This window comes from Sparus aurata, chromosome 16 (assembly GCF_900880675.1).
Source record: "Sparus aurata chromosome 16, fSpaAur1.1, whole genome shotgun sequence".
NCBI lineage: Eukaryota > Metazoa > Chordata > Actinopteri > Spariformes > Sparidae > Sparus > Sparus aurata.
Genome location: NC_044202.1, coordinates 1,822,069 through 1,941,909, shown reverse-complemented (window position 1 = coordinate 1,941,909; position 119,841 = coordinate 1,822,069). Strand labels below are relative to the sequence as shown.

Genomic DNA, 119,841 nt, shown 5'->3' with positions numbered 1-119,841 from the left:
GATAAATCATAAATATGAGGACAATTAACAGAAACAATCTCAACTTTTCATTTTTTCAATAAATTCAATTTGGCTAGTTTTTTGTTAACAAATATAAATCTGTTCACACTGATGTTTGGGTGTTTTATTGGCTTCTGAGAGATTAAACACCCGCTGATTTAATCGATTCTTCATGAGCATGTAGGATGTTTGTGTTGTGTGTTTCTACATTTGTCGACTACTGTTCAATTCAACTTATTTCTTTGTTTGTTTTGGTTTACTGACAAAATTTCAGGGTTGAAAAAAGCAACAAAAGTAGTACTGGAGTAAAAGAAAAGAGAGCCAGCCATATTTTAAGACTCAAGTAAAAGTCTTTAAGTATCTGATATTAAATTAACGTAAGAATCAAAAGTAAAAGTGAGAGTAAATTATAAATAAACTACACGTACAATGTTTATCCAAAATACGCTGTTCAGGGCGGATTATCTGGTAATGTGACGTGATTACAGATCCAGTCTGAAGCCTCCTGAACTGCTCAAAGACTCATCGGGTTTAAAACATTCCAGGCCAAACCACACCGACCAATGAGAAAGGAGCAGCTGTCGGCGCTGCTAAGCAACAGTGAACATTTTAACCTTGAGGCTAACGTTAGCTAGCACACTACCGCTGACAGAAACTAAAAAGTCTCCCCACTCATCCAGACTCCTTTAACCTTCTGCTATAATTTCTTCCTCACCTTCTTACTTCAGAGTTGCTCCAACACGCTAATCTCCATTTTGTTTATGTCTGCTTCCCCAAAAACGTAACAAAAAACATAAATTGGCTCCACACAGCTCATCTGGTGAAATACAAATCCTAAATCAAGTTTAAAATTATGTTCTTTATACACTCGACGCTCCCACTTCAGATGGGGTGCGTGCTAATGCTTTTATCTTAGTAGCTACAGTAGATTCATTAAAACTATCATAATTAAAATAAAGTTGTTAGACACCAACATACAGGCCAAGTATTTACTTTAAGAAAGCATAAAGGTTCGTTGAACACTTGCCAGCTAATAAACAACACAAACAAATTTAAAAACCAAAACATCTGCCACCACAGATTAGACTCAACTGTCCCAAAACACTTAAAAACCACGAAATACTTTCCCTAATCTCTAATCCACTCTGTGTGACTTCCTGCATGAAACTGGAAATCTCTACCACCAATCAGACGGGGATGAACCGCGATTATGTTCTCGTTGTCGACGATGGCCTCATTCTCAGAATTAAGACATCTGAACGGAGCTCAGGACGGAGAGAAGGACCCGAGAAAACAGATGGCAGACAGACGTTCCCACAGCAGGGATCTTCTGGGTTTTATTGGCAACGACAAAACTTGGTACAAAAAGTGCTTTCTGGTGCCTCGGGGGCTCGGCATGCACGGCCCGGACCAGGGCTGCAGGACGAGTCTCAGTCCTGTCCACTAGAAAACAGCTGCAGGCTCCACTTTTGATGCCAATGAAGCCCTGATGTGACATTGAGACACTCATTGTGTTATTGCAATCAAATTTTCTCTCTTTGATTTGTTGAACATCCTGATTTGTAGACCTAACTTCAGCCCTGGTCTCGGCCGGGACACGAGTCGACCCGCCCTGTCGTCACCGTCCACGCATGCAGTCCTACAGCAGCATTCACAGGGAACAACGAGAAGGCTTCATGCAAATTTTGGATCATCCCTTTTTGTCACGGCGGATATGTTTCATCTTGAAATGTTTACAGGCACTTCATCAGAGTATCACGACTGTATATTACATCTGCAGCACACATCCGATTGTGTAATCTCAAACTGAGCATGCAGACGTGTAAATACCATAGAAATCCTGGGAAATACTTAAGAACATTAAACATTTACTATTAAAAAATATAGAATAGATGTTATAGATTCTGTACAACAACTCAACATGCATAAAATATATCAGTCTGTGCAGTAAATATAGTTCATGTCACTTTTCACACGCTCACATGTTTGAAGCCGGCAGAATAGGAGTGCTGATAAAAAATATCTTGTTAAAAGTTGTCGAATGTATGTTATTGTGGTCAAGAAAAGTTAATATATTGTAATTTTAGTAGGTTAGAGTCTCTGTTGATATTCTCAATGATGATCTTTGTGTGTTAGCCTGCGTTACCTGCTTGTTAGCATGCTAATTTGTTAGCTTCAATGACGCTATAAGTTCCATATAAAGGCAGGTATCATCAGCAAAGAATCGTATTTTTTTCAACATACTGTTCAAAATCTTTTACTTTGTTGTCTTCTATCTAGATCATCAACTCTTGGATGCTAACTTCTTATGTATTAGCTAGCTTATTACAGTTTACAGTTATCATTTTAGGTGAAAAAAAAAGTATTTTTATGTCTTGAAACCAAGTTTTTAAAAAGAAAAGGAAGAAAACAAAAGAACAAGCTAATGAAGAATTAGTTCTCTTGGGCAGAAATTTGGTCTCTCTAGCTAACTGTCTCAATCATTTTGGTCTTAGAGTGTTAGAGGTTTGGAGTGTTAATGTACAACATAATAATATTACCAATTAAATAAAAATCCTGTTGAATTGTACAGAACATTAAACCAGTTGCAGCACTCCTATTCTTCACCCACGCTTCATTTATACCTGAAGTATTTGCCATTACATATCTGCAGTTTAAACACGAGACGCACAGCATTTTACAGCTTGTTTCCTGCATTTACCAGATATAGAATGAGTCCAATAATTGTGCCTTTTCATTAAATCATTCATCTTTGAATAAACAACCTTGTTTTTCAGTCTTCAGTTCTTCCCTGAATCAGTTAACGACATACAAAGTCGTCGTGTTGTTGTTGGAAAAGAGAGAAGTGCTTCTAAGTATTGTATTGTATTGTCAACACTTGTTTTTTCATTTGTGACGTTTTTGTTCGTCCAACTAAACATCTGCTTTCCAATAAACTAGTGATGATGATGATGATGATGATGAGGATGATGATGATGTGTCTGTTGGTAAAAACCAGCTATTTGAATCATTCTTTTCTTCTGTTGTGACTCACACAAGGTTGAGGCTTGTAAAACTCATTCATCAGTCGAATGAGAATCTCATGTCCGTGATTTATAATGAATTTTCCTTGGACGGTTTGTTAATTATTATATCATAGAGCGCTCATTTATGTAGCGTGTAGTAAATCCTCTATTCTGAGGAGATATTGTCAATATTACAAAAAACTAGAAAAACATGTTTCAGCCCGGTAGAATGAAATGTTGGCATTTACGGTCAACAGGTATGTTTGTTTTTTGTAAATATCTTGCATTTTTCTGTTTAACTTGAGGCATATTTATCTTATTCTTTTTCCTAGACTGTTGCAAATATCTCAAGCTGTTGTAACAATCATATTTCCCTGTTGTGGGATAAATAAAGCCAATCTTAATCTTTATAAATTGACAAAATGAAGCGTGAAACCGCTGGATATTTTTTAAAAAGATGCCGGGCGATGTTTGTGCCGATATAACTAGATTTTTTTCGATAAGACATCTGGACAGGGTGACAATCGAGATGGCTGCCAAACCAGAGACCACTGTTTGAGACGGTGTTCCAACATTTGTAAGCGTGAAACCACTGGTTATCTAAATGAGCTGTTTTCCAGCCATGTTAGTGGCAGCAAAGTCAGGTTTTTTAAAACGAGACGTCAGGACAAGGCGACCAGCCGAAATGGCCGTTAAGCCAGAGTCCACTGTTTGAAATGGTGCTTGAACATTTGTAAGAGTGAGACCACTGGATATGTTTAAAGAGACATCAGGATATGTTCCAGACATGTTAATGGAGATGATAGTCAAGCCAGAGGCCACTGTTCAAGATGGCATTTCAACATTCGTCAGCGTGGCACCACTGGATATCTAAGACAAGATGCTGGGAAATTTCCAGCCGTGTTTTTTGGTGGCGACAAAACTGGGTATTTTAAGCCTAAACACGATCTTTTCCAAAACCTAAGTGGTTTATTCTGGAGATTGTGATCCGAGTTTCTGTGCTGAATTTTAACATTACATTTTTCGGTGCTTTGAGGAGCAAAAACTGATTTATAATCATTTGAATTAAAGATAAAGTCTTTCAAAACCACGGCACAGAAAAAACCGGGGGGATGGCTCGATGCCTTGAGGGATGTGCAGGATGGGTTCCTTTGTCTGATTTGGTTGAACTGACCCTTTAATCCACATGAAGAATTTGAATATGAGCATCAGCCTCTCTGCTCATTTGTTATGGTTGACTTTCCAAAACTAATTACAGACCGTCATCTCCTTACACCCGTGAATTTTTGAGTCGCTCTCATTCAGTTTTTTCAAACCGAGCTGCAGTTCAACATTTCTAAAGAGGTTTTGTTGTCACCTGCCCGAACGCTCAAATAAACACATCTCTGCTCTCAGTGTGTGAACCCCCGAGGGGTTTGGAGCTCCAGTATCTGTCGACACAAACAAATATAATCCCCCCTCCGGGCTGAACTGCTGCCTTATGACTCAATGATGCCCGGGCTGGAAGAGGATGAGCATTAACAGCGGCATTACCGTCATCGCACTGTACGATTCTACAGCTGTAACTACCAATTACCACGGAGAGAGTGTGGTGAAAAAAACACACACTTCCAGAGTAATTCATTGCATGTTATTAACAGCTGCAGTGAGATATTTAAAGCCTCTTTTCAGCTCAGCGTTGATGGGTGTTGAAATGAGCTTTGCCCTGTGAAGGAGTTCGAGCCGAGGCCAAATAACATCATTCAGCGTCGACGAGGCAGAGAAGGGGGGAAGAGACGCTCTCATCCCAGCGGGGGTTAAGAGTCTCCAGCTGCTGGAGATTTCCTGCCTGTAGTAGCACATGTGTCAGGAGAATATGAATGAGGGCTGAATATGAATGAGACGCCTTCCTCCTCCACTTGAATCACAAAACAGCTTCAGTTCCACTCTCGTGTTTGTTTCTGTGCTCGGCGGTTTACGGTCACGTGGTCCTTCAGCGATAACACTGACATCATCGTATCGATCACTCGCCTTTTCTGTTGCTGAAAGTGTTTTAACGGATGATTTCATGAGGGAGGATGAGAAGGCGAAGATGTGGGAGATGCGATCTGTTCATATTGATCGATTTGCTTATGTAAGTTTCCGACATTATCGTATAAAATCCAACATTCTTAAACACAAACTGCAGCAAAGATCCTGAAATCTTTGAGACAAACCTGCTGTGTTTCTGAGAGGATGTGAAAGGAATAATTTCAGTAGTAGACTTTCAGGATGTTGCATCTTAAAGCCTGTTATATCGGCTATTAACATGTGTGTTTGGTGATCCGATCACAAGTGAACACTCACACTAAGTTCATTAAATAAAGCAGTATAGACGAAAGAACACAAGAAAGAACTTGCTATATAATATTAGCAGAATTTACAAGAAGGCCCAAATAATTAAGAATCTGCCAGAAACAGTGTTTGACAGCATTTATAAAGTCTCTCTTAATGCAGCAACTCTCAGAATTGAGCGATTTTTGAAGGCAGTCTGGGAACTTAGGCCCTAGCAACAAAGCATTAGCCGATATTGGTTATTATATTTAATGCCGAATTGACTAGAAGACCCAAATAAATTAGAACATGAGATAGCCAGATTTTAACAATGTTTAAAAAGTTCCATCTCAACACAAAAACTTTTAAATTTAGCGTTTTTTTAAGGGAGTCTGGCATCTTTCTCCAAGGGCGACAAAGAAGCAGCCTGAATTTTTTACAGATTACTGTATTTGTAAAACTTTACATGTTTACTGTCAATAAAATGTTGCCTTCATTCATAAATTTAGTGTTAAAGGCGAAATCAGTTGTAAACTTGCGTGATGCCGCGGAAAATCAGACGGATTTTATAAGGAAATAAACAACTTAATGACTCGTCGTTGATGCCGAATTTACAAGAAGGCAAAAATGAGATTTCTAAATGTTGCTGTAGTTGTTTTGCAAAGTTTTTTAAGTTTCTCCTGAATTAACAACATGAAAATTGTGCAATTTGTTAAGGGAGTTTGGTGATATCGCTGTCAGTGGTTTCAGTTTGGCTACCACCACTTCCTGCGCCGATGACGTCTTTGTCGGGGGAAACATTTGTCTCAGACGACCTCGACAAGTTGTTTGAGTTGATCGGATCACAAAACGTCTTGGTGGTCTTTATTCTTTGGATCACACAAGAATCATGTTAGCGGCGCGTATAAACAGGCTCGTTCTGTTTCCTGTCTGCATTCATTCACAGCTGAGCGTCTCACTGTGCACTTTCTGTTTGCGTCTCAACTGATTTGCCAGCCGGTGAAAGAACAGCAAGATTAAGTAAAAACGTCACACAAACACACACACACACACACCCACGCACACACACCTCTAATTTGTGTGCATTTTCTAACACAGCATTTCACTAGAAAAACAAAACTGCAGCTCATCACGGAGCTGTTTCACCAATAAAAGCTGTACGTGAAGGACAAATTCTCAGCTCCTCTTGGAGGCTGACGGACGCTCCACAAAGCTTTCTATCAGGAAACCTTCAGACATATAAAAGGTTTTCCATGACAAAGACATTCTGTTTTTTATCAAGCTTTTTATCACGTAGCCCTGCTGAAGGCTCTCTTCATTCTTTCATTTATTTATTCCCCTTCCCCTCAACAAAAAGACTGAGTTTTAAAGTCGTGTCAGCCTCCAGAAGCTGATGAATTTGTTCCTTCATGCTGACATAAAATAATCAGCCAGGGTTGATTCGTGTCCATCTTTAGTCAGATGTGACGATCGTGGAGAAAGCTAAGTCCTTGAATCCGTCGCCTCTGAAGCCACATGCATCATCCTGTCCGCAACTTCCACAATAAACTCTCCTCCAGCTCAGAAGAAAAAATCCCAGCTCTCGGTGGCGTTACGCCTCCAGCAGGACGTGCCAGCGGCAGACCTGCTGTCCTCGACTCTCCTTCATGTCCTGCCAGTGGAGCTGCTCCTCCTCGCCGCTGCTGTTCTGGCCCAGAGCGATCCAGCCAACCATCTCTTTGCGCTTCATGCTGCGGCGGTTGTAGATGGAGACCAGCAAGGTGACGTCCGACAGCTGGAACAGCGCCACCTGGAAGACGAACGTCTCCTTGTAGACGGGGTTGGGCTGGCCGCGACGCACCGACGTCTTACAGCGAGAGATCTCCTGACCGACCGAGTTTAACAGAGTCAGGCGCCCGTAGGTGTCTGAACCAGAGGGGAGGAAGACAAATCAGACAAACCAAGTAGTTTTGTTACTTCCCTTTCTGTAATGTCTCTAACTCGTGGATATACAGGAGACACTCTCTGTAGATCTGATGGATTAAAGTTGGCAACTTAAAACCATTTTTACTGACATGGTCTGATCCCAGCTCACACTTCCTTCAGCATTAGTTAACAATCCCAAGGACTGAAAGTGAAAATGAAACACCAAAAAGCAACCAATTGATTTACCGTTTACCGTTGTTTGTTTTTGGGCAGGAGAGTAACGGTGGACCTCCTGCCTGTCAGGTCGCACTCGGGGATCGACAGCGACGTGCCGGAGGTGCTACTGCTAACATGAGTTGTTCAAAAACCTTCTTTTAAGTAAACTCTGTGTACACAAACAATGTTCTCAATGCTCGTGTTCATGTGTAGAGACCCTGGTGATACTACCAGCAAAGTTTCATGTTGTGTCGAGCCTTCTTACTGTTTTAAACATAGAGATTTTGATGCTATTGTAAAAGTGCCCGTAGCACATTCAAAATGAGTTTGACCCGAAAACAAAACTACGGTAATTCTTCTGCCGCTTTCGTCATAAATATGCATTTACACAAAGGTTTGACTCATATTATTCAATCACAAATAAAGCCTCGGCTGCATTTTGGCGAGAGTTTCACTTGAAGTGCCAACTAACATTTTGAAGTCTTGGAGCCAGAAGTGACCATATATGGACCAGAAGGTGAAGCTGGGAGGATATTCTAGTTTATAATCTAGCGACTTCTCAATCAAAAGGTAGCTACGACCTAAATCATGAATCATATACGGCCTATGATCCCTCTTTCTTCTTGGTTTAGTGCTGTTTAGGTTTTGCTTTCCGTCCACAAGCTCTTCTTCTTCTAATCTGTTTATTACAGCCATGTGTAAAGTTACACATGCCACCAACATTTGTGTTTTTATCACAAATTTCAAAAATTTGCTTCAGATTTTCTCGTCAGTTTGTGCAAACACAGCTGTTTCTGAGTGAGTTCAGTGTTTGTGTGTGTGGGTGTGAGGCTCTCTGCGGACCTGGTGGTCTGTTGATGGCCAGGTTTCTGAAGTGGCTTCCCTTGACGAGCTCCACAGACATTCGTCCCGTGGTGGCGTTGTAGGAGAGGCCCACCAGCAGCTCGGGGACGCCGCCGTGGGTCAGAGACTGAGTGGACGAGGCGCTGTCGCTCTGTGACACAGCAGACAGGCTCACCGAGTCCACACTCTGTCAGACACAGACCAATTAAATTAACGTCTAAAAATGAATGTGCACTTATTTTTTAGACCACAACAAAGTCACCTTGAGGTTGCTGCGCGGCTCCAGAACCAGAGTCGTCTCCATCTTCCCTCCGTCCGGGTCGAGCCCACCTAAACGCAGCACCTTCTCGCCCATCATTCGCTCGCGGGACATCCTCCCTCCGAGCGCGTACAGCCTGAACCTGACGGCCGACATGTGCAGCTCCGACGGATCCAGGCGCGAGAAGCGAAACGTCTCGTTGAAGTGCGGCTGCGAGCCTTTCTGCACCGCCGTCTTCTGTCGCTGTTTCTTGGAGGGAAGCAGGACCATGTGCACCTGCCAGGAGTCCATCCCGCTGCGAGCCTTGTCGGGGATGTCCCGCGCCACGACCACGGTGACCATCAGCTTCTCCGTGTCGGGCCGGTACTCCAGAGACAGAACCAGGTCTCCACATTTAGAGATGGGAGGTCGAGGGGAAGAGCTGACCGGCTGAGGGAAGACGTCCTCCTGGGGAGGCTGCTCCTGCTGAGGAGGTAGGGAGAGAAAAGAGGAGATATTTTACTAACGAAAAAAAACATACATATGTGCATGTGTAGGCATTTTTTTGTAACTGTGGACGGAGCCAGACTAGCTGTTTCCACATGTTTCCAGTCTTTCTGCTGCTGACAGACTTACATTTTTATTCTGGGTGTTAGACAACATTACAAAAAGGATTCCTACAGAAGTAAAGTGGTTTTTATTTTAGTAATTCTTGTTAGGATTCAAACTATTCACCTCTCGTCCTCTGGCCTCTCTGCCTCAGTTTATTAATAACTTAACATGCAATCGGCTGAGATATGTATAGAGCGACAACAGAACGAGGGCAAACAGGGATCATTAGGACAAAGATTCCTTCCAGTCGCCCCTGACTCCCCGAGCATGACGATAATCGTATCAGCTGAGTGAACAGATCGACTCTCTCCTCTGGAAACTCCTGCAAATATCCTCAAGCGATACTCAAACCAGAATCTAACTGTTGTGCATCAAACACACCTGCTTGCTACAACTTCTTATCCCAACGGAGATTACTTTTTAAAGAAATAAGATTTTTCAAGCCATTTCTGCCGCATGATCCACCGTTCTGTGATCTGTACGTCCATCATACACATGTTTTTTAATATACACTCATATTTGAAAGTCACTGAAAGCTTCTTTCAAACGTTCAGAGACACAAACTGAGCAGAGATCCGGTCATAAAGGAGAAATAAACCCCCCTGACCTCCTCCTCCTCCTCTACAGTCAGCAAACACAACATCGTTTGTGTCGAGTGTTGACAGAGCGCGGCCGAGTGTCGGCGTCGACATGGAAACACACGGAGGAGATAAGATTATGACGGAGCTGCTGTCGAACGTGCCGGTGGGAGCGTCCACACATGAAGGAGAAAACACAGATGTTCACCTGACGAGCATCTGTGGATGTTTACGACTTCCTCCTCCTCCACGCCGTCACAGCCCATCGATCCGTTAATCAATCATGTCATGAAATTATGATATTTACATGTGTGTGTTTGCAGAGGTTTGGGTAAAACTGCAATCTGTTACAAACTTTATGAATTTGTTGCTGCAAAAAGTGAAAGAAAAGTTCAATTGTGAGATAAAACATCAACAGTTGTCTCATTAATTTGACTTAATAAGGGAACTTTATGGTCTTAATTTAAAGGAACAGTCTGCATCACTGCTAGCTTAGCGTTTGTTTTAACACTCGTCTGTTTACAGTAACAATACCTGCAGTTATAGTATCACTACTTGTTGATGTGGCATTATTATTATTATTATTATTATTAGCAGCAGTAGTAGTACTAGCGGTAGCATTAGCGGTTTCAGGGCTGTTAAATAACTGTATAAATAAAAGTGCTACGACATGGCTCCACTGATCCAAACTCATTTGCTATTTATGAAGCATTTCTAGATGTCAGTATCGCCCTGCGTCTCCAGGGATGTGTGTGTGTGTGTGTGTGTGTGTGTGTGTGTGTGTGTGTGTGTGTGTGTGTGTGTGTGGGAGGTGTTTACTGCACAGATTGCTCCCAATTTCAAAGTGTGATTCGGTGACTGAGAGGTTGTTAGATTTTACATTCCCACTCTCCTACGTGCACAAACACACACCGACGACCCGACAACACACAGAAATACAGGGTAAGCACATGTATGCATACTTCAATCATTTAAACACACACACACACACACACACACTGATTATTATTCATGAGCTTCTGTTTGCTAGCCAACGCAGCGTGGAGAGCGGAGGAAATATCAACTATTTATACGAAACCTCGAGGCCTCGGTGGGCCGTGTTTGGTTTGTTTCGTCCAAAATGAACCTGAGAGGATAACATGGCAGAGTGATAATCCGCTCACAGCTGAATGACGATGATACCTCTGCCAAGCATGATGGGTAACAGCAGGGCTGCGTGTCAACTCACTGACCTCGTTAAGTAATCCCGCTGCTTTGGTGTTTTTTGTTTTTTAGTTTTCGGTAAGAAATGGAGAGCTGAGACATGTGAAATGTTGAAGAAGTTTTCTCGAGAAGTTTGTGATGTAATGTGTCAACTTATAGAATAAAAACAGAGATAAAATCACTATTTTCAGCCAGCTTCTTACTGGTTATATTACCACAAACAGAATGATTCATCTAGACAATCAAACCTAAACGTAATAAATCATAAATCGATGCTACACGTCGGGCTGCAGTACCTCGGGGCTCCATGTGGAGGAGCTGTCTGTGCCGTCGTTTTTGTCGAGATCCACCACCTTCTCCGTGTCCTCGCTGCCGTCTGCAGCCTGTCGCCTCATACTCAGAGTGGGACTGTCTTTTACGCTGGACACCTCCAGTTTAGCCGGTTTGTCCAGAGAAAGCGCCGACGCCTTCTCGCTCTCCTCTAGTGCCGCCGAGAGCGGGTCCTGGAAACCCTGCCGGCTCGGAGCCTCCATCTCTGCAGAGGGAAGGCAACAGGGGAGGAAAGTCAGCATTAGGTCCTCTGGTGGTTGGGTTTAAATCTGTGGGTGTGAAGACAGTCGTTAGACAGATAGACTGGTTTTTAAATCTTAACACACATTCACCAAACTCCCTCCACAAAATTTACAATTTTAAGAGTTGCTACACGAGGACAAACTGCGTCTTAACTCAACTGATTTCATCTTTTACGCTAAATCATTATTCAATGACACAAAACATGTCCAACGTGGAGAAAGTCCCCAGACTCCCTTAAAAAATCTCTCAATTTAACGAGATGTTGCGTTAGGAGGAACTTCCCGGACTTTGTGAAACACTTCTACGACAAATTTATATTTATTTTGGCGTTCTCGTGAATTCGGCAAATGTTCTAAATCAAATAATGTTACATGTTACAGGGATGTGTGATCTGATGACAAAGAGGGTCAAACAAGACGATTATTATGTCAGCGAATCACCCAGGACGCACGTTTCTGAACATTTAAAATACAGTAACTAAAAGTATAAACTGGAAGCAGCCTGATTAAAGGTTAATGACACTGTAACTATAACCAAAAAAATGATATAACAGTTGGCAAAATGAACAAACTGTCGCTGTAGTTGAGACGATCAGGACACCTACTCGTTTTTTAATCGTGTGTCGATGACGAATCCAAAAGTATCTGACCCGGCTGGACATGATCGCCTCCTCTGGTTTACCATCTAATTGAGTCTCAGAGGTCCAAAAGAAGCCGCGTAAACCTTGTTTGGGAGTGTGTGTGTGTTTTAACAGAGGTGATATTGTGTAATCTGTCAAACGCTGACCTTTCCCTGAGACAGAAACACTCGCAGAACAGCCTGTACCTCAGACCAATCAATAGCAATTATCTCCAATTCGCCATCATTAAGGTCGGTTTGACTGTTATATCAATGTGCTGCACAGAGTGCTGACCATGGCAACAGGCTGAGGTGAGTCCGTGTGTGTGTGTGTGTGTGTGTGTGTGTGTGTTACGGCGCGGCTCACATGTTGCTTTAGATGTAAAATAAATACCAGTTGATACGGAGTGACCCCGACTGAACAATGTCACCACACACCAACGACCAGCTGTTCGTCTAAAAGAAGGCAGGTTCACCTCAGTTTGTTTGTTTTCACTCACTGGGACGTAAAGTAATGTGATGCTAACTGGCTAAAGTTAGCCGCGCAGCTGCTAGCTCTGAGTCTACGCCTGATTTTTCATAACTTTTTATCAGAAAAAAAGGAAATTTAAGAGTCCAAAGACGTTACGTGACAAAGAACAGTGTGAAAACATTTGGTGTTTTTGCTTGTTTATATCAAAGTTGTTCAATCGATCAGGTAATCATTCGTAGCTCCAGTTCAAACCTTCATAATCCAAATAAAGAGTTTAGAAACAGTTTGTTAACATGCTACAAACTACAGCTCACAACAACACATCGATATCCGTCACATCTACCCAGACTCTCCTCCAACATCACGTAATCAAATCTGGTTTAATTAATCTAATCGTTAAGAACAACACACATCAATCAACGCTCCTCTAAATGTTTCAGTATTAGTCAGCTGGCTGAAGATGCCGGTATACTTCTTCACAAGTGCTCGTCCGACGGTCCAAATCCTTCAGAAGGAAACACCCACATCCTTCTGACATTCTGAAGGATGTCTGAGGATTTCGACAATTTCCACAGCCGATAATCTGAACTTCTCTGAACTTTCAGGCTGAATTTTTCAAATTCCTTTACTCAACTTTTTGAATTATCAAGTAACAACACTGTGAATTTACCTGAGGAGAGTGTTGCCACAAGTTCTGGTTCCCTCGTCCTGAATTCAGTGAGTTTTGGTTAGAAGTCTGTGGTTAACATAAATTTGAAATGATAATTTTTTGTTCCACGACATAAAATACATCAACATTTAAAAATTTGGTTTTGAAAGTGACGACGCCGCAGGATCCGGGCTCAGATGATAATCCAGATTATATTTTACTGGATGTTGGGATTATCATTAATCACAATTTTTAGGAAGGGAATTTTAGGAACCACATTACTGAAACATTTGGCAATGAGCGGTGTTTAGATATTAAATAAAACTAAATGTGCGACTTCCCAAATCCACCACTTTAATCTTTAGTAGCCTCACAGAATATTTTCTGTCGTTTCTTTTTGTTTTCCCGACCCTTCATTTAATCAGCTAGTCAACAAACCCACAAATAAGAAACAAGCTCATCCATCAGAATCACTTTAGTTGTTCGTTTCACAGAGAAAGAAGTATAAAAAACCTCCTGGGTTGTGTTTGTTTCCATCTCATCCTCTCCGGGTCAGTCTTAAAACGCCAGAATCCAGCTGACTACAAACAAGCGTCCTAATTAAACGTCTGTCTGTCCACACTCGCCCGGCCACAGCGGTCCAATCACGCTGAGCCTCTCTGAGCTCTTTACAGCCTCTAATCTGCACTAAAAACGTTATTTGTGGCCTTTTGGCTCATCGACACTGGGACGGATTAGTGGAGCTGGTTTCCTGTTTGTTGGACTTTCTGACCTGGCTCACGTAAAATCTGATCCAAGCTCACCTTCGCAGTCCGACGGCTCGGTGCTACCCTCCTCCTGGTCCGACAGACGGGTGAATTTGTGGCGTCGGCCCAAAGCGAGCTGCGTAGTCTGCTGCTGCTGCTGCTCGCCGCTGTTCGACGCCGCGTTACGAAAACTCTGCGAACGCGACACAGAGATCTCGAACTGCTTCAGGACTTCTTCTTCACTGTCAGAGGAGCTGCTGCCATCATCTTCATCATCCCCGTAACTGTTCACTGGAGGAGGAGAGAAACACAGGGAGACAAGGGAGGTGACGAAGAGGAAGAACTGGGAGAGATAAAGGAGGAGAGGAGAGGAGAGGAGAAGAGAGGAGAGGAGAGGAGAGGAGAGGAGAGGAGGAGAGGAGAGGAGAGGAGAGGAGAGGAGAGGAGAGGAGAGGAGAGGAGAGGAAAGGAGATGAAAGGAAAGGAGATGAAAGGAAAGGAGAGGAGGAAACAAGGAGGTGAGGGGAGGAAAGGAAAGGAAAGAGCAAAACAGCAAGGAGAGGAGAAAGGAAACAAGGAAGAAAAGGAAAGGAGGAAATGGGGAAGAAAGGAAATGAAAGGAAAGGAAATGAAGAATCAAGATGGTAAGGAGGGAAAACAAGGAAGAAAGGAAAGGAAAGGAAAGGAAAGGAATGGAAAGGAAGAATCAAGATGGTAAGGAGGGAAAACAAGGAAGAAAGGAAAGGAAAGGAAAGGAATGGAAAGGAAGAATCAAGATGTAAGGAGGGAAACAAGGAAGAAAGGAAAGGAAAGCAAGTGGTAAGAAAGAAAGGAGAGGACACAAGGAAGAAAGGAAAGGAAAGGAAAGGAAGTAATAAGAAAGAATGGAGAGGAAAGACGGAAGAAAGAAATGGATAGGAAAGGAAAGGAAGAATCAAGATGGTAAGGAGAGGAAACAAGGAAGAAAGGAGAGGAAAGGAAAGGAAAGGAATGGAAAGGAAGAATCAAGATGGTAAGGAGAGGAAACAAGGAAGAAAGGAGAGGAAAGGAAAGGAAAGGAAAGGAAAGGAAGAATCAAGATGGTAAGGAGAGGAAACAAGGAAGAAAGGAGAGGAAAGGAAAGGAAAGGAATGGAAAGGAAGAATCAAGATGGTAAGGAGAGGAAACAAGGAAGAAAGGAGAGGAAAGGAAGGGGAGGAAAGGAAAGGAATGGAAGAAATTTGAAGGTAAGGAGAGGTAATAAGGAAGAAAGGAAAGGGAAGGAGAGGAGAGGAAACAAGGAAGAAAGGAGAAAAGAGGAAAGGAAAGAAGGAATCAAGGAAGAAAGGAGAGGAGATCCAGTTGAATGAAAGCACAAAGTCTCAGGTTCTGATGTTCAGAATATAAAAGTCATTTTGTGTCACAGTCGTAGTAAAACCACCTGCTCACTGAGAGTGTAACCACTCATAGAGCACCTATATAAACCTGCTCTCTCTCTCTGACGGGTAGGATAGAACCCGTTAGCGTTAACGGGTCGGCGGGTCACTCCTCTCACTTCATAACTTCACCATAATTGGATAGCAACAGCTGAGTGAGCGATGTGGTGATGGAGAGAACCAGACTCGCCTCCACCTCCACCTCCATCTCTTTAAATCGCAGGTCACCGTCTCTACCTTTAGCCATCGCCATGGTTACCTACAGAGCAGGAAGCTGTTCTGCGAGTGGGCGAGCGGCGACGGCGGCTGATCGGTCTCTTAACTTTCTGTCTTCTCGAGCTATTTCCAGGCTGTCAGAGTGGAGTCATGTGGCTCGATGAACACATGTACACGCTCGAACAGACCACAGAGCCGATCAACCAAACCCAACTGAAAAAACACTCATTTCTAAGTAAACATACGTTGTATTAAGAAGTAAATATGTGTTGCTGTATAAGCTTCTTGTTTCCTGTCTGCTCTACTCTCCTGCGCCTGAACACAACGTCAGACAAAAACAGTATCTGTGGAGTATCGATGATCTCAGGCTTTTTAAAAGCAGCTGAAACCTTGGTTCAGGCAGAAACACGGATCCGTTTAGAACAAACGGGGCTCTTTGAGGCTCTTGAACGAGCGGCGGGTGCGGCGGTCGCCACACAGCTGATGAATGAGCCGCTGATTGTGAAGCATGAATGAAGCCGCTGATGCTTCGGTGCTGTCTCTCTCAAGTGTTTTCATAGTTTCCTTCCGGGTGGACACGGACGGTGACCTACTTTTCAAAACATAAACGCTGCTTTTATCTGGATGTTTACCTTCTGTCCTTCAGTTGAAAACGCAAAGGCGAGGCGATGATGGTCCACCAGAAGAGGAGGGACGTTCTGCCTCACTTCATCATTATTATTAATACTTTTCTACATCACGCAAGAATTAAACCTTCTGTTCAGCATCTCTGTATTAACCGTTTTACAGCTGATGTTGCACCGAGCAGTCTTGGTGACACTGCGCCGCTTAAATCTTTAAAATCAGCACCGCCGAGGCGAGAAGGTCAGCTGATCACTGAACTGATGAATTGGCAGTAAGTGCTCGTCGATACGCTGAATCAATATAAAGACTGACACAACCTGTTCAGCTGCACTCAGTTTGTAAAGACAAACGTCAAACTTCATGGTAGAAAGTTGCAAAGAAATGTTTGTTTTCTGTATGTTGACTCAGTAAACGTCTAATTTAAAGATATTCATTATTATCAAAAGCATCCGGGTGATTCCAGAAATTAAAGATTATCACACTAAAGCAACAACTTTAACATTACTTTTCAAAGAATTGACATTTTGGACATTTTACAACTATATGCTGAACCTCCTTGTGTTAAGAGACATATATTAATTGAAACGTGACGCGAGTTTTTCAATGATCTTCGTAGAAGTTAAGCTAAAGAGCTCCTACCTCGTCCTGTGAAGCTCCAGAAGATTGTGTGAGTTGTGAGTTTTTATGGCGAAACTTCGAACAGGACGTCTTATTTGTTCACGAAACCAACTGTAAACAGCAGAAACTCCACCTGCTGCAGGTGAGGAACAAGCGGAGCAGCGCGCTGTTTGTTCAGCGTTTGACTCACATGTTCAAACATCCTGCTGGAGGAAATGTGACTTTATCTTTCTGTCATTTCTAAACTGATCATAGAGCGTCAAAATTAAGGAAATGTTCTGTTTACGTCCAAACTGACGCTGGTTTCAATCCAAACTTTGATTTTGGAGTGAAGTGACTCACAGGTGCTCAGCCAGATTTGAATTAGCCTGCAGGATTCACCCACTTCAGCCCACATGGACGAAGCTCTCATAACTATTAGTGTCGGAGCTTTTTCTGTAGTGATACTGCACACAACATGTTAATAATACTTAAAGAGTAATTCAACCTTTGACGAAATGTGCTTTTAGTTCCGAGGCTACATCCTGCAACCTGTCAACGTAGCTTAGCATAAAGAGGCAGCTCATTACGTCACAATACAAACATCTGAATGATCTGCTTGTTGCCAGACTTTGATGCCGGCTCTATCGAAGCCTATGGGAGATGTATGGAGAAGTAGACTTAAAGGGATATTCCGGTGTAAGTTTAATCCATGGTCTAAATCACCGTGAAACTGTGTTAGACTCCCTCTCGAGAGATCAAGTTAGCAGAGCGCTAATTTACGGAGTTTTATCAACCTCAGAAACGACGGCACGACAACAATACACTGCAGTAAATGGATCCAAATATAAACCGCCACCAAAAAGCCACAAATAATGCTCAGAACAGCACCAAACTTCAGCAACAGTACAAATAGGGTCTCAGCACATAGTCCGGGGCATCTAACCTCCGCTAGCTTAGCTGGATTTCTACTGAAAAGCTGACTAAATTTACCACTCTTCTGCAGCAGCTTCCTGTTGACGGGAAGTCCCGACGAGTCGATTACCGAGTGCAGTAGAGTTCCGCGGCTCATGGATGAAAATGTATGATTATGACTCCATGGAAAAGCAATCAAAGTTCATATGTGTCTTACCTGCCAGTTTATAACAGTTATTATCGAGAGCGGACAGGGAAAAGAACGGAATTGAGCATTTCTAACCGCACTCGGTAATCGTCGCGTCGGGACTTCCCCGACCCGGAAGCTGATAGAGGAGAGTTGAAATCTGTTTTTAGCTTCACAATAGAAATCCAGCTAAGCTAGCGGAGGTTAGATGCCCCGGACTATGTGCTGAGACCCTATTTGTACTGTTGCTGAAGTTTGGTGCTGTTCTGAGCATTATTTGTGGCTTTTTGGTGGCGGTTTATATTTGGACCAATTTACTGCAGTGTATTGTTGTCGTGCGGTCGTTTCTGAGGATGCTAAAGCTACGTGAGCTAGCGCTCTGCAAACTTTACCTCTCGAGGGGGAGTCTTACTCAGTGTCACGGTGTGTTAGAACATGGATTAAATTTACACCGGAATATCCCTTTAAACCCTGCGTACCTACAGTACGTGGTATGAGCTTTACATCCCACTTACAATCCCACTTGTCTGCTGATTTGCTCGTCGCCTCATCATCATATTAAACGACAGAGACTCCAGGAAGTTTCTGCTCTCAGCCTGGAAGTATTGTCGAGCTAGCTGGTTGTTAAAAGTTTATTTCCTTCTTAAGAAAACGAGACAATCACAACAACTCCGGCCTCCACGCAGCCTGTGAAAGCACATCTTAGTTTCCGTGATGTGACGACACGACTTCAGGAAGCTTTTCTGTTTGTGTACGTATGAAACAAATAGGACTGAACTTGAATGTCAGACCGCTGTGGGTGTATTTTCCAACGTTGGACTGAGCCGGGTTAGCTAACACTTCGTTGACCTTTAGTAACCGTTGCTGTGGGTGTTAGCAGTGTTTGACAAGTGGGAGGAAAGAAAGAATTTTACTGGTTGAGCACAAAACAAACCGAGTGTTCTATTCTCTCTCTCTCTCTCTCTCTCTCTCTCTCTGTTTCCTCTCCACCAAATATTTCTTCAAGGTTTTATAATGTTAATATTTTGTATTACGTGCTGCTGCAGAGCTGTGTGGCAGTTATGCGGCTGACTCACTCCACTTCTTTCTCTCATACATACAAACTCGCCCACAGAAACCACTGTACAAACACAGACTCACCCACGCTGCCTCTCCGTTACTCAATAGTTTAATTGGGAGTCAAAATGCACACAGGAGTCACTCTCTCGCCTCGTTCTCGACTGAGATCTCTCAGGTTGTATAAGAGGTGAACCTTCGCTACAAAGCAGACAGCGCTCACTTGTGACAGATTTACAGAAATAATAATACGACTTCTACAGTTTCTGGATGTCGTCAGCTCAACATTTACTTTCTCTCTGAGGGAGAGGTGACAAATACATCTGGGTCAACTGCATGTGGGGGATAAAATACGTCTGACCCAGCATCAAGGAGCGCTAACATCTGATTAAACATTTTCCTGCAACAATAATAGATCTTCTTACACAGAGATTCTGCAATATTGCCGCAACGATGGCTCCGCTCTCCAGCGTGTAATTTCATATAGCAAGCTGGCGTTATGGAACCAAAAGAAGCTCGACGTTACACAACATAACGTTGAGATCTGTGTTTTCAAATCTATAATCTTATTGTTGCTGTTATAAAGTGTTGTGAGTGAGATCCTGACTCAGTATGAATTGTGGAAAGTGACAAAAAGATGTTTTTTGCTCTCCATCATTAAATAGCGGACCCCGTCTGACTCTCAGGTCCTGTCCACACCAGACCAGGTTATTTTGCATCCGAGGTTTTGTTAAACAAAATTCTGCGTCCACACGAGTGGTGTAATAAAAATAACCGAGAATAACTCTGTACACACGCAACCGTAAAATCCGCCACCAAGTGATGCAATATACGTGTAATACATATGCCACAGCAATAGGTGGGGATGTAAGGTAAAACGGGAAGGCTGTTTTAACCAATCAAATAGTTTAAAACCGGAGAGGGGAAGCGTGGCAAATACCAAAACACAAACAACAATGGCGACTCGCAAGGGTGCGTCGTTTGTTTGCTAGCAAGAGGAGCCGTCTCCGTCGTTGCTCATCCAGGCGCCGCCGTTGTTGCATCAGGTTGACAGCAAGCCAATAAACAACAACTTTTTCACTTCCATATTAGCCAAGTTTTCAAGCGAAGCTATTTAACCTCTAACCACCTTCTAACTGTCGATACTCTGTGTTTACATTGCTGCACGTGCAATATTTATAGAGGCACACGCTCAGCTCTGACGTAAGCAAAGGAAATAATCGCGTTTGTCATATCCACACGCAACCGCTGAAACCCAAATCGCCCGAAAAAAACCTCACCCTGGACATGTGGACAGAACAGTAAAACCGGGAACATAAGTTCACGGTTGCAAAATTAACCGGGCTGGTGTGGACAGCTCCTCAGTCCTGGAGAGGGATGCTCTCTTGGTCGTGAGGACTGACCGTCACGAGGATTTTTATTCTACGTAAGCTGCCAGAGATGGTTACTACAACAACACAATAGTGGAAAGTGATGTTAAAGCTCACAGAGCGAGGCGGAATATTCCCGCCTTGAAAAGCGGTGTGAATGTAGCTAACGATGCTCAGACACTCACCGAGCCCCTGGCGGATCCCCACTCGTCCCTTCTTCCGGCGGCCATGTTGCTCCAGGCAGGGCAGCCCGCCGACGCGCGAGAAACACAGCTTCTTGTTGATGAAGAGGAAGAGGACGGCCAACGCCACGATGAAGACGCCCACCGCCGACAGGAAGCCGATGGCCTCTGGGGTGACTGGCAGGAGGAGGGAGAGGGAGAGGGGACACACAATGACACACTGATCAGACCACACGAACAGACAGTCTGGACACGCACGCACACACACACACACACACACACACACACAGTACGCATGGTACATGTGATACACACAGACAGAACGAGTGACACTTTAGTATTTGAGTTACCCTCAGTGCCTTGCTCAAGAGCAGAGTCAGTGTAAATAAAAAACAGCTGATGACAGTTTCCCAGCTGGTTTCATGAGCTGAACCGGCAGCTCGGTGCCTTGCTCAAGAGCACCTGAAGGGTAATTTCACTAAACAAAAGCCCCGCCCCTCTCAGTTACTCTGCCTGTAAAACATCCCTGAGGCTGACAGTTCGCTTAAATTGGTTAATTACAAACAAAATAATAAATAGAAACAACTCAAAACGCCTTGAAGGTTCAATCTGTTGCAGAGCGGTTGTTGTAAATTTAAAACAAAGAAAATCTACCAGGTGTCTCCAATAAACATCAACAATTACACAGACATAAAAATAATCCTTCTTGGGAGAAAATCAGAAAATGTTAAAAAAGTGTGTTTTTCAACTCCGCAGCTATATTTAGTGAGTTCTGCACGAGCAAATAACTTTAAGATGCGATGGCAGAATCACAATTTGGCTACGACAGCAGAGATATTAATATTGGAGAGCGGATGAGCCGACTGTCGAGTAAAAGATGATTTATCATTCGGCCTGAACATCCAAGAAATTTCAGCTCAATCCAGTTAAAATTCCTGGTTAGTGGTGCTGAGAATAAACATACAAAGAATGACAGAAGTGCAGTTCAGTGTTGGATTTCATAAACTTTTCACATGAGGTTCTGAATTCTGTATGAGCTCGGATGGAAAGTCCGAGTCTCCCGAGCTTCCGAGCTGAACTGGATCTCTGTGGAGAATTTGCTTTTGGCACAAACTCTTACAGAACTGTAGCCTGAAGGATGGGAACATAAGAAGTCCTGACCCACTCAAACTAGTCCAGAACAAAATGAACAAAAGAGACATCGCTGAGAGATTGGTGTTGGAAGTTAGTCGTAACACTAACCTGAAATCTTACGAAAAAAAGATGCATGTAATCGCAGCTGCACAATCGTAATCTTCTGACATTGTGGGATTATGTGCACGCCACGGACACAACTTATTCCTTCTTTTGTGCAAACATTTGAAAAAGATTGTGCACATATTGCATCTTCCTGTCAGGACTGAAAAAGACGAGTAAAACACAAGACAGAAAGAAAGAAATAAACACGGAAGAAGGCAGAAAGAAGTCGTGATTAATAAGAGAAAAGAGAAACGAAGGGGAGGAGAGAGGAAGACAAACATGAGACGGATGAGTGAAAACCAAAACAGAGGAGTAAGTGGAGAAACTGTTGTGCAGATGGAGGGAAGCGAAGAGAGCGACGCGGTGACACAAGGCGTAGTACTCTGATCTCAGTGAGGAGGCTCAGACTCCATGCAGATGAATAGAAATGCATTATGGGGGTCGCCGTCTCGCGTTTCCACGGTAACATTTCAGAGAGCAGCGTCGAATCAATGGGAGAGAACGGAGACGAGTACACATCCTGCTGAGAGCCGACGCCAGAATCAGGTCTCAACAGCGTAGGTGTGTGTGTGTGTGTGTGTGTGTGTGTGTGTGTGTGTGTGTGTGTGTGTGTGTGAGCATGTAATACTATGATGTTCTGTTTATTTCACACACCACCTTTTGTTTTCTCACTCTGATCACTCTCTCTGTCATTTTCAAGTCACCGAATCTTCCCCCGCAGTACACGTGTGCCTCATTAATCGAACGCAGAAAACATCCACTCGCGTCCTCGCAGAGCAAACGGCGTTCTTTATGTGCGTTCGGTGGCGAAATAATGAGCAACAACAGCAGCTGGCTCCCGTGGCGGTGATGCAGTCTTGGCTTAAAACTGCGTGCAACAGCATCTGTAAGGTTTTTTAATCCTGCCTTCACATGCACAGGCATCAGCGTTTGTGTCTTAGATTAAGTCTGGAGCTGGAAACCGGTCAACATGAAAAACAAGACGCAAGATCTCAGTTATCTGAGAATACATGTTGGCATAAATGTTGGTTTAGGGTGAAGAAAAGATCACATTTGGCTAAAAATACCTGAATCTGCTGCCAAAAACATGGCTGGAAAATATCAAGACGTTTAGTTAAGAATATCCAGCGTTCTCTAGCTGCTCTGTTGCCTCAAACACAGCTAGAACATTATGCGATATATCTCTAAAATATCCAGTGGTTTAACGCTAACAAATGTTGAAACGTTGGCCTGAACAGTCGTCTCTGGCTTGTTCTGTCGCCATAAACATGGCAAGGAAACGTCCCAGCGCAGGTGTGGTTTTGCAGAAACGTGCTACCTACTTAGTTAGCATTTATTCTGGCGTTTGGGTTGACCATTTTAGCTTCTTACAGCTCCTGTTTTTTGGTTTTACGGCACATTTACTGTTGGGTCCAGTGTGCACACTTTCATTAACCTTGTTCAGCAGCAGCAGGTCTGATGAACCGCAGTTAGCTGGTGAACACAGTGAAGCGTTCAGCAGCTAAAGACACAGATATATTGAAAGAGAGTGATTATTTGACTTGACACCTCTAAAGAAATGTTGCTGCGTGTCTGCTGGATCTGTAAATAATGTAATGTTTGTTAACACGTTCACCACAACTGTATGAAGTCATAATGTGTCAGTGTTGTGTCCTTCAGCTCCTTCTGCCGCCAAAAACAATCCACTAATCCTTCTTTCACGTGCAAAACCTTCACACAGCAGCACTCTAACAAGCTAATATGCTGAAATAATGTCTGTTTTACACGCTACTACATTTACTACATATATCTGACAAAGCAAAAAGGTTAACACTAACTTGTTTTGCCTTGCAACGGAGCACCGGGGGATAAAATATCGACTGTTTTAAGAGCGTGCGAAATGACTGAAACACAAACTGAAATAACTTTTCCTCAACAAACTAAAATGTATCTGAAGCTGTGACTAATGTGAAACTGAAGACTTATATAACTGAAAAAAGGTTATTAAAGTCTGTGAATTAATTTACAAAATGAAACCCCCTGCAGCAGTGAACACAGCGCGACAGTAAATGTTTGGACGGTGTGTTCGGGTGCAGCCGTAAAACTGGAGTTTCCCTCTCAGCTGCTCTGACGGTCGGACACTGAGCTCAGTGTTGGAGGCTCAGAGCCTCCTACTGTCTGCATCCAGATGGACAGGAAGAAACCCCGGGTCAAGGTCTGGCCTCACACCTGCTGCACACACACACACACACACACACACACAGGACTCAAACATGAACACACTTCATTTCAAATGCAGAGATCTCTGATTGCTCAGCGCTCTCTAACACACATAAATAACCGAAGCCACTCTTCTAAATGCACATCACAACTTCCCGGCACACAAGGTGACGTCTTCTAATAGCTATCTTTGTCCCTACAATCAGAAAACCAACTGAAATTCAATTTACAGCCAGAGAAAAACAGGAAAAGCATCACATCTACAACCTTTGGGGGGCAAGAATGGGATTTTATTTTATTTTTACTGGCTGAAGTCTTTCGAAAATATAAAACACTATTCAGAGGAGGAGACAGAAAAACAATCAAATCTGTCGTCTTAACACTTTTTCCAACCTTGGATACAAACATTAGCAAAAACAACAAAACCCAACATTTGTTTTTCAACTTTCCTTCAAAAAATCAGACTGGTTAATAAAATCCACAGCGATGTTAGCAGCTCTGTGCTAATGTACGATGGTGCTTTGAGCTAAATTACGTTTGTTACAATATCAGATGTCACGATGACGATATCATCACGATATCTACCCAAACTAATGTTCGCATGATCACAGTTATCGTCAGAACCAGTCTGCTGTAACACCTCAATGCTAAATGCTAAGATTAGCATGCAAATATGCAGATGTTTAGTTGTTCACCATCTTTTTAGAGCTTTACAGCTTTAGCATGCTAAAATTTTAGCAACTGATGGAAATGTTTGTCAGTTCTGCAGGTTTTACTTTATTATTTGGTCATAAACTAAAATATTCACTCAAACAATATGTTAAACTTCCACAAAACAGCCCAAGAGTCCAACACTGCACCTCTCTGGACTAACATAAGCAGGTTTGCTAACATCAGTAACTTATGTTGACCAAAAGAACATTTTCTCTTTTACTCTCCTGTTTTTTTTGGAAAGGAAAATAAATCAAACAACACCCTCCAAACTCTTTAAATGCCAAGTATCGCTCTTACTACAGTCCCACGCACGCCACGTCAACATGTTGGATCAAAACATCCATAAAGAAATAATCAGACTGATCATCTGTCCATCGCTACGTTTCACCAAAATAAGATTTATTTTTAATATTCCAGGCGCAGGGATGAAGATTCCTGAAGTGTGAGTGACACTCGTGATGATAAACAGAGCGATTACTTTGTTTTGTTCGGGACTTAAAAGCAGAATTTGTTTCAGTTTGATCAGTTTTCTTTCACTCGCTCACAGATAACAATATTTACATCAGATTATATTATTTTAATCTGAACTAATCTCTGTGAGAGGTGAGTTTAATGAATGCAACCAGCGGGGAGTCATCTGGAGATAAAACAGAGAGTATTGATGAAACAGTTTGTCGAACGTGAAAACGTATTAAAGGCGAAACTTAATGAATTAACGTACAAACGAGGATTAGAGAGACGATGTGACCCAAAAGTCAATGAGACGCATCGGATCAGGCTAATGAGACGGAGAGATCGAAGCATAAAAATCTCACAATCGCTAATCAGGCTCGGTTGTGAAAGGTTGTTTGTGTGTGTGTGTGTGTGTGTGTGTGTGTGTGTGTGTGTGTGAATACTAAATCCTTATCCCCTCATTATTATGCAGCTGCTGACTTTTCCACCCCGGCTTTGAAGTGAGAAGCTCCAGAGGAGAAAAGACGAGCACTTTGATGTGAGCGTTAGATTAGGATGAAAAAAAAGAAAAGGAAGAAGAAGAAGAAGAAGAAGGAGAAGAAGAGGCAGCAGCAGCATCGAAGGCCACGTTGTTACCGCTCATTAGCGAGAGACGGTGAAGAGGACGCATCAGATGCTTTGTAGTTTCCTCTTTCTTCTTTTTAGCGATGAATAAAAAGGAGCCCCTGCCGTCTCTGTCAGTTCGCTGTAAGGTCACATTAACGTAGGTAATTAGTTTCAGGACCTGTGTGACGGATCATTACTACAACACACAGCTGACGGTTCTCAGTGTTTGTGTAACGAATGCAGAGACCAGGATTTCTCCTCTGTCGTAATAATCTGGTGCTTTCATGCTAATTTTGAAACTTGTTTTTCTCCTCGTTGTTTTTGTCTTTCCATCCTCGCTGAACCAGGCGGTTTTCACTCCCACAGAAGGATCTGAAAACGCTCGTCTGTGTGCTGTGGGTGTGAAAAACAAAGGTTTTCCAAAAACAATGACGTTCGCCTGTTATCACGGGGTTGGATGTTGAGAAGATGATTTTTATCTTCCCTTCAGGTTTTTCTGTCATCGCTGGTTTTTGAATGGCAGTTAATCCGCTGCAACACGACCTGGAAACATTTTTCCTATCTGCATTTAGAAAAACATCCTATTTTATCTCACAATAAGTTAGGATGGCATAGATCCTGTCTTAAATTAAATATAACTCTTGTGAGGATTGATTGAAATGACAATAGTTGAAAGGCTCAAACCATAACGGTTGAAGAAGCTAACACTGATGTTTGCTTTTTGGAGCTTATAAGCTTATGATTTCCCGTACAAGCATTATTGGGTATTTATCCTCTCTGATCTCTATCAACACTCGCCATAGTTCAATAAAATGTCAAGTGAATTTGGAGCAAACTTCTGAAAGTTCACAAAAAAATCTAAAGAATCAAAATGTGAATCGACTACGTAGTTTGGTCAGAGGGTGACGCGGTGCAGGCTACATGGCTACGTCACATCTGGATGTGGACAAACCAGGAAACAATATGGAGAGACGTCTACAGGAGCTACTTTCGACAAGGCAAGTTGTTCTTGCACGTCAGCTAACATCGGCCGTGTCGCATGTTGTATGGAGACAATGAAGAAATGCAGTGATCATAATGCAGACAGTGGAAACACAATGTCAGAGATGGAAAAAGACACAAACCACCTCAAGCGCATCAACCTTTCTGCATTAACTGCCTCCGAATCATTGAAGCTAAATGTTTAGGAATCGCTCCTGTAATAGGAAGACGTTTCTGATCTGATCACGTCAAACACACGTAAAGATGTAAAAACACGATGTCTGACTCAGTCGGAGGCTTCTTCTGTCTTTGTGCAAAATGTTTAAGCACAGACACCAGCTGATGATGAGAGGTTACATAAAAAAAAAACCCCAAAAGAACCATTAAACCATCAACTGCATCAACCCTGAGACGTCTGATTGCACCTGCATCTGTTACAAAAACCTCCAGAGCCGACATGTGACGTTCACTGACCTCGCTGCACTTAACACACAAGCAGCCGAGCTGTTGTTGTTGTTGTCGGGACGGGAGGTCGAATCAACCCAGAAACATCATGTCTGATTCAAACCCACACACACACACACACCTGAACATCATAGTTTCCCTGGAAACAGCCCAGTGGCTCTATTAAGGTATAATGAGTGTGCCTTTTCCCACCCACATGTGAGAAGGTCTCATGTTACCATGGCGCTGTCTGTCTGTTCGTCCTGATTGGCCAGGAGGACGAGAGCGTCTCAGGGTGGAGATGAAGAGATGATGACTAAGAAGGAGAGAGAGGCTCAAAGTACGAAGTATTAAAACTCCCAGTGAGTTCTCAACCAGGCTGCTTTTATAAAATCAAACACATAATGCTTCGCTAATTATGTGTTTATTATATCAATCCTTTAATGAGGAAATGTCTGTAAGCAATGTATCTGCAAACTCGTAACACATTCACACTGAAATTATCTCTCCAACAACTGCTTAACTAAAGCCTGAATGAAGTCAAAGCTAAAGAATCAAGAGTACTTCAGAGAACGTTCTTGGTTAAATATAAAACAGTCAACATTTGCGTGAGAAGACATGTTTAATCATGGCTATCGTATCGTAACGCCTGGAAGCAAGAGACTTTTTTGGTGTGCGCACCAGGTGAGCGATTCTCATTGGACTGAATAGGTGACATGTTTGGGTCCAATATCCAGATCTGATGATGCATCCATGACCCGGTCTCAGCTATCAGCTATGCTACTAGCTGGTGTGTTAGCTAGCTACCTGGCTAGCAACTAAAAACAAAGCGCTAGCAGGAAAACGATCTTAAAGTCCTCCGTCTGTGCAGAAACTGTAAAATATCAACAATAAATCAACTACATATCAAAATCCCTCTTTTCTCTCTCGGTATGATGTTTACATTTTTGACTATTAAACTTGTACTGGTATATAAATACATTAATCCAGTATAATGTGATTCAAGGAAAACAAGTAATCCTTGAGTTCGACATCGACTTTTTTTCATTTCCAAAAGTCGATGTTTGAGGACACAAATTTCACCAGAAGACAGCGAAAAAAGTCACACAAGGGAACGTCGCCTCGACAGTAAACCACTGCAGACAGGAACGACTGTGACTCACACTTAAAAACATTAATTTAGCTTTGAGTTAAAGATTTGGATTTAATTGATTCCAATCAAACTGAGGCAGACAGTGAATTCTGTCTTTTGTAAGTGTTTCCTAAATTAAACTTAATCTCAGGAACATATCTTTAAGATATTGTTAAGATCTGGCGTCTTTATATATTTTTGTAGATCTGTGTAATAATTTGGTGACTCCACACAGCATCTGTTCTTTACCTTCAGATATTGAAATAGTGGCACATAATGTTACTTATCGAGGAGGAAGATTAAAACACACATTATGTCACAGTCTGAGGAGTCAAAGCTGACAGGAAGTGAACTCAGCATCAAACTATCTGCCAGCTAAAACACAAATAATGACTTTAGGAAAACTGAGCACTTCAAGCTCCATCACCACAAATCACAGCTTAACAGAACTGATGCTGAGGCGCCACCTGCTGGTTAAAAGGCTGAATATCAACTGTACAACAGGAGAACACTGCTGAGACTCACTGATGGATGTTTAAACCCATAAATCCTGAATTACTTCTGATCCTGCAGGAAACACTGGATTCATCCTTTAATCTTAATGTCTAATAGTTCCTAAAGAGGTCACAGACGTACCTGGAGCCTCACACAGCTAAAGTAAAGTCACACAACGATATGCAAAGTAATAAAAAAGCCCAAATTTGGATCAAGCTTCTGCCTCGGTGTCGTCGATATCAGACAGAAGAATTCCCTCAGAGTTAACAGCAGGTGAAACAAACAATCAGACTTCAAATATTGCTCAATTACTGAGTTTTCAACAATAAGACAGTAGAATGTAACGCTCACATTTGCCCCTCGACCTCGACGTCTCATTAGTTCTTCCTTCGCTGCTCATGTCTTCACCTCCTTCTTCTTCTCTACTCTTTCCTCCTTCGTCCTTTATACTTTATAGTCTTCCTCTCTTCTTTTAAACTCCCAAGAGAGCAAACTTCCTAAACTTTCTCCTTCATCTCTCTGTTCTCCAGTCGGATCAGTTCTGTGTTCTGTACAAAACATCAATCAACGCAGCTTTCCTGCCTCCCTCTGGGCGAGGCGGACGTCTCTTCCTGAACACCATCGAGACACAACAACCCAGAGGAAGGTGGAGAGAGTCGCCCGGCACACACGGCAGAGTCGGACAGCAAAGACCACAACTCATCAAATCAACTATCTGTTTTTAAAAATTACTATTTCCAAAATCAGGAACACGAGTGAGACGACAATAAGTGTGAAGTCTGAGCGTCTTAAATGAACAAATTCTTGATCCCAACAAAAACTTTTGACGAGAGCGGTGACGATTAGTTGATAAAGAAAATTATACCCAACATCTGGATAAGTTTTTCAAACATAAAAGTCAAAGATAATCTGGTTCAAACCTCTCAAATGTGACGATTCACCGCTTTTCTTTGTCCTTTATGACAGATAATGAAGAGTCTTTAAGTTTTGGACTGAAGAAGCGAGACAAACTACACGATTAATCATGTAATAATCAAAGTAGAAGTGACTGTCGGACACGTCCTGTCAGTTTTTGTTGTTTAGCTTTTTGTTACGTTAGCTTGTGAAGTTGAGGAGTTTATAATGTCTTTTTCTTAAACTTATGGGTTCATTTTTGATTTTGGTTTTCAGACTGTGCTGGAAACACAGACAACAGATGCTGAAAGACCCGTAACGCTCCCTAAAAAGGTCCCTGGATGATGTTTTCTGAGTACTTTAGGTAGAAACGCAACCTAAAACATCATTTATGGTGAATCTTCTCAGCTTGTTTTTAGCCTCTTGTAGCTCACAGTCAGGGTTTAGCTGGCTAGTTGGGGAGTTATAAACCCCCCTGATGAAAACATTCGACTGTGGACGAATAACTTCACCCATCGCAATTTTCACTGAACACCTCTGAGAAATATTATGTGATTGTGATCCTCCTGCAGGGGAAAGTGAAAGTGAAATGCGTCTGGTTTCCCGTCAGTCAGCTCCATCAACGAGCCCCAGGCCTCAAATAAACAGGAACAAACACGGATTTCAATTTCCTGACACAGGGAATCTCACACACACACACACACACATCGGCATTAACTATTACTCCTGAGTCTCGACTGAGAGCTCTCTCCTCTCTCAGCCCGTCAGCCAGCAGTCTGAGCCCACAGAGGGGAGGAGAGAACCATGAATTAGACATCGAATCAGCCTGTAAGTAGGCCACAATAACCAGAAACAGCAACACACACATGGCTGACTGCTTCCTACTGTTTAATGGAGCACGCCGAGGACGTCTTTGATGCTGCTCTGCATCTCCTCTCAGCAACGCCAGTGTTTACTTGAGGTGTCATGATTTATTTTTGTCCTACAGAGGTAAAGCTACAGTCACACCAGCATTTCAAACAGCAGCATTTTATGGGAGAATCAGCTTGTTTCAGTGGAATCAGGGAGTTTAATCGGCTGTTTACCTGCCTACCGTCACACCTCGCTGTCCTTCTGACCAATACGCCTCGTCTACATCCCACTCCACCTGTCTGCACAATGATGTCATAGTGAGGCAAACCAGACATGGTATGAACAACAATCTCAAGCGATCACATCTGATCCCAGTTTCATGCTCTATATGCAAATAAACACGCACATCACTGGGAGAATGATTTTTACACAAAAGAAAGAAAGAATGTCCTGTAGAACGTTTGCCGAATTTACAAGAAGGTCCAAATAATAAAGAATTTGACAAAGACAGCGTTTCGCAATGTTTATAAAGTTTCCATGAACTCAATGACTCACTAAATTTAGTGATTTCTTAAGGGAGTCTGGGGACTTTCTCCACAGGTGTCAAAGAAGTTACCTATTTTGGTTAGCGTTCACTGTTTTTGTAAAAAATTTGACATGTTTACAGTCAAGAAAATGTTCTTCTTTCATGAATTTAGTATAAATTCCGAAATTAGTTGTTACAGCGTAATCAAACAGCTGCAGGGACTCAGAAGCAGACCGGCTGGTTCAGTGATGCGACAAGGAAAGAAACAGCTTAATGTCTAATCAGATTTAATGCTGAATTAACAAGAATGCACAGATGATTTAGAATTTGTCGTAGCCGTTTCACAACGTTTGTTAAGTTTCTCCTCACTCAACAACTCCTAAAATCAAGTGTTTTGTAAAGGGAGTCTGGTGATGCTGAGGTTTCTAGTTCAACAGTTCTGCCTGTTGTTGTGGCTTCTTCTTCTTCTTGTTATTTGTCATCTTCTTCTTCAGTGGTCTGAATTTCACACGAGTCCTTTACATGTCTTCTTGGGGGATTCTCACCTGAACGCAGAGCTGTCCACCTGTGATCGGATCACCTAGGACGGTTACTAACACCAAGTCTGAACAGGGCCTCTCTCTCTTCCTGCAGACTCCCCTCTGGTTCTGGGATGATGTTCGCTCCTCTGTGGTTTTCCTTTGTTTATTTTAGACATTTCACTACATTCACACTCCTGATGTTCACATACCGCAAAGTCTTTTTGGCTTGACTGACTTGAATGACAATGACAAGGAGATACTGCGAGGTATTTCCCAACAACTTAAGTCTGATGCTAGTTTCTGAAAACCACAAATTGTTATGATTACTAATCAAATATGTGAATCCAAGAAAGAGGAAAGGAAACTTCTTCAACATACACCTTGTGAGGGAGTTCATGCAGACTCAAATTCCAGTGGAAGAACTTAAAAAACATCCGAACAGGTTCACGACCAACTAAACGTTAAACTCCTGTTTCACAAGGAACAAGACATTCATCTCGTTCTTGATAATCTCTGTTTACAATGTAGACAAACTGACGTCAGTGTGCACTTCAGGATTGGTTAGAAACAGACATGTGACTCAAGTCATGTCTTAAATCAAGTCCTTAACAAGAGGTGTTTTAAATAATACAAATATTAAATGTAGAAGATGAATTCTTCTCTTTCAAAGTCTCCTTTGTCCAAAAATGATCCCTGAGTGAAGACGAGTATTCATGCCAGTTATTGGAGGGCAGATTATTAATAACTACAGAAGTGCTGAAGAGCTTGTGGTTATAAATACTTTCTGTTGAAAGGGTGACACTAAATGTGCATTACTGGCTGTGAAAATGTTGAATAATGGCAGGAATATATATGTAAAATGTGTAATATCTTAAAGTTTTTAAAGACATAACATTAAATATCTACTGCTGGCTTTAAAACCTTTGCAAAATGCCCATAATATATTTCGAAAATGTTCAATACTTTAAGGTTCATTGATAGGCTGACACTAAATGCACATTGCTGGCATTAAAACTTTGAACAGTAACGAGAATATATAAAAATGTAACATAATTTAGGGTTTGTTGAAGGCTAAGGCAGATTATTAATGATAATAAATGCAGTAAAAGAAACCACAGGGTCCCTTTAAACTCAAAATGGAGTCAGGCCTGCAGGCTGTTATAAAACAGCACACTGGGGAGTTCTTAAAATAATTCAAACCTGGATATTATAATTCTGCTAGAGGAGAAACAGAGATAGGTTTCCATGAAGTGGCCATGATGAGGCAACTATCAACTCTCCAGTGAGTATAATACAGTCAGAGCCCCTGCAGGAATACAGCAGGAATATCATGTATAGATCCGTCATTTGATTTATATAGGCAATAAAATATATATATCTATAAAATGGCTAAAATGCAGAAAAACAATAATATTTGGTGTTATGGAATAATTGGCCTACACATCCTGCCGCTCAGTCAGCCAATCCCCACATCAGAGCCTGAAAACAGCCTCCATCACCGGCACTGACACGGGGAAAGACACGCTCAGAGGCGGACACACGGTGAGCAGACGGTCGGTACTTACTGTCCGAGGCCATGGCTGCGGCTGGTTCCCTCACACCGACAGCAGGACCGAGTGTGTGATGGACGGAGCGGAGGCAGCAGCGTCCCCGCCGCTCCTCATCCTCCAGACCCCGCAGATCCGCAGCCACACAGCGGCGGACGGAGACGCCTTCATGGACTGTGGGAAACATCGTTGCTTCATCGGTTTGCGTTCATCTCATTTTCTAAAATGTTAGTTTAAAATTAATATTGTGATTTTCCTCCAATGGATTTCCCATTTGTGCTTAAATACTGGAATTACTTTGCTCAAATTGACCCAATTTAAGAAGGAATAGGCGAATATTTACCTTTCACGAACATATCTCCCGGTCCTTGAACATATCATGCATCCATCAGTTAGCTAAGGCTAAAAATCAGTAGCTAATGCTATATTTTTAGCTACAATATCGTAAACACGAATAACTGACTTGTTAAATATCTGCTGGCATTTCTTTTGACATGAAATACGCATTAAAACGTGTGTAGTGTCAAAGAAAACAGCCAAAAACTACACAATCAAATCCAGTTTAAGCTAGGTGACGTTAGCTCGCTGGTGAGACTGCTACACGGCTAGCCTCGGCTAATTAAGCTAAACTTAATTACATATGTGATTAAATGTGATTAAAAATTAATCCTGCATGAGAATTAACTTCAGTTAAATCAAATCGCAGTGATTGATGGCAGGTAACTAGTTGGTTATAGACTTTTATTTTGTAAGCTAACTCACCTAGCTTAGCAGAACTGCTTATTGTTGTAGTGGAAAGTTGACACCTTGAGATACTTTTGTGAAAATTACATGTTTAAATGAATGAAATTGTGAATTAATTCTTCATATTCATTTTAAGGAAAATATTGAAAACACAATACACTTTTCAAGGAAAATAACACTATTTCCTGTAAATAGGGCTAACAAAACTAGCCTGGGTAAAATCGAAGATATTTGTATTAAGACTGTTAATGTTTAAAAAATGTACTAATGGCCGATATAAACAAACAAATCTCAATATTTGTATTGGCCTTAAAAGTCCAGTTCTGGTCAGGCTATAATCCTACAGATTTAAACAAAATTTCCAAATGTTTTTGTTTACATCAGCAGGTTATTCTCAACCTTCCCTGCTCTTGTTTGTGTCCTTCAGGTGCCAGAAACAGAAAGTGGGCCTTGGAGGACCAAAAAGTCAGAGAGGAGCTCATACAGTCATCCATCATTTGCCAAATACCCACACCAGTCCAATGAGGAGGCTGTTGGAAAGACCCCCACCATGAACAAATGGTTCAGTCCATCCCTACCTGACCACAACAGCTCCAAGGGGAAATGTTTTCAACCAGACAAGTCAACAAAACCTTTTTGCCAAGCTCTTTGAATTGGGAGGATTTGCCTTTCTCTGACAGTCTTACTGAGTTTTTGGTTTGAGGAAAACAAAGATATGGACATTTTTTTGTGAAACAAAGCCACATCTAATTTCTAAAGTTCTAAAAGAACTTATCAGTTACCTCGACTCCTGTTTGTCAAACTAACACAGATAACTTTTTGCTGCAACTGTCATTTTCTCTTCCCCTGACTGCTCTCCACTGTATCTGCTGTAACATACATTTGTGTACGATTTGGTACTGCTGCTACATCCAAGGACCAAATTAAATCAAGCTCTTGACAGACTTTTATTTAATCTTTGTATTATTAGGGCCCGAGCACTCACATCAGTGCGAGGACCCTATTCATAAGTTCAAATTGTTCATAAAGTAAAACCACAAGCTACACACACACACACACACACACACACACACACACACACACACACTTTTCCCTTTGCTGTGATCACATTAAAAACATGCACATTAATATTCAAAGTTCAGAGAGCATATTTAGGCTTGTATTGAATTAGCTGAAACCAAACAGGTGAAGTGAGAGTGGAAAAAAAGCATTCAGAGAAAAATCTGACAATTCCTTCCTATCCTGACTAAAATGACTTTTGGATTCATTTTATTTAAAACGAGTTTTAGAGATATAGGCTAAAGGTTGAGATCTAAAAACCTTCAGTCAAATAAAACCTCACTAAGGCAAGTTTATTTATATAAAATTCAATCTATTCAGAGAAATTAATCGAAACTCAAACATTAAGACATTAAAACAGTATCTGAAAGGCAGGACAGAAAAAAGAAGATAATATAATCAGCTCCAGATAAAACAAATGCATTAAATTAATTTACTTATTTGAAAGCCACATTGAACAGTTATGTTTAATTCTCTGGTTTAGATGAGCGGACAGTTTTACCTCAATTACATGACTGACTAATTTTTTAAATAAGTAACTATCAGAAGAAAAATGTTAAATAACCCTCCCAATCCCGTACAAGTAAACCACATGTTCAGTCCTGAGAACATTTAGTGCTTTATAGACCAGAAATATGATTTTAAAGTCTATCTTCTGACACACAGGGAGTCAGTGCAGTAAATTAAATAACACATTAAACCAGAACTGAGACAAACACACAGAAACCATTCTGTGCAGACGACAATGAGGCTGCAAAATGAGCATATAAACTACTTTAGCTGCTCAAAATGACATTTTATCCGTCAGCTCAACAAATGGGCCCTGTTTCTAAATCAGTCACTCCCAAAATAGGAATAGAAAGTGAAGGCAATAGAAGCACTGGTCTCCACTGCAGAAAGAAATGTATATATTAAATATAGTTAAAGCTTTCACAATGCCACTGGGAGGAGACATTAGACTCCATCAAAAGACTCAACACGTTCTATAAAAATCAGGGATGAGCAGAATTAAAACAACAACAGAGTGTAATTCAAAAAAGGGGTTTATTACGTAAATAGCCAGTAAAGACAACAGTGCTCACTGTCTGAGCAGGTGAACTGTAGTCAACTAACAACTGCACAACCTGAAGGAGTTTCATCAGAAGACAGACACTCAGTTTTCAGGCTCTGCCGCTTCAGGCTCCTGTTGTGGCTCGTCTTGTTCATCTTAGCTGCTCGTCCGTCACCTGCAGGAAGACAAAGAGGAGCAGTGGTAGTTTGATGTCTCTTTGTGGAGGTTGTGTCTTTTTATGTTTGTTAGTTTTTTTGAGGTTTTTGTTTGTTTTGAGAGGTTTTGGGTTTGTTTTTAGATGTTCTTGTTTTTAGAGGTTTTGTGTGTTTGTTTTTAGAGGTTTGTGTTTGTTTTTAGAGGTTTGTGTTTGTTTTTAGATGTTTTGTGTGTTTATTTTTAGATGTTTTTGTTTGAAGAGGTTTTGTGTTTGTTTTTAGAAGTTTTGATTGTTTGTGTAGGTTTTTATTATTTCAGAGTTTTTGTTTGTTTGTTGTTGTGTTGTTTTTGTGTTAGTAGTTTGTCCTCCACAAAGAGACCTGGGTCTATTTTTGATGAGTTTTGAGTCTCCTTGTGGAGGTTTGAGTCCCTAACTCACATGTATTTAACCTGAAATCACTTTTCATATTTTATTTAAATTGAGTTTTAATTTAATTTAATGGGAAGTAAATTTAAACATTTACAGGTTTGGTTTTACTGAGAGGAAATATAAACAAGTGTGGTTACAGTGCCTAAATGCATTTATTTGATCTAATTCATAAAGTATTTAACATGTGTACACACTGAGAGCCACAACATTAGAACCAGTGACAGGTGAAATAAAAAACATGGATCATTGTGTTCCAATGTCATGTTCGGCTGTGAAACCATGAGTCCTAGCATTAATGTGGATGTCTCTTTCACAGACACCAGTCACCCAAACACAGCTGCAGAGCGAGTACACCCCCTCATGGCAGCAGCACTCCTTGATGGCAGTGCTCCCCCAGCAGGACAACGCACCTGCAACACTGCAAAAACTGCTCAGGAACGACCCGAGGAACGTGGGAAAGAGCTCAAGGTGTCAACCTGGCCTCCAGATTCCCCAGATCTCAATCCAGCTGAGCTTCTACTGGATGCAGTCAGAGCCAAGAACGATCCACGGGGGCCCCAACATGGATGGGAGTTGGTTCTGGCGCATCCCGTAGATGCTCAACTGGATTGGGATCTGGAGAATGAGGAGGCCAGTTTGACACCTTGGGTTCTTTGCCATGAGGGGGTGTAGTTGGTCTGAACGGTGTTTGGGTGGGGGGTGTTTGTCAAAGAGGATCCACAGAAATGACAGAACTCAAAGTTTCCCAACAGAACATTTGATTGTAACAAGATGATCAATGCTTACTTCACTTGTCAGTTGTGTTAATGTTGTGGCTGAACAGTGGAGATATACATGTTAAATAATATACAGTTCAATCATTTATATTACATAGAAATGAGATCAACTAAATGCAGGCGTTCTACTCACACATACTGTTTATATTTCCTGTCAGTAGATAAAGCCCATTTAAAATACTACTTTTACTTCCTTCTTTTATTTCCCATTGAAGTTACTTGTGCATCGCTTGTTTGCAAATTTAAAGACTAGTGTCCCAACAGTGACACTGTAGCGGCTTCTGCCAACACAAACTGTCAGTTTCAACGACCTGTGAATGAGACTCGACTATCCTCTAGAATCATTTACTGATCCTAGAGTATTAATGAACAGCAGCTGACACATCTCACACTTTCTGCCTTTAATTTTTGCCCCTATATTGCACTGACCTTGTTGGACCAGGCGTCTCTCCTCTCCGGGTCTGATCACCACACAGGTCAGAGCTGTTCCACCTGAAGCTGAAGACAAGTCCCACTGTTCACCTGGAGAGAGGAGGGAGTACTTTATAACATGATGACTACATGCATGTGTGTGTGTGTGTTTATATATATATATATATATATATATATATATATATATATATATATATATATATTCTAATTGTAACAGAAAAAGAAGATGTAATCAGATTACAGACACATCGAGCAAAAAGGGGATTTCTTACCGGATTATAATTGTACAATAAAGAATGATATAGCAGTCTGTAACCATGTGCATGACATCACTTCAGGAGTCTTACATCACTCTGCACTGTAAAATCTACTATAATCTGATTTAATAAATTAGTTTTTTTTAAAGTAAACCAAAAGTAAACCAATTGTATTCAGTCCTGAGAACATTTAGTGCTTTATACATGAGTAATATGATTTTAAAGTCTATCTTTTGACACACAGGAAGTCAGTGCAGTGATTTAAATCACACATTAAACCAGAACGAAGACAAACACACTGCATACATTCTGTTCAGGCTACAATGAGGCTGCATAATGTGTGTTAAACTACTTTAGCTGCTCAAAACGACGTTCTAGATGCTGACATACTAACATACTGAGACATTATTAACACAACACGTGGAGCCTGTTAGCCAACTGTGCTGCACTCTGATATTCAGCTGTAAAGATGCTATTATCAACAAGCTAACATTACACAGCACGATAATGGCGTCATGCTAACGCTCTCCAGCAGACACACGTTAGCTAACATGCAAAACTGTCTGTAAAAACACGACAATTAAATGACACAGACGTCTTTATAAGCTCCTTATTGTGTCAGTACTCGGTTCATGTGTCCTTACCGGTAATAAAGGCAGCTGAGCCGCTGCTAACGTGTTTCCAAACCGTGCAGTGCATCTGCAACAACTTTAATGTCAGCTAGCTAACATAGCATAACCACTAACGTTAAGACTGACCAGCTAACGTTAGCTAACCAGCTTTCACGCCGTTCTAAAGAACTGCCGATTTTACCGAAACTATCGACTTATTTTCAGATAGTGACCAACTTTAATTAGCTAACTGTGCATTATTCATGTAATAAACATAGCAAAGATAAAACGACCAAAATCACAATGGAGTTTGGTGCATGGCACAAAACACAACGTCCCTCACGGATTTAATTGGATGTAGTTAGAGAATTATGTTTGTACGGAAGAGGATTAGGGCCACACATGAATTTTTTTTGTAGTTCTGACTTTAAAGTCAGAATTCTGAGATTAAAGTCAGAATTCTGAGATTAAAGTCAGAATTCTGAGAAAAAAGTCAGAATTCTGAGATTAAAGTCAGAATTCTGAGAAAAAAGTCAGAATTCTGACTTTAATCTCAGAATTCTGAGAAAAAAGTCAGAATTCTGACTTTAATCTCAGAATTCTGACTTTTTTCTCAGAATTCTGACTTTTTTCTCAGAATTCTGACTTTAAAGTCAGAACTAAAAAAAAAATTCACATGTGGCCCTAATCCTCTTCCGTATGTTTGAGCCGAATTTCCCTCAACACTTAATAGTTAATTGACACGTCTTCGTGTCAATTAGCTTAGCTAACGCATTAAGGTAGTTGATATGTGGAGCTGGCTGATATATGAAGAAACATCACCTGGGCTTATTACCTGAGATCTGTAAGTAATAAATGATCTGTACACCTCCCACACTGACATGACTACACCTGTACTGAGCAGGTAACTGGACACATAAAGCAGATTCGTACAGAACAGTTTACTGACCGTGTTCGTGTCCTCAGAGAAGAGCAGCTCCAAACAGAGTGAAGATCTGTCAGCTGTTATTATAGGCATCCTAAGTTTTGGAGGGAAATGGACCAACTTCGCGCGGGAAACGAGACCGCCCCTTATGGCACGCACCACCCGGACTTATTTTGCGTGCTTTACCTGGATCTAACCTGAGAATTTGATTAAAATCTAAACACTATTTAACTCAGTGGGTAGAGTAGGCGTCCCATATATAGAAGTTTTGCCTTTACCTGGGGTTCGAGTCCCAGCAGGTGTCCTTTATTGCATCCTGTTTCCTGTTACCTCTCAATCTGTCTTGTAAAAAGAAGCCAAAGTAAATATTAATTGAACAAACACAGATAAACAATTGTTAATAGGATTTACAAAAGGCTACTTTTATTGATATTTAATTTCTCTGGTTTTTATTTGTTATTATTCCAATACTAACGGAATGTAATCAAGTTACATCACTTTAATATTGTAATGGGGTGAATTCAGGTAATTTGGACGCCTCAGCTTATGTGTTATTAATTTGTATATATGTACTTTTCCCATAAAATTTATGAAATTAAATGTGAATGCTGACTTCATGGGGTGATGTCATAGAAAGGGTCGGGGTAATTGTACATATCTTGTATATAAGAATCTATTTCTTACCTTTTTATTGTATTGTTTATTTTGTAGTATTATTATTGTTTATTGTCAAATTGAACTGTCCTCAGGCTGCTGTGACACACAAATATCTCCGTTTGCAGGACCAATAAAGGAGTTCTGATTCTGAGTCAATCATGATCCCTGGGAATTACATGAGGAGGTCAGTGACATAATATTCTGATCAGTCATAAATAAGAAAATGTTTCTAATATGTTTATCACATTATGTTTGTGTTGTGTAGCTGATGAAAAAAGAGAACAATTCTGGGAAAAACAGGACGGATGGCAACTCTAACTGCCACACAGCTAGCATTGGCTAATTAAGCTGCTTTCCATGGAAAAAGGAAAATAAGTGACATCATAAAACACAGGGACAATAAATTGCCAGTGAAAGCTGATGGAAACACAAACGAGGAGGAGATTTTCTTAAATAGTCTGAATCAAATATCACAAGAAAGAGATGGACGAAAACAACAGCTTTAAAAAAATGTTTTATTTAAAACAGCAAAACTTCATGAAATATTCTAACACGAGAAACAAAAACTGAGGCAAAGCTGCAGAACAGATATCCAGTTTTAACTTCTGCACTGTAGAAGCTGCACAGAGAGACGAGCTTTGTGAGGGAAATGTTTGTGGTCATTATTCCTGCTAAGCTTCATCAAAATGTACATACAGACACAAGCTGTGCGTCCTTTACTGTGACAGCTCTAACAGGCAGGTACAGGACACATTTTCAACAAGCTTTTATGACTTTGTAGAACAGTCAGGACCTTCTTTTTTTCTAAATGTTTACGGCTCAGTCACTTAAAGATTCATTAAAAAATACACAACATATTGAAATGTCAAAACATTCAGATTTTCTGATACAGAACTGGTATTACAGTGATAAAAGTTTTTTTCAACATTTTAAAACAAACTTGAGAATCGACTGAACTGCAGCTTCACGCAGGACGCAGGTCGACTCAGCTGTGGTCTTCTTCATGGCTTGGAGTTTTTGTGCGTTGTTTTGCTGAATGAAGGATAAAGGAAAGCAGAATAAATGAGATGTGGAGGATGTTGAGTTGCTATTAAGAGAAAAGGTTATTTGAGCTTAGAAAAATGCATCCTGGTAAATGTTTTATGGCCAAAAAAATCAGTGTGGCGAGTCAGTCTGATGGTCTGGAGTCAATCTTTGACAGCTAACAGAGAAACTGCACTTACATTTGGTGCAGATATTTTAAGGTTCAAGCATCTGAAACGGCCTTCCTCAGAAAAATAGAAACGATAACTGTGTACAAACTGTTTTAGCGAGTGTTTACAACAGTGTGGCTGCCGGCTGCGTACCTTCAGGAACAAAGTCCAGAGCGGTGAGACGGCTGAGCCGAGTGGTCGCGATGGCGTCCGTCAGCAAGTCATCTGACAAGAACAAGAAGTGAGGATTATTTCACCAAACATCAAAATAGAAGAAAACACTGCGGCCAGCGTTACTCAGCCGGCCTGATCCTCCTCGACTCAGGGAGAGTTTCTATACGGTAATAAACTTATTTCATACAAGGCTGTGGGAGGGATTTACCTGTGATTTGTACATTTAAGTTGGTTCTGGCTTTGAGTGACGGTTTAGTAATTCTGATGTAGCCTGACGAGTGGGAGGGTCCGGCCTCGTGACTCGTGACGTCCAGCTCCACCTGTCGATGACGCCGCGACTTGCAGGCCTGAGAAAAGCATGTGGTTTTGTTTATGTGGATGTTTTGAAAGAAATACATTTTACATGTGAACATACTTTTGAGAAAAAGAATGATTCTATTTGTTAAAATGAAAGTAAAACAAAATCTCAGTATTGACTCGTGAAACACAAACCTCTGCAGCCTGTCCGTACGCTTTGGATTTAATGGAGGCGAGACGATCAGCTCTCTTGGAGCACTAAAGACACAAAACAGGCAGTCAGACCACAGCGCTACCCTCTGGACAAATGTATTATTACAACTTCATAGAAGGTGCAGGTAAAAACAGAGGGGATTTATGTTATACACTTTAATTTGAGTATCACTCAAAAATAAAAACATGCAGTGTAACTCACCTCCTGCTGAGTCGACGTCCCCTCACCGCTTTCTTCATCTTCATTGTTTCCCTCCTGAGAAGACTAAAGAACATAATGTACAAAGAGAACCCAGATGTAAAATCATTAAAATAACCTCATCGACATTTTGTCTAACAATTATAAAAGTCTCACCTTCTTTTGCTGCCACTTGTAGAAATCCACCACACTGCTGCGTAGCTGCGGCACCAGGTCTTTACGAATCAGGTTAACGGACGAACTCTGCTCTGACTTCGAAGTGACAGACGTCTTCAGCTTGTCGTAGAGGTCATGAATGTTGGATAACTCCTGAAAAAGAACAAAGAGAAAAATAACAAGTAAATACTTTTAAACAAATCTACTTTCAGATCCAGTGATGTTATTGAGTCTCTGCTCACATCCAGCAGCTCGATGTTGATCAGCTCCTGAGGTCGGGACGCTCGCTCCAGGAACTCCTCACACAACGGAGACTTCTCCATCTTCCTCTTCTTCCTGAAGGCGAGCTGGCAGGAGAAAGATGAAGGAAAAAGGGAGAAGCAGAAAGAGGAGAGAGGGGAGTGTAAGTTTGCAAGTAGGAATAGCTGTAAAATAAATAAACAATGTGCATATTATGGATTAACATCTTCTCAGATAGACAGGGGAGTGACCACATGTGTCTAATTTGGTGAATATAATTCCTCAGTCTCTTCATCTCTTTCTCATCTCCGAGGAGGAAGCATGTTAGCTAACGGGAAAGAAACCTGCTGCCAGGAACCCCTGGAGAGCTGGAAGTTAATATGGAGGAGAGGATCCCACTCCAGACTCTGTGCTGATACAAGGTAAGCGCTCACCATTGTGGGCATGGCGGTGAAGTGGAAAGCTTTTTGTAACATCAGCTGTCGCAGGATGTAAACGGCGTCGAGGTGCTGAGCGTCCACAGCATCCTTCTCAAACTTCTTAATGTCCTCCCAGTCCTTCAGCGCCAGACGGATCTGAAGAACAGAACACTTAATTCAGTTAGGACTTTATTCAATCTGATGATCAACATACCATGTAAGCGTGTTACTGACCTGCTCCGGTGGCGAAGCAATCTGACACTTATACAAGCTGTACAGCAGATAGAGACCTCCGACTCTGATCTGGAAGCTGAACGGAGGCAGGAGGAATCTGCTGGCGGTGTCCAGGATCAGCTGACTGAACGTTCGCTTCTCACGCCCCTCAGTGCCGCTGACAAAACACCAACATGTGATACACTGCATTAAATACTGAAGATGATTCTGATACACATCTACTGTCAGTCATACCCTGACATTTCTGATAAAATAAATAGAGGCGTATTAATTGTTAATGTCATTTATGAAGGAGAAAAGACAGTTCCAGTCTAAATTATGAGGATTTATCACTGTCAATTGAATATTTGGGGTTTTAGACTGATTTACAGATTATTCACAAATATAATCTAAATTAAATTAAGCACTGCCTTACAAAAAATGTTCCCAATGCAACATAAACATTTTTTCGACCTCATAAAATTCTTCTATAATGTCATGATTCATGATTATGAATGATCTCTTTTCTCTACATCGCAGTTTCACTCAATTGATTCAACATTTTTATGTTATTTCCGGTATGTTTTGTTTACTGCGTCTATTATAATGTTCAGCACATTGTTAGCAACTGTTAAGAAAGACAGATGTGGATGATAAAAGCTTGAAAATTGTATTTATAAGTTCGATGACGAAGCAACGTTACAACAGAAGCAGATAATGTAGAATACAGTAACACATATGTGCTTTTATTTTGAGGATATACATTTGTAGTCACCTTTTTCCACAATATAACCAATGACTTGACTTGTATCCGTAAAAAAACAAAATTGTGATTGACCATAAAGAGATATTTGTAGGTTAGACTTACTAGAAAATCTCTGAGAATTTCATTTCCCTCCATATTTTGGAGAAAACCTCGAATCGGACGGAATCTGTGGTCTGGAAGCGGCTCAGCAGCTCCTCACAGTCCGATTTCACCCGTTTCCTGCTTTCATCCATCTCACTGCTGCTCACTCAGACTGCCGGACATTAAAACGATTTAAAATGAATTATAAAATTTTAAATTCAACTTATTTTATACATGAAACGAGCCAGAAACGTGTGAGCGAAGGGACGCGTTCATGATGTAAACACACGGCTCAGCAACGAGTGTCGATGGATTAACGCGTCATCAGTAGGCGACGTCTTCGCCAGCTTTTATGATGCCTTCAAAGCAAAGGTAATCATCGTTTATACGCACTTCTCTATATTCCATGCGGATATTTTTCTTTTATCCCAGATATTTATTTCAAATTCCAATGTAATCTAATGACAATAACGTAATTTGTAAAAATACATTGATTTGTCGTTTTGTATAGATTAATTTAATATATGATTGGACTGAAAATAGCATTTTTAATCCGAAAAAAAAAAAATTGTCGACAGTAAAACGGTTTGATCGATCTAAAAAATATGATGTGACGGAAATTATTCTAAATTTAAGATGTAACAATCATTCAAAAAATATTTCAGTGGTTGTGAAGAATTACTTTATATTTGTATTAAGTGTGTTTCGGTTAAGAAAGACGTTGTTCGCGTTCACTTAAACGCACCACCCGGATGTTCGTGACCGACATCCTGCGGAAGTAAACAATCCTCAGCTGACGTGGAGCTGCAGAGCACAGCAGCACCGGACCAACTGGACCAACAGGACCTGAATTCACAGGTGTAGAGAAGCTCTCGTGGCTTTGGTCGTTCTCTTATTGCGCTTTTTATTAAATGGCCTCTGTTGGCGTCATCTAAACTCTCGAGATAACTGAAGACCCACGTTTAACTCTTCGCTCTCAAGTAAAATGGCGGCAGCGGACGAGGCCAGCAGACCGTTCGCCGGGCTGTCAGATGTGTCCATCTCGGAGGACATCCCGGTGGAGGGAGACATCTCCGTGCCCATGGGCTCCTCCAGGCGGGACGACGAGTTCTCCACCCTGGACGAGCCGGTGAAGGAGACCATCCTGCGGGACCTGCGGGCGGTGGGGAACAAGTTCATCCACGTCCTGTACCCGAAGCGCAGCTCGGCTCTGCTGCGGGACTGGGACCTGTGGGGCCCGCTGCTGCTCTGCGTGACGCTGGCTCTGCTGCTGCAGGGCGGGTCGGCGGACAGCGACGACCAGGGGGGACCGCAGTTCGCTGAGGTACTCCATTTTAATTATTATTTCATTTATCTTACAGTGTGATCAGGGTGAAGGCTGGACACTAACTAAGCTAACTGGGGAAGGAAACTGTCTCTGGACCCTCAGAGTCCCCCACATGTTCACAGGGGATTATCAACTGATCATTTTCAAGATTAATCGATCAATTGATGATCTATAATTGTCTTTTTAGTGTCTCCCCATTATTCCACAGAGCCAAAAGTCAAAGTGACGTCTTTAATTTGCTCATTTTGTCCAAACAACACGCAAAAGACTCTCCATTATTACAACAACAGGAATCTGGAACCAGCAAATATTTGACATTTCTCCTTGTAAATGATTTAAACTAACTAACTTAACAAAATAAGTCTTTCTGTTGAGCTGTTTTTGAGAAGTTGTCACAGTTTATGGCTTTAGTCATCTGCTTCCAAGACATTTACCTTCTTCTTCTTAGTCTTTGTCTTTGTCTTCTTCTTCTTCTTCTTCTTCCTCTTCTAAAGGTGCATACCTCCACCCACAGTGTGCAATTGCTGCATGTGTCAAGTGAACTAAAACAATTTGGCTTTGTATAATTGATTATATATTTATCAGCTGTAATTTCATTATTTGTAGAGGACCTATAATGCTTTACTTCCATTATCGGTCTGATACATAACAATGTGGTTAATTTTTTCTAAATCCAAGCAGTAATCTTCTGATTGCTTCTTTTGTTTGATCCAAAGCCAAAACGTCTCAGGTTTACTGTTTGATCAGATGATGAAAAGGAGGAAATTCCCACACAGAAAGATTTGCTCTTTCGTTCAAAAAGACAAACCAAAACGTTTAATTGATGATAAAAATCGATGACAGTTAAAGTTTCGCTTGATTAACTGCCATTATTGTGTTTCTCTGTCTTGTATCAGTGTTATAATCCAGCCTGAAGACACTTCTAGTTTATATATTGTTTATATAAATCGATAATCTTTCCTCTGACTCCTCACTAACATGTTGAATTATAATTTTTCCTTCAGGTCTTTGTCATCATCTGGTTCGGCTCCATCATCATCACCCTGAACTCCAAGCTGCTCGGCGGCACCATCTCCTTCTTCCAGAGCCTGTGTGTGTTGGGATACTGCATCATGCCTCTGACCGTGGCCATGGCCGTGTGCCGGATCGTCCTGGTTGGCGGCTCAGGCCCGGTCAGCTTCGGCGTGCGGCTGGTGGTGGTGACGGCGTCGTTCGGCTGGTCCACCTTCGCCTCCACGGCTTTCCTCGCCGACAGTCAGCCAGCCAACCGCAAGGCGCTGGTGGTCTACCCGGTGTTCCTCTTCTACTTCGTGATCGGTTGGATGGTCCTGACGTTCTCGCCAGCACAGTAGAAGAGAATCGGAAGGATTTTAGTCAAATGGACAAAGATGAGGGAGGTTTTTGTGGAGTGAAAGAACTCAAACAAACACCGGTATCTGCCTTTGAAAGGAGATGAATGACTACTGAACTGACTGTGAGTGTTTCTGGGTCTCTCGTTGAGTATTAAGACTCACGAAACACCAAATTAATTCCAAACGGACTCTGTCAGGTGAAGGGATGGTCGAGCTGACACTGTGCTGCAGATGGAGAGTTAGAAAGCTGATGAATATGTTGGTATTTTTCCAGTTTGTCTCCCAGATGTTAACGAGCTGTGTTAAAATAAAGTCCATAGGCTTGTACAGTATACAGAAATCTCTATGAATGTTTGAACTCGCAGGGCTATGATTATTATCGTTTCCTCCTCGTCACTCTGGGTGTGTTTGAAACCTCATACTGTCTTCAGGACGGTGTCTCGGAACTGACAGGTTACATTTTCATACTAAACTCCTCATTTTTAACATTTTTCATGAACTTTTATGCAGCTTGACTAAGAACCTTGAAAGTCGAGCTGCTGTCGAGTAACTATCACATAGTTCTTTGTCTCTAGTTTGTCCTGTCCCAGATGTTTCTTTTAGTATTTTGGTGGGTGTTTTTGTTCTTTATTAGTCAGGAAATGAGAGGAGACTCATTGGGAGTAACATCTCAAAGGAGTGATGTCTCGGGTCGTGGTTGGCTCGTGAATAAAGCCACGAGGAGTGAGGGATTCAGGGAGAGAGAGAGAAAGTTCTCTTGATTTGTTGTTCAGCCCAGAAAAATGGCTATTCATCCTTTTTAAAGCAGTAGTTTACCAGCCAGCAGCCAGTTAGCTTAGCTTAGCACAGAAACTGGAAGCAGGGGGAAACAGCTAGCTTGTTTTAAAATGAACAAAATCCACCGACATGCACCTCCAACACTCGCGTCCTGATTCACTTCTTGCATTTTTGCATCACGATATTTGACTCTTGGAAGATGCAGAAATGTATGTGATGTAGAGACTGTAATTTATTTTCCTCACATTTTATTCAAGAACTAAAGCACATCAGTATCTGGTGTAAATGTGGAAGCAGAAAAGTCTTTTCTTCAAAAAATAAAATTGCAAGACGCCATTAAGGTAATTCTCAGTCTGGAGTTTCAGATTGATCCCTACTTCCTGTTCACTTCAGGCTGATCAGTCACCTCCTGCTAACCTGCCTGATGACCTTTGACCCCGTCTGCTGTTTCCCTAATCACTGCGGCTACCTTTGTTCATTACTTCTAATTTATATGTATTCATTTACATCAGCAAATGAAACAGATTAAAAATCTATTTGATCAGCTGTGATTGTGTTTGATTGTCACCTGAATCACTTCCAAACATTTGATGATATGTTTCATAGATCATTTCACTAACATGTTAATCACTGTGTGGACAAACCTGTGACATGTTTCTTCTACAGGTGCACAACACTGATCCTCACACACACCTAACCTGTTAGTCTGCATTCTGAATCAGATTCATCCACTGAACAGGCAGCTGACAAAACTCATGTTTGGCTTTCAAATCTTTACTGGAGTATTTTCAGAATCATGTATATTATATTGTAAGATTACACATTTAAATTCTACAAAGATAATAATATATAGTCACTAAAGCTGTTATAAAGTGGAGTAAATATGTGCAATATTCACCACTGAAATGTAACAGAGTATAAGTATAAAGTAACACATAATGGAGGTAGTTAAATAGAAGTAGCTCAAAATTGTAGTAAAGAACAGAAGTTAAGTAAATGTATTTTCTCATGTTCCATCACTGGACTACTTAAGATAATATAAATATAAATGTATATATGTACTTGATGTAAGGCAACCTTGTGTGCCATGTAAGGTGCCATCAAATAAAATGTATTATTATTATTACTATTATTATTATAATTATTATATGTATTGTCTACTTATGAAGTTGCATTGACATTAAAAGACATTAATACAATTCTAAAAACAGTTTTTCACATCAACATGAATAATGAAGATCTTCACTGCAGTGTGATCACTGTTTTAGAGAATAACATTTTAAATTAAACTATAATAAATAAAATGGGATAAAATTTTAAATTAAAATGATAATTCGGTTCAGAAGGAAACTTAAATACTTAGAATCAGAAGTACGTGTACACACACAAGGAATTTAACTCCGGTTTAGTTTGTTCTCAGTGTACAGGGAATAGTGTTAAATATGAAATTTAATTATAAATAAATAAATAAATAAATAAATAAATAAATAAAAACTAATGTGTACAAGAAAAAAAAAGAACCAAAAATAAAATAAAATAAAATAAAATAAAAAATCTAACTCTTCTTTTAGACTTTTCCCGGCATTTAAATCGCTACATTTGCTCGTTTAAATAATAATTTATTCAGTTATTTTAATTCTTTTATATCAAACGCGTCTCAACAACAAATGACATCATCAGAGCGCGACGCGTCACAGCCGCTGCGATGTACGATGAGCTAGCTGCGCCTCCGTTTAAATAACAGCGCTGAATAAACGCAGCTGGCCGCGTTCACACTGGACTGTAACACGGTGGAAGTTCTGGTCGGTCCAGTCTGAATGTTCGGGGACCTCTAACCCGCTCTCTGCTCTCCTGAAGCGGCCTGATGGACGCGCTGCTGCAGCTCCCTCCTGAAGTTTGGGTGTACGTGTTCAGCTACCTGAGCACGGAGGAGCGGCACACGGTGCGCACCTGCTGCAGGTACCTCAAGAAGCTCATCGACCACTCGTCCCTGTGGCGGGCCGACACGGTGGTTCTGTCCGACCTGCGCCGCTACACCTACGGCTTCTGGGACACCCTGCGCCACCGCAAGCTCACCCGGGTGGCGGTGCGACACCTGCGGCGCAAAGAGTGGCGGCGGCTCGTCAAGTTCCTGCCCTCCCTCACCGCCATCGTGTTCGTGGACGGGGGCCGGCTGTACAAGGAGAAGTACCTGGACAACCTGAGCAGGTTCCCGGACCTGAGGGAGTTCGGGGTGCGGAACGCCACCTGGGACGAGCCGATGCTGGGGCGGGGCCTGAGCGAGCAGCTGCGGGACAGGCTGACCCACCTGAGCGTGTGTAACGTCCGGCTCACCTGCACGGTGGAGTTCATCAACACCGTGTCCAACCTGGTCAACCTTCGGTACCTGCTGTTCCACCAGCAGGGGGAGGGCTACGGGCTGGACACGGTGCGGCCGGTGCCCCGCGGCGTCTTCCACAACCTGCTGCTGCACCTGAAGAAGCTCAAGCACCTGTCCTGGGGGATGAGGGGGGAGCCGCCCGAGCCGCTGCCCGACGACTACCTGAGCCCCCCGGACCCGGACCAGCCAGGTGAGACGGTCACCTGTGTGTGTGTGTGTGTGTGTGTGTGTGTGTGTGTGTGTGTGTGTGTGTGTGAGAGAGGGAGAGAGAGATCTGTTTACCTGATGGTTCTGCATGTTTGAGCACTTTAACTCCAGTTAGGGCAGAATCTAACACCTGGGTCACCTCAGACCACCTCACCTGAACCTCACAGTTGGTGTCCTGGGTTGAATATAAAATATTTAAACTCTCATGTCTGCACTCCAAATACTGTTGATATTATGTAGTTTTAAAACAGCACTGTGTAGTTTTTTAAAAAAGAAAATCAAATATGTATTTTTTTCCATCAGTGAATAATGGTGGCAGGGTCCGCCTCATTTAAACAACATCGTGTTCCTTTAAAGTTCAGTCCTAGTTCACTGGATTTGGTTGAAATTTGTCCTGAACATCCAAGAAACCTGAAGATTAATTAGAAATAGTCGTTGCAGAATGTTTACAAGAATCAAATCAACAAGAATAACATTTCTTTTTACCCAAACAAGGTCTTTTATTTTGAAAAATGAACATCTCCACTAGTTTTGTCTTTGCTGCATAGAAATGTTGATACCAGTGACGCCTGTCTCCAAAAGACGTCAGCTCAGCGTCCATAGTGACCTCCAGCACTGCACATCACATGATGTCATCTTGTTCCCTGAACTCTGTCCTGTAGGATCTTCCCGGTACGGCGGCCCGGCTCTCACCACGCTGGAGCTGGTGGATTACCCAGAAACCATCCTGCCAGAGAACGCCCTGCGGAGCCTGACGTCGCTCAGGTCTCTGACGGTCCGCTACAGGTACATCAGGGAGGGCATCGAGTGTCGCCTCCCGTCCTGGCTGAGTCCTCTGCAACAGCTGGAGACGCTCAGCATCATCGGTGAGTCGGGCGATATACAATCAGTGACATCATCAGTAAGAGTATACGAGTTCACCTCAAACAATTTATTTTGTTTTCAGATGAATCCACAGTTTAACAGCCAATGAAATATCAGAAACTAGTGAATAATGTGTTGTTAGTCCAGATGTTTAATGTGACCCTTCCCTGTGTTTCCGTCCTCTCAGGTGGAAACTCCCTCGCCGTCTACACGACGACCATCCCGTCCAGCGTGAACAGGCTGACGCTGCGCGTGGCCATCACTCTCAAAGACATGGACTCCATCGCTCCCAAGGTCCCGGGCCTGGAGCACCTGGACATCGAGCAGAACCGATCCAGCGGCAGCCTCTGCAGACGAATCCCCATGTTGTTCCCTCAGCTCCGGACGCTCAGGATACGGTGAGAGAGAGGGGACATTATTTCAGGTTTGCAGTGAGGTTACAGAGACGAGCAGGTTTGAGTTTTCCACTCACATCTCAAGTGTTTCAAACAACGATCGAAGAAATCAATGTGTTTAATTTGGTCGCCTGTTGTTAAAACTTCCAGTAGACGAGATCATAACGTGAATAAAAACATACAGACGTAAATCTTTTGTTTTGTTTTGAGTTGCAGAAAATTCAGACCGTGCTTTTTTAAAGGGAGCTTCTTCTGACCATACGATAAAAGTCTTCCTCCTGTCGTCTTTTGTCCCTCAGGTTTTTCCGTAGAGAACCGGAGAAAGACCTGCTGAGCCTCCACCGGCTGCGTCACCTGGTGCAGCTGGAGCTGCTGGTGGAGCGCTCGTTCATCCTGAGGGACTACCTGAACGGTCACCCGTGGCCGAGCCCCTGCGTGCAGGAGCTCATCAACCAGCTGCGAGAGCTGTCCGAGAACAGGATCAACGTGATCACGACGATGCGCCAGAGAAACCCGCTGAGGGAGTGTGACTGTGTGTGGGAGGGCGACTGAGCAGAGGAAGTTCTGGGAAATTAGATTTAATTCCCCCTGAGGAGAGAAGAAGACGGCGGCGGGAACAGAAGCAGGAGAAGACATCAGAAAGCTGAAGCGACGGCTGCTGCTGGAGCTGCTGTTCTTCAGAGAGACGGATAAAAGAGGCAGAAGAGCCTCAACATGAGTTATTAAACGATGAGCTGAATATCAGAGTCGATATTTTTGGCTTGAGACCCCTAAAAAAGAAGCACTTCAGTCCATTAGGACCCGGTTGGTTTACAGGGTGTGTATGAGTTCAGCAAAATGATTCATCAAAGAGGAGAAACAGTCAGTGAAAGAAAGAGTTCAAACACATTCAGTGTAAACGAGTGGATGGATTGAACAGAAATGTAAAGCCGGTTCTCCACATGAAGCGTGACGTGTTGTTGTGTTCACGATGTTCGCTCGGTTTCTTCTTGAGCTTCAGCGAGGAGGACCGAGCGTGAGCGTGATAACAGAGGCCAGTTCGTTCAGTTATGGATCAATATGTTGTAAAGAAACAGACATCAGAAAAAGGTGGAATCACGTAGAGACGTGACGGAAAAATGGTCTGAATGAATGACATAGACGTACATAATACTGAATTTATCACAGAGGACGGTTAAAAATGTTCCCCGGCTGCAGCTAAAGATTATTTTATTGTTGATTGTTCTGTTCAGGATGTTCTTGATTAGTCGTTTGGTCAGAAAATGGTGGAAAATGTTGATCAGTGTTTGCGATGACGTTTTGTGAAGCTCGTTTGTTAAATATGACTTAAACCAGTTAACAGATTCTCAAAATAATTGGATGATAATACGTCTGCAGTGAGGGAAACATCGTCTCACGTGTCCGTTAGATTCGATGAGATGAGATCGTGTCATGAATTAGAATCACAGGTGCCAAAATGAAACCGGCAGCACGTCGTCTGTCCGCGTCTCCGTCGTTCAGCTGCAACACTTTGTTTTACGTTAATTTCTACGTTTTATTTTCACGACTCTGGTTGTTTAAAACTCCATAAATTAATGTCTTCCTTTAACACTAAATCAAGTGTCACTTGTGCTGAACTTGGAAACACTTTCCCCCCAAAAAATGTGTCGGTGCACGTTAACTGTTCTGATTTGAGGAGCAGACTGAAGACAAAGTCTGAACATCTCGAGATTTGTCGTATTTTATTTGTGATTCAACGAACGTTTGTTATTTTATGTATAAACTACCTTTTTTTTCATTTTGTGTCGAGGAACTTTTAGTCATCAGTTGAATTTTAAATCTGATATTGATGTGATTTGTCTCTGAACTAAAAGACTCCAAATTATACATTGATATAAATATGAAACAAATGCTGCAGCTGATGATTGTTTTCATGATCAATAAACTCAATAGTTTAGTTGATTAATCAGTGAATCATTTGGTCTGAAAATATTCAGTATTTTGTGATATTCTGTGTTAAAAAAATGTTCAGTTTCAGTTTCCAGAGTCAGTTTGCTTTTGTTCATTTTAGTTTTTGTTTTAGTTTATTAGTTTTGCACTGTTGCCACTAAATGTTGTGTTGATAAATATGACAGAAAGTAATCTAGTTTTGTTTAGTTTATTTCTCAAGTCTCTAATTTTATTTTCTGTTTTTATGTCATGGAATTAAAATGGTTTTTTTTTTAGTTTCTATTTGAAATATTCACATGGAGAATCTGGAACAAAATATATTTGTTGTCAGTTTTTTTGTAGTTCAGGATGTAAAAATGTGTTTTATTTCCCACAATGCCATAAAAATGCAGTTTTTTTTCTCCTTTTATTCCTTTTTCCTGAGTTTGTTTCTCATGAATGAACCCAGACTGGAGCTTCTTTGTTTGTTTGTGCCGTTTGTCTTCTGACGTGACGTCTGTCTCAGACTGTTGAAACCAGCCGGAGTGATGCAGGGTAACTTTCACACTAACATGAAAAAAGACTTGAAAGAGTGATTACTGTTTGATGCTGTTGTTTGTCGGCTGAATGAATGAAATTCTAACATTTTGTTGTATTATTTATAAAAACAACGATTGTAAATTAAAAGAGAAGAATTCATTCTTTATTTTCGGTCCTTTTTCTTCATCGTCACTTTGCTTTCTTGTTGAGTTTGATCTAATTTTATCCGCTTGGTTTATTTCCGTGCAGATGTTTTTGGAAATAAAGATGTTTTCTCTTTATTTCCCAAAAGTTTAAGATTTACAAATTATGAACTGAAGTAAACAACGAAAGAAGGACGTTTAAATTCACTATGTGGCTTCTTGTTGAATTTATCCTCATTAGACAGTATTGAAAGAATAAAAGTACACATTTTGTTAAACAAAAAATAGTTATTTAATATTGAGGTTTGTTTTTCCTCTTAACTGTACAATATAAACAATATGAACAAAAGACAAAGAGATCCAAACAGACAGCATGCAGGCGTCTGTTTTTAAAGAGGAAACAAACAACATGCTGTTAACGAACTTTCATTACTGATGAATCTGCTGATTAATGTGACGCCGTCATAAAGTTTCTTTTGTTCAACCAGCAGTCGAAAAACCAAAGTCTCTTCACTTACTGTCATCAGGGACAAAGAAAAGCAGCAAATCCTGGCAAAGCTGGAACCAGACGACGTTTGACTTTAAAAAATAAACAATCTAGAAAACTAGAAAACGAGGAACTGACCAATGATGCTGAAGAACAACAGAAATAAAACTAGATTTGCTGATAGTTTTACACACATTTTTGTTCTAAAGCAGAAATAAATAACCATCAAACATTCAGCTGAGAAATATTCTGACATTTCAGCCCCTTTTTCCACCTCATGTGTCTTTTCTTTCTTTCCAGACATTCAAACATCAGACGACAGCAAACATACAGGACGAAACGAAGATGTTTTGGTTTCCTCGGGTGTAAAACTAAATCTTTAAACTGTCGCTGTCCTGTCGAGGTTCTTCAGATTCTGCTGAAACGCAAACAGGAAATAAAAAAGTGGATTTTCAGTCCCTCAGTTTTGTCCCTCTGGTTCCATAGCAACTAAAGTCGTTCAGTAAACTTGACATGTTTCCCGTTAATTAACTGAAACGTGTCTCTAACTGCAGAACAGAAGCTCGATACAGAGACGTAGAAATAAAAAGATGGATCAGAACCTCAGAACTCCAGCAGCAGCGTCAGCGGCTCCACAGAGCTCAGGGCGACCTCCTGTTTCTGTCCGTAGACTCCGTGCTCCACCTTCACGCCGGCCTTCGTGCACTTGGCTGAGTCGGCCATGAGCTCCCTGCAGGCCGTCACCAGGTTTGAGAACAGCTGAGCGCCCCACCACAGCTCGCAGCCGCCCTTGTACTGAATCTTCCTCTTGGGCACCGGCTCCCCGATCAGGGAGTCCTGAGGGATCAACAAGACGCTCCCGGGGAGGTCGAGAACGGAGACGCAGTGTCCCGTGTCTTTACGGAAAAATCTGGTGGTCATCAGGCTGTTGGCTGTTGGAAAAAAGACAAAGAGGTCGGATTCATGGTGCCGTTTAACTCGCTAAACATCAGCGTGCATGATGTAACGTGAATAACATGTCTGACTATAATGTTCCTCACCCATCTCGTAAGTGGCGTCTTCAGTGGCTCCGTGGAAGAAGCAGACGTAGACGACTATCCCCTCCTGGATCTGAGGACAGAGAAGATCCACTAAGTCTGAGTTCTGATCCCGAATCTCTCTGATCCAGGTCGACTCTTAAACTCAGTAATTTGGGAAGAATGTGTGTTTTATGTACCAAATCTCCTTTAGAACACAGATCTGAACAGATCTACAAGCCGACCCACCTCCGCCCACTCGGTGTCGGCTCCGTCCACCGCCGGTTTGGTCTTGACCTTCGCGGTGCTGCACTGCTGGATGACGGTCCGGGCCTGAAGACTCCCGGGCCTCCGAAACAGAGCAGGGCTGCTCACACACACATATTACACTATTCAATCAATACACTTGAATAAAAGGAGAGCAGGCAGAGCTCGGTGCCGTACCTGTCCACCTCAGCAGGAGGTCCAGCTGTCTTTGTCGGAGCTGACCCGGTGATGGTGAAGACGGGCCAGGGTTTGGTGCTGGAAGCCGCCACGGGCTCCAGACCACCGCTGGAGCTCCTCTTAGCTGATGAACCTGCCGCCAGCTCGATGTTTCTCCTCTCCGGGCGCTGGACGCCTGGACTCTGGTTCTGAGCGGATGTTTGGGTCTTTGTTCCTCTGCTGTGAAGGTGAATCTGCTTGTTTGCAGGTTGTGGGTGTTTAGCGATGGGCTCTGGTGGAGGATGCGACTCTGTGAGGAGTTTGGTCGTCTCCGGGACTTTGACACAGTGATGAGTTCTGGCGCTGCCCTCTGAGCTTCCTGTTTCTGTCTGATGCTCCTGAACCTGGACGCCGCTCTGGTTCTGGTTCTCAGGCTGAACGTCAGAGCTGTTCGTCTTCTTCTGGAGGTTCGGACTCGCTCTGTTGACGGACCAGAGTCTGGCCACAAAGGGCGTGTTAGGAGTCCTCGGCTGGAGGATTATGGGAGTTTTGGGCTGGAAGTGGATGGGAGCTCTCAGGTGGAGGAGGATGGGGATTCTGGGCTGAGGGCTGATGGGAGTCACAGGCTGAGAGGATGAAGGGTTCTCCTAGGATCGTCATGAGAGATGTGTTGTGTTACATGATGACAGAGATGAATCTGGCTCAGATCTACAGATGGTGTGAGAGCAGAGACACTCACCACTACGACCGCTGGACTCTCTGGCTGCCGCTCTTCATCAGCGACACTCACAGCGCCTTCACCAACATCCCCACCGCCATCCTCGTCTTCATCACTGCAATCATCATCATCCCTCCCGCTGCCAACATGAAGACAGACAGAGAAATTCAATATGAAGCACAGCTCTAATCTCCCAGATGTGTCCATGCAGACTGTAACACACCTGTCCACGTCCTCGTGTATCTGTGGCGATGTGAGCGACTCCGATCGACCCGCTTCTGTTTCTGGTTTTCTCCTCTTCTTCCTGCTGCACTGCGAGCAGCTGTTGACCCACTGCATCACATCAGTTTTCATGGTCTTCCAGAAATACCTGTCAGAGATCAGGTGTTATCAAGTGAAGGATCAATAAAGTTTCATCTCATCCTGACGGAGGTGATCTATAAGTCTCACCTTTCGTTGAGCAGTCGCAGACTCTTGTTGACTCCGAGGTGGTTCAGCTCGTTGTGATATTCCACCAGAGCGGCTTCGACCTGCTGCCGGGTCCTCAGAACCAAACGCAGCCGATCTTCACTCACCATGTGGAGCTCACCGTCTGGAGAACCAGAACACGGTCACGTTAGTAAGTATTAAAGGAATTAAATAAATCCTGATCCTGACAGCGGTTCTGTTCAAACCTTTGATGGCGAACTTCTTGCAGAACCTCCTGAAGGTGTTCTTCTCTACGTAGCTGAGTCCAGGCGGGTAGACGCGTCTGCTCAGGTACAGCTCCACGGCGTCATACTTGGCAAAATATGCCTGCTCGCACACAAACAGGAAGTTAAAATACAAAATGGTCCAAACGGCTGTAAGGGAATGATTCAGTGATCATCTAAACGAACCTCCTCCCCCACAGCAGGCTGGGCCGGACCTCTGGACGGAGTCTGAGGAGGAGAGACACGACTTTTAAAACAGCACAGACTAATGAATAATTAATTATCTAATGATGGGATGTACAGTCAGTAACTGTTGTGTCTTACAGCCGAGTCGCCGTGCACCAGGAGCGTGGGCACGGCATCTGCAGTCAGGGCGACTTTGTCCCCGCTGCGGTCGAAACAGTCCTCGGTGAAATGGGTCGAACAGATAGAAGAGCGGAGCCGAGGGTGCCAGTTCGGACGACCGACAGCCCTCAACCACTGGGTCAGCAGGACCGTGTTGTGAAGAGGAAACCTGGACGTGATGACGAGTGAATAAACAGCGAAAAGAAGAATATAAACATCTACCTCTGACGCTGACACCTGTGCTCGTACCTGTGGAAGGTGAGGCCCAGGCCGCGCTCCACCGGGCCGCAGCAGTTGGTGCAGTTGTTGACGCTGCAGCGGAGCCACTTCCTCTTGGTTCTGTTCAGGCAGGTGTTGCAGTTGTTGATCCAGCGGGCCAGGTCTCGGGTCATGCTGGCCCAGTAGAAGTGCTTTGTGATCTGACGCTGGCAGATTCCCTGACCGTAGTGACCCTGGTTGTCGTGGAACTGCTTCAGGATCGAGTTCACCTGGAAGCAAAACGCAGGACGGATGGTTCAGTCATCGTCTCTGAGCCACGAATGATTTTACAAAGACTCGTCCTCCTGACAGCTACGCTCGCATATCTTTACTTTAAACAACACAGACCTCCTCTCTGCTGCGCGGCACTCTGAGAGGAGGAGAGACTCGCGTGTACATCAGCACTCCATCTGAAACACAAGAGAAATGTTTCTAAAGACATTTCATCTTAACGCGATACTGAAATCTCTCTGAGGACTGAAGGAGGTAAATAAAGCGAGTGATGATGTGTTTTATCCCTCCGTCCTCTCACCTATCAGGCCGAAGCGCTTGGACATCCTTTTTAAAGCAAATCTGCTTTGCTTGCTCTGCATAGGTAAGATCCTGTGGCTCAGATACCTGCAGAGTACAAAGTGAAAACATCTCAACACTCCATGTTGAAGAAACTTAACCTGTGATTGAAGCGGTCAGGTGATCGCAGCTCTACCTGGCGATCTGGTTGTAGACGGCGAAGCTCGGCTCGATGATGGTCTTCCTCCTCTTGTACTCCTCCACCGTCTCCATGGACTCGGGGTCGGGAGCTGGGAGGGAGTACTGGTGCTCCTGCAGCTCCACGGGTGTTTCAGACTGATCGAAGGCCGGATCAGTCGGATCTGTGGGTTCTGCAGCGGCAGCAGCTGTGGACAGGAAGTCCTCCAGGGTGCTGGACTGGAGGAAGTCCTCATCTGAAGGGACGGAGACCTGAAAACAGAAGACGATGAGCTGATCCTGGGAATCAACTGTGTGTGTGGTGCGTTCAGGAACAGCTGGGACAAATCCTACTGATTCTACCTTTAACTTTAATAGTCTTTGAATTCTATTAATATGACGTGAGCTTCAGTTAGCTTCAGAGGGAGACTTTATACTCTGATACTCTGAGTACATGTCAGAGCCTGTAATCTATTACTTTACTGGAGTAAACAAACTGAATCAGCACTGTTTATTACATTACATTACATTAGTGTTGTACCTCAGTTTCTATCTCCCTCTCTCCTATCCTTCGCCTCCTCCATCAGTGTTTCCACAGTTGTTCGCTTTGGAAGAGCGACCGGGGAAAACAAAGCCTCTTCCTGTTTTGGTTGCCCAATGACAGACGAGCTTCCTTATAGCTGTAACTCAACGTTTGTTTGTCAGGAAGAATCCAGCTGAGCAGAGTGAAAGCGAGGTTTATACGTGGATGATGTCGTTGTCCTGCAGCTATTACACTGTAACATAAGACATGTTAATAATCGCTGTAACGTATCAAAGACATGATCCACGTATAGACCAGTTCCCTTTAACTCTCTCTTTCACTGTGATTTTCATTCTGCCTCCAGGCTCGACGGTTCGAATTACAGCCCAAAGGAAGCGAGTGAGTCCGTCTGACAACCAAAACAGGAAGAGGCTTTGTTTTCCCCGGTCGTTATCTCCAGGTAACGGTGGAACAACTGTGGAAACTCTACACTGATGGAGGCGAGAGGGAGATGGAGAGCTTCACGTCTCCAGTAGAGACTGACTGAAAGAATAAAGTTGTGTTTTGTCCCGTGTTGTTGGCTTCTACAGTATCTCAAAGCTGATGTTCTTGATGCAAAAATAAGCCTTCAGATGAGCTGTAACTGCCTGTACTGGCTGTATTGTGTCACCTCGTCCTCCTGCACGGTCACAGAAAAGATGGTGGGCACGGCGTCCGGCGGGAGAGTCAGCTGACCGTCCTCGCTCAGCGTGAAGCAGGACGACTCGAAGTGTCTCGAGCAGAGGCAGGAGTTCATACGCAGCGAGCCCTCGTCCCTCTGAGCCACCGCCAGCCACAAACGCCGCTTCTCTGCGTCCTTTGGAAACCTGCAGGGTGTGGAGCACTTTAATACCGAGCCAGAACAGACCCGAGGCGGACTAACTGGGCCGAGCCTCACAGTACCACTGCTACAAAACTAGGAATATTTAAGATGCACAGTTTAAGATCCACCTGTGGAAGCTGAGCCCGGGGTAAACGTAGTTGGAGGCGTCGCAGCCGTAGGCCAGGCAGAAGCGGACGGGCGGGTCGGGAGGTTCTGCCGGACTTCTGCTCTGACACACAGCGCAAGCTCTGACCCAGTTCTTCACCGCCTCCGTCACTCCAACCCAGTAATACATCAACTGTAGGAGGAAGAGGAGGAGGAAGATTAGGAACAGATCCAGTTTTCAACACCTCGCTGGCCATCGCAGCAGGTGCGTCGACCCTTTTTATCATCTTAACTAACCATGATCTCCTTCACGGCCCGGGACCGGCCGGCGTGGTTGTTGTTGTCATGGTAACGGGCCAGGATCTCCCTCACTTCCTCGTCGCTCCTGACGACGCGGAGGAGGCGGCCTCGATAGGAACGCCACAGACAGCCATCTGGAGGACGGAGGGAGGAACTACAGTCAGTGACAAACAAACTAAAGACGAAGACAATCAGTGAGCGATTCCATATTCTGATTATTCTGATTTTTAATAAAGTTTGACCGGAACTCTGCAGACTTCCTGTGTTTTCTCTCAGATTTGGTGTCCAATGTTTTTACAAATCTGTCAGTCAGGAACTATTTGTGTGTCTGTCTCTGTTCTGAAATACCTTTATAGATGAAGTGTTTGCTGGCAGCTCTGGTTACTTTCTTAGAACTCTTGGACGCACCGACTTGAAAAGTTCCCGTCCGCACAAAAAGCTCCACCTTATCTATGAGGTCGAATGAAGGCATCTGTAACGGAGGAAACACAGACAGTTAACTCTGATGCAAGTGTTTTCATTCAGGCTCCCTTCTGATGGACCAGGACACTCCGCTGGATCTTCGCTCTCCTCTGCTTTCTCTTCTTACATCTGTACTTCTGTTAACTTTCTGTTCTCACTCCATCTTTGTTTCTCCCTGTTAAAAAGGTTTCTGCTGGAAGAGGATGTCGCTCACTGTACAGACTGTAAAGCCCACTGAGGTTTGTCCTACATTAATCAAATTGATCAACACAGTAAAGCTGGAAAAGGTGATTCAATTGATTGACCAACAGTCTCTAAAAAACAGCTGATAACAATCTTGATATTTAACTAATTGTTTGATGATTATCAGGTAAGAATGTCACATATTTGCTTTCTTTTCTCCATTTTTGTTACAGAAAACTCTTTATATTGAACAAATAATCAACGCGCGGTTTGTTAAATAAGAAATAATAACATTACATTTCTCCTTTTAGTTGTTAAAAAGCAAATAAGTCATAATTTTCTGATATTTTTCCACATTTAAGTAAAAACATCTGTTTTTGACAGTTATTTAGTCAAAATAAGCTATTTCAGACATCAATCTGAGCTCAAGTGACCTGACAGACACTTCCTCATCAGTGATGAGAATTTGTAAACAAAAGCTTAATTGATTATTGGCTGATTGATTGATTGGTTGATTGATTGACTGATTTCCCACTTTCAGTTCTCTACTTCTGTAAAAACTAACATGCACACAGACTTTTACAATAGTTCTGAAACCACAAAAACATGAATCTCAACTTCATGGAACAAACTAATAATGTAAATGTGTGAAGTTTCCAGCTGCCCACCTTAGAACATCCTGCGTCCGGTCAACACAAATCCTCGTTACACCGTCAGCAACTTTCAACAAAAGCTCAAGTTTAACTGCGATATTTTTCCACCGAGTTGCTCCTAAAAACAGCTGGATTCATTGTGTCGTGTCCAAATGTGCACGGAAAAGCTGCAAAGTGACACATTTCAGCTCAAATATGAGGCTAAATGTGCCGTTTGGTGATGTGCAGGTTTAAGCTAGCAGCAGCTAGCATGTACCCGGTACGTTCCGGTAAGGGTTTTCAAAATAAAGGTTAATGTTTCGCTTAAAACTTAAAAATGTTTGTTTTTTATTATATTTTATTGATTTTTTTAATGAATATCGACACCTGCTGGTTGGCAAATTAAAAGATTGCAATATATGTAACAAAGAAATGATAATAACACAATGAAATAATCAAGTATGAGGAAAAGGAAAATACACAAAACAAATGAAAATAAATGAATAAATCAAACAAAAAGTTAGCAACTTGCTCTATAGTCTATATAAAAATTAGCAAAATGATATCTTCTAATGTTCAATATCAAAAACAGGTTTTAAGAGCAGGAAAAACAATATAAGAGATTCTTTATCATTATTAATCATGATTATTTTAATCGTCATACTGCTCACACGTCACACAGACAGCTCATAAATCACTATGAATATAACTGTTTTAAATTAGTTCTGTAAAACAGCTCCTTTCACGTTGTAGTCCCTGGTTTATGTGGCTTTATTTTGGCGGGGAGTCGTTTGACCGGAAGTGTTATTGCTGCAGACTGACGGATCTGAGGAGGAGCAGCAGTTTTGACGCAGGTTGTAAACGCTGCTGTAACCCAATCTTACCGAGTGCTGCTCATTTCCGGTCCTTCACACACAGCACAGCGCCCCCTGCTGACCCGGAAGTGAAGGACATTATATTATTCAACACTGTATTATTATAAACTGATGTGTTATTTGTGTTTATTTGTTTTCTACTAACACAAAAACAACAACAGACTCCAAATTTGTGTTTTGTTTTTTATCACAAAATCATAAATCACATGATACATCGGCAGCTGTTGCAGCCTTGTTGGTAAATATTTAAACATTAAGTCCAATTCCTCGTCTTCCCCTGCAGGTCAGAACTCCATCAGGTGTGTGTAGGGTCCGTTGGTGTCCAGTTTCAGCACTTGTCTGTTCCCATAAGTCCCGTGTTTCACTTCAGCTCCGCCCTCAGCTGAAGCAGCAGCCGTCAGTTCCTTCTCACACAGAGAGACGAAGCTGCCGTACAGCCGCAGCCCGTCCTCCTTGCTGATGTTGTTGTGGTACTGCATGGCTCTGCCTTTGGACTTCCCGCCCAGCGTGGCCTGAGGGACGATCAGCACGCTGCCCGGGAGCTCCAGCACCGACACCATCTTCCCCGAGTCGGACTCACACAGCCGTACATTCAGCAGAGTGGACACTGAGGGGACAATGTTTACATCTCAGTGAAGGGTTAAGATATGTAGGTCAAAAGGTTAAGAAAGGTCACTGACCCATCTTGGGCAGGATGTCGTCTGTGGCGCCTTTAAAGAAGCAGATGTAGATCACCATCCCTCTGTCGATCTGAGAACACAGCAAACGACATAAAGTAGAGCAGCAAGTAATGATTATATTCTTTATTTATTAAAGGTAATGAATCCTAAAGGTTGTAAGAAATGTCGATTTTTTTAGTCACAACACCCAAACACTCAAAACTCTTCATTTGCTGTCAAAAATGACAAAGAGATGCTGCATATCCTCACATTCATACATTTGAGGTACAACACTTAAGCTGTTTCTGGACCTCACCCAATCAGAATAAATGTCAAATCAATATGGAGATCATCAAAACTGACCTTTCCAACATTTTGTACACACTTATGTAAGAAATATTATTCCAAAATGATGCAAAATGCAAAATGCATATTTATTTACTTAAATCAAACAATTATTTTTTCCTCACCCGTGAAATGCTTTATAACTTCTATATAATATGTATAATATATTTATATTTTCAAGGTCTCCTGTCCCCAAATTTAGCTTCATGATGTTCCTCTTTTCCATATTGAATAAATTATTGTTATTTCACTGTGACGGGGAACAGAGCTGTCGTGAATATATACAAATCAGAATAGAGGCCAAAATAAGAATAAATAAATAAGAAATTAGTGAAGATAAATAAATGTATATCACTGAGCTGCTACATCCCACTGCAGCACTGTAAACACACGTGCAGTCCAGATGCAGTGAACCTGGTCTCACCTGGACAAACTGGGCCTCTGAGTCTTCCTCTGCTGGTTTCACCTGCAGCCTGGCCTGCAGACACTGCTGCAGCACCGTCCGGGCCACAGGTCCACTGCCTTTCTCCGACATTATTCCTCAGGTTTTAATCTTTTATCCTCTCTGACGTCCCTGATTTAAACTCTAAACATGAAAAAGCGGTACAGAAGAACCAGGACCAACAAACCCAGTCCGAACCGTCAACAAACAGAACAACACTGACTCATAAACTGACAGAAATGTTCAATGAATGGCAAAGAAAAATCTGAAGAAAACTCATCATGCAACTCACTTCCGTATTAACGTCAACTAAAGCTGCTCAAAGATCCTCAAACCTGCGCATTATTTTCGCAGTCTTTACTTTCTTTTCGCGTATTTATTAAAAGCTACACACAAGTTAATCTATACATTTTTACCAAACAGTGAAAAAAACACTATTAACAGTTAAAGCTGAAAAACTACGCCCGAGTAAAGAAAGAAAATAAACCATAAAATAAAAGGTTACGCAGCCGACCGCGCATGCGTACTGTACGCAATCTTGATGCGCACCAGGCTGTCGCGCAGAGGAGAATCTAAACAGCTAACATGGCGCAGCTAACATACAGCAGACTGTCTCATTTACTGAGACTGTCCGTTAATAAACCTTCAGCTCTGCGAACACGGACTGAAATAAACCTCGGACCTGCGTGTTGTCTTCAGTTCGTCCGCTGCCAGGTGAGATTACAGCCTGTGTCTGTTAGCATAACACAGGTGAGCTAGCTAGCAGCTTCGTGCTAGCGTCAAGCTAGACAGGAAGCGTGAACGAAATCGGAAGTGTGTTTTATTTTGTAGTAGAAATGAAAACAGTATATCAGATAATTATAGTAAATGAATTTCCATCACATAATTGAATGTCATTTATTGTATTTCTATTTTATGATATATTTTTGGATACATTTATTTTTAGTGTACTTTTGCTTTGATGCGTAAATGACTTTAAATGCTGTATTATTTTGAGCCTAACAACCGGAAGTGTGTGTTGTATTCACAGGGACTTTACCAATAGATATTCAGTGACCAAATACTTGTTTTTATTTTGTTTTCTATGTAAATAACGTCATTAAATGTATTGATAAGCCTTGCTAATTAATTTGCAGCACTGTCCCCCAGTTCCCCCTTTATAAATGGTTTATAACTGGGCTTAATTAATGGTTAATCACTTGTAAGCCTTGTTGGTAATTAAGTAGTTGGTAGTTAATATACCATAGTTTTAATCTTAACAAGATATTTAGAAACTTAGATATTTGTCCTTCTTGTCAGCTTTAGAGAGCTGTGATTGGCTCCCCATAACAGAAAGCAAAAAACTTTAACTTCACACCAAACTCCATGTAAAATCTTGTCAATTTAATGTTGCCTTTCTCTGCACCAAAGAAACAGAGCTTGTACTGTATATGTTTGGATGTTTTCTGAAATATTTGCGACTAAAGGTTAATTCAGCATGAGCCATAGAGCAACACTGGTGTAATTAATGTGTGTGCCTCGTGTGTTGTTGTGTATCTCAGAGGTCGATGGACAGCAAGGCGTTACAGGAGAGGCAGAAGCAGCACATGGCGAAAGGTCTCCCCAAACAGAAGCCCATCACGGGGGTCAAACAGGTCATCGTCGTGGCTTCAGGGAAAGGTGGCGTGGGCAAGTCAACCACTGCAGGTACAGCAGAGATATCCTGCTGTTATTCTTAGAGAGCAAATACATCAACATCTCTAGGAGTTTGTATTGAATCCTCTACAGTTAATTCCTCCGTGTGTGACTCATCTGTTTCTCTGTCTCTGCAGTGAATTTGGCTCTTGGATTAATGATCAACAATCCAGTAAGGAGACTTCTGACCTGGTCATTTATCTAAATTGTGCTCTTACCAAGAAAAATGTCTGAAAGTTGGATTATCTTGATGTGACAGCAAATGATAAGTCTTGTCACATCCTTAGTATTTGTAAGATATCTCTATCTTTGATTTCTATAACAGTCAAAATTGATTTGATGTCTTTACTTTCAGTCAGACGAACAGTGTAGGAGATAGTCGTCGTATTCCTTTGAAATATTGAACTTCTTTCTTTCTTTCTTTCTTTCTTTCTGTCTCAGTCGAAGTCAGTCGGTCTGTTGGACGCTGACGTCTACGGCCCGTCGATTCCCAAACTGATGAACCTGAAGGGAAACCCGGAGCTCTCTGACAGTACGACACATTGTCGATCTTTCTCTTTACATCCATAACTTTAGATATTTCCTGAATGACTGATGTGTGTATTTGTGCTGTCAGGAGACAGTCGAGGTTTCTGATAAATGTGATGAAGCTTCTGTTCCTGTAATCAGACTTCAGCTGTTTGTCTTTTTGCTTCCAGACAATCTGATGATCCCACTCACCAACTATGGGATTCCTTGGTGAGTCATCACATCTCTCCCCTTCTATCTGAACTCCCAGTTTAAAGGTGAAAGCAAATTAAATAGTCCGTCCTGTTCTGACCTCCTGTGACCCTCCTCTCCTCTCTGTCAGCATGTCGATGGGGTTCCTGGTGGACGACGTGGCTCCCATCGTGTGGAGGGGGCTGATGGTGATGTCAGCGATAGAGAAACTGCTCAGACAGGTGAGAACGTCTTGCAGCCTGATAGTGAGAGCAGCTGGAAAACAAACCTGATTTGAATTCTAATAGACGGAGTGTTTGTAGGTGGACTGGGGCTCGTTGGACTACCTGGTGGTCGACATGCCTCCCGGGACAGGAGACGTCCAACTGTCCATCAGCCAGAACATCCCAGTAGCAGGTCAGTTCAGAAAAACGTCTTTTAGCTCCTCACCTGTTTATGACTTTCTTAGCTGGAGCTGCTTTTCTGGATCAGGCGAGAGTTCAGACAGCCAGACTGATGCGAGGGAGGCGTCATGTGTCTGTGTTTCGTTCTGTAGGAGCTGTAATCGTGTCGACGCCGCAGGACATCGCCCTGCTCGACGCTCGCAGAGGAGCCGAGATGTTCAAGAAGGTTCACGTGCCGGTAATCTGAACCACAGCCGATAAATCTGACGTGTTCCTCCACAGACTGAGGGTCAGAGTGACAGGAGGGTTAAAGAGTTTGGTGTTTCTGCAGGTTCTCGGCCTGGTTCAGAACATGAGCGTCTTCCAGTGTCCCAACTGTAACCACCAGACTCACATCTTCGGCTCCGACGGGGCCCGACAGCTCGCAGACACTCTGGGAGTCCAGTTCTTAGGTAGGCTGGAGGGGCGGACGGTGTTTTATGATTAAGTTCTGGAGTGTGTTAAACTCACAACATCCTGAACAGAACAAACTGTAGCTGCTTGAAGACTTGATGTGATTTTTATCTGCGTTTCTCTGCAGGCGACGTTCCTCTTCATCTAAACATCAGAGAGATGTCGGACAGAGGGAAGCCAGTGGTCGTCTCCTCCCCTGACAGCCCAGAGGTTCGGTTCTGTTCTGTTCTGTTCTGTTCTGTTCTGTTCTGTTCTGTTCTATTCTGTTCTGTTCTGTTCTGTTCTGTTCTGTTCTGTTCTGTTCTGTTCTGTTCTGTTCTGTTCTGTTCTGTTCTGTTCTGTTCTGTTCTATCTTGACATGTCCTCCTTTTTTTGTGTTTTTGTTCTGATGTAAAAACACGTTTCTCTTCACCTACACGAAGCTTTCAGGTGTATTTTTGTTTGCTTGGTGCTTTAATGTGTGTGTGTGTGTGTGTGTGTGTGTGTGTGTGTGTGTGTGTGTGTGTGTGTGTGTGTGTGTGTGTGTCCACTCCAGGCGGAGGCGTACAGGAAGGTGGCGTCCGCTGTGGTCCGGAGACTAGAGGAGGTCAACACTTGATTGACAGCTGCAACAGGAAGTCAACATAAACTGGACACACGTGAACACACACTCCGTGACAAACAACAACAACACACATAGAGACAGAAACGCACAAACGTCTCCGCTGTCGTGACGCACAATACGTTCAATCCAAAGCACTACTAACATCAGTACACACTGTTAGTATACTGTGTACTAGTACTGCAGTATTACTGAATAAATGTGATGATATTCAATAAAACTGTGAGCTGAAGTCTGTTCATCATTTACTTCATATTAAAGTTTATGTATATCTGTTGTTTCATGTATTTAAACTTCATTACCCAGAGTTCCACTGTAGTCTGAGTGACAGGCAATAAAATAAAGAACAAAACAGAACATGACAGGAGACGATGATGTAAAACATCTGGATGGGGAATTACATTTCCCTGCATAATAAAATAAAAAAGGAGTTGGGCTTCAATCAAAACATCTGCAGTTTGTATTAATATACAAAGAATAGAGAGAAAAAAAGAAGAAGAAACACTTCCTGGATATTTAATGGATAGAAATACAAAATAAAGAATTCCTTCCTCCACAACAGCCAAAGAAACATCTACAGTTATTGAAAAATAATGTTATTTACATGTTTTTTTTAAAGATGAAATCATTAACCTGTCTTGCACGAGCTGAACGACAGATTCTGATTTATTGATGCTGATGAATAAAATGTCATTACTCAAACTTTATGACAGGAAACTGGGACAACATTGGTTTGTTTTTCACGTCGAGTCAATTCTGGATTCTGTTTGACAGAAGAAAAGTAAAATCCAGCCTGAAAATAACCTGAATGATCCTTTAATGTTCACGTCTGTGGACACACAGCAGGGGGCGCTGGCTGCACACTGACCAATAGAAACATGTTGAGGTGATGATGGTGAAACATTCAGTCTGCTGCAGTCACACAGCTGATCATCTGATGTTTGTGGATCAATATCACGGCTGTAGATGTTTAAAGTTCAGCTCATTTTAACTTCTTCATACACAGTCGGGCGGTTTGATCTACAGCAGCGCCTCATATTCTATAAGATCATTAGAAAACCAGCTTGATGAAGCGTTTTCCATCTTATCTGAGATCAAGAGTTTAAAGAGAAAGTAAAGAAAAAAAACCTGTAAAGTAACTCTTAACTACAGCTGTCAGATAAATGTAGACGTGGAGTAAAAACTACAATATTAACACTTAAAGGTTGAATATGTAATATGCTTATTAAAAGCTATATTTTTTCAAAAATAATACATCCACGGGGCGTTTAGAGGGGCGCAGATTAAAAGCAATGCGTTTCCTTGAAAAATTAAATTTAGTCTGAAATAAATAATTTAAGAAATTTTGACGGGTTCGACAGTGACTTCCTGTTTACATCGTACCAGCCAAACAGCGGCCGGCATTGCGGGTTGCCAATTTCGCAACCTCGGCAAAGCTCGGCACAGCTCGGCTGACACTGGGTAAAATGCCGGAGTCTGCAAGATCTTCAGATCCCCAGCGGTGTGTTGTCTGTCCCAGCAGCTGAGTGACCGGAAAAGAGCAAAAACCAGAGTAAATATCGGTGAAGCATACGCTCGATGGACTCAGGTAAAGGATTTCCACGCATCAAAACACACGCGGAAATGGCGAACTTTCTCCTGGATCGGTAAGCTAACTCGCTTGCTAACTTAGCTAATGTTACCTGTCGGTCAAACTCCTCTGCTATACTTATTTTCATTATATCACATTGATCCTAGATATGAGAATACTGTTCGTGACCCATCGACCTCCACACCCAGTAAACAACCCGACCGCTGGAATGACCTTTTTGTTGTCGCGACTACGATCTTGAGACACTAGATGGCGGCATTCAGCTCATATTCCATATTCCATATTCCACCTTTAATTATTTATGTTTTTCTTTTAAATCAGCAAATCTGTTGTTTGTTTTGATTTGCCTGGGTCACATGACCAGAGGAGGAGGAGGAGGAGTCAGTGATGTCATCAGACAAAGACGTGAATCAAAACAGGGTTTTTTTGTTTTCACACAGTCTTCGCCAGAAAACTGACCGCAGCTGTGAAATGTCTCAATGTGTCGGCGCTGAACAACCCCCATACACTGCAGACACACACACACACACATACACTGCAGACACACACACACACACACACACACACACACACACACACACACACACTCGGTGACACAGCACAATTGGTACCAGCTGTGTCGTCACAGCAACGAGGCCACGCCGCTCTCAATCCCAAGGTCAACGAGTGTGTGTGGGTGTGTGTCTCTGTGTGTGTGTGTGTGTGTGTGTGCGTGTGTGTGTGTGTGTGTGTGTGTGTGTGTGTGTGTGTGTGGACTCCCAGACATGGAGGAGGAGGGTGGAGGTTTCTCTCTGGGTCGGTGACAGGACCGTGTTGGTTCTGTTTGAAGCACACAGTCTAAAATGTCCCAACGTCTTCTCAAACTTTTGGGTTTCACAAACAAACACACAGTTTGTTTTTAAACCTTTAATTCACTTTCTGAAATAAAACTGAAACAGATGAAACATTTGCATAATCAGGATTTATTTTACAGCGCAGACTCTCAGGACTGTAACAGAAACAGAAAAATAAAGTCATAATCCTCCAGATTTTCTCAAACATCAGAACCCTTTTTGATTTCTTCCACTTGATGGATTCTCGTCCTGCAGCTGCGTCTCTGTGAAGTGGTTTTCATTGTCCACTCTCCCTGAATGGGATTTAAATTGCACGCCCACGCACCAGAGATTCACAGGATTCACAGGATTCATGTCTCATAATGTGGACGACAACACCTGATCAGTGTGACCACGATGATCCACACTGCTGATGTTTACTGCAGACTTCAGTCCTCAACAGTCGAACACCAATCAGTTCTTCCTCGTACCTGTCGTGTTGTTTATCCGAATCGTAGACGGCGATACATTTAATAAACTCACCTTGCTGTGAGCTGTTTCATGTAGGAACTATTTTCTTTCCACCAGACTTCACCTGTGTCACCTCGCAGAGGGAAGAGCAGCTGAATGATTTGTTGTGAGAAACTAATGCGACTCTTTCTTTAATAATCCATGAATCCATTAACAGAAAATAAACGTTGCCTCCTGAAAGCTGCTCAGTGATGAAGATCTGCTGCTTTCTGAGTCTTATAGCAGCACGATAGCGAACTAAAGTCAAGTTTTGACATGTGATGACTAAAGAATAAAGTTTGTTTAGGTTCTATTTCTGTCACAACACTGTGATCATCCTCTGGGTGGTTTAGAGTTTGGAAAACAGGATTTTATCCTCACAAACATGAGTGCAGATGATCTGACTTGCCATCAAAGATATCCAGTTTTAAACAAAATACAGTTTCTACCAGCTCCAGTGTGTGTCAGTGCTTTTAACTGTAATAAATATCTACATAACAAGTTGATAACGAGCTTAAAAATGTTAAGAAAGAAAAAGACACAACGGTGAAGAAGCGAGAGGAGAAACAGCCGTGAGATTAAATCCATCGCTGGCAGACTTGTCACCTTTAACAGCAGCATCACCTCCTCCACCTGATACACATGTGATGTCAGCGATTATTTGATAATGAAATTAATTGTTCGAGTGTCACGAGGCTTCAGGTGACATCATCAGTGACATCATCGCCTCAGCTTCTTCACAGTTTGTTTAGTCGTCTCACATAAACACAAACCACAGACTGAAAACTGAGACGCAAGATGTCTGAATGTCTTCAGCTGCAGGATGGAAGTAATGACTTCAAAACACACACACACACACACACACACACACACACACACACACACACACACACACACACACACACACACAGTCAACATATTAATTTTACCTCCACCTCGCTCCGTCTCTCTTTTCTCCCTGCAGAGAACTGACATCAAACTCATTTAACCTTGAATCAGGAAGTCAATTCTATTTCAGCTCAGGAAATGAACCAGATATATAGAAGAGGAGGAGGAGGAGGAAGAGGAGGAATAAGAAGCAGGAGAGGATGAAGAAGAAGAAGAAGAAGAAGAAGTAGAAACCTTCCTGGGTGTTTCACATCTCGTCTCTCTGCGTCTCATTCTGGTATCAGAGACACAAAATAAAGATTTCCTCTCCTCCGGGTTGATTCATCACCGCTGAGAGCTGCAACATGAATAATGAAACAGACTGAAATATATTATTGATTCAGGTTATGTTAAGAAACTTTTTTAAACTTCTAACCTCACAAGAACTCCTTCATGTGACGCTGCGACAGGAAGCAGATCTCAGAGATCACATTCACATTCTGATCGTCTCATTGATTACAAGATAAAAACAGTAATCACCACTCCAAGAGCATGGAGGAGTGTTTTCTCAGGTCACAGATAGAGGACACTTTAATTTGTTCTAAGTCGGTTTAATTTATTTATAAAGGACATTTTAAGTGCTGAGCAGACCAGAGTGAAGGAAGCAGCAGTCCAACATCATCCACATCCAGAGTCCGATCACAAGACGATGAGGTGTTTTCTCTTTTTACTGTTGCTTTCATGTGTTTCTGATCACAATAAAGCGTTATGTGTCGACTATTTAATATGTAACACGAGCACTGGACAAAAACAGCTCCTCAGACACCAGGTCTCTGAACATGAGTTGTCCGTCCATGCACCATTTTCTCAAGAAGAAGAAGAAGAAGAAGAAGAAGAACACCCAGACTTTCTGCAGTCTCTTGCAGCATGTATTTCTGGCTCACCATGCCACGTATCTGTCCTGGTGCCTGTCAGGTGATCCCAGTAATTTACTGGGATCTTTGTGTGAACGAGGCGTCAGAGTCAAGTAAACAGAGATATAAATAACCAGGATCAGAGATCAAACCCAGGATGAATCTAAACTGAGACTCTAACGAACGGGACACTTTAATGTAACTTCATCTGGTGGACTCACACCTCAGAGGTTTGAATCTTTGTTCTGAGACGTCCTGATGACGGCACACACTCGCCACGCCTGATGAGATAAATACTTAAAATCAAAAAAATGAAGATAAAAGAATCGTAATCAGCGCCGATGATCAGAACGAGGATAAAAATATCCTCACAGCTCGTCGAGGCGAAACCAGAGTTCAGCTGCAGTGGAATCACGTCTGTCACTCATCCAGCAGCGCCTCGCATTTCCATTTCCTTCTTCCTCCATCTTCCTCCTCCTCCTCGTGTGTGTGTGTGTGTGTGTGTGTGTGTGTGTGTGTTGTACATTTGCATAATGTGGAATAGACATAAAACACACACTTGTACATGTGTGTGTATCGGCGTGTGTAATGACCAGGTTTTCTGTGTGAGTTGGTGAATGTGAATAATCTTCTGTGTGCGTGTGTGTGTGTGTGTGTGTGTGTGTGTGTGTGTGTGTGCGTCAGTCAGCCCTGAAATGAAATATAACTCCTCATTGTTATGAAAACCACATCCTGCATTTCCCAAATTAGAGAAGACGAGGAAGAAGAAGACGGAGAAAATGAGTGGGAGAGACGTCTTCTACAAACATAGAAACAAACACCGCTCCACCTCTTCTTCTTCTTCTTCTTCTTCTTCTTCTTCTTCTTCTGCTCTGAGTGCAGGTGAAGACTGGGATCCGTAAACAATAACAGAAAGATAAAGTGTTTGGAGGAGGACGACAGCTCTCTGTGTGATGAAACCACAGACTGTATATAAGAACTCGGCGGCAGCGTACGAGATGTCATAATGAGGGTTTGGAGCCGCGTAGCTTCGGTTTCTTTCATCTTTTGCATGAGATAAAACAAAAAGTGTTTAATTTGGGGGAAGGCAGAGCCGAGCTGACACGACGAGTCGACTGAAGCACCTGTTACTGACACAGTCGACATGAAACGGCATTTTCGAGAGTCTCGAGCTTCCTGATTGCTTCGGATAGCCGAGTGAAACAAACTAGACGGGCGAGACAAAACGCTGAAAAGTAGAAGCGAGTAGCGACAGCAGCAAACGTCAGAAACCCAGAGAATGAGTTCTCGCCACAGGGCTCGAAACTTTGGTACTGCAGGGAGAAAAACAAGGTTTAAGGAGACGAATTCCTGAAGAAACAAAGACGCACCGAGCTGTTTTTAGTTAGCAAACTCCAGAATAAGTACATTTCTGCAAAACAACGGATTTTGATCATCGTTATGTTGCAACTTTACGTCTGTTTAGGTTGAATTTTCAGCTGTAAATGACTCCAGGTGTCCTTAAAATATCAAGTTGTTTGTGTGTAACAGCGGTCAGCGGCTCCTTCACTCACCTGTTTCTCAGATTTCCTCGCAGCAGTTTCTCTTGTTGTGCTGGTTGTTGTCGGGGATGAGCAGCTGCACGGCATCAGCGTAATCAAGACTTCTTCTTCTTCTCCTTCTTCTTCTCCTTCTTCTTCTTCTTCTTCTTCTTCTTGTCCCCTGCTCAGTCGTCTCCACGCTGCCAGCTCCCTGTTGTTGTGGTGCAGCTACCACCAGCATTCAAACCTGTTTTCCATCCCGGCTCCTCTCTGACCCGTCTTCTCTCCATTTTTCCGCCTCACACTGATTCCCCGGCTTCTCTGGTGTTATCTGCATTTGGGTTCAGCAGTTAATTGCCTCATAACACTTAACACGGGCTGTAATAACAGCAGCAGCACCAGCACCACCCCCTCACCTCCTGAAAGGTGGCTAATAGGCAGATAATGTGAGCGGTGGATGTATCTGTGGTTTGAAGAGACGTTATCAGCTCACATTATATCCTGTGCATCACGCTACAGGACTCGATTAGCTCCCCTGAGGAGGAGCACAGTGTGGGAGTTTGTTCGGCCCGGATTATCTGGTGATCTGAGGGGTTAACAGATCCACTTTTACGCCTCCTGAACTGCTGCGAGCCTCAAATCAAACACGTATGATTAAAAATCTGGAGGATTACATCTGTACTTTCCGAGCAGGACCTCAACAATCATCTTCAAACTCTGCTGCCACATTATCCAGCAAAGCGGAGCTGGACACACCCTGAAATACTTACACCGTGCACCAGACCAGTTAAACCCCTCGTGTTTAATGTGCAACTGGGTTTCAAGCGCCATTTTGTGTCTTGTTTGGTGTGTTTCTCAGTGAAAGTGTCTCTGTGTGGAAAAGGAAACAGTGAAGCTCGCAGCTTTTATCACGAAGGAGGTCAAAAGATTCTTCACACTCATCGTCGCCCACTCGCCTTCCTCTCCACTCCCTGGACACACACACACACACGCACGCACGCACACACACACACACACACACACACACACACGCACGCACGCACGCACACACACACACACACACACACACACACTCCTTACTGACCTTGGGATTTTTTCGTTAATAACGATAAACAGCAGCAGCTGGTACCAATTGTGCTGTGTCACTGTGTGTGTGTGTGTGTGTGTGTGTGTGTGTGTGTGTGTGTGTGTGTGTGCTCTCTCATTAAGGCAGCACCCCCACACTCCTCCACTCATCTGTCTTCTTCTGGGAAAACAAGGTGAAGCCTCCTCATCCCGTTTGGCTCTTTCTATCTCTTTTTCCTTCTCACACAATCTTTCTCTTTCTACCTCTTTCGTCCTTCTCTGCTGCCTCCCTCCTCTCCCTCTCCTCTCCCTCCTCTCCCTCCTCTCTCCCTCCTCTCCCTCCTCTCTCCCTCCTCTCCCTCCTCTTCCTCCTCTCTCTCTTCTCTCCCTCCTCTCCCTCCTCTCCCTCTTCTCTCTCTCCTCTCCCCCTCTCCCTCCTCTCCCTCCTCTCCCTCCTCTCCCTCCTCTCCCTCCTCTCCTCCTCTCCCCTCCTCTCCCTCTTCTCTCTCTCTCTCCTGGCTGAAGTCTTCCTCCCTTCGTCTCGTCTCCTCTTCATGATTCACGTCACACAGACACAAAGTCAACACCGGGAAACAATTCTTCCATTTCTGCAACTTCAGCTGCTGCTGAGAACTCTCCCTCCCTCCCTCCCTCCCTCCCTCCTGCTTTTACAAAGAAATCATGCAGCAGTGACGACCTTGTGACTGTGTCCTCGGTCATGCAGCGGGGTCAGAGGTCGCGGGGGTGAATGTAGAGCGGACGGTGATGGAGTCAGTGTCTCTGAGTCACTCCTGCAAAGACAGAACAGCTCTAATGTTTTGTTTACCGCCAACGTGGAGGAATAAATCTGAGGCAGGACGACAACTTTCCGTCCCCCGAGTGTTGACGCCACAGAGACAGTAACAACCAGCAGCCACACAGGACGAATCACCACTATTCAGTCAGTCAGTCAGTCAGTCGGTCGACAACCCGCGCTGCCAGATGTGCTGTAATCACTGTGCTTGTTTACTGTTTTCCTCTGAGAGCAGCTTGTTTATGCACTTATGGCTTCATTACCTCATTAATAGTGTAAATATTAAAATTCTGAGTTTGGATTTCTTCTCAGAAACTACACGGCGGTGTTTTAATCGGATTCATGCTGTCACATCTGCGCAGCCTCGAGGGTCGCCGAGGAAAATACATTTGTGTATGCAAATAATAACCAGCGTAGGATGAACTGAACATGTCTGGTTTATAATTAAATACGTCAACAGAAGAAGGTTGATTAGATATAAACTGAAGTCAACTCTTCTTCTTCTTCCTCTCGTGACCGTAGTACGGTCACGAGAGGAAGAAGAAGAAGTGCTGACCTTTGTCAAAAATGAAGGACGACTACTATGAAACTTAATTGCAAAAGTTGCAGATTGATTGACTGAACTATGGGGGGAAATCGTGACATGACACCCCCCCCCTCCCCCTCTTTTCATTTCAGTTCCCATGATGCTCTTTGCTCCAGTGGTTTGAAACAGAACAAAGATGGAGTTCGACGCTGTGTTCGCTCCGCCTGTCGGAAGATGGAGCCTCCCTTTGTCTTGTTAAAGGTCTGTGTGTGTGTGTGTGTGTGTGTGTGTGTGTGTGGGAGGGTTAATAAGCGATGTGGTTCACCTGAGTCCCTTCAGCCTCGGGCCAGACGGTCAGACGTGTGTGTGTGTGTGTGTGTGTGTCTGAATAATTTATAGCTAAAACGAAAAATCGGTTCAGTTTAATTTCTTTCTCTTCATGATTTCAGTTTCTCCTCCGCCCGTTCCTGCAGAGTTATGGAGGCGCTGCATGCTGATGTGGTGATTTCCTGCAGCCTCGTCGCTCACAAACTACTAATTTAGTTTTGTGTATTTAGTTTTTTAAAGTCCGTGTTCGAAGCTGTTTCCTGCTCGTATCTATTAAGTTGATATAAGCAGCTCTTCGGGCGTTTTCTTCCTTATTTGTTATTTATAAATCAAAGTTCCTGACATTTCACCAAATCCATCTGGTTTTATGTTCCTCCCCTCCGAACCTTCAGAGTAACATTATGCTGCGCAATCTTTTTCCTAAAAGCCTCGAGGACATTTTCCATCCATCTCTGCGGGCTGTGGGAAGTTTGTCGCTAATGGATCCTAAAAAAAAAAGATGACCTTTTCAACTTTGCATTATTAAAAGAGGTTCAACTTTCAACTGGAAGCCGAGCAGGCCGACAGCAGAGAAACGAGCTACAGCAGGACGTCTCATTACAGCTCGTTACTGCAACAGTCGTTAACGAGTGCTGGCAAAAAATATACAACTAAACAAATCTTTAAACGAGCCTGGAAACAACACAGAGCTGCTCCAAAACCTGAACCAGACTTTTATTTTCCTGTTTTATTTTGTAGTTCTGTCCCTTGGTGTCTTGTAGTTCCTTTCTGCTTCCTGTTCACCTGTTTCACATCCGCCTCGTTAGCACCGCCCTGTTCCCAGCGCACCTCCACCTGCGCCTCCTCCCTCGACGATGGACACAAAATATGGAGTCCAGGTCGGTCGAGCTGATGTTTCCTCCTCTTCATATCGTGACCGATTATGAACAAGAGAAACATTTCAGCTCACAGAACTGCACAGAGTGTCGTGGCAGCACGCTTCTGCCTTGTTAGCATTGTTGCTAATAGCTTTCAAACTAATCTTTATTGAGAATTGTCAACAGCTAGGACTGTTTGCAGGAACCATCTTTGCAGGTCCAGTGTGAGCACATCGACTGTGAGCTTTGGCTTCAGGAAGCTTTCCTTTTCATTTTAACAGCAGGAATGTTCACAGCCGGCTGAACCTGCTGCAGCGTTCGTACGACTTGTTTTCAGGACGACTTGAGGAATTCTGAACCAGTTTTTTTTTTCTTTTAAGAACCTGCGGCAGGAAAACGAGGCGGCTAACGGTGGAGACGTGTGCTTGTGACAAACCGACTGACACTCGTGAACCAGATCTGAACCCTTTAACATCAACAGCGACGGCTGACACCAGATCAGTCTCGTCCCATCGGGAGACAACGCCTCGCAGCAGTGTGTGTGTGTGTGTGTGTGTGTGTGTGTGAGTGTGTGTGTGTGTGTGTGTGTGTGATAAAGACAGAGAGGTGCATCTGTATGTGTTTCAGAGCACAGATGCGTTCAGTGTGTCTTTGTGTGTGTGTGTGTGTGTGTGTGTGTGTGTGTCTTTGTGTGTGTGTGTGTGTGTGTGTGTGGAAGATGAAAGGGATGCAGACTGGCCTCGGGCTCCAATTAAAAATCAGGCTGAGGTTGCTATGGCGATATAGGTGAACCGAAGTACTTTATGAAATATTACTGAGTGACGGACCGGTTCACACCTCCAGCAGAGAACAGAGTGTGTCGTGCACGCGTCAGGTGTCGGGTTAATGTTTAAACTTCTCTCTGTTTGTTCTGCTTCTGACCCACTCGGCCCTGTTCTGCTTTCACGTGAGGAAACACAGAGCCTTAAAAATTATTTATATAAATAATTAGGGATGTAAAACTGCTCACCTGCTCCACAATCAACCATCAGCTCCTCGGGGTTTGCTGACGTTGATCAGGAACTTGTTCTGTAGCTTTGTGCGACAATAACAAACTGAAATATCTCGACTGGACGATGAATCCTCTGAACTTCATCGATCTCGTGACTTTTAATCGAGCGCCACCGTCAGGTTGACGTTAGCGTTTAGCTGGAAGCACAGCTGCGTCTCTGAGCTGTTTACTTCTCCGAGTTCACCCCAAAAAATGAGTTTTACAGGTCGTCATCCCTCAAACAGCTTCAACAATGACATGTGCAGATGTTTTCACCTCTGCAGGGAGTAAACATGGCACATTTCAGTGGAATAAACACAGAGACGTGTTCAGGAATGAGGTCAAGGCAGCAGAGAGGATGAAGAGCTCGTCTGTTCTCTGGCTGCATTACAGGAACAAAACCAGCTCCGTCTTCTCATCAGCGCTGCTGCAGCTCTTTTATTCTTCTTCTTCTTTTCTACTTCTTCAAGTTCAGTTCCTGCTATGATAATTACATCTTCTTGTTCCTCCTCCTGAAGCTGTTCCCCCCTGGAGGAAGCAGCCGCTCACCGCAGGGGGGAAGCTCACTTTTTTTTTGGTTTTCAGTGTTTGTTTGCGTCGTCTTATGTTTCTCTGTTGGTGATGTTTTTCTTCCTTTTTTTATATTCAATGCTTCTGCTCTCACTTCCACATTCTGCTCCTTTTTCTGCTTTTTAAAAATACTTTACAGAAACGCACAGTTTGGGAAACTGGTGAGCCAAATTTTAAATGTATTATCCTTTTTTCTTTGCACGTTATAACACCAGAATAAAACCAGAGATACATGCTGACATTTTGTGACTTTTTCCAGAGAGACCTGCAGCTCCTGAGAAAAATGTGAGATGTTTTATTCATCATCACATCTGTGCGCTGGAGGAGACGACAATAAAAACAGAAAAAGTTAATCTTATCTCGTCTCATTGATTTGTATCACACGGAATGAATAAAACAGTAGATTTATTTATCTATTTTTCTGCACTTCTTTTTACAATTCTTCTCTGTTTTACATTTAAATTGAAGCATCCAACAAAACTGCATAAATTAGATTTCCAACCGAAAACAGACAGGACAGATATTGATATCTCTGTCTATCCGTCTGTATTCTCTCTTTATTCTTCTTTGTTTATATAACCAAACAAACCTGCGCTCCTCTTCCTCACTGAGAGTTTGTAGTTTTTGTTGTGTCCGTCCACATCTTTTATTTTTAGTTTTTCGCTCTTTATATAACTTATCCTGAGTTCCTCTTTTGCTGCTGCAGTAACGACCACATCCACTCGATGTCGTCAACAACGCAGATGTCCAGTGGAGAACCAGGATAAAAGTTCTTAGACATCTTATCAGCATTCACTAATGACGTCCTTACAGGGTTCAAAATCTAAGTTTTTACAAGTCATAATTAGACTTCATTTCAACTCCAGTCACAGACGTTTAAAGAACTTCTTCTGGTCCAAATTGAACGTTTTTTATGACGGCCAACACCACAGGATGATTTGAACCCCTGGTCTCAATCTCAGTCGTCAGTATGAGACATGAACTTTGCCAAGTGGGCTTATAATAATATTATTTATCATGTACCATATCCAACCTTCATCTAGCGGGCTAATGATCGAAGGTTGGATGATCAAACCTCACCTGGTAAAGCACAGCACAGTTTGAGACCTGTGGTTTGAATCCAGCCTCTAGTTTTTGCTGCATGAAGTAAAATTTAGCCGTCATAAAAACAGTTTCAGTTTCAGTTTTGAACCTTAAGAAGTTCTTTTTACGTCTGTGACTGAAGCTGAGAAGAAGTCTAATTATACGTTGCAGAAACGTTCACTCTGGTTTCCCCTCTGGACGTCTTGTCAACGAGTGTTTCAAACATGCCTTTGAACAATCACGTTAACGAGGTAATGAACCAGTAGTAACACGTTTCATTGATCACAAACATGATATTTTATCGCTAAGGTTTCAGGGCTTTTAGAAGATGATCCTGCCAGACGGAGGACTGAACATTAATATTGTCTGTTTGATTAACTAACTTTGAACGACTCATGAAGAATGCAGACCGACGTTTCCATTTATTAGATCAAATATTCTGAATAGATTGAATTTCCCTTGACTTTTTCTTTTGTGCACAAAGAATGGGCTGAGTATTATCTATTTAAGATCATTGAATCATTTGAAAACTGTCTTCACAAAGATCCAGGGAGACCAAAACTTTTAGCATCACTAATAAATTGTGATGGATTGTGGCGACAGTGGACAGGAATATTTTTTAACGAGGGACGTGATGCAGCGATCCGTCCGACGAGACTGACAGACGAAGCTTCCTTGTTGTTTAGAAGTTGCTAACACATAAAAAAAGACATCTGACTGAGTTATTCATGATGTGCTTTAAATATTGAAAGCGTTTGAGACACATTAAAGAAAGAGCGGCTGACTGATGGCTCTCTGGAACGGATCTCAGAGTAGCTGCCGAGTCAATGATGGACTCTGAGGCTGTTGCTGCTGATTGATGCAGCTGTGAGTGACGGAGCTGCTGGTCAGTCGTTACAGGAAAGAAACAAACCGAGAGCAGCTGAGAGGTGATTCATGACAAGCTTTTGTTTAGATTGTAAGGCCGCTTCCTTCTCTGGAAACACACTCACACACACTCTTTCAGACTCTTCCCGTATGTGTTGACCGAATTGGTTTTTCCTGTCAGTTTGTTTTTTATTCTACAGGCTGAATTCATCGTCCTGCTGAGAAACCACAGCAGTTTAATAAAAGAGCAGAAGTTTCCCGAAGTGTCTCATCGAGTTAAGAGGAGTCCCGACCTTAAAGGAGACGGTTCAGAGACGCATAGTCACTTCCTTTTAGAGAGTCGATGAGAAGATGCACTGTAATCTCATGTCGGCGTGTTTGGAGTCTGGATCTGGTTAGCTTAGCTTAGCAACAGTGAGGCTGGCTCTGTCCAAAGTTTAAAAAATGTCTTTCTTTCTTTTCTTTAATGACGACAAAGTTTGGTACCATTGTGTCTGAACAGAGACCCAAACTAAAGCTTCATCTTTTGACAAACTGATCAATGAAGGGGTTCCCAACATGTCCCACACACGGACCATGGAGTGCTACACCAACCTGACGCCGGATCCAATGTGAATCCATGCTAACGCTAATCTGACCCTAATCCTAGACGCAGTCCTGACCTTAAAGGGTAGTCACTTACTTTTTATAGAGTATGATGAGTAGATGCACTGTAATCTCATGTTGGCATGTTTGGAGTCAGGATCTGGTTAGCTTAGCTTAGCAACAGTGAATCTGGCTCTGTTAAAGTTTAAAAAATGTGCCCATGAACCCCTTAAATGATGACAGAGTAACATGAAATCATTTGATCAAGTTGCCAGGTTTGGTACCATTGTGTCACAGCTCGACGTCAAGTTGTGTGCAGGGGGGTTCCCAACACGTCACACACACGGACCATAGAGTGATACCGCTGCACCATCCTGACGCCGGATCCAACGTGAATCCATGCTAACGCTAATCTGACCCTAATCCTAAAAGGAGTCCCGACCTTAAAGGGTAGTCACTTCCTTTTAGAGAGCTGGATGACAAGATGCACCTGTAATCTCATGTCGGCGTGTTTGGAGTCTGGATCTGTTTAGCTTAGCTTAGCAACAGTGAGGCTGGCTCTGTCCAAAGTTTAAAAAATGTACCCATGAACACCTTAAATGATGACAAAATAACATGAAACCATTGTTCAAGTTGCCAGGTTTGGTACCATCTCGACGTCAAGTTGTGTGCAGGGGGGTTCCCAACACGTCACACACACGGACCATAGAGTGACACTGCTGCACCATCCTGACGCCAGATCCAACGTGAATCCATGCTAACGCTAATCTGATCCTAACAGTTTTGGTGAAATGTCCGCATGCTACGTAGCCACATATTCTCAGCTGCTTCTGTCTGGACTTGCTGCCTTTTCCTGTGAACGTATGAATCATCATTTTATTATTATAACCGAAAACAAACTCTTTCTTCCTCGTTATCTACATTTACCTGTCCCAACCCGACCCTGTGACCTGTGATATGTACAGAAAGATAAAAAGACCTGATTCTGCTGCTGAGCTGTTTATTGGCTGGTTTCATCACATCATCATCACATGTGACGATGAATACACTGCAAATCAGTCATCGCTGTTCCATTTTGTAATCTGTGTGTGTGTGTGTGTGTGTGTTGATGTCAGAGTCACACCTCAGTCTTCCTGTTTAAAATGACAAACACACCTGGGAGGAGTGAAGGTTGTTGGAGGAGAGGATCATGGGAAATTAGTGCTGTGGCCCTGATACGGAAGATGACTTTAGTATTCACTGGATGACGGAAAACAGCTGCTACACACACACACACACACACACACACACACACACCTCCTTCCTCTGTCCTCTCTTCTTCTTCTATTTTTAAATGTCACCTCTCTCTCTCTCTCTCTCTCTCAGTGTCTCTCACCCTTCCCTGTCCTCCTTATGCAAACTCACCCCTCCTCCCTCCCTCCCTCCCTCCCTCTGACTGTCACCTCTCTCTTTCACTTTCACACTCATTATGCTGCACTTTCTCCTCTCCACATTTTTTTCACTCGTCTCTCCGGAGCCTCTTTCTTCTCCTGACTCTACATACACTGTTTGGACAAAAGTATGTGGACACACAGCGACCGCATCTGTTGTTTCAGCCTCAAAACAGCATTCATTTATGATTACAAAGTCCTCTGATGGACGCAGTATAGTAAAGAAGGGATGTTGTTGTTGTTGATGTGGAGCAACATGACGGAAGTTCACCTTTGGAAATTGCACTGGAACACATTTTTTTTAATCTACAGAGTGGTTATTAACGGGACATTTACCAGGGATGGGACGTTTTATTTATAATTTCTATGTCAAACTTTAGAAGAAGAAAACTCAAGTTAAATTGATGGTGTGGGAAATGTAAACATGTCGGGTTGCAGTTGCCCTGATGGACTGTAGTGCGGTTACACTCGTGCAACATCCAGTGGTTAAATCAGGTGTTAGGCTTCAAATCAAACCGGTTTGGGAATCTTTAAATCTTTAAATTCACGTAAAGTGCTTGTTTTTGCCACAAACAGGCTCAGATTGTTACACATCTTGGAAAGCCACCAGACTCAATTGACAATTACTTTGCAAACTAGATAAATTAATATTCCTTGTTCCACTCTTCCGGCAACCAGAAACTTTGTTTTGGTCTAAATAAACCCTAAATTCACAGTTCAGAGTTTGATATGAAAATATTATTCTCTGATGCCCGACCTTCCTCTCACGGCCATCTTGGTTTGTTTTGTTTCAATTTTACCCCGAACTTTGATCTTTTACTAAACCTAACAAAGTAGTTTTAACAACCAGATCTCTGGAATAAATGTTTGATAGCTACGTTTCTGCAGAAACACAGATCCGTTAAAGCGCTTGAAGTTGAATTTCATATTTCTCTCTTGTCGCAGGTAATCGTGAAACAAACATGTTGACAACATCTTGATTCTTCTTTCCACTCTTCGTACAACCACAAACTTTGTTTTGGTCTAAATAAACCATAAATTCACAGTTCAGAGTTTGATATGAAAATATTATTCGCTGCTGACCGACCTTCCTCTCACGGCCATCTTGGTTTGTTTTGTATCAAACTTAAATTTGTATAATGTATTTATAGTTGTAACCATGACAAAGAAGCTCCTGTAGCCTTCATGAGGTCATTTTAACCCAAACATTGATCTTTTACTAAACCTAACAAAGTAGTTTTAACAACCAGATCTCCAGAATAAATGTTTGCTAAGTACGTTTTTGCAGAAACACAGATACGTTAAAGCTCCTATAACAACACAACGCTGTGATTATGCTCTGGTCAGGTTTAGGAGCCAAAACAATGTGGTTCGGGTTAAAAAAACATCACGGTTTGGCTTAAAATATCAGTTTTTCTTGGCCATGATTACAGATGGAAATGTCTGCACGGCTCCTCAAAGATTATCTGGTCTAACGCCACAAAACATGGTTGGAAATGTTCGTACCTGTCCTTTAAATATCCAGTGGTGTGACTCCAAATCGAGTCGTCAGTTTGGCGGCCTTGTTGAAACCTTAGATCCTTGAATATTCACAGTATTCACCAGCAAACCTGAGCAGAGCTGCTGGAAACATCCAGTTCATCCTCCATTTCACCAGAATTTGATGAATAGTTTTATTTTCTGACTTATTTAATCATCCATTTAAGTTTTTCTATTTTATCGAGCAGAATCGGTCTTCAGTCTTATTCAATTATACAATGATGAATAAATCGAATCTTGAATCTTGAAATGATCGACATTTATCCCCAGAAAGAAACTCTCGCTGACCAACAGTGGAAATCACCAGCAGCTGTTTTTATGAGAAGCTTTCACAAAACAATAGTTTGAGGTTTTGGATTCAGCTCGACACCAGAGGGACGGAGCGCTGCCAACAAGTCCAACTCGGTCAAAGTTTGAGGCGTCCGGACACCCGGAGGAGCGTCTGTGTCTCGGTCTCCGTCTTGTTTGGTGATAAAAAGTGACTTTAGTGAAAATGTAAATGAGGCATTTGATTCTGGGTGACTGTTACTAAAACTATGTGCCTCACATGCCGTCCTCCTCCTCCTCCTCCTCCCACACATCTCCAGCGTTTTCTCCACGAGCTTCACATCGTCGAGTGTTTCAGCACACACCCTCAGCAACATATTCAGCGTTTGCCAAAAAAACATTTTTATTGCGGTGCACGCTCACATCACTTCTGTTAATAGTATCCGATGCAGCCAGCTGCTCGCCGCTGCAGCACGGACCCCCTGCAGAGGCCTGTTAAACCTCCCCGAGTGAGAGTGTGTGTCGGTGTGTGTCGTCTCCACCCTCATACCGAGCTGATAAAGTCATCTCATCCTGATTGAGGTCACTGAAAATGCCTCGATGTGTTTGTATCGCCTCACATGTTGTGTCAGCAGAGACAGAATGAGCGGCGATGACAGAGAACAGAAGCTCACGTTGTTTAAAAGATGAGCGGTTCTAACGGAGGCCGCGAGCATCCGTCAGGGCGAACTTTGAAGTTTGGGAGGAGGCGGGAACACGCAGAGCGGCCGCCGCTGTCTCCTCGCAGCATTATCGTGAATCTCATCAGTCTTTGTGACGACCGCCGTTCGATCTGAGTCTGTGAATCAGTGTGAACTCTGCAGCTCAGCAGGAGATCTGCTGCCTCCAAGAGATATAATATATTCCTTCTATAGCTGCTGGTCGACTTAAACCTCCACTGAAAGATGGTTTTATTAACTTTTGAACAATCTGTTCGTGCAGAGTGAAGGAGTCACTCACAATAATGTCGCTATTTAGCCTTTTTTAGCTCATGAATTTAGTTTTTTAGTACTTTTGTTTCCTGTAGGTCTGATAAACCCGCCTGTTTTTTACCAAGTCAATCAGGAATCAAGTACAGAAAATGTTTATTACAGCGGCACGAATGAACAGGAAGGAAGACATTTAAAAGAAGTCTTTGTGAGTAGATTTGTTGAATTGCTCCTCTTTGACGTTGAGAGACTCCAAAGCCTCGTCCTGACTGGAATCGATGTGTTTTTAATATTAAATCAACTCACATTTGAATTCAACCATTCTTTATTTGAGTTGGCTGTTCTGCTGCGTCATCAGGCTCCAGCAGTGTAGCCGACCCACAAGGATCAGTGCAGTCGGGTTCTGGATCCAGACATGGTCAGCGAGATGGAAACTGTTGAAGTAGGACGATTGTTTTTTGAGGGATGTTGGGAAGTGAAATGGTCCGTGACGTTTTCTTTTTATTGGTTTTAAGTGGTTCTTGGTCTCAAAAAGTTTGAGGAAAACTCCCTAAAAACTCCAGACGTACAGAAAACTGCAGAGTCGCCATCAGAAGGAAAAAGGACGTGCAGCTTTTGTAAAGTGGATTTACGCCACACTTTATTGTGCAACTGGAGAATTACATCTTTTTAACTGACACATATTCACTGACCCATAAATCGACATTTCTTCTTTTCTGTTGCTTTTACAAACCGACACATTCACCAGAGATGTGTTCGTACTGGTTTCACCCGGAGCTGCTGGAACACGACGGAGACGACAGCTCAGCTTACGAGGAAACGATCGTACATCCATTTGTGAGGACTTTTGTCGCCATTTTGGGAAAAATATGAAATGACTAACTCTGAGAGCAGAGCAGCTTCACCAGGACACAAAAGATGAAACTCTTCTCACTGATCTGCAGCTCTGGTGGATGACGAACGCGTTGCTGCTCTGTAGTCTCATTGTTGGAGAATGAATGTGTCTCATATGAAGGGAGCGGTGCCGTTGTTATCGTCGGTATAACTCACAGCTCCGGTGTGAATCTCCCCGTCAGACTTTAACCTCTGTAAAGGAAACACAGCCTACTCCACTCTTTACTCTGTGCAGGCGATGCCTCCCAGCATGGCGGCGTCTTCCCAGCCTGCTTTGCATATGACTGCAGGGTTCAGGATCAAAGCGAGGGAGTCAGGAGGCAGGCAGCGGCAGGCCCCGTCTGATGAAACGCTCTCCGCTGCTATCGGGAGTCGCGGGAGAGGTTTACTGTACGCTCTGCATTCACACTTCAGATACTCGCTGACGTGATGTTTCAGGGCGACGCACCGCTAACGCAGGAGGGGGGTCGCTGTATCGCTCAAGGACTCGCTGACAGAAGTCGCAGGAGCTGACGGAGTCACGCTGACTCCAGCTGATGACCTTTCAGCTGCAGGAGAGAGTCTTCAAAGCTGAGATACAACAAACCATCTGACATTAAAATATCTCTAAATACTGGATGACTGTTTTAATGAACTGAGGAGGAAAAGATCGTCTCTACTTTGGATTTCATGTATCAAACTTTGAAGCTCTCTCGTTCACAGTCCTGTGGGCTTTCAGGCATGCAGATAATTCAGTATTTTCACTAGTTTTATTTTTATCTTGCTTTTAGTAGTAAGATTTGTGACGACCAGCGTGAGAAGCGACTGCTCAGTTTTAAACAACAATGGCGGCTCCTAAAGAGGTTAGCGTAGCTGCTATAATCAGTTCTCTCAGAGTTAATTTCATTAACATGAGAGCAAAGAACAACACTGAAGACTTTTCTTGATAGCAACATGTTTTCGATCTCTCTCGATTTTGATTCTCCAACAAGAGCGCCAGATTAAATGTTATCTGAATACATTTCTGCAAAACCACAGATAAGTTCAAGATTAGGTTGACATGTCTGCTTCTTTCTCGTCACAATTAAAACTTCTGTTTTGGTTGATCACGGGTGGAGATGTTCTGACTTCCTGTGGAAAATAGCCAGTTTAGGTCGTCACATGAGCTGCTGGAAATAATACTTTGAAGGGACGTAAAACAAATCCCACAATGGCAGAAAATAAGAAGCTATTTTCACTATTTTCTGCTAAGAATCCTAAAAAGTAATAGAAGGATCCACGATCTCACCGTCATATTCTCGATCAGGAGCGGCTCCATTAATGAGCGTGGTGTCAGAAAACGCTGCATAATCACAACAACAGTTTGTGAATCAGCAGCTTGTAATCTTTGCGATGTGCACAGTTCAGACGTGACGTGACACAGCGAACAGTCGTCCTGTTGTCGCAGCTCGACCTCTGATGTGAGCTCGGTGTGTGGGCGTCTTTGTGCTGCAGGTAGTAAAAGAGTCGGTCACACTGTCGTCCTTCTCATCACAACAAGAGTTCCTCTTCACGGTTCCTGCTGAATAATCCTGCATTTTGTTTATTGGTATCCTGGTGGAGGTCACTGCGCTACGCTAACAGAGTGTCCTTGTTGAGGCTGCGTTCATTCATGCAGCACCAGAGGAGGAAGACACACTCATATACATAAAGTACAGAAGTATCAGCATCTATATGTGATCAGTACTCGTGCAGAATGATCCATTTCTGTATAATTACTGCAGCCGGTGAAGGTGGAGCTGGTTTTAATTACTGTATAATCTGCTGGGTTGTTGTGAATTTCCCCCCCAAGGATCAATAAAGTGTTTATCATTATTTATGTGTCGGTAACATTTTGTTTTTTCAACCTGAAACACTAAATTAGATCAGTGTATTGCAGTAAAAACTACAGTGTGTGTCTCTGAGATGGAGTCTCATTATCTGTACTTGAGTAGATGTACTTAGTTACTCTCCAGCTCTGAGCAGCAGTATGAAGTCTGCAGCTTGTCAGCGTTGGCTGTTTTCCATCCCGCGGCTCAGCAGGAGCGGTGACAGGTGCTGATGTGGGAACTCGCCCACCTGAGGAGGCGAGCGCAGAGACTTTCATTACACTCGACTGCCTCGATGCAAACATCTCAATATTGTGACTGTGGCCTCGCAGTCTGTCCCCGTCTGTCCCGGCAGACGTGTCAACAACAGGAGGACGTTTTTCAGATTGAAGCCGAGCGTTGTGTTGCTGCTTCCTCCTCTGAAACCTCACTGCCTGACTTCTGTTCTCATATGTTCACTAACAAATATTAAAGGAAATGAAAATGAGGTCGTTACCTCCTCACCAACATGCTGATGGACAGTCAGGTGAAGTTTCATTGTCCACAAAACATTTCTGGATCTTCACAGCAAAACAGGGTTGTGCAGCATTCTCCTAAACAACTGAAGTAGCTTAAGACTTGTTTTAAAAATGTTTGGCATCTCCACAAGTCCAGAGATCCTAAATTATTTTGAAAAGATTTTATTTACATCCTTGTCGTGGTGCAGCTAGTCTTAAAAAAGGGTATAAATATCGTCTTATATGTCTTTAAATCGATTTTTCAAGCACCAGACGAGCTGTATGGAGCCATTTTATGTTTTTTTGCATTTGAAACAAGTCTCCAGATGTTTAGGAGAACGCTGCAACCAAAGGAGGATATTTCACGTCACTGTTTGTGGGGACAATAAACAGAAAACATTCTCTGTCAGCCCTGAAGGTTTTTAAGGACAACCAAGACATTTTCTGTCCCTGTTTGTCGCGACAAAACCAGGTGTTTGTTTATTTAAAGCCTACACGCTGTTTTTCTGAGTGTTTTTTGTGCTTAAACCTGAAACTTTGTGACAAGAGAAAAATAGCAGCTTTGTTTAAAGTCAGCTTTTACAATATATCAACTTACTACAGTCCACCAGCACCGCAGCACAGACAGACATGTGAGGGGCAGTGGACCAAACCACTGTGAGGCGTACGGAGGGGTGGAACCTTCTCTAGAAACTATTGTTTTGCATCTTTAATTAGCACAAGTGTTTTAAATGCATATTATTGTGTACAGGTTATTGCTCCAGAAACGTTTTGTTAAACTACAAAAACTTTGGCACTAGATGATGTCTGAATTTTAGTTTTGGGGTGAACTGTTCCTTTAATAATCCTGCTTGTTATTGAAATAAATAAAGGGAGTTAAAACATGTTTAAATTCTTTTTAAAAAAACTTTTGATTTAAGCTAAGTTGTATGTGAATTTGTCTAAACAAACCTCAAAATGTGTTGTTCAAAAAAATCATAACACAAAGTCTCCTCACAGATTTCTTCTGGAGCTTTCAGCTTCATCTCTCTGTCTTTATCACTGGATTCAGTTTGCTCACTTTATATGTCAGTTAATCATATTTTACACATTAAAAGAAGTATGTGAAAGTCAAAATGTATCTAAAAAGGTGAACATGGACGCTGGCAGTGAAATCTTTGAGTGACGATCAGCAGAAAACATTCAGATTTCCTCCTGACTTCATCACCTCGTGTGATTTTAAACCATAAGTGACTCTGAATGTCTCCCGGCTTTGTGTCCGTCCTCCTTCACGCTCTGAATAAAAACCATGAAGAGGGACTTGTGTGGGATAATCCTCCATGAAGGCCAGCCCGGGCCTGGTGAAGCGGGCCGGGCCGGTCTATTGTGTCTGGGTGTGTGCTCAGCTGGGACGCCTGTAACGCTGAACCCCAGCAGGGAGAAGCAGGAAGCTGTCTGAGTATTTATATCTCCGTCCTCCGCAACAATACGGAGCTGTGAAGCTGCCAAATCCTGCAGGATCTCACACCGACTCGGCCCGAATAATCACAAGACTGGGTTCATTATTATCAGAACATTTCTTCTGTTTGTGTCTCTGCTGCTGTGACACATTAAAAGTTTACACAGATATTTTTAAAGTATACAGAAGTTAGAACACTGTTTTCTTTAGTTGTGTTTACTTCTGTTTCTGACTGCAGCTGCTGATACTATCACAAATACTAGTATTACCTCTACTACTAGTACTACTAATATTACTAGTACTACTAATATTACTAGTACTATGTATTGTCTTTGAATGTGGCTAGCAAGGCGTTAGCTGTCTGGCTAACAGAAACAGAGAGCAGCCTGACGACACAGCTGTGGATTAAGACGTATTTGCCATCATTTATCATCATTAATCAAAGGTGTGGGTGTGAGATAAATATGAGGACGTTACATCATGACTGGAGGGAAATCCGGCCCGTGAACAGCAGCTGGACAGAACCACTGGTGCAGTTTATGAAGCAGCAGCTGACCCGTCAGCTCCAGAGCTGCTGCAGAGCTGCAGGGGAGGACAGGACGTCCTCTCAGCCCGGCTGATGTCTCTTTCAAAGCTCTCGCACCCTCTGGGTTTTACTCTGAGTGGGTTTTAAGGAGATTTTCCCAAGAAAAAAAGATGTGGTAAGCCCTGGAGTGTTATTACTGACGGAGAGGCAGGAAGAGTCATCGCTCTCTGTCATCGATGCTGTTTTCATCGTTCTGATACTCCACACACACACACTGCAGGGCTCAGGGTGTGTGTGTGTGTGTGTGTGAGAGCAGGACAGGAAATCAGCTGATGAATCTTTAAATCCAACAGGAGGCTCGCTCGCTCTCTCATCAGACAGTTTTATTTTTAACATCCAAACGATGCTGAGAAGCTTCTGTGTAAATGTCAGGCAGTGAGTCGGCATCATTCATCATTCATCGCTCAGAGCATCAATGTAAAAACACTCCGCTTCTCTGTGAAGGATATTATCTTAATAACATATCATACGTTGTGTTTTATCTGAAGTAATATATGTTGTTTGTTAGTATTTGTGTCCATGCAGCTCAGCAACATCTGTCCACCTGTCATCACTTCTGTAAGAGTGACAGACGTAGGAGAAGTAGAACGACCTGCTTCTTGAATCCTTCACCTTCATACTTCTCACTCGACGTGTCACGAAGCAGCTGTTCTTGATGTGAGTCCTCCAATCAGACTGCATCGTAACACACTTCACTACAGACACACCACACTTGGCTCCATCACACCTGGATGACAGAAACACTTGACCGAGACGCTCCAGACTGAATCTATCACCACTCAGCTCCTAGCAACAGACATCAGGCAGTCACACCTGGTCCTCCGTCCTGACCTGATGCCTCACATCACAGTCACGGTGTCGTTGAATCTGCTGATGACGCCCCGGCAGAGCGGCGCTTCACTAACGAGGATGAGTCAGCCCGCAGAGATCTGCAGCGAGGACAACTATCCCTCTCCCTCAAAGTCAACGAGACAGAGGAGACAGTTCTGGACTTGAGAAGGATCTCGTCACACATTCCTCAGTGAGACGACTGTTAATGCAGTCAGACACACGGGAACGTTATCGCCTCAGTTACCTGGAGACTGAAGAGACGAGGACGGTGATCGCTACTGACCAGCTGTTCCAGATGTGACCTCCTGACCTGCTGCATATCACGCTGTGTAAAAACACAAAGGCACGGATTATAATATAAACCCAGTGACATGAAGACTAAACATTACGCTTTAAACACAGGAGAGAGATTCATTTTGTGGCGTCTGACGAGAGTTCTTTTTGTTTTCTGTCTTTTTCTTGTTCGAGGTTGGAGGTCATTTTATTTTGCTGCGACTGTGTCACTTGTTTCCTCAAGAAATGTCAAGTCAAGTCAACTTTATCACAAATTACACAATCTGTGAAGTGTACGATGTCCTCTGTCCTTGGACCCGAGAATCAAGACTTGAAAACTCCCCCCAAAAAACTCTTTTAACCAGCAGAACTGTTCTGCCTCCATCAGTTCAACAGATATCGTGATGTATCGTCAGGTGATTGTCTTGTGATATAATCGTTATCGTGGGCGAGTTCTCTGTGAATCACTTCTTCTAATCATACATGTCTGACTTAAACACTCGTTAGCATTTCATTTCAAATATATAATAAGAATCAGTAAAACAAAAACTTTAAAGACCATGTTTCAATGCTTTCAATTCATCGGGTTATCCTACGATACGATATGATACGATACGTCACGATACGATACGTCACGACACGATACGTCACGACACGATACGATATGATACGATACGTCACGACACGATACGTCACGACACGATACGTCACGACACGATACGATATGATACGATACGTCACGACACGATACGATACGGTGCGATACGATGCGATGTGATACGATACGATACGATACGTCACGATATGATACGATACGTCACGATATGATACGATACGTCACGACACGATACGATACGGTGCTATACGATATGATACGATACGATATACGATACGATAACCTGATGAAGTTCTAAGAATTGAAGAGGACAGTGTGCATTAGTTTTTTCCCCTGATTTTGTCGGCGCTTGTTCTTCTCCAACGTACCTGTCGATCCACAGGTGTGCAAAAGCTGTACTGTGTGAAAACATAATCACAAACATTAACATATTTCTTGTAAAATGCTCACAATTCTGCAGAAAGTGTTTGCAGACCGTTCACCAAGTGAACTGATGACCTGACAGACTCTCAGATGCACTGGGAGACACGTGATACCTGCCCTCTTTAACACCCCTGTGGTTAAAATATGATTAAACATGAAAAACTGCCCTCTGTGGCGGCCCAGTGTTCAGGAAACATCCCCTCCAGGTCGACCTTCCAGTGGAGAGAATGTAATACACTACTTAACATGCTTAAGAAAATGAGTCAGCCTGTAAACGTAGTTAACAGCTCCCTGTGTGTTTAACTTCAGGGGCGTAGCTGTTATACTCCTGATTCATATAATAAAACAACTTAACTCTTCACTCCCACGATCCATCAGACTGATCAGGTTTCTTGAAGCGGCACCTCAGCGTCATTTACTGCACCTGTCGCTTTTAAATGAATCACAATGCGAGAGCGCTACATTTGCTATGCTAATGACCGCTAATGTGTTAGACGGGAGTCATTGTGTATGTTTTCCACAGATGCTTTACATTCCTGTCAGCGCGGGCGGAGAGTAATTCATTACATCTTCTCATAGAGCCGTGAGAAAGTCAATATGCTCCGGCAGATTCATGTTCAGGAGAAGTGAGGGGTTTAAAAGATATACGTCCAGGTAGCTACAAAGGCAGATGGCATCTACATCGTTAATCCCACCGACAGCCTTCAAAGCTCTGATGAATCTGTGATTTTACAGCATTCATCCTGTTTATTTTACAGATTTTCCCTGTGTTTTTGTAACACACACACATAGACTGTGAATTTACATGTTGAATGTACAAAAAAGTGGAGAATCTGAAGCTGAATAACCAGAAAATGTCTTTCGAAGTATTGGTTCTGTAGATTTTTCACACACTGATTATGTTTATTATAACAGTTTGAGCACATTTAAAGGTCATCTCATTGTTTATATACATTTTAATATCGCAAATTAGACATTTAAAGGTCATCTCATTGTTTATATACATTTTAATATCGCAAATTAGACATTTAAAGGCCAAAAATTAAAAGGATCGCATGTAAAAGCTATAAACTGTATTTTAATTACATTTTTTGACAACCCTGCGTCCAGAAGTTTGTGTCAGTCAAAGTTGCTGTGTTGAATTTATTAATTTATTAATTTATTTATTTCAGCTTGTGGTTTCACACTCGCTGTGATTACTGATTAACAAATGAAGACTAACCTAAATCTGAACTTCCTGCTTCTCCCGCCGGCTGCAGCAGAAGTGACCGCTGCTTCCTGCCTCGCTCGCTGGATTCTTATCAAAAAGAGAAGCTCGTTCCAGCCAATCAGAGGCCACGAGCTGCTGCTACCCTCCTGTGTTACAGCAACAAAAAACTATGTGGAGAGAACTTCAGGGTCTGCCGTCACGCTGAGAAGAGAAAAAAAACAAAAGCACCCTGTCAGGATTTTACAAACCAGAAAGGTGTGAAACATGAAAGGCTGACAGAAAGTGAGAGATCTGCAGATTCCATATGGAGGTGCTGATGGTGCAGCGCCTGCAGCAGGGGTCGCCTGCAGCCGCCAACACACACACACACACACACGCACGCACACACACACACACACACACACACACACACACACACACAGTGGTGAGGACCGGTTCTGGATCTCTGTGAACTCAGATTTCCTCCTGCAAATTGTTTAATGTAAAATGTGTTTATACACCTGTCCAGGTGAGCCCCGCCTCTTTCAGTCAGAGCTGGACAAGGCTGCCAGCTTATTATTTTTGCAGTATTTTGAACAGTTTAAAACAAAAACATAAAACATGTTAGTTACTGAGCTTGAGAGGACCTACAGGAGATATTTTGTTACTTTCAGCCACAGTCAGGCTAGCTGTTTCCCCCTGTTTACAGTCTTTGTGCTAAGCTACGCTAACTGCTTGCTGGCTGCTGCCTTTTTCCTACCCAAATTTCAAACAATACTGACTATGAATAATATAAATTATCCTATATTTTTAATAACTAGGGTTGAATGAGCCTTAGAATACTACAGTCCTACACAGTCATGGGTCAAACATATTATATACTCAGTTTTTCTGTGATAAGTTTAATTTAATTTGTTTTCTCGAGGTCACAAGTTATTTGTCATTATCACAGGATAACAATAATCTTTCCATGAGATTTCTTGAGGTCTCGAGGAAACGAGCTTTGTTATCTCCAGATACTGAATCTTGAATGAATCTCATTAAGTCATTTTCTTATTACTGATTATCCTTGATGTTGGTAAATAATCAGCGACCTCGAGAAAACAAATTTAAACTGTTATCACGGGAAAAGGGATGACGAGTTAAATGTTATCTGTTTAGGGCTTCTGTACAAAAATAATATCTCAATACTGATATCAACATTTTTAGACTTCATGATGGAACACAATATATATTTCAATAATTGTAAATCACCAAAACTGGGTGATTAAGTCAGATATTAACATATTTTTGACCAAATATCTTGATATCGACACTGAGACCATATTTTAGGGATGATACTTTACTGCCTTTAAAACCAGGAGAACATATATATCGTCTCATATCATGATAATGATATAATATTGATTTATGGTCCAGCCCCATTAATATCCATCTATTTTAGCCCTGAGAAGCAGAACAAGACATATAGGCCCATAAATAAAGCCATAGGCGGACACTAACATATGTCCGTGGTTGTGGACAGCCGTCCCTGAGATACATCGTCTCGTGGTCTCCGTCCTGCTGCTGTCTGTGTTTCCTCCTCTGTGATGGATCTGTCCCTGTGGGGTTGTTACATCATTGGTGCAAAATGGCGGCTGTTGAAAGAGGCCCCTCGCTCTTTAATTCAGACACGCTGAACCCAAACACAGACGTTTAATCATCACAGGATTTTTTACAACATTTTCTAATATCTGTTTCCAGTGAAGCTGCTGAATATATTAAGAAGCAGCTCAGCCTCATTTACATTTGGACGTTTATCCAGAGGATGGAGAACAATACACCACAGAACACAGAATATCTACAGTCACCAACAATTTAACTTTAACAAGTATTTCATGCTTTTATATGTCTTTTAATTTCACCTTGCAGCGGGCTAATTTTAGCTTTTCTGACCCGTCCCCGCTGCGACTGTTCACTCTTATCTGGGTGAGAGTAGTGTTTCTGAGCTCTGAGGCTCATTAACACAGCATCGCACTCGAGGGAATCCACTGGAACCAGCAGCCCATATTGATCCCGGCCCAGAACAACTGAAATATAAATGAGGGATTTCCACTGAGGACTCCTTTGTGCACCCACAGCCCACCATTATCTAACAGCGGCTGCTGTGTTTCTTTTCATTACTGTCAACACTGTGACTCCGATATCACACAAATGTTGTTTAACTCTCTTATTAGGGGAAATGGAGCCAGAACTGTGAGATAAAAAGAAAACAGTCACCCAGGAAACCAAAGGAGATCTTCAAAATTGGATTAGATTCATTTTCTGATCAACTGATTGATTAGCTGTCTTTGTTTTAAAAGCAGCGAGGCTACAACGACAGCATTCATCCAGTATCTGAGCCTGTGTTCCCCGTCGAGCAAATGTTTTCATTTACAGCAACGCTGTACATGATTAAAACATTTTCATAGGAAGAAAAAAAACAATATAATTACATCACAGAGTGATCGAGCGAGAGCGAGGTTCTAATCTGTGTCGAGATGCTTCTTTGGCAGCGCGGTTCATCCAACATTCATGCCAATAAAGAGGATTATTGAAACGAATAAAAGACTCAGAAAGAGACATTTATTATACATTTATATAAACTGGATGATGGCGACTGTTACACAATGATAAAAGAGGTGGAAAGACCTGAATGTTTGACTTATTTAGCGCCTTACTGCTACATGTGTATGTGGCGCTGCGTTCATGTCATATTTCATGTTTGTTAAGTTTGATTTGTTTGTCTGATGTTCCCACTTTTGGCAGCACAGATGTTTTTTATGCAATGAAACGGTTAGTTGATTAGTCTGTAAATGGAAACCTTATGAGCAAGCGAGTTCCAGCTGCTTGAATCTGGACCTTTATTCCTTTCCTCACTAACCTTGTGACCACGGCCGAAGGTTTCCAGCGAAAACTGACAGCTCATAATCGGTGACATGGGACGACCCTGGTGAAGACGTGTTTGACTTCCTGCTCAGGATCCCATGGCCTCCCCGGTCCTCCTGCAGCACATCCACAAGAGGATTTGTTCGGAGGCCTTCTACAGCATCACAAATCAAGAATAAGTTTACACATGTTGCATGTATCCAACATTCATGCTATCGTTGCTAACTGAGACGCTTCAACAGAACACGACTTCAAAACAGAAGTCAAAAAGTCAAGTTAGCTGTACAATAAAATTAGAGCCATTAGATAGTTTCAACTGATGTTTTTAATCTTTACAGTTTATAAACAATTTCATCCTGAAATTACTAAATTAAATCCAATAAACTATAGATGTATTAATGATGGTTACCATACAGTGTTACCTATGGCAGGAAGTTCTTTTTAGCAAAGAAACAAGTTTAATAAATTGAAGTCAAAAGTGGACATATTTGTTACTTTTCCTCCTTCCTTCTGTCAGAATTTGACAGATTAAAAATGTCTTAGTCGCAGGCAAAAGTATCTTATAATAGCAGATTGCAAATATATCCAAATAAAACACAAAATACTGGTGTGAGAGAATGTATTTAATTAAAATACAAGTAACTTGTATTTGCATCACCACTTAACAGTCTAGATATGTTTATACATGTATTATAGAATATAAACACTCCAGTCAGTCAGCAGACTTACAGAGGCTTCTGCTGTGTTATTTTAGATCACACTACCTTGCTCGGCATGCCCCGCCCTACTCTGCCTCTGATGTCTGATTGGTTAAGTGACCACCAAAGATTGAACAGAGGCCAGAGGCGAGTGTATGCTTAATTGATGCAGTATGAGAAAAATAATGTGGTGTTTGAAAAACTAAAATGTGTAAAACTATTCTACAAGGACCCCCAAAATAAAAATATGAATATGAAAATTAGCATAGTATGGCCTCTTTAAGATTATTATGTTTTGTGTGATTTTTACATAATTTACACACTAATATTGTAGTATTTTAGCCTTTTATTATGTTTAATGCACATGATGTTCAACTCTCTATGTCATTTATATGATTTAAAGGGACAATTAAGCTGAGTGGACATTTAGATTTTTTAATTTTGTGTAATGCTTTTAGATGTGATTGTTCTTGTTTTTAAAGTGATGTTTAAATGTAATGCCACGAAATATAAATATGATATTAGAGAGAGAGAGAGAGAGAGAGAGAGAGAGAGAGAGAGAGAGTGAATGGAAAGGTAGAGCGACGTAGACACACAGTGAGGGGGGTGGAGGAGAGAGAGTCGCCATTACTGCCTGGCAGTGCTGCTGAGAGGGGAGGGAGCAGAGCGGAGCAGGTTTCGGCTTACAGCGCATACCACACTAACTACAGCAAAATACACTAAAATACAGGCTGGAACTACACGGGACTACACCTCCAACTACAGCCAACTTCGGATCGTGCCTGAGGACACTGCTGCCCGCAGACTGTGGATTGTAACAAGGAGTTTTTTAGCCCTGAAATGTGGGAATGCTTTCTCCTCTTTTCCGTGGTATGTGGATCTGGGAGCGACCATGTTATTAGGTGGGTAGGGGAATGTATTTGGACTGGGATTGGGACTTCATTAGCTTAGCTAGCACTCTTTTCATGTGGGCGAAACCTGGCTCCGTTCACGCGCTATCCCGGGTCAAAGGGAGCCAGGCTGTGAATACGAGCTCGGTTGTTAAATTAGCCCGGGTTGTGATTTTAACCAGCTTTCCTCCCTCACGTTAGCCTGGGATTGGTGTAGCTAACGCTAGCGAGCTAAGTGTCCCTCAACCCTCTTTTGCATGCGAGGCTAGCACAGCTCGGCTAATGTTAGCTAATCCCGAATTGGGAAAGGTGGGATTTTTTTCCCACCGTCCTCTCCTGGATGTATCAGGGCCGAGCCGGGCCGAGCCGAACCGGGCTTCATCCTCGTGCCCTCCTAACCGTCAGGAGCTGATAACCGCCGGATCAGAACCAGTGGTCGCGAGCGTTAGCCACGGTGCATTGACGCATTAACATTAACGTCTATTGGTTTTAATACGAGCTCCACAAACTCAGGCACGTTTACTCCCTTAACTCGCTCTCACTCCCCCTTTTTTTTCCTCCCCACTGAGTTTTGATGTCTTGCATGATATCCTCCCTTTTTTTTTCTTTTATAACAAGGTGACAGACTTGGAAATTAACCTCGTTTTGACAGGAGAGGAAGATTAATATCACAGCTGCTGTGCTGACATCTGTATTCAGAGCATTCACAGATTTATATCTCTATTTATCTGCTTTTTATCTATCATGACTTCCTTTTAAAGTCCTGCTAATCGCTAATAGTAGCATGTAGGATGGACAGATGGGTTGGCTGATGGATGGATGGATGGATGGAGGGTCACATCCAGGAGTGCCTCTGGAGCAGGTTATTGGATTTTCCTGTTTTTTCTTTTTGCACATTAACATCTCGGCTGTGATGAGAAGCTGTGACCACAGTTTGTCACCAGCAGCTTGTTAACTTTCTTTATTTCGCGTCTCTCAGGCAGGTCAGTGGGTTTGTCCTGCAGCAGCTCTGCAAGCCATTTGCATTGACTCTGACTGCTGCAGCTTCCCTTTGCCCTTTACCAAAAAACTCTCGTTAAAGGGACAGTCTGGATTTTAGCCAACGAGTCAGCCCCCTCGCTGTCCTCTCATTTGGATTATATCATTCAAATGTACCTCAGTTGTCAGTGTTGGACAAGTCACTTTCAAAATGTGATATATAGCCAAGCAAGTGTTTCCTCTGATGATGATAAATGACCTGTAACGGCAAAGGACAGCATCAGCGGAAAGACTGCAGTCAGTTGTGCGACACAGGAGACGCTAGAATCAACAAGAACGGAAAGTTCCTCGTAGTCACTTTAATTAAAAGACAAAGCCGATATTAATACATTTTCTGAACAGGTTCACTAGAGAACAGAGGTGGATTGTTTTCAACAGTGCAAATAGAAGTGTGCTCGTAGGAGGCGAGCAGATAGGATCTATTTTACAAACCGATATTATACGAGCTAGGCTGATTTCATGGATGATGGCTTCACTGTAGTCAGTAACATGGATTGCCTGACATAACTGTATTAATATATATTAAATATTAGTAGTAACACGTTTTATTACTCTGTTACTGCTAAAAGAATATTATTACTGTCCTGTGTTGCTTTTGTAACGCGTGACCTCCAACACTGCCAGCTTTACGTATAGACTATGTGGAATCAATAATTTATTAGTGGGAAACAATGGTGTTAGATTATCAATTGACTCAAAAGGACTCTCTGTTGGTTCTGGCTTGCGTGAGTAGAACAACATGGCTGTAACAATATCACGGTGGATGGAAATGTATAGACATGCATCTGCGTCAAGAACCGTCCAAGAATGCTTATTGGTATTGGCGTATGCTAATACGGTGGGAAGTACTCGATATTAGTCTCGGCTTCACAAACCACCTCGGGGCTTTGGTACCGGCGAGTCCTGTTCTGAGTGACGGCACGGTTAAACGTGTCAGTTGGCCTATAAACTGATGTTCTTACATCATCGCCACCTCGCGAAGGGGAAGTCAGATGAGTGACGCTCGATTTTCAGGTCTGGACCTGAAGCTGAGGCGGGCTGACATAGTTTTATTTACACAAGCTTTGTACTGATGCTCTTTAAAGGAAAATTATTTTCCAGGAAGCCACAGCCGTGTGCCTTCCTCATAGTTATGAAGTAAAGTATTCAATGCTGTCAAAACTTGCAGCAACAAAGAGGTTTTGTTGCACGAGTGCATGGTGAATTGAAAGATCTACTTTCCTTAGACATTAAGAAAGTGAAGGCAGTAGCTGTTAAGTGGAAACTCTTCAGTCTGATTGGAATGGTTCCAATCCGAGATTTGTGAATACAAAATGAAGTGATAAGATGTGTTTGCTGTGAAGCTTCTCAGCTACCAGAGATTTAACAGATGAAGAAGAAGGTTGTTGTGATATTCTGATATTGATTGCTCCGATGTTAAAACAAGAAACATTCCTCGTGACCAATCCAGCACAGATTTGAAACCTCTCTGATCTTTTGTTTATTGCATGTTCTCTTTTTTTTATCAGTTGAGTTGGTCTGACTTTTTTATGGTTATAGACTCTCCACTTTCCCACACTCGCATTTTGTGAGAGCCATTTAATTGCTAATAAAAGAAACAAACACACAGTAAACAAAGTCAAAGATACATTTGACTGATGTTACACCCTCTGGGGCTTTTCCATACACATGTTCTGGTTTGGTTTTGACTCATCATGTCAGCCCATTGTATTTACATTCCCATGATTCCATTGGCTGCGGCGTGGATCAGGTTGACTTGGCTGCCGCCTCAGTGCCAGTAGAAAAGCCGCAGAATGAGTATATTTATTGCTAGTGGAGAGAAAAGACCTGATTAAGTGGTGAGATGGTTATTAGGTGCTAATATTTCCTATTGATATGATTAGCCAGCGTTTATACCAGCTCTCTCCACATGATTGAAATTAATTCAGACTGGGCCGAATCAGATCAGTCTCTTCAGATTAAGGTGGCTCTTAGCCTGATTATTAGTGGAATATTAGTGTCCATGTAATTGTAATAAAATAAGATGGTCTCGCTCTTTTTTACACTCATAAGATGGACACACTGGGTCTCTGTGTTGCTTTGTATGACAACCGTTATTCATCTGACTGACTGAAATTTAAAACCGCCTTACGAAACAAAAACGTCAGCGACAGGTAATGGGTTAAACATTTGAAAGTGAGCACCCAGAAATGCTGTGAGGCGGGGTCAGACAACCTCCTCGGCTCTGGCTCGTCTGTCATGATTTATACGAAGCAAAGAGAGGCAAAGATGTAATGTTTGGGGAGCCCATTATTCTCTGCTCCCTAATAGGAGTCGGTTTGGATTCCTCATGAGTTTTGATTCATCTCTTCCTGTGGGAGGAGAGTTTTCTGCACCCGAGATCAGAATATCTTGCAGGGAAAACGTAATGAGTCAGGAGTGCGTTTGTTGAAGTAGCTACAGAAGTTTAATTTTTTGGAAATATCCAGCTGGGTGCATCTTTAAAAGACCCACCATCCGTGACGGTGTTCTGCTGTGTTTCAGGGCTTAACAGCATTTAGTCATCTCTAAAACCAGCTTGCCAAGTGATACCTTAATCCCCCCTGCAGCCTCACAGTGAATAGACTAATCATGATGCACAACGCCACTTTTAGATTTTAGTGCAGCGTGAATGCAGTTTTGGCTGTTTGCAGGAGAAGCAGAGTCATAGGCTCCTTCGAGGTGTTTACAGTGCAGCTATCAGGCGAGCGCTGCTACCACTGCTCCCTTCATACATGTTAACAATTATTCATGAGGCTTACATCGACCCTGTGTGTTGACAGCGGAGTAAAAGACTTTGATATTGGCTGACATAAATGTAAAACAGATGTTTGGAATCGGGTGACTGATCTTGTGTGGTTCAGATGGGAGTCAAGGGAGGAATGTGGGGCTGTAATAATTGGTTGGTTAGTCAATCAACAGGAAATTAATAGATTTCAGTTGTTGTAATTTATGGTTTCTGTCTTTTGCCAAGTAAAGAGCCCAAATTAGTCGTAGTGGTTGCGGTGTTACCCGTGAGGCAATTTTTTTACTGTGCAACAGAGCTGCACCAATAAGTCAATCAATTGATAAGTCGACGGCTTTTATAAACGTTCAAGTCATTTTTCAAGCTCATAAATGTGAAGATTAGCTGCTTTTCTTTGTCATTTGTGACGATAAATGAAGAGTCTTTGTGTTTTGGTGTTGGAAGATTTCACAATCACATTTTATAGACTAAACTCGATTGATTGTGAAATTAGTCGTCAGTTTCAGTTATATATACTTCCACCAAGGAGGAAGTGTTTTCACTCGTGACTGTTTGTTTCTTGACTGGTTTGTCAGCCACCAAACCTGAATGCAGGACGGGTCTCAGTCCAGAGAAGACCCTGTTATCTTTACCAGATAAAGGGACAGATCCAGGAGACTTCTCACTTTATTAAACATCATGAGACCTTTTCAACATTTTTGTCAATTCCTCAGGGAGCTATGCATGGATCTCGATTAAAAAATCAGTTGTTTTTAGGTTTCTGGTATCTATGAGTGAGTATAAAAGGGAACTGTTTGACTTTTGTATGTGCACTGGTCGTGCCTCAGCTGTTCATAAGCTCAGATACTCTCCTGCCTGCTGCACTCAGGTGTGGAAAGTGAGGCTGTTGTAGGGGATAATGGTTAGATTTGTAAACCTGACTGACCTGCTGGTCGGTTTGCTCGCTTACATCATCTAATATCCTAGGCGTGTTTGAGGTGCTCCTGGTTGGAGGAGCCACAATTATAGATCAGGTGACGAAACATTTGTGGGACATTGCCTGCAGGTAAACTTCGCCTAGTTTATTTGGAGTCGCACAGAGATCTCTCTTTTAACATACAGGTTTCCTCCTCCTTTTGGAATTCTGCAAACATTTCCACAAGTTGGATTTGTTTCCTAAGGTTGCTGCAGATTGGCTGAACTCACAAAAAGTCTATTTCTTTGCACAAAACCCCCACTCAGGTGACATCATCACCTTGGCCTCTACAAACAGTCAGGGGAAACCTTCATTGCTGCGTCTCAGTGGACCGAATTCCTTCTTTGGTGCAGTTTCTCAGGCTCAGCATGCCGCCGTGCTGCAGCTAGCAGTTCCAGCTCACGCAGGCAAATTCACTGGCTGATTGCCATCGTTCTGTAAAACGCAACAATGACTGCAATTCTCTCTGCAGTTATCAGCTATCGGCCTCTAGTTAGGTCATGGAAGGGTTCAGGCTTATTTGACTGTGGCAGTCCCAGATAATACTGACAGAAAGTCTGCACAGTCAATCAGATGCATATGCCTCGATGCTGCCGCATTTCCACAATCTGAAATTGCTGAATATTGGTATTGTCAGCAGTGAGTAATTTCACCAGGTTGTTAATGTTGAATAAATGAGGTGCAAGCAGCAAATCAAGACAGTCAATTAGGATTAATAATCATGAACAGAATATCAGGCAGAGTATATTACAAGACAGACAGGCAGAATAATCAGGATTATACGTTTAGCTCTAATCATGTAGCCCTAGGATATGCCGATGATGATAGCAAATCTGTGAACTGATTTATTTTCTCTGTTTCATTCTCACAGCGAAGCAAATCATTTCTAGGTCAGTGACTGTCAAAGGGCTGGAGTTGCATGCCATTTTTATCCTGCCTCGGCACAAATTGGTTGAAAGCACTTCTTTTTCTCTGCGAAGGGAAAAGTGACATTGCTGAGCGCCGGCCATGATTGAATTACTCTCCTTTCTCTTATATAAGTCGTACTGTCACACTTTGGATTTTGTTTTCTCAAAAAGTCCATTTAGTTGTATAATTTTTTCAACTCTTATTTTCTAAAAAATGCTGGAGGCTTTTCTATCCCATTTATATATTATTAGTGTAACACAGGCACGTCTTATTAGTAATATATGAAAGGCCAATCAAAAACCTTTTAAGCTTTCAACATTAAGGAGGGATTAGTTTGTTCTGCACAAGTGTGATAATGTGTTACCTTTGTCTAATTTTCTGATAAGTCTGCTTAATGCCAGATTAACATGTCTGATTTGTTGTTTTTAAAACACCACACAATGCACACATGTTCATATGTGTCCTGGGGGGATTGGCAGAGAAACAAAGAGCTAATTATATTAGCTGTGATAAGGAGACTGAAGTGCTCTGAGGACGAATCAGTGCAACAATGTTTTTATTTGTTTTGCCTTTATCTGTTCCTAATTGTGAATTCCATGTCTTGCAGGGAGGTGATAAAAGGAGAAGCCGGCTGTTCTATCCCAGCTTAAAGAAGACCCAGGATAGAAACTGAGAGAGATACCAAGAGTCGGAGGGGGATTCACCACTACCAGGGGAAAAATCAGGATGAAAGTGCCTCTGTACCATTGACGAGCAGAACTGGAATGATATCTTGACCTTTTTTCCTGGAAGTGACCAAGTTAGCGATGAGTGGGGGGATATAATGGCCAAGAACAAGGATGCGCGCCCCCCGTCATTCGCCGTCAGTGTGGTTGGCCTCTCTGGGACGGAGAAAGAGAAGGGAAATTGTGGCGTAGGCAAGTCCTGCTTATGCAACCGTTACGTGCGTCCCGATGCGGATGGCTACTACACGGAGCACACCTCAGTGCTGAGCACAATAGACTTTGGTGGACGTGTGGTTAACAATGACCACTTCCTGTACTGGGGGGATGTTTGCCATCGAGGGGACGATGGGTTGGACTGTAAAATCCAAATCATCGAACAAACAGAGTTCATTGATGACCAGACGTTTCTTCCGCATCGGAGTACGAACCTGCAGCCATACACTAAACGGGCGGCGTCAACCAAGCTCCAGTCGGCGGAGAAGCTTATGTACATCTGCACGGATCAGCTGGGCTTGGAGCAGGACTTTGACCAGAAACAGATGCCTGATGGGAAGCTGAACATCGATGGCTTTTTGCTCTGCATTGATGTTAGCAAGGGATGCAATAGGAAGTTCGACGACCAAATGAAGTTTGTCAACAGCCTCTACTCCCAAATTGTCAAGTCGAAGAAGCCGATCGTCGTTGCTGCCACAAAATGTGATGAGTGTGTGGACCAGCACTTGAGGGACCTGCAGGCCTTTGTTGCCAGCAAGAAGAACCTGCTGCTAATCGAAACATCAGCACGCGCCAATGTCAACGTGGAGCTCTCCTTCAACGCCCTCCTCCAGCAGCTGGATAAAGCGCGGGGGAAGCCTAAAACTGTGCCATACCTGGAGGCCTATAAAATCCAACGGCAGCTTGTTGCCTCAGTAACGGATCGATTTGAGAAATTGATGGTACACTCGCTGAGAGATTACCACACCACGTGGAAAACAGTGGTCAGTAATCTGAAGGGCCAACCAGACTATGATGACTTCATCACCTTGGAGGGCTCCAGGAAAGCACGCATCATGTTCACAAAGCACATTGCACAACTGAAGCAGGAGCACATTAGAAGGAGGAGGGAGGAATACCTGACAACACTACCGAAAACCCTTAACAACCTCCTCAATAACCTTGAGGAGGTGGAACAGCTCTCATGGCCTGAGGCGCAGAGTGTAATACGGAACCGCCCTGATTTCCAGTACTGGTTTGTAGTTCTGGAACAAACACCATGGGATGAGTCGGATCACATCGACATCAGTGACCGCAGGATACCCTTCGACCTCCTGGATACACTCGATGGCGAGAGAATTTACCACAACCATGTCCAGCACCTGCTTTCTGAGAAGAGAAGGGTGGAGATGAAAGACCGATTTAAGAAGACACTGGACAGGGTTCATTTTATCAGTCCAGGGCAACCTTGGGAGGAAGTCATGTGCTTCGTCATGGAGGACGAGGCCTACAAGTACATTACAGAATCAGATAGAAGGGATGTTTACTGTAGACACCAGCAGGAAATAGTTGAAAGGGCCAAGGAGGATTTTCAGGAAATGCTTTTTGAGCATGCTGAGTTATTCTATGACTTGGATCTGAATGCAACCCCCAGCTGCGATAAGATGAGCGAAATTCACAGTGTGCTGAATGAGGAACCCAGATACAGAGCGCTGCAGAAACTTGCCCCAGATAGAGAGTCGCTCCTCCTCAAACACATTGGGTTTGTTTACCATCCCACTAAGGAGACATGCCTGAGCGGGCAGAACTGTGTGGATCTGAAAGTGGAGCAGGTTTTAGCAAACAGGCTGGTACAGCTCGACCATGGACGCTCTAATCTGTACTATAGCAGTGCCAACATCGATAAGATCAACCTTTGCCTCCTGGGAAGGGAGGGTCTCTCACAGGAACTAGCCAATGAGATCAGAGCTCAGTCCACAGATGATGAGTACACCCTGGACGGTAAAATCTATGAACTGGAGCTTCTTCCCGTGGATGTCAACTCCACCCTGCTCTTCAGCCATGCATGGGTCAACACTTTCAAGCCACATGGCTGCTTTTGTGTGTTCAACTCCATAGAATCTCTCAACTGTATTGGAGATTGCATAGGCAGGATCAGAGCAGAAATAGCACAGAGTAGGAGAGATAGGTTTGCTCAGCCACTACCGTTCATTCTCATCCTGGCAAATCAGAGGGACAGTGTTTGCAAAAACATACCTATCCTGAGGCACCAGGGCCAACAGCTGGCTAACAAGCTGCAGTGCACCTTTGTCGACATCCCCTCTGGGGCCTTTCCGCGTAAATTTACAGAGTTCCAAATTAAGCAGGGTCTGCGAGCAGTGCTGGAAGGGCTGAAGCATAACTTTGATGTCTTGGCCCCGCTGCCCTGTATCAAAGACATGTCAGAGACGGACCTTAGGATAGTCATGTGTGCTATGTGCTGGGATCCTTTCAGCGTTGACCTCATCCTCTCGCCTTTCTTAGACTCACACTGCTGTAGCGCGGGGCAGCCGGGTCAGCCCAACACGCTGATACTGGACAAGATCATCGGGGACAGCAGGAGGAGGATCCAGGTCACTGTCCTCTCCTACCACTCTGCTATCGGTGTCCGCAAAGATGAACTCGTGCATGGTTACATCTTGGTCTACTCTGCCAAACGCAAAGCCTCTATGGCCACCCTTCGGGCGTTTTTGGCTGAAGTCCAGGACGTGATCCCAGTCCAGATGGTGGCGATCACAGACAGTCAGGCTGACTTCTTTGAGAATGATGCCATCAAGGAGTTGATGACGGAGGGAGAGCACATTGCCACAGAGATTGCTGCCAAGTTTACAGCACTGTATTCACTGTCACAGTACCATCGTCAGACAGAGGTTTTCACACCCTTCTTCAATGAGGTGCTGGAGAAAAAGCCAAATATTGAGAGCTCCTTCCTGTTTGACACCTCGTCCCGGGAGTGCACCACTGGAGCCAGTGAAGACGTCTTCCCCACCTCGCCACATAGCCACTCCCCAGCCTACAACACATATTACCCAGAATCTGATGACGATAACGAGGCCCCGCCACCTTACAGTCCAATAGGCGACGACGTCCAGCTTCTCCCCACACCCAGCGAGCGAGCCAAGTACCGAATCGACCTCGAAGGTAATGAGTACCCAGTCCATAGCACGCCTGTTGGAGACCATGAACGCAACCACAAAGTGCCTCCACCTGTCCGGCCCAAACCAGTGCTCCCCAAACCTAATGTCAAAAAGCTGGACCCCAACCTGCTCAAAACCATTGAGGCCGGCATGCGAAGCAACCGTAGGATGCCGCGTGGCCCAATGACACACTCTGATGACGTGGAGGCGTCAGACAACTATGCAGACCCCGTGGACACCTTGCTAAGGTCCAGGGGCTTCCACAACGACGACATATATGCTGTGCCTGAAGACGCACACAGCCGTCTGGTCAAAATAAGAAACTCCTTTGGCGGATTACATGGCCTCCATGGAGGAGAGGAAGAGAATGGATACGACAGGAAGTCTCAGGCTGGACGGCGGCCGTCAAAATACAAACATCGTTCCAAGATCTTGTTCAGCAAGACAAAGGCCTACCAAAGACGATTCCACTCTGACAGTGACGGTGAGGAGTCTGGCCCCGCCACGCAGAAAAAGAAAAAGGGAAGAGCCCACCGGGGCAGCGAGGAGGACCCACTGCTGTCCCCCGCCGACCCCTGGAAGGGTGGGATAGATAACCCAGCCATTACCTCTGACCCTGAGCAGGAGGACAAGAAGATGAAGAAGAAGAAGACGCCCAAGACGCCAAAGGAACCGAAGAAGGTGAGTCTGAGATGAATATGAGTTTCAGTGCTGGATAAGTTTTGTCAACAGTTTGATGGTGGTTTGAAAGTGCTTCACAGAGCAACAGAAAACAGAAAGAAGCGAGACAGCAAAGATCTTGTAGTCTCTCAGACACTGAGCCAAAGCTTTCTTGTGTGCGCTTTTTTTTTTTTTAATAGTGACTGAAAGAATTTGATATGAGAGAGTGTGTATGTGAAAGATAGCAGGAGAGATTGTGTATAATAGAGTGTGGGTGTGCGATATGAGCAGATTTCTATTTTTAATAGGCCCGGGACTCGTGGTGAGAATAAACTAATCTGATAATTGATTGATCGGCCCCACTGCTGAAATGGTTTATGAGCCTCCCCACCCCACAGGCCCCAGACAACCAATAAAAAGCTTGATAATAGAAGCCCTGTTAAAGACAGTGGGGCTCTGTCTGTATAATCTCAGAGCAGAGGCCTCTTCTGCGATATGATGCCTGCTTATCCTTTACAACAGCTCTCTAAAGGCCCGTCTGAGACCGAGAGCACACAACCAAAAAAATGAGCAAGAGCATTTTATTCAGCCACCATCATCTAAACACCAAAACAAACGCTGTATGTATGTGGCGATAAAACATTTTATATGCTGACAAACCCACACATGTAAATGAATAAGAACGGTCACATTAAAGAAACAAGCGGCTGACGGAAACCTAATAAAACAAATGCATCTTAAAACGGGACGTCTTTGGCTCTGCTGCAGCACACAGTCTGCAAAATAACTAGTAACTTAAGTTATTAAAAAGATGTAGTGGAGAGGCAATTATAGCAGAAAATGGAAGAATATTTACAGGTACACTCACATGAGAGTTGAGGCTAAAATCTAAAATGGCATTAACATTTCTGAAGTCAGTCCTCGAGGCTCAAAATGGAACTTTTCAGACAGTTTTTATGAATCAAATTGAGAAACTTCTAACTTAATCAGGAACATCTGATTTTGATCTAAACTGTTTGTCGTCGCAGCACACACACACAAACACACACACAGAGCGATCATGCTGGCACAAATCAGATAGCAGCGTGCAAATCAGTATAGAAACAGCCGGCGGCACTACATGGGCATCATGAATGCAGGGCATTGTTAATATATATTCAAACTGTCTTTTGATAATCAGAGAGGAGAGCGAAGGGAGAACCACAAGGTACAAAATGGAAGGTGTTTAGTCGCCATCCTGACCAATTAGAGAGCAGCCTGAACTGCTGTAGGCATGACAACACTTTGAAGAGCAGAGCAGTGTGGGAAATCAAAGCCACCTTGCTACCTTGCCTCTCGTCCCAGTGTCAGTCTTGAATAACAGTTTTGTCTGTTGTTGTCTTCTTTCTTCTCGTCTTCCTCCACACGGGCCTCCCTCTGCTTTCTCCCTCTTTCCCTTCATCCCACTTACTTTCTTTCTGATCTATTCCCCGATTGCCCTCCTCCTCCTCCTCCTCCTCCTCTTCCTCTTCCTCTTCTTCTTCTCTGATATGCTTTCTCATCACCCTCTCTCCTCCTCGTTTCTGTTCTCCCTCGTGTCTTTTCTCAAATCCCTCGTCTTTCATTCCTTTTTCATTTCTATTTTTCCTTTTCTGCTCATTAATTATTATCATCCCAACCTGCTCTTCTCTCTCCTCCATCATCTCATTTGGCTTCTTTTCCCGTTCTCCTTTCCCTCAATTTCCTATTCAAACTATTTCTCGTTTTCTTTACTTTCTCATTCCTTCTCTCCTGTTTTCTGTCCATTTTTCTGTCCTTATTTTAACCCCCTCTTCTCTCATGTCTTCTCTTTGTTTACATCTTGCTAATCTCATCCTTTCATCCTCCCTGTTTTCTTCCTTCTTCCTGTTTGTTCCTTCCTTCCCTCTCTCACCAATCTTATTTCCTGCCTCTCTTCATCCCTCGCTCTCTCTGTTCCTGTTGTCTCATCTCATCCCTCTTTAAATTTTCTTATCTCCCTTTACAGCCGAAATCCTCCAAGCCCCCCAAACCTCTGTACCCTCCCACCCGAAGAACCTGGGAGAGCAACTACTTTGGCGTTCCCCTGCAGAACCTGGTGACCGCGGATCGACCCATCCCTCTCTTCATCGAGAAATGTGTCGAGTACATCGAGCGCACAGGTGAGTCGTGCCGTTTCATCAGCTTCTCTCTCTCTCTGTTTCATATCCCACTCTCCTCTGTTGTTTCTGCTGCTTTATTCTCTCTCTCTGCTCTCCGCCTGTGCGTTCAGGTGCAGCCAGGTTTCTCTGGTGTTTTGTAACTCTTGCATGGTAGAGCTGGTTTGTTGTTACATGCAAAAGCTTTGTGGTTATTTGCTGTGAAGATGCCAGTCATGCCTTTCCAAATGAGTAAGTGAACAGGAAAATGAGTGTTGGATGGATGGATGGATGGATGGATGGATGGATGGGTGGATGGGGGAAGCCCATGAATCTAAATTCCCAGAAGGTCCACTGCCCGGCTCTGATGTCACCTGTCAAACATGTTGTGTCTGGTCTGTCATCCAGCCTGCCAGGCTGCCACTCAATACAAGTCAATTTCAATTCAATGAGGGTTATTGGCACAACATCTGATGTGTTGCCAAAGAACTGCTGGAGTGATTTCAAAATAAGATGCTAAAAGATTACTGAGATCAAAGAAGCGATTGAGGAGCAGCAGCAGAGAGATTAACACAGGTGCCGAACTTCATTTCCAAACTGTGCACAGGAAGTGTAAGAAGTTGTCACTATTTATTAATCCGATGATTATTTTCCTGATGAGTGGTTTACTCACATTTAACACGCTGGAACCAGAAAGTGTTTGCTTTAAAAATTAGTGAAATGATTAATGGATTAGCAAAATAGTTGGCAGCTAATTTTCTTCGGAGGGATTATTGAGTAATCGTTGCTGCTCGACTCAACAACTCTTTTTAAAACTGTTGAATTTGCCAACTGTAGAAGTCGGTCGTTATCAGAAGAGCAGATTCTGGATAAGTTTACTTTTGAAATAAGACATGCCTTAACTGTTGACGCAGACACCAGTGCATGCTGGGAATGTGTCTGGCTTCCTGCCCAGCTGTTGCACGGCGGCCTCCCCCAAAAGTCTGAGAGATTCCTCAGTGAGGTCACGGATCAGTCTGATAGATATTTATACACCATGTGTGGTGGATGCTTAAGAGTCTTTCTTAAAGGACTGCAGTGGGATTTAAACCCACAACCAGCCTGTTTCAATGCCTTGCTCTGCACATTTAAGCACACAGGACATAAACCTTTCCCCTCTGCCTATTAAAAGACCCTAGCAGCAGCAGCAACCAAACTGTTACTTTCTCCCTCTGACCAGTGAAATGAATTTTTTAAACATATTTAATATTTTATTAGCTTGTTGCATAATGTATTTATTTATGGTTCAGTACTCTTTTTCCATGTCTTAATGCCTTTGAATAAACTCTAAGAAGCAAAAGTGTCTCTTGGTGAAAGAGCTCAAAGTAAATTCCCTCCAGTCAGATTCTTTAAAATATCTGACGTCATGTTTCCTGTCCAGTGTTTGTGTGTTCAGGGAGGGATAGTGTTACTGCAGGCGCTGAGGTTTTTTCATTGTGTGCTCAACTCTGGATCAGTTGTAGTATTTGTGGAAGTTAGAGAAAGGCTCTTTAAGGTAGTTAAGGTAGACGTTTGTAATCGTAGGAACCCTTCAGCTGTCGACAGGAAAGTCCCTTTAACGCCAGACTTGAAACACATGTCTTATCACCTTATTCTCTTCGCCCTGGAAGCCATATGTGCAGCAAATGTATAGCAGGTCCATTAAAAGGAGGAATTTCCTGTGTTCAGTTCTGTTTTGAAGGTAGCATCTGAGCTGTTTCTCGCTCTGGAGGCTGTTAATTCCTGTCCTGAAAATCCCTTCCGAATATGTTTTGATATTCAGCTGGATCTCCATGAGCCCGTCGGTGGCTGCCAACCAACTTCAGGATTAATCCCGGCGCTGTATGTGTGTGGATTCTGGTGTGTGTGTGTGTGGACGCCTGCCAGCTGACAGCAGTGTATTGGAGATTTCATGGGTAGTGCCGTGAAACCCTCTAAGTCCAGACGGTCTGTTGGGTAGATTTAATAGCTTTTCCCCTCCCTTCTTTTTGTGGAATATCATTTCTCTCCAGACGCAGTGAGAACTTTGTCCATTTTTTAAAGACTGCTGTTGTGTAAGGTGCTTCATATCCAGACAGTTTAAGAGCTTTTGCAACTTGATGAGACCTTACTTTCTTTGGGAGCCCAGGGAGGGCTTTAATCTGCCTGTCGAACATATTTGAGTTTGTAGCTCAGAGGGTGGGGTCGTCCTGTGGAGGATGAAGTGATTGTGGGTGTTGGTGTGATTGCTCAGTGGTAGGTAGACCCTCCTTCAGAAAGAGAAACTGTCGGCTAAAATAAGATGCCGTCTCCCTATCTGACCTCTGACCTCTGAGCAGGGTGGGAGGAGAGAGCGTCCCAGCGGGAATCATTAAAACGTCACTGTGATGTTGTGTTATTGTTGTTTTTCCATCAGACACTTGTCACAATAATTGGGGGTGAAAGTCAAAGTGTGAACGCACTCCTTCCCTTTATGTTGGCCCATTTAATGTGTCGCTTTCTCTGGAAAAATCCTCACAGAAAAGCATTTGTTTTATGTTTCTGGTCTGTGGCTCAGAGCGTCACCTACAGACACTCAGTACTTAATGAGTTTAAGCCAAATGATGCCATAATACAGCTCGTAATAGCTGAAATGTGTTTGTGGCAATTAAAAAATACATTAAAAAAACACAAATATGGAAAGTTAGGAGTTGTTGTCCAATTTTGGACGAATGGTTGGACAATTTTAGCAATTTAAAGATGTCACCTTGTGCTTTTTGGTCATTTTCTTCCTGTTTGAGACTAAAGACGGACAGGTACTTGATAAATCTGTAAAACAGGGTAACTGACAGGTACTTTCATTGTTTCTCTTGATTCTAAGATGCTTTGCAAAGCAGACGTGGAAGATTTTTGCATCAATACGATGACAGAACATGATGGAGTGTTTGCAGCTTGGGTCATTTTGGTTGTATTGACACACTGGGAAGAAATTAAATACTTGTGTAATACAACACATCTGATGGCTTTCTTCACCCGTAGTTATTGTCTGCAACCGTGAAGAAAAAACGTCCAACGCTCCGTCAACTTTGCCGTCCGACTCTTAAGAAAGATGTCATATTTGTGATGTTTGTCACATTCAGGAAGTGTCCTGTGTTCCATGAACTACATGAAAACCTTATTTTTTGTAGATTGCAGTGAAATAGTGAAGAATAAAACACAAATATGGAAAGTTAGGAGTTGTTGTCCAATTTTGAATGAATGGTTGGACAATTCTAGCAATTTAAAGATGTCACCTTGTGCTTTTTGGTCATTTTCTTCCTGTTTGAGACTAAAGACGGACAGATACTTGATAAATCTGTAAAACAGGGTAACTGACAGTTACTTTCATTGTTTCTCTTGATTCTAAGATGCTTTGCAAAGCGGACTCGGAAGATTTTTGCATCAACACGATGACAGAACATGATGGAGTGTTTGCAGCTTGGGTCATTTTGGTTGTATCGACACACTGGGAAACATTAACAGGACAAGTAAACACTGGAAACACTTTTTACCTCGTAGAAATTAAATACTTGTGTTATACAACAAATCTGATGGCTGTCTTCACCCGTAGTTATTGTCTGCAACCGTGAAGAAAAAACAGTGAGCCAAGAATTCAGGACGCTCTGTCAACTTTGCCGTCCGACTCTAAGAAAGATGTCATATTTGTGATGTTTGTCACATTCAGGAAGTGTCCTGTGTTCCATGAACTACATGAAAACCTTATTTTTTGTAGATTGCAGTGAAATAGTGAAGAATAAATCAAAGGTGACACTTTGAAATGATTTGTTTTCACCCTCCAAAACCAAAGACATCCAATTTACCATTATACAAGACAAATATTCACATTTGAGCGGTTTAAACCTCTGATTTATGTGGCAAACCTGCTGTTATGAAAGTCATTCCTGATTAGTCTTTTGCTGATTGACGGTTGGATTAATCAGCTCCACAGAAAATGATTCTATAGATGAACCCACAATGATAATGAAGCGTAGTTCAAGCCCTCGTACGGTCACTGTGTTTTATTGTTTGGTTGCAGCGAGGAGCCAGACGGCTGGTTGGTTTAGTTCAACCACATGTAATAAACTGCCAACCGAGAGGCACAGAGGCAGGGAGGTGATGATAGCTGTTTGTGGTGCCGTCGGTTTCAGACCAGAAAGTGTGAGAGGAGAAACTGTGAATTTATGAGTGTGAGACAAAAGTGTGTGTGTGACGGAGCGTGGCTGTAAATGTGACTGAAGGTGTGAAGACGTGAAGCTGTGATTCCGCGTGTGACCTTTATCTGGTGGGTTTGTGTAAGTGATAAGACTGAGCCGCGTGCTGTGTACGTCAGCTCCTCCTATACCCCGTAGATCTGATGCAGGTACACAACTTCTTCCGTGGGTTTCGTGGTGACAACGCAATGTGACTTTTTCCAGGAATCGGCTAATTAAGTGCACGTCTCTGTCAAGAGTTTTGTGTAAAATGTGCACCGCCAAAGAAACTCTGAGATAAAATGCCTGCATTAAATTGGGATGATGCTTGTTCTGCGTTTGCTGTCTCTCCGTTTCCTGTTCGGAGGGATCTGCTTGTTATCATTTTTAGAGCGTTCCAGCCGCCGCACTCTAATTATAATATAACTAACAGGCTTCCCAAGGGCACTGGAAACCCTCAAAGGTTTGTACATTTTAAGAAAAAATTAACCAAAGCCTTCAAGGTTTCTGAAAGACAATGGCCAAGAAAGCACTGTTTTGAATTAAAACCGAGCTCCCAAATCAGTCAACACGCCTGCAGACGAACACCCAGGGATGTTTTAACTCTGTTTTTACACGGCAAATGTAAGCTTAGACACCCGGAACGTGTGATTCTCTTACCCCAGAAACCGACAACAAAGAAACACTGAATTTTAGTTCAAAAAGGCAGAAAAACAAAGTCCTTGAATTTGTCGGCCAAGGTGATTCCAACGTGATAAGTACGTCCTTATGCAGAAAATCCCCTGTGATGTGATTCACATCATCCACTCAGTGTTTCAAGATGTTTTCAGTTCTCTAGATTACAGCTTTTTATGAATGTAACACATAATTTTCTAAGTAAATCTCGGTGCTCTCCTTCTCTTGTGATGGCTCACTTTCTTCTTCTTCTTCTTCTTCTTCAGCTGCCAGATGAGCTTTTAGGATCTTTTTATCCATCGACCGTCCACATGTGCTTTTCTTCCTCTTATTATAGTTATTGATCGGTGGTGAGACATTGTGGACGACTGAAGTGTCTTGTTTGGTCCACATCCCAAAGATATTTTGTTTGAAAAGCTGGAAACCAAAACCGGTTAATTGGAAAAATAGTTGACAAGTAATCAATGAAGTGATGCTGCCTGGTTGAGGGAATAGAAGGTGCAGGCGAGAATGAAAGTGCTTCTACAAGTCTCGGATTATAAAATGTCCCTTTTGTGCGAGTTAATTGAACTGAGGAAAGACTGGTGGAGTTGAGAGAGAGAGAATATCTCCGGACGACAGTGACGGTTTGAGAGGTTAACGATTTCTTTTTACTGTCAAGCTACACCAGCTGTCAGATGCCTCTTCAGAGGAGGGATGCAGACAGGTGTAAAAACACGGTGGATGATGGGAGTAGCCTTTTATAGAGAACATAAATAAATCCTACCTGGACTCGCGCATGTGTGTGTGTGTGTGTGTGTTGCCTCACATGTGCACATTCATACATTTATTATCTGAGAGGAAGTGTAAATATACACGTAGCTGCGGGTGTGTAAATGAAATGTTTTCAATGTATGATTGTATCTGGAGGAGAGTAAGTCTCTACAGCACTCGGTGTGCCTCTGCCTCGGGTATCTCTTTGTGTGTGGCCTTTACAGCACACTGATAAGTCCTGAACTTACATTCCTCCAAAATGCAGCAGTCAGGGGATCACGCTTTTAGACGGCCACAGTTTTACCCAACCGTACAAGGTCGAGCACAAATCTGCACTCTGTATTTTCTGCATTAAGCTCTCGGTGTTATCCGGAACGACGTACGGAGAGGTCATCGGAGGGAGGAACTTCAATTTCTACTAGAATCCGACATTAAGGAGGCGAAGAGGTCAGAGCCGCAGAGACCTGATAATACTCCGGAGAGAGAAGCGCTGCAGAAGAGAAGTGACAGCTAAGAAGAGCTGAGGAAGAAGGTGAAAGGGTTTTTTGTTAAAGAGAGATGAGTAAGTGGAGACATGAGGTACTTCGCTAAAGTTCCCTGCCCACGCACTCAGCAACCTCTCGCTCCATGAAAAGTGAACTCAGGTATTCAGACGGCAGGAGTAGCTTTTGAAAAATGACTTCTTTACTGAGGGAAACGCAGTGTGTTAGTCGTTGTAGGGGAGCGGCTCCGTTAAAGTTAAAGGAGACATCCCGGTTAATAACAAGTCACATTGTCCAACTGTCCTACAGGGAGACTCAGTGACGTCCTGCTGAAAAAACTCTGATGTGACTCAGAAATGCTCACAGATGAGGTCATTTTTTACAGTTTTATTCACGTTATGTTTAGTGATGTTTGCTGACTTCCATCCTCACTAATTGACAAATAATTGGACGTTTAACCAGACGATAGAGTGACAGGTTATCGGATAACCTCGAGTAAAACTGCAGATTTTTGGGGGTTAAGCATTGTTGGAAACATCGCCGCTAATGTTCGAACTAAAGCCTGATCGATACTTCGGTTGCCAGTATACATGGATATATCTGTAGATTATGCAGAGAGAGGTGCTTTGGATAATTTGTAATTATTAAATTCCTGTTAAGTTTACGGCTGCAAATTCATCATCCGTCAGAGCTGATACTCTAATATTTCTGCTGCAGATGGAAGAGTGGAAATTTGTGAAAAGTTGTTGTTGTTAGAATGACTTCAGAACTCTGAGAATTCAAAATGGAATTTGGTAAAAGATTGTGTGTATATACTTCCAAATATCAGCTTTGGCCTCCAAAAACAACTAGTACCCAACTCAACAACAGCAAAAAATAATAGTAAATGTCTGGTCATTTTTACATAATTTGATTTGTAAATTATATCTTTAAAGAGATGTACACTATGACATCATTTCAGTAGTTGTGTAAAGGGGACAGAAAACACAGACGATCTTTTATATTTTGGCAGTAAAATGATAAACTATAAAGATGGGCCCAACGTTTAAACCACTCATTTGAATCCTGAAACCATTTGATTAATATACAGCGCAGGAGTGAATAATTAACTCTTGAGTGCTCGCTGATGCTGGTACTGATGCAAATTCTTCATATTTTATGTCCCAACCATGTCGCCTTTTTAGATGCGGTGCAAAAACTCCGTGCTTATAAGTATATTTGTGTGTTTTCAAGTTAGAAATATTTCTTTACACTTTATATAAGACACCCAGAAAGCCTCATTTCAGTGAGATAAACACGACTTGTTTTTAGTTAATTCCCACTTGTTCCACTGGCAGGTTTTTTCTACTTGTGACAAGACTAAAACAACTTGTATTATTTGTTTGTTACTTATTTTTGAAGTGGTATTTTTTTCCAGTGAGTGTGGTCGCAGTGCCCGAGTCTGTCAACCTGCCTCCAGAGATAAATTAACCAAAACCTTCAAGGTCTCTGAAAGAGAATGAAAAGCCTTGAAACTCTGGGACATTTTCAACTGAGAGTTACTGACTTGATGTGACAAATTTAAGCTTAAGCACCCAAAATGTTTTACTCTCCTTCCACTGAAAACGACAGATGTAAGCATACATTGAATTTTATGTAAAAAGACTTTGTCCTCGACTTTTTCGGTCAAGGTGATTCCAGCGTGATAACTCCGTCCTTCTGGAGGCATTTCCTGTAAAACACTGATAATCTTTAAATTTTTGGCATTAAAATGATAAAATATAAAGACAGCTGCAACATTTAAACCTCTCATTTGCATCCTAAAACCGTTTTTTTTTATTAATATACAGAGCAGGAGTGAATAATTAATTCTGAGTGCTCGCTGATGCAAATTCTTCATATTTTATATGCCGGCCGTGTTGCCTTTTTAGCAGCACGGCAGCCGCATCATTGCACAAGCCAGGATTTTAAAAATGTACTTTTCTTCAAGAAATCAGGCGACATCAGTTCGTCTCATCAGTCGTGAAACCGTCATCCTGATGTTTTATCTGTCTTTACGGTAAAATGCTTAAAGAACAGGTGAGAAGTGAATATAAAGCGGTGGAAGTGAGACGCTGGCTCACTTGTTTTCTGCCTCTTTGTTCACCCAAATTTGCTGACATCTTGGTATTTTAAAATGGCTAAAGCACACACGCCCCGGGCTGCAGTCTGCACCAGTTCAGGCTGCATATATTTTAATCTAGTTTAAGTGCTGCTTAAATTGCACATTTGTTCTAACGTACATTGAATAAAATATCTTTCAAATGTAACTATCCAGCCTC

General features: G+C 42.7%; 8 protein-coding genes and 2 long non-coding RNA genes across 13 annotated transcripts in view; 5 read left to right on the top strand and 5 right to left on the bottom strand.

Moving 5' to 3' along the window:
- Positions 1–1,298: 1,298 nt before the first annotated feature.
- syt16 (synaptotagmin XVI) lies at positions 1,299–33,486 on the bottom strand. Of its 2 annotated transcripts, XM_030443641.1 has the most exons (8): positions 33,459–33,486; positions 33,134–33,289; positions 20,516–20,758; positions 14,008–14,241; positions 11,189–11,427; positions 8,524–8,985; positions 8,262–8,448; positions 1,299–7,202 (listed from the first exon to the last, which is right to left on the bottom strand). In XM_030443641.1, the coding sequence occupies exons 1-8, from the start codon at positions 33,469–33,471 to the stop codon at positions 6,889–6,891; spliced, it is 1,848 nt and encodes a 615-aa protein (XP_030299501.1). In that variant the 5' UTR covers positions 33,472–33,486; the 3' UTR covers positions 1,299–6,888. The 2 variants fall into 2 exon arrangements, with proteins under 2 accessions (XP_030299501.1, XP_030299502.1); XM_030443642.1 differs by lacking the exon at positions 33,459–33,486 and having other exon boundaries at positions 20,516–20,689; positions 33,134–33,317.
- LOC115597588 (uncharacterized) lies at positions 33,227–34,804 on the top strand. Its single transcript, XR_003987123.1, has 2 exons — positions 33,227–33,342; positions 34,287–34,804. It is a non-coding gene; the product is annotated as an uncharacterized LOC115597588 (long non-coding RNA).
- A 1,139-nt stretch (positions 34,805–35,943) lies between these two features.
- LOC115597587 (uncharacterized) lies at positions 35,944–39,646 on the bottom strand. The gene is made up of 3 exons (XR_003987122.1): positions 39,581–39,646; positions 37,761–37,853; positions 35,944–36,144 (listed from the first exon to the last, which is right to left on the bottom strand). It is a non-coding gene; the product is annotated as an uncharacterized LOC115597587 (long non-coding RNA).
- Positions 39,647–40,711: 1,065 nt separating this feature from the next.
- Positions 40,712–44,491, bottom strand: snapc1b (small nuclear RNA activating complex, polypeptide 1b). The gene is made up of 10 exons (XM_030391965.1): positions 44,186–44,491; positions 43,339–43,495; positions 43,120–43,260; positions 42,688–42,792; positions 42,446–42,598; positions 42,293–42,355; positions 42,073–42,135; positions 41,789–41,927; positions 41,560–41,631; positions 40,712–41,245 (listed from the first exon to the last, which is right to left on the bottom strand). Exons 1-10 carry the CDS (start codon positions 44,314–44,316, stop codon positions 41,199–41,201), a joined length of 1,071 nt encoding a protein of 356 aa, XP_030247825.1. The 5' UTR covers positions 44,317–44,491; the 3' UTR covers positions 40,712–41,198.
- Positions 44,492–44,909: 418 nt separating this feature from the next.
- On the top strand, positions 44,910–48,169 carry yipf6 (Yip1 domain family, member 6). Its single transcript, XM_030391966.1, has 2 exons — positions 44,910–45,488; positions 46,496–48,169. Exons 1-2 carry the CDS (start codon positions 45,150–45,152, stop codon positions 46,841–46,843), a joined length of 687 nt encoding a protein of 228 aa, XP_030247826.1. The 5' UTR covers positions 44,910–45,149; the 3' UTR covers positions 46,844–48,169.
- Positions 48,170–49,287: 1,118 nt separating this feature from the next.
- Positions 49,288–54,073, top strand: LOC115566181 (uncharacterized). Its single transcript, XM_030391927.1, has 4 exons — positions 49,288–50,190; positions 50,870–51,073; positions 51,259–51,469; positions 51,766–54,073. The coding sequence occupies exons 1-4, from the start codon at positions 49,485–49,487 to the stop codon at positions 52,016–52,018; spliced, it is 1,374 nt and encodes a 457-aa protein (XP_030247787.1). The 5' UTR covers positions 49,288–49,484; the 3' UTR covers positions 52,019–54,073.
- Positions 53,805–62,005, bottom strand: LOC115566180 (uncharacterized). The gene is made up of 19 exons (XM_030391926.1): positions 61,787–62,005; positions 60,822–60,945; positions 60,471–60,607; positions 60,197–60,366; positions 59,877–60,072; positions 58,703–58,956; positions 58,529–58,614; positions 58,345–58,406; positions 57,988–58,226; positions 57,718–57,907; positions 57,580–57,621; positions 57,376–57,496; positions 57,152–57,293; positions 56,925–57,071; positions 56,723–56,840; positions 56,005–56,630; positions 55,810–55,927; positions 55,585–55,654; positions 53,805–55,476 (listed from the first exon to the last, which is right to left on the bottom strand). The coding sequence occupies exons 2-19, from the start codon at positions 60,943–60,945 to the stop codon at positions 55,148–55,150; spliced, it is 3,171 nt and encodes a 1,056-aa protein (XP_030247786.1). The 5' UTR covers positions 61,787–62,005; the 3' UTR covers positions 53,805–55,147.
- Positions 62,006–62,794: 789 nt separating this feature from the next.
- Positions 62,795–64,600, bottom strand: dtd2 (D-aminoacyl-tRNA deacylase 2). 2 transcript variants are annotated; one of them, XM_030443048.1, is made up of 4 exons: positions 64,364–64,600; positions 64,054–64,215; positions 63,306–63,375; positions 62,795–63,232 (listed from the first exon to the last, which is right to left on the bottom strand). In XM_030443048.1, the coding sequence occupies exons 2-4, from the start codon at positions 64,162–64,164 to the stop codon at positions 62,910–62,912; spliced, it is 504 nt and encodes a 167-aa protein (XP_030298908.1). In that variant the 5' UTR covers positions 64,165–64,215; positions 64,364–64,600; the 3' UTR covers positions 62,795–62,909. The 2 variants fall into 2 exon arrangements, with proteins under 2 accessions (XP_030298908.1, XP_030298907.1); XM_030443047.1 differs by having other exon boundaries at positions 64,054–64,600.
- On the top strand, positions 64,599–68,134 carry nubpl (nucleotide binding protein-like). The gene is made up of 11 exons (XM_030443046.1): positions 64,599–64,785; positions 65,613–65,757; positions 65,883–65,917; positions 66,187–66,277; positions 66,444–66,483; positions 66,596–66,686; positions 66,768–66,861; positions 67,001–67,086; positions 67,180–67,300; positions 67,429–67,511; positions 67,837–68,134. Exons 1-11 carry the CDS (start codon positions 64,657–64,659, stop codon positions 67,897–67,899), a joined length of 978 nt encoding a protein of 325 aa, XP_030298906.1. The 5' UTR covers positions 64,599–64,656; the 3' UTR covers positions 67,900–68,134.
- A 30,681-nt stretch (positions 68,135–98,815) lies between these two features.
- Positions 98,816–119,841, top strand: part of arhgap5 (Rho GTPase activating protein 5) — a 58,538-nt gene continuing 37,512 nt past the window's right edge. The window contains exons 1-3 of one of the 2 annotated variants that reach the window (XM_030443716.1): positions 98,816–99,071; positions 105,365–109,312; positions 111,297–111,450. In XM_030443716.1, the coding sequence (XP_030299576.1) occupies positions 105,581–109,312; positions 111,297–111,450 (3,886 nt within the window). In that variant the 5' untranslated portion in view covers positions 98,816–99,071; positions 105,365–105,580. Of the gene's footprint in view, positions 99,104–105,364; positions 109,313–111,296; positions 111,451–119,841 lie in introns of both variants that reach the window. The other variant, XM_030443715.1, reaches the window with a different exon arrangement.

Bases quoted from the DNA above. Each gene is read 5' to 3' on its own strand.
- syt16 (XM_030443641.1), bottom strand. The intron at 20,759-33,133 runs GTAAGTACCGAC...GTGCGTGTCCAG, and splicing joins CGCAGCCATGGCCTCGGACA to ACTGTCTGTTCGTGTGGTCT. The intron at 8,986-11,188 runs GTACTGCAGCCC...CTACCTCCTCAG, and splicing joins CCTCCACATGGAGCCCCGAG to CAGGAGCAGCCTCCCCAGGA.
- snapc1b (XM_030391965.1), bottom strand. From the start codon at position 44,316: ATGGATGAAAGCAGGAAACGGGTGAAATCGGACTGTGAGGAGCTGCTG. The intron at 43,261-43,338 runs GTCAGTAACACG...TCTGTTCTTCAG, and splicing joins TTGCTTCGCCACCGGAGCAG to ATCCGTCTGGCGCTGAAGGA. The intron at 41,928-42,072 runs GTTTGTGTTTCA...TGCTTTTCTCAG, and splicing joins CGTACGGACAGGCTGCAGAG to GCCTGCAAGTCGCGGCGTCA.
- yipf6 (XM_030391966.1), top strand. From the start codon at position 45,150: ATGGCGGCAGCGGACGAGGCCAGCAGACCGTTCGCCGGGCTGTCAGAT. The intron at 45,489-46,495 runs GTACTCCATTTT...TTTTTCCTTCAG, and splicing joins GGGGACCGCAGTTCGCTGAG to GTCTTTGTCATCATCTGGTT.
- LOC115566181 (XM_030391927.1), top strand. From the start codon at position 49,485: ATGGACGCGCTGCTGCAGCTCCCTCCTGAAGTTTGGGTGTACGTGTTC. The intron at 50,191-50,869 runs GTGAGACGGTCA...TCTGTCCTGTAG, and splicing joins CCCGGACCCGGACCAGCCAG to GATCTTCCCGGTACGGCGGC. The intron at 51,470-51,765 runs GTGAGAGAGAGG...TTTGTCCCTCAG, and splicing joins CTCCGGACGCTCAGGATACG to GTTTTTCCGTAGAGAACCGG.
- LOC115566180 (XM_030391926.1), bottom strand. From the start codon at position 60,945: ATGCCTTCATTCGACCTCATAGATAAGGTGGAGCTTTTTGTGCGGACG. The intron at 60,367-60,470 runs GTTAGTTAAGAT...TTCCTCCTACAG, and splicing joins GGGCCGTGAAGGAGATCATG to TTGATGTATTACTGGGTTGG. The intron at 58,615-58,702 runs GTAGAGCTGCGA...TGTACTCTGCAG, and splicing joins GTCTACAACCAGATCGCCAG to GTATCTGAGCCACAGGATCT.
- dtd2 (XM_030443047.1), bottom strand. From the start codon at position 64,164: ATGTCGGAGAAAGGCAGTGGACCTGTGGCCCGGACGGTGCTGCAGCAG. The intron at 63,376-64,053 runs GTGAGACCAGGT...CTGTGTTCTCAG, and splicing joins CAGAGGCCCAGTTTGTCCAG to ATCGACAGAGGGATGGTGAT. The intron at 63,233-63,305 runs GTCAGTGACCTT...TTGTCCCCTCAG, and splicing joins CGACATCCTGCCCAAGATGG to TGTCCACTCTGCTGAATGTA.
- nubpl (XM_030443046.1), top strand. From the start codon at position 64,657: ATGGCGCAGCTAACATACAGCAGACTGTCTCATTTACTGAGACTGTCC. The intron at 64,786-65,612 runs GTGAGATTACAG...TGTGTATCTCAG, and splicing joins TTCAGTTCGTCCGCTGCCAG to AGGTCGATGGACAGCAAGGC. The intron at 67,087-67,179 runs GTAATCTGAACC...GTGTTTCTGCAG, and splicing joins TCAAGAAGGTTCACGTGCCG to GTTCTCGGCCTGGTTCAGAA.